Source organism: Serinus canaria, chromosome Z (assembly GCF_022539315.1).
Source record: "Serinus canaria isolate serCan28SL12 chromosome Z, serCan2020, whole genome shotgun sequence".
Classification (NCBI taxonomy): domain Eukaryota; kingdom Metazoa; phylum Chordata; class Aves; order Passeriformes; family Fringillidae; genus Serinus; species Serinus canaria.
Window position 1 is genome coordinate 4,708,549 of NC_066343.1, and position 133,439 is coordinate 4,841,987.

Sequence of the window (133,439 nt, forward strand, 5' to 3'; positions counted from 1 at the left end):
CAAAAAAACCCCAAAGCTGGTTAACAAACCAGCAAAAAACCAAAAAAATCCATAAAAATACAGTTCTCTAAAGACAGAATACAAAACCAATGACAAAGACAAACAAGAAAACAAAGGTATTAGTAGCTTTAAAGTTTAACTTTTATACATCTTTATCTTAGGAATATCTAGGAAAACTATGGCAATTTTCTTTTGTCTGCTTGCTTGCTCCACTTGAGTTCATGTGCATATGTACATACAGAGTTATTTTAAAATCTATAATATTGTCTTGGTTTGAGTAATCTCCTTATTGTTTGTTATTTTCAGATAAAAAATTATCTGTCTAATAATTAATTTGGATTTTCTGAAATTTATTTCTATATTTATAGAAACATTATTATGTAAAGATAGATTCCATGGACTAGGAAACAAATAAGGAATTAATAAAGATCTTGTTCTTTCATTACTGTTAAATATTGTTACCTGGAACAGTACAGAATGTATTTCAGAATACTCTGTTTTTTCTGAACCATCTATTTATAAAATACTGCAAAATATTTTTTCCAGCAAAAGTAAATAATATCAGTCTGTTTTTAGAAAACACCTGCAGGACCTCCATATTCTCTTTAATCTGAAAATTATCTTTTCTGTCATTTCTTATTCCCTGACTAGAAAACCTGAGGAAAGCCTAATTTCCACAAACAATCCATTGAAAGCATGGCACAGCACTACTTGCTCAACACAGAAGGTGAAAAAAGGCTTGAACTCCCTTGGATTATCAGTCTTTGTGTCCAAAGTGGGAATGAAACAGCTTAAGTTTATTAAAAATCTTCAAATAGTATTTGATCTTCATAGCCACACTTTCATTTCCAACTCACAGCCACAGGATGCCGGTTTTTTGCTGCTGGGGCAATGAGATGCTAAGAATGACTTCTCCTGTGGAGGGCAACACTTGTTCTTGCAGATAGAGAAATTTATGATCCATCTGTGACCCCCAGTTGCTGCTGCCTTTAGCACTGGTCACAGGCTGTGACAGGAATTATTTTGGTGCTCTGATGCAACTCTGTCCAGCTCTCCTGAAGCTGTTCAGAACTTCTGTCTGGAAGCTGCAATTGTCATCAGGCATCTTGGGAGTGGTGAGGGCAAAATCCCTTTTATCTTGCCTAGGCATGAGATTCTACCTATCACGACCTGACACAATTTCCAGAAAGATCACGTTAGGATTTGGTACTCCAGTACAAATGGAAATGCAGGTTTCACCCAGGAAATCATGGCATGGGAGCTTTCAGTAGAAACACTGGGACTTTGGGGAATGCCTTAATTAAATGTGGGCTCTTAATTTTGCCAGATTAGTGCCTTTCTTTGCTTTGATAGATGGCTACTTTGATAGATGCAGCAATTCACTCTCTGTGGCATTGATTTCTATCTTTTTGTGTACGCAGCCCCTTGTGTGAACTGGGCCGTGTGAGAAAATCCTCTGCTCACACTGCAGTAATGTTTCTGCATTAAAGAATGAAACATTTATATGTGTAAAAAACCCTCTGCACTCAAAGTTCATCACACAAAAATTTTGGAAGAAAGTGGATGTCCTGGTGCCTTTTGAATATATAATCTTCAATCCACTGTGATGGATTGAGTGTGGCTGGATGCCAGGCACCCACTGATGCAGCTCTCTCACTCCCTTCCACAGCTGCAAAGGGGAGAGAAAATATACTGAAGGGTCCATGGGTTGGGATAAGGACTGGGAAAGATCACTCATCAAATGGCATCATGGGGAAACAGATTCAAATTAGAGATGGTAATTGAATTTATTGCCAACAAAATCAGAGCAGGATAATGAAAAGTAAAATAAGTTCTTAAAAATACCTCTGGAGTGACTTGTAACCTGCTTCATGACAAGCATGGGTACATTGGTAGACAAGAGGCTGGAATCAGAGGCTCCAGCCAGCCATGCCTCCTGCTGCAGCAGGGAACTGCTACCAGAAGGAAAATCTGGGACAGATGAACTCACTCATTCACTCAAGAATTTATCTGCTTGGATGCTGCTCAATTATTTATTAGTGCTTGAGATTGGCCAAGACTTGCCAATGGCCTTTTGTCAGCCTTGCTGTTCTTTGAATGGCACCTGCTGTTGTGTGAAGTGGGAAGGCCATGTTGCTGGGTTATGACTGATAAATTTTACATGAGATATCTCTCACTTCAAAGCCACATTTTTTCATGGTGCAAACACTGTTGGTAGTAAGTCAGAGTAAAAGTGGTGTGTTCAAATTAAGTACAGATATTCAGCAAATATCTGATCTTTCTGCATTTTGATCAAAGTTTGTCCCCATAGATTCAGCAATGTTTTTTCCTGGAAGACTCTTCTGCATGCATGAGCATCTGCATAAAAGAAAGATGATGAGTCAGGCAAACTAGAAGGGATCAGACTCTTCCTGTAAAGAACATAAATTTGCTAAAGAGACTGGGTCTACTGAGCAGAGTCTCTTGGTTATCAATAGCAATCAAGATGGCTTTAAACACAGATTCTGACACTTGTACTTCAGGTCCAAGGGAATCATCAAAATTTTAATGGCTCTCCTAAATCTGAACAGCCCGTGGTATAAAAAATGTCACCCTTGGCAGATTTTTCCCTCAGGTGGGGTCATGGGTTAGTTTTGTTTCCTTTTAAAAATAAAAGATTTTGGTGTTTAATGGAACACATGTACACAAACACTGGGTGGGCGTGTTTAGTTTCAAACTCAAATGGTTAAAATGTGAAGTGCTCGTATCCACTCGTTCCCACAGAAGTTGAAATCCCCTGACTTTTTAAGGGGAGACAAAGCCTTTCTGAAAGTGGGTATTGTTGCAGCTGGATTGCACACCTATTTGTGTATCACAAATAGCCCATGGTTTAACCAGGCATCAAGCACATGTGCATATTTTCTTTATGGTTTCAAAAGTAGAGTTTGCTGAAGTTTAATAGACTCTAATTTCTGCCATAAAGGTAAACTAGAAGAACAAATTTGGCTTGTGTCCAATTTTAAAAATCACCCCACACTGAGTTTCAGCAGGGTAAAACATCTCCTCAGGCAGATGGGACTCTGACTGATTGTTTAGACTGAGGGACAGTTCAGGTGATATAATTTAGGTACCTTTCCTACCTCCAGTGTCTCTTGGCATAGTGACTCTGTTCACATATTCTGAGCACAGCTCCATTGCTGCAAAATATCCACGAGATATCTTGGAGATCTCTACAATATCTTTGTAGATCTCTTGTTTTGCCCCTGTTTCGTGTATGCTCTGTGTCTGTAGACTGACTTATTAAGCAGTTAGACTGGGGATTTTGGAAATTCAATGTTCTCTTAAATACAGAGGGGGAAAATGAGAAAACTCAACAAGGAAATACATTAGTCTATATTTTCATTCTTTCTGTGAAAGTTTGATATGGCTTACTTGTCTAGAATTATTTACATCAAAAATTACATTGTTGTGGCATCTATACATGCTGGTCTCAAATGAGCCATTTGTGGTCACCCAAAGCATCCCTGCCAAAAGTATTAGCAAAAATGGTTTTAATATGGATTTATAAAAATAGAATTTAACAAGGCTGGATGGCAGGGCTCACTCTGTTACTGTATGGATGAAACATACAATGCAAATTGAGTCAGAATTGACTGAGAATGAGACTAATGCACAAAGGTATGGGACACTCTCCCACTGGATGATGAATTTCACAGTGAACCCCTGCTTTCTAAACTCCAGATAGAACTTAGTCTCATAGATGAACAATGATTTATGCCTACAGAAATAAATTATATGGATTTCATAAATTCAGCTTGTTATCAGTCATTTACCCAGGATTTGGTCCAAGTAAGAACTCTCTCTGCCTTGGGTAAGGAAGGATATCCCAGTCTCAGGTAAGGAATCTCAAATTCTGAGGCATGCTGCCTTACAGGGAGAGTCACTGGAATGCTGCCCTGCTGCAGCTTTAGAGAGAGCTCAGACCTGATTTACCCATAGATCTGTTATCAGTAGAAAGTCTGTCAGCCTTGAGGAGCAACCTTAAGAGCTGTCTCAGCTCAAGGGGAGATGACTGCCAAGCAGCCACCTTTCCTTGCAGGAAGAGCTCAAAGAATGCTCACTGGGCATTTTGTGTGATAAAGTGCTGGGCTCAAAATAAAAACACCGTAGGGAAGGAGGTTCACTGCTGCAGCAGGGCTCGGGCCCCTGCTAATGAGCCATGGCTGACCAGAGCAGTGTAACTCTGGCCTCAGTCATGCAGCTCTGACCAGTCCCTGTGCACCCTGACCAGTCCCTGTGCACCCTGACCAGTCTCTGTGCACACTGACCAGTCCCTGTGCACCCTGACCAGTCCCTGTGCACCCTGACCAGTCTCTGTGCACACTGACCAGCCCCTGTGCACCCTGACCAGTCCCTGTGCACCCTGACCAGTCCCTGTGCACCCTGACCAGCCCCTGTGCAGCACTGACCAGTCCCTGTGCACCCTGACCAGCCCCTGTGCAGCACTGACCAGTCCCTGTGCACCCTGACCAGCCCCTGTGCACCCTGACCAGCCCCTGTGCACCCTGACCAGTCCCTGTGCACACTGACCAACCCCTGTGCACCCTGACCAGCCCCTGTGCAGCACTGACCAGTCCCTGTGCACCCTGACCAGTCCCTGTGCACCCTGACCAGTCTCTGTGCACACTGACCAGCCCCTGTGCACCCTGACCATTCCCTGTGCACCCTGACCAGCCCCTGTGCAGCACTGACCAGCCCCTGTGCAGCACTGACCAGCCCCTGTGCACCCTGACCAGTCCCTGTGCACACTGACCAGTCCCTGTGCACACTGACCAGTCCCTGTGCAGCACTGACAAGTCCCTGTGCAGAACTTTCCAGCCCCTGTGCACACTGACCAGCCCCTGTGCAGCACTGACCAGTCCCTGTGCAGAACTTTCCAGCCCCTGTGCACTCTGACCAGCCCCTGTGCACCCTGACCAGTCCCTATGCAGCACTGACCAGTCCCTGTGGATACTGACCAGTCCCTGTGCACACTGACCAGGTCCTGTGCAGCACTGACCAGCCCCTGTGCACCCTGACCAGTCCCTGTGCACCCTGACTAGTCCCTGTGCAGAACTTTCCAGCCCCTGTGCACCCTGACCATTCCCTGTGCAGCCCTGACCAGTCCCTGTGCACCCTGACCAGTCCCTGTGCACCCTGACCATTCCCTGTGCAGCCCTGACCAGTCCCTGTGCACCCTGACCAGTCCCTGTGCACCCTGACCAGCCCCTGTGCAGCACTGACCAGTCCCTGTGCAGCACTGACCAGCCCCTGTGCACCCTGACCAGTCCCTGTGCACCCTGACCAGTCCCTGTGCACCCTGACCATTCCCTGTGCAGCCCTGACCAGCCCCTGTGCAGCACTGACCAGTCCCTGTGCACCCTGACCAGTCTCTGTGCACCCTGACCAGTCCCTGTGCACTCTGACCAGTCCCTGTGCACCCTGACCAGTCCCTGTGCACCCTGACCAGTCCCTGTGCACCCTGACCATTCCCTGTGCAGCCCTGACCAGCCCCTGTGCAGCACTGACCAGCCCCTGTGCACCCTGACCAGTCCCTGTGCACCCTGACTAGTCCCTGTGCAGAACTTTCCAGCCCCTGTGCACCCTGACCAGTCCCTGTGCACCCTGACTAGTCCCTGTGCAGAACTTTCCAGTCCCTGTGCACCCTGACTAGTCCCTGTGCAGAACTTTCCAGTCCCTGTGCACCCTGACCATTCCCTGTGCAGCCCTGACCAGTCTCTGTGCAGCCCTGACCAGCCCCTGTGCACCCTGACCAGTCCCTGTGCACCCTGACCAGTCCCTGTGCACCCTGAGCAGCCCCTGTGCACCCTGACCAGTCCCTGTGCACCCTGAGCAGCCCCTGTGCACCCTGACCAGTCCCTGTGCACCCTGACCAGCCCCTGTGCACCCTGACCAGTCCCTGTGCACCCTGACCAGTCTCTGTGCACCCTGACCAGTCCCTGTGCACACTGACCAGTCCCTGTGCACACTGACCCCACCATATCTGCATGGTGGCTGCAGCAGGACTGAACACCAGACACTCCCAGGCAATGATGTGGCTGGACTGACCAATTTTGACTATGGGAGTCCCACCAGAGAGCCTCTTGGGTCATTCCTTCACTCAGCAGTGGCTCTGCAGTTGGGAACTCTTCTTTTGGGCTGGAAGGCCACCCAGAGGATCCCCTGAAGGCTGAGAGACTTTGTCTCCTTAAAAGGAAGAATTGTGCATTCCAGGTTACCCTTCTAAAACTTCAGAATTCTTTAACCAGCTATTTTAAAACATTTTGTTTGACATCCCATATCTATAATTAGCTAATAATGGAGATTGAACTGGTTTTGTAAAATGAAATATTGTTTGGTGAATTATTTACCTTAATTAATAAGTCTCTTCTACAGTCACTTATACACACAAATAGTGGAGGTGAAGGCTCAGCTCAGCTCTCACCTCACTTAGTTGAATACATTTGCTGAAATGGAGCAGAATCAGGAATAACACATTTTGACTCTTATGGAATTAATAGTCATAGTTTGCAAAAAACTCCACATTAGCCTGGGTAAGATATACTGTTCATATAAAGAATTGTGTATACATACAAAATCTATTCATATTTCTACAATTATTCAGTTTGATAACTTGTTTATCTCTGGATAAATTTCTGATCAGATTTCTTAAATGCTATATAGTTGTATCATTTTGTTTCTTGATAGTATATTAATTAAGAAATATTCATATAAAAACATTCAGTTAGAGAACATTTCAGGAATTGTATAATTTTATTTGTTTCATGACAGTATATTAATTAAGAAATGTTCACATAGAAACATTCAGAGAAAATAATGTTTCAGGAAGATTTGTTTATGTTTTAGAAACTTAATTCTGTAATAGCATGTTATTTGAGTTTCATGTGGTTTTTTACTGAACTTTCACATACTAATACATCATATCCCGTTTTTTGATAAGCACAATATTGTGATGGCAATGAAAAGCAATTTCAGTTAACTTTTTCAAAAAAAGGAGAAAAATAAAAAGTATATAGTATGTCTTGTGGGGGGCAATTGTGGATAGGAACACACATATATTTCTGCTGTGAATTTCAGAGTTACACAGTGGAAAAAGATTAAAGCAAATTGTTTGCTTTAATTGTTCATTAACAAAGGAACATTGTATCCCATCAGGTACACCTTTAGATGTGAGGATAGCTGAAAAATTCTTACTCAGTCAGTATTACTGACTGAGGGTCAATCTTTCTTTTTCAGGTGCTTGCATAGTGTTGCAGGTGCAAACCAGATAAAAATGAAAAAGATAATATCTGCAAATTCAGGTATTACTTCAAACATGCAATTACTTGTATAATAGCTTCTGCTTCATTTCCTTTTCCAAAAACAAAAATTTTTAATTTATGTTCTTGTTAAACCTGTGTACCTGCTGAAGTATCTCTAAAGGTAAAAGTTGTGAACATTTCAAAACGTGGAAGGTACCTTTTCTCTTGTTAAGAATGCAGTGGCATGCACCTGGGGAGGAATCACCCTGTGCACCAGCACAGACTGGGCTGACCTGCTGGAGAGCTGCTCTGTGGAAAGGACCTGGGAATCCTGGTGGACAAGCTGTCCATGAGCCAGCAGTCTGTCTGTGTGGCAGAGAAGGCTGATGTTATCCTGGGGTGCATCAGGAAGAGCCCTGCCAGCAGCTCAAGGAGGTGATCCTGCCCCTCTGCTCAGCCCTGGTGAGGCTCATCTGGAGTGCTGTGTCCAGTTCTGGCCTCCTCAGCACAGCAGGACATGGAGCTCCTGGAATGGGTCCAGGGGAGGGGTACAGTGATGGTTAAGGGACCAAAGCATCTCTCTTATGAGCAAAGGCTTAGGGAGTTGGGCCTGTTCAGCCTCAAGAAGAGAGAACTGAGAGGGCATCTCTAAGTATCTGCAGGGAGGATGCCAAGAGGATGGAGCCAGGCTCTTCTTGGTGGTGCTGAGCAGTAGGACAAGGGGCAAGGAGCAGAAACTGATGCACAGGAAATTCCACCTGAATAGGAAAAACTTCTTTACTGCATGGGTGACCATGCAGGGGAATAGATTGCCCAGAGATGCTGTGGAGTCTCTCTCACTGGAGGAAGATTATTTAAGAACTGTCTGGACACAGTCCTGTGCTATGGGATGACCCTGTCTGAGCAGGAGATTGGACCAGATGACCCATAGTAGTCCCTTCCAACCTGAACTGTTCATGTGATCCCGTAATTCTGTGATGATGCTGAGTTTTATATTCACACTTTGCTGGAATTTGTTTTCCTGATTTCTTACTGCAAGATTCCCATACCATTTTAGTTTTCTTGTGACTTACAAAAGACAAAACAAACTTACTCCATTCTGCTTAGGTGCAGCTTAGCCTAGGTTACTTGAGCTTGTTCTGGTGCAGAAACTGCCTGGAGGGAGTATTGTTTCCTGATGTAAATTTATTTGTTGTAGTCAACTGAGAAGCAAAGTGGGAATTGGATATACCACTGTTGTGCGTGGCACCTGACTGTTCTGCCTTCGACTGAGTTGAGAACAGAATCCTTTCTGCATTTCGATATTTTTTTTGTGTTACAGAATGGAAATGTGAAATCTGGAGTAACCTCGGACTTTTCACTCATGATGTGAAAAATGAAGGGATACGTGCCTTCATATACCTCCTGAAAGAGATGTGTCAGCTTTTTAAAACAGTGTTGTATTTACCTCCATGGAGAGTTTGTGAGGCAGGACAATCCCTCTGCCCTATTCTCTCACAGCTTATAAAGGCTGCAGATTTTTCTTTAATCAAATCTTTGCATGTAAGCTCTCATTCCTGTGGTGTTTAGCCTTTACAGATTCACCATGATATGAGTTCTTTGCAGAGCTGTTTGATATCTCTATTGAAGGAGCTGAAGTTTGCAGTTTATCTGAACATCTTTGCTCTGCAAAAATGTTTCCCATACTATCCTCCATAAAACTTATATGTCTGAATATTACTACACATCTATGCATTTTTCCAGGAAAATAAAGATTGGAACTTAGTCTATACTTAGTTATTTTAAACAAGACATGTAAGAGAGAGGGCATTGGGTTTTTGACCAAATAGAAGATTCCAATATGAAAATTTTCTTTGATGAGTTTGGAATTTGCCTTTTCTGTATATTTATAAATAATGTTTAAATCTAGCTTTTTGAAGAATCATCACATTTTTTCGTATTTTTAGTGAGAGAATAGATGGACTATTTTGGTCTGAAAGTACGTATAGGTCAGATTATATGATTCAGCAATGTTGCAGAAATCAAAATACTGATTCCTAAGCAGAAATCAAAATACTGATTCCTAAGCAGTTACAGTACCAGTTATTATCTCTAGAAACCACGTTAATGTTGGACAAGGTTTTTCCTCCTGAATTTTCCCATGCACTATTTCAGACGGCCTACTAATTTTTTTATTTCTTTTAGATAACCTCAGAACAGCAAACATGTACCAGTGGCATCAGTTGAAACATCATATCAACAGACTTCTGGAACTTCCACACGTTCCCAATTGATCTGAAACTATTAGCAGCCTTAATTCTGTTAACTTTTATGGGATGAAATAGGAAGGATTTATTCTTTCCTAAGGTAATTACTTAGAATGATGGTGGGAATTATCTTATGTTGTTCTGACCTCTACTGGAGAGAATACCGAAGGCACACATATAAATTTTTTTTATTATTTTTTTAACGAGGCAGGTGGAAGACAAAGAGAAAAAAGCACTCTTTTCATCACTGCAAGCTTTAAAACCATTTCTTGCTATGCAATAGATTAGAACATATCTGATGTCCCACATCAGTGTGAAACTAGGTACTCACACGTTTAGATGGTCACTTCTTAGTAGCTCCTAGTTCAATTTAGCACAGCTTTGCAGTGGGAGCCTCGCAAGCAGAAAAAAAGTCTAAGCTACCTCAAAATGTTCCCATGTAGTTCAGGACATGATGAAGTCAGTAAATTTCATAATATAAAATGTTAGAAATAAAGAATTGGCTAGGCAGATGATTTTTTTAATAAGTTACCTTCAACTTATATTCTGCAATTAATAAAGTGAGGAGACCATGCGTTCTTCTGCAGTCAATGAATGTAAGTGCTGGATTATGATCTCTTTTATCTCTATTTTTAAGTTATAGAATGAATAGGGTAGAAGCTAAACTAAAAGTGATGTTCTGTTAGCAAGGAAGAAAGGCAAAGAGCAAGATTTCAGGATAGAAAGAAAGACAAGGAAGAATTGAGAGACAATTTAATCAAGTTCATATACTGTCAAGAACAATGTGACATCTTTGCTTTCTTCAGTTAAAACTGGGGAATTACTGAGACAAACTATTTCCTAGTTTAAACACCCTGGAATATGAAAATACAGAAAGCATTTTACCAACAGAGTTTAATTGAGGTGAGAGGCACCTTCAAACAAAGAGACAAGGTAAAGGTGGGATTGAAAGAGTTAATGAGTGCCTTTTAGAAAGTGTTAAGAGTCCTGTCAGGGATACCATACAATCTTTAAAAGTAAACGTAGCTAGTCTGGGTACACTCAGGTAAAAGCCTAAAAATCTATGCATACAACTAGTGACACTCTAGTGGCATTGTTAAAATTGCACATGAAACTGAGTATAGGATAATGAGATAAACCCATACATTAAGTAAGCAAATATAGTTTTAATCTCTGACTTGATTAAAAGCAAAAGGAAGAGTACTGAGATTTCTCTCATCAATACAACAGAAGAGGAATAAAATTATGGAGCCCACGTGTAAAAGAAGTCCTAGTCAGAATAAGACTGCCTGGCTGGTCTGTGCTTTCAACAGCGCTGGTTAAACTTAGAAACTCTCCTCCTGCCTCAGCCATGGCATGACCATCCCAGCACAGTGCCTCTAGTGTAATACGCATCCCTAGAGCACCTGGACTGCCACTTACAGAAAGATCATGGATGTTTCATGAACAGAGAGGATATGCAGACATGCTGTTCCTTTTCTGTCCCAGATATGGGGCATAAAGGAGCAGCAGGTGGCAAGCCTCTCAAGCAAGCAGACAGCAAGACAGCTCAGGAAAACACAGATCCTGCTTCTGCTGTGTCAGATTGTGTCATGGGACAGAGCTGGACCAGCTTGCCACCAGGGAAGTGGAACTACAGCCACCACCACAATGCTGCACAGAAAGGGGAAAGAAAGTCACTTCCCTCTTGTCATCAGTATCTGTCTGCTCTTCAATGATCCTCCTGCAACCTTCCATGGGGGGATTACTAAAAGCCTGGTTCACAGGGAATCCAAAGCCAAGGTTAGAGGCAGCTCCATACTGACATGTTCCATTGAATGGACATGCAGGAGACAGCCCAGAGATTTAAGTCCTCCTTGATTTGAGGCAGTGTTTAGATTAGGGCCCACAGGTGGTTGACCAGGATTCCCACTGTCATCAGTTTCCTGGTATGAAGGGAATGGCTAGGGTAGGGAAGATGATTCCTAAAGATTGTTTTGCTTTTTATAAATTTTTTATTTATTTGTACCTCTGTAGATTTTTTTTTTTTTTTAAATAGCTGTAGAATTTTTAACACTTTCTTATGCTTTAGAGGTTACCCTTTCTCACGCATTTATGCCATCTTCTTGAAATTCTGTTTAGTCTTATTTTCAAAAAAGGAATTTCTAACAAGGACACCCAGTTTTGCCCCAGCATTTATGAGACATAACAAAAGATGGTGTGAGGAACCCCTTGGAGTCTTTCCAATAGGGCAGGTCCAAGGGTGGGTTAGGTTACCAGGACAACCAGTCTTCTATTCAACATACCTGCTAGATACATTAATTAATTAAACTCATTGTAAGTGTGGAAATCCAATAAGGTGTTTTCACATACACAGCTATGCTTTTGCACTTGAAAGCTTTTATTAAAGAACTGCTCATTATATTATTACCACTTGTTTGGAAAGCTTTTCTTTTGATTCCAGGCAACAGGGAGGTGCTTGGACAGTGTGCCTCAGTCACAGGTTTTTCTTTGGCCCTGGGAGGCAATACTGAATCAGAAGAGGAAACCAGATTTTAACACATGACATGCTTTGGAACTTGGGACATCAGTTGTAGATAGATAGATAGATAGATAGATAGATAGATAGATAGATAGATAGATAGATAGATAGATAGATAGATAATAGATTTACTCCTAGTCTTGCCTGGTGATAAAAGCAGCATTATGTTATAAGGCAGATGGTGGGCACTAAAATTCTCTGAAAGCTGTTATTTATAGTAAATTTTCAGCATGCCCCAGAGTATGTCACTTCCAGTTCATTTTGTGCCACTTTTCTCTGTTTCTGGAAAGGAATATTTGTTTTCCACTGTGCAGCAAAGTTAATTTGAGGATAGGAAACACCAAGTGCCAAGGAGCTTTTTCTGGCAGATAATGTTAGAGAGCACAGTTTAAACTGAGAATTCCCATCTGCTTGAAGCACAGAAGAGACGCAGTGGCACAGACAGAACTGTCAGTCTGCTTTTACGTGGTAGGACTGAGGCCAATATAGACAGGAAGAAACTGCTTGTTAAGGAAAAAAAAACAAAATAAACACTTCTCTATTTTTAATCTAGTTGCAGCTGGAACATGGCTGATTTATGGTCCTTCAGCATCATCGTTGTGTGTGGTCATCAGAGATACCAGAAAGTGGCAGAATGTTGGCAATGGCGATCAGAACATGCCTTCAAAATTGTATGAGGGATTTTAGTCTCTCAGTCCTAGGTATTTACACATTAAGGACTTTAAAAACACAGTTGCACATCTCAAAACACTGTCAAGGCCTTAGAAGGAACGTGCCATAAGATAGACCACCACAGCAGGAACTTGAGACAAAAAACCATGGCAATTATGACAGGAAGGTACTAATTCCAGGCCTGGGGAGGTGAAATCTGGTTATCACATTATGACTAACATATCTGGACGAAAACTCCCAGTGTGGCAAACTGTGGGAAAGGAAGTAACTGCTCATACACATACCACACCAAGTGCTCAAGTTATGAGAACAGCATCTGCTACTACCCCACAGGTGCTCAAAACTTGGAAAGGTAAAAGGTGAAAAATCCCCAGCAGAAGAGTTCTTGGATTCTCACCACTGAGAAGCCCAGGGTGAAGAAGAACCAGTGGGATGCCCCTGGACCTGTGGGTACTGACTGTCTTCAGCTTAATCTCTCTGTCTTTCTACCTATCTACACCCCCACAACCTCTCTTCTATAATTTTTTTATGTTTCTACCTCACATTTAGAATTAAATTAAATCCATATTCTCAGCTCATTCTGTTATTCTGTCATGTTCTTTATTTCAACATATGGTCTTGTTTGCCACTTTAATTCAGGCAGAGGCATCTCTCACTAATCAGATCATAACAACCAGCTCACTAGGCTTACCAGCTTTGGGGGGAAATATCCTTAATGTATTAAATATGGTTCCTTTAAAAAAGTGAGTGTGACTAGCAGACTTTCTAAAATTATATTTTATCCAAAATATCTGGACCCATGGCTCTATCTGCAGAGCTGTTCTTAGGTGATTTAATAAAAAAAAAGTTCGGAAATACCACTTTTACTTTCAGCTAGCAAGAAATTAATCCAATGCTAATTTCAATGAAATATTGTACATATCTTCACACTGTAAGGATCAGATTGTTGCTTTACATAAGTTATGTAAAGATAGATGTTTAGATTGATACCATCTTTCCAGAGGTTATTCGTGTTTTGCTCAAGAACTGGCCTTCATACTTTGAGAGCTTATGAAATTATTTTAGAATATTTTGTTTCCTATAGTTATTATTGCATATCATTTTTCATCTTTCTTCGACTAATTTTTCCAGATCTTAAAAAAAATTATTTCTGTTTATTTACATTTAAAAATCCAAGAGTCATTCCCTATCAGTAATGCAACCTAACTGTCCCAATCTTCTGTCAGCCACTTCTCTCTCTTTTAGATAGCTCATTGCATGAAAATAATTTTTAGCTTGTGCATTAATCACTTGAGATAGCTACATGTATCATTTTGTAATCAGAAAGTTCAACACTTTAAAATGATAATTTTGATGGGTAAATTGGTATTGATTTAAAACTATTGGGTCTAAGAATTATGGAAATTAAATGTTTCTAATATAACTGTTATAATGTAACTGATGCAATATTTTGAGACAACTGGTTTAACGATTATTGACAGCAAATTACAAAATGGATTTTTTTCATACCTATTTCCAAGAAAGAGACAGAAATAATGTTCTTGATCTATTTTTTTTATTAAGGTCTTCACAATGGATTAAGAATGTGAAATATTAAAAGCTCTCCACAACAGTGGAGAGCTGGCAAGGACACAAACAAAGGAGTCAAGTGTTAAATGATGAACATGATTTACTGAACATATCACTAGTTGTGTATGATACCAAAGTGCACATATAAGAATGGATCAAAGTGGAAAATCAACCACAGGTATTGGAAATTCTCTTTCCTTTTGCAATTTCCAAATTAAATCACCAATATTTTTGAAAATTTACATATCTGTGATATTAAGAGTGGAGGCTATTATGTAAAAATGCACAAAACATTTCAACAAAAAGTCAATGACCAAAACAATCCTCAACGTGTGCAATGCTATTCTTCATTAATATTTTACTAACACATCACCAGACATGATTCATAACTTTCTGTGACTATGAACTGCAACTGAGACGTTACATCTCAAAAGAAAGCAAAATATTCTGATGTCCTATGCTTCTTTCTTTAAATTTTCATGCTAAGTAGAATAAAATAGTCACACATTTGAAGTGCAGATCAGTATGTTCAGCTGTTCCCCAGACACACAGGGAGATTATGCTTTTTCATACCTTGAATTATTATTAATGCCAAATATCTTTCAGCTTTTTACACTTCTAGTAATGTAAGCACAAGGAAATACTTCACAGAGAATGTTTATACCCAAATATGATACTGGTAGTGTTTTGCATCCTAACATTAGCAACATTTCCATGTTGTACTGAAAAATAAAAGTGTCATAAAATAAAGTGATGAAATTTACTTTACTTTTAAATACCAAAGAATAAAAATAAATATCTAATTTTCAATCACAGAACAACATCTAGGTTTGCTATTGTTATTCATATTGGCTATTACATGCTCATCTCTGCATATACATGTATTTATGAGAACACAGTGACTGTTGAAAATCAGTACAGCATACAGATCTACCCAGAACAATTTCAGCTGGGGATTCTTTGCTGTGTCTCTCTTCCATTCACAATGGAAAGCAAACCCACAGAAGGAAACACTAAAACCTCTAACAGTGAGAAAACCTTTAACATCCTCAGAAAATTTTCACTGCTGACAGAACAAGGAATCCTTATTAAGGTCTGTATATGTGATGTAAACATCTCTCCATATTTTAGAGAACTAGACTGCATGGTTCTAACAACTCCAATTTGCTCCAACACCTCTTGAAAAACTCCCCAAGCTCTAATATATCTTTAAACTCAATTTCTTAATCTTTTCTATAAAAATTCCTATATTTTCTGAGGACTATCCAGAGTTTTCTTATTATGAAATGCTATCAAACAATGAACTAAAATCTCTGTGTAAATCAATATTTCAAGGTAGATAAGCCCAGCTTGCAGGAAAAAGTTTTTGTTAAAAGCATGAAAGCGCTGTCAGACTGGGTCTCATGCTTAGCTTCAGTAAGAAAACTGGCAACCTTTTGTTTCTGGGCTAGAGACATATGCAGTTTAAAAATAAATCCTATTAGAAAATTTACCAAATAATAAACAGTTTGAATTACTGTGCTTTTTCCATGAGTCTGAAGTTCATAGATGAGGAGAAAGGTGAATCAACTTGCACTGCACTTATCTGTACTCTCTCTGACTTAAAATATAAGGCTACAGTACCCCAGCTGCAGATACATCCAGTATCTGCTCACAGAAGCAGTAAAACAGCCAAGTCAAGTATAAAGTACACTTTCCTTTGGTTAATCCTTCCAAGCTCTGGCAATTGATTTAGAGACTGCTTGAGCTGGAAGTTGGATCATTGTGGTTTATGGGGATACATAGACTATGCTGAGGGTTTTTGTAAGCCTTTTTTAAACCAGATCTGTAATTTAATTAGGTGGAGGCTGTTTTGTGATGTCACAGACTTGTTTTATACAAGGATATGGTTAAGATTTTCCTAATTAACAAAATGAATCTCTGCTATACAGAAGGCCCTGTTATACATTCTCCCCAATGGAAATTCTTTTTTTTTTTTTTTTTTTTTTTTTTTTTTTTTTTTTTTTTTTTTTTGGAAGACAGTAAGTAGAATAATTTTGTTGCTATTAAGCTTGTGAGTCTTAAAATAATTATTAAGGCCAATGTTCTGGAAAAGGAAATAAGATCAGAACAAAAAAAAAAATCAATGTATCTTATTGAATTAGGTAACATCAACTTGCCCCTGGTCTTATATCTATCCTGTGCCTCCACAAGACCCATCAGGAAAATAACCTATTCCGCCTCAGACTACATAGAGACCAATACAGGTATCCAGCCATAAATTCACAAAGATTATGCAGTACATCTTTTATGCAATGTTAAGTGCCTCTATACTACTAGGCATTTAGGAGAAATTACTCAATAATTGTCCTTCCTCCATTCCCCAAATATGTTTTCCTGCACAGGAGACGCTCCTTTACCACTCTGATTTTTAAAATGTATTTCTAGACTTTGAAAATGTGATAAAACTATTACTAGCTGAAAGTGGTAGTGCAATAGGAGTTAAATGTTCTTAATAGTTACAGGTATACCACTGCTTTTCTTTTTCCTGTTTATCACTTCTACAGAGACTTTAGATGGAATCATGCAGATTTCCCTAGTTTTGGTCCTAGTTTCCCCATGTAGCATCTGAAATCTTTGGCTAAGCATATTTGAACTACAGGGGACAAAATACATGCAAGGTTTAACTGATTCTTATAGGCTTTATACAAAGCTGTGCTTTCAGTGAATTATTCTTCTTAGGAAAAGGAAAAGATATTAGGGACAAAATTTCAAGCTTTTAAGAAAAGTCAGCTGAATACAAATTATTTTCCACTATTCTAACAAGTATCCCCAATAAAAACCTGTAATTTTAGCAATTTATTGATACAGACAACACATTTTCACAATTCCTTCAAATGCAAGAAGACATATGCCACGTTTTCTTCTGAAGCTCCCATGCTGCAGAAAACTGAAGCATGGTTACTTCTATGCACATGAAGATTTACTACAAACTTAGCAAGGTTCTGCTCTTGTAGGAGTGTGGTGGGTTTAGGACCACACTTCTATCCTTCAGTGTCTTCTAATATATCCTTAAGGCTCCTTATCTGTACATGGGAGGGCCCCTGGGCATTCCTGGCTGCATCCCTGGAAGGCATGGATTTCCAGGTGGATAGCCTGGCATTCCAGGCCTCCTGGGCCCAGGGGGCCTTGTCACAGCTATGGATGGTGGAGGCAGGTTTCCTCCTCGGCCCTGTGGAGGATAGTGGCCATTCAGGACAGGGCCAGGATGCTGAGAGGAGCTGGCTTCTTGTGGCTGGCCTGTCTTCTTTGATCCATTGTCATCCTGTCCTTTCTTGCTGTCTGAAATGTGTTTGGAGGACAGAATTAACAAATGATCATTCAAATCCAGCTCTCCCTGACAGGGAAATCCAGCAGCTGCCTGACTATCTTAGAGTGCAGTAGAAAGTCTGGGCTTCCCCTGCCCAAACCCGGGCTAATGAACCTTCATGACCTTGGTGCTGTATTTTCCATCAATTTTTCCTGCAAGGCTCCCGTGTGGGTATGTGGGCAATTTGTCAAGATGCACTTAGATATCACCTATCAATGGTGAAGAAGGCAGTAATTACACATGGCTCTTCCAAAGACAATCATCTCTCACCTGGGTTTCCCTCCTAGGCTTGAGGCAGTTTAGTGGCTGTAGGGCATGTGGGCATGATGAGACAAAAGAAACAGCCAGAAAAATCCCTCAGGACAGACTGACACCCACCTGCCCCAGCCAGGCTTTCTGATAAGAGTTGCTTACTGTGTCCTTACTACACCTTCTCCAGGTGAGCCTGGCACTTGTGACAAATACTTTCCTGCATAGTTCTGCATCGACAAAATGTAACAGAAGGGTAGAAGATGTAAACTGTGACTGGTGTGTGATAGATAAGAAGGATCACTGGTGCTTAGATCAGGCTTTTCAGCAGGGTTGTGGCTTTCAATTCAATACAGGTCAGCTTTTTATTTTACTGTTGCTAAGTATAATGCTGCAATATTTCTTTAAAAAGCCAAAGAAAGAAATAGGCTAATATGTGTGATTCATTATTGTGAAAGTGCTTCAGGAGATTATAGCAGAGGATCATGCATACATGAATTACTCATTGTGAGACATTCAGACCAATTTTTACCTTTGTTTGGAGTGGATTCATCTTGCTTGTCTCCTTTAGGCTTTGCCGGTGGTGGTTCTGTCTCAAATGGATTTTCCTCTTGTTCATTTGATTTTTGTGCCTTTTGTTTATTTCTTCTTTTATTTTCTTCTGCTTGCTAATGATAGGGAGACAGATGGAAATTTTCAGTGACCCAAACAGTCTCTCTAATATTTAGTAAAATACAAAAAATCAATAATTCTCTATTCTTACACTCTGTAACTTCTTTTTAAGTTCCAAGTTAGCTTCCTTGTAGGATTTGGATGTTGCATTGAGATAATAAAGGCTCAGCCTAAATTTAAAAAAATAATAGTTTCTTGTTAGACAGTGATTTAAATATAAAGACTCAGAACATTCCATTAGCAACCATTACAGCTGGGATAATATAAGACCTGTATCTTTTTCTCATTTATTGTGCTTAACCAGTTCTAATATTTTGAACTATAATGAACAATTTTTCCTTACATTATGAATAAGGCACTGTTATTTTGGGGGGGAAATGAAAGAAATTATTCTATCCATTAATATTCTACATTCAATCTTACAGTATTTACGAAATATGTTTCAGTAAGTAGTGTTTAACTGTGAAATTACTTCTATAAAATAACTTATAAAAGTTAATTAAGTCTCTTGACATACCTTAAAAATAAGTAAATCATATTTATAAAAACTCCTGAACAAATATAGTAAAGAATCTGAAATACTGTGAAGAAAACAATCAAAATAACATTCCTTTTTTATGTTCAGAGTTTGCTTCCTTCTTCTACTAAGAAAAACACAATATTTTCATTTTTCAGCATATGAAATTACAATTGTGACAACTTTATGAAATAAGTAGCTTTCACTATCCTGATTTATTAAAAAAACATCTGCTATGAAGTCTTTAATTGACATAAGCAATAAATAACTAATTAGCATATGCTGTTTCCTCTGCTTTGCCTGATTTTGCCTTATATTTTTCCTCTTTCTTTTTTTTTTCTGTTTATTTTTAGTGTCTTTACCCTTTACAGCTAAGGGTTAAAATAGAATATGGCATCAAGTGAATCTTGGCAAAATTTCAGCTCAATATTTCATATTGCTCATATGAAATCCTTTTGTAATTTCTATTGTGTTCTGTAATGTCTACATTTACTTGCAGTTTTGCAATGCAGAGTTAAATTCTAGTGTGTCTTTGTATAGAATTAAATTTTAATTCAGCAGTGGGCTAAATAACAAATGTAATAACCCTATCAAGCAAGTTAAAATGCCCGGATGAAATAGGACTCAATAAAATCTCCAAGGACAAATATTCCAGGGCCATTTTTCTTTATCAAATAATGAGTTACTCACAAAAACCTCTACTAGCCTTGTTTCACAGTCTCAAAAACTCTGTCCCATGCCCCTGTCCCAATAATACAGAGTACAGTCTTTATCAATTAAAGGCATTGAAGATGATTCACTGAAAGTTGCTGAGAATAACTGTGCTCCATGATGATCATGTTTCTATTGAACTTGTTAAGGATTTATGATGTGCTGTTCTGCATACTGGACAATGTCAGCATTACAAATTCCTTGTGGGCCTTTTGCATTTTTATAGTTTTCTATATTTTAAGTATTACTAAATAAAAAAGAAAGACATTGAACAAAAAAGAGATATCAACCTTTCTGCAAATACATATTAAGTAGGTTAAAAGAAAAGACTCATTAATTGTTCAAGTCTCTCATCACTGCACAATTAGCACTGCATTTCTAAGATATTCAGGCAGTGATGATTCAGAGTGAAAGAAACTCATCAGACCTTAGATACAGCAAGCATTGAGTTAATATTCTGTACGTACACCATCAGCAATATAAAGGGTAGGATAAGTCCAGGGTTAGAGGCATAACCAAATACCTTCCCAAACCAGGAAGGAAAGTCGTGCTCCAAAGTTTCTGATATGACTTCAAACATTCTAGTCTTCCCACTATTAAACAGAAAAGTTGACAATATCACATACAAGGATTATGGCAACTATGAATACATAAGCTAATCACATCACATCAAACCTGGAAAAAGGATAATATATGTTAACATTATTTAAAACTTTACACTCTGAAGATAATATTGTCTAAAGTAGTATTTATGTACTCAATGGGGAAAAAATACACCAAAATTCTTATTGTATGCTAATGGATTTTGCCATTTTACCACCCAAATTATTCCTCAGTGAATCAGTGTATGAGTTGTGAACTCTATACCATCAACCAATGAACAAAGCATTATTTGTGCTCTATGAAGACATAGGGGAAAAATTTCAAATCCTGTTTTTTAGGTTTAACAAGCAAAAAGTGGTCTGCAATTATGTTCCACCTAATTCTTCTTTCTTTGGTGTGTGACCAATGCTACACAATTAGTGGCTGTGTTTCAGGATATTTTTGTTGTTGTTGAAGCAATCTAGTTACCTTCATATGTAATTGTTCCAGCTTATTTATAAAATTATTTTCTCCTTAAACTATTTCCCTTCTGAAGTGTGTCAACAGATGTTCTGAAAATCCCTTTCTTTGCCTTTTTCTATGCCTCAGGGCACAGAAGTTGGTCATTTTTAACCTGGACAAGACTGGCAGAATGGGTCTATGTTTAGTTTTACTTAATTGTAGGAATTGTCACCAAATTGCCACGTGATTGTCCAGACATTGAAGTTTCCTGTCACTGCTTTTTAGTCTGGTAAAGAGTTTCTGACAAATGGGTCTTTTTCAAAACTTGTTCTCAATGTTTACACTTTTTCAATTAATATAAAAATTTTGCAGGTAGGATTCTTCTCTTCTTTCTCTCTATTTGCCCTACCCACTCACAATAGATGAGAAATTCCATCCTCTGCTCTCCTCATGCTCTTCAGCATGCACAAAGCCTTTTCTGCTGCACTATTGCTGATTCTGTCCTGTCTTCCCTACTCCTGGCAAGTCTCTGTTGAATTGTGTATGTTGCTTTAATGAATGGACTAAAATTTAGAAAAAAACCCCTAAAACTAAACCCCAAATGATTCACAAATTTCAAAAAGAATGGGACACTGAGTTACCAACAGGAAAATGTTTTGGTTTTTAAATGTAGAGGAATGCTTTACCAGTATTTATTCACTGGCTATTCCACTGTAGCATTACCTACACTGAGGCTGAGTGAACCTTCATCAGTTTCAAGTGCTCCACATCAAAAGTTACATTGAAGGTTTCACTTTTTGATTAAGAACATGACAGAGAAAAAATGGCAAGAATTATCCTTCTCATTTGGAAGAGTAATCTCACCATTTAGTTAATACCCAATTCAATTACAGCTGCTACTCAAATCTGACTTCAAATATTTCCCTCAATATGTTTTTGCTAGGACTCCAAAAAAAAAAAATCTTAATTTGTATGTCATGTTTTGTTGTAAGTTCTCTAAACTCAAACAATTTTCTGTGCCATCAGAATTTTTTTCATGTCATGTTGTTCTCCCTTTTAGGCACTAATGACAATCTCTGTTATTTTGCCTTTCACCAAATTTATTGTGGTGAAACTTCTGCTCCTTTACAAAGTGCACTGGGGATCACACAGATTTTAAACATTTTACAACAGTAATCTATTATTTAAACCTTTCCTTGCAACCAGAATGCCTTTTTTTATGGTTCTCCCACTCTTGCTTTGTTAATATTTTGTTCAAAAACAGAGGCTAAAGACTTTTAAAATTTTTAATTTCTTGTCTTGTCTATTGTCAAGTGATGCAACTCATTATAATGTATCTCCTGTTACCTGGCAGTAAAGATGATTCAAATGATCCTAGACTTTCCAGGTACTGTGCACAGAAGGGGAAAGTGTGGCACAGTCTAAACTACCTTGAATTCAAGATGTGTTTGCAGGGCAGGCCTGAGTGTTTAGAAAAAGATCCATGACTGTGGAGGCCTTAAAGACTTCAGAAACAAATTCAGCTTCACAGTGGTAGTACAGACACATGAAATTTTGTGAGCTGGAGAGAGTCAAGGCATTCAAAGACTAAACCCCAGTATATTTATCACACCCTCACACATTCTGATCTGCCCTTCGTACAGGGCATGCAGACATTTCCTAAAAGCCATCTCTTTCAAACAGGTCACTACTCTACATTATAAGAATAATTTTTCTTCAGTGCAGCAGTAATACTATTTTTCTTTTTTTCATTGAAATTTACAAAAATAAAAGTTTTTCTATTCTACACCTCAGATAAAACTTCCTAAAGAATTAGTCAGTTTTCCAGGATTCCTGCTTTGGGAATTATCCACAATGAGAAATACATCACAATTAAACACTCAGCATATAGCATAGCAGGTGCTAATGATTGTCTTAGAGGCACTTTTCATTACTGCATCATTCACTGTGATATGTGGAAGCAGTCCATTTCAACAATTGCAAAAGGTGGAGGTAAAATGCAAAGAACCTGAAAGGACCACAGTCAAAAGATGGTGGGATGGAGACAATGGTGTACACAGCAGGCAGTGTGGAGAGAAAAAGGATGAAAAGCAGCATGGCCATGTAGAAGTTATTGGATCTGGAAGCCTTGAAGACTCGTTCTTGGGGGACATTGCAGCACATCACTGCCCAGCACTGCAGGTACATCGATGTGTGGAGGCGGAACACGTTGATTGCTGGGAGACATGGAGCATAAAAAGATCCCATCCTAGAAGAGAAGCACGTAAATAAAATAACCACTATGTTATAGGACTTCTGTCTGTCCAAGTACGCCACAGATTCCCTTTGTCAATGTGTTTTGCACAATGTGCACTTAGAAATTCATATAGCCAACTTTATGGGGTTTTTTAACTGGTGTTTGCTCTTTTTAAAAAAAGGTTGAATGAGTAGAAAGAGAATTATCTGTATGAACTTTCTGTTACAAAGTTCTCTTTCTCTGCAAATTAAATGAGGGCTTGGTGAAAAGTTATTCATCTCTTAATTTTTCCAGGTAGCATCTTGCTTGTATTGCATCAAAAAAGGACAGCCTTTTTTAAAAAACTGGTATTACCAATTCCTACAGCTAGGTATAAACAAAATAATTTCATTCATAATTTACTATTTTTATTGATATACTAGCACTTTTTTTAGAAGGATATTTTTGCTTAATTGACATTTATTTTAGCTGCTGTTGCCAGGTTAATTTAGTGCTTCATGCCAACAGTCTGTTATTGACTCTGTAAATTCTTATGTCATGCTGACTTAAGAGCAGCTAAATTCATTTTCCTGGCCAAATGGTACAGAATACAAGAGATTGGGAACTTACTTCTTCCTTAATCCTTGCCCTTGGGATCAGGTGACAAGGTGATCAAGCTAAGTTTCTTTGCCCCTGAGTGCCTCAGACATTTGATTTGGAAACAGGAAATATATTTACATTAGGGTTGGAAAGACCTGAGTACAGAAAAATTATGGGCTTTATTATATTAATATATCCCCTTCCTATTTTCATGTATCTTAAATGAAAAGATAAAGGGCTTTACTGAAGGGACCGATTTAACCTCATAAAAAGCCTGATCAGCCAAGTCATATTAAATGTGAAAAATTAGGCCTTAGCAAGAATTGAGAAGTGAAACGCTTGCAGAGAACAGTTCCTGAGGAAGACTGAGCACGTTGCATGAGGACTCTACATGCTGCTGTTTCTTACCATCCATGTAAAATCCAAAAATAAAATGAAAGCCTACACCTTTCCTCCTCTACATCTGAGGACTAATGCTGCAGCAATAGCGTTGCTTACACATTCATGTGACTGCACAGATAAGTATAAATACTTAAGGTCTTTTTGTGCAGGAAGAGGGGAAAAGAATGGTAAGGTTCACTAAAAGGCTAAATTTCAAAGCAAAACACTACAGCCAGCAGTCAGTGACCAAAAACGTAAATTTAATCTATGCAGATTTTTGCTGGTTGGTTTTATCAACTCAGTGCAAAATCCTGATATATCTGGTCTAATAATCTCAGTCCATAACTAGTTTTATCGCATATACTCGCATATACTATCAAATTAAAGAAATGGGATAGGGTCAGGATTTCAGAAGAGTCCTTCAAAGATACAGATAAATACGACCATCCTGCAGATACAACATGCTTTGCCACACCTACCAGATCATGCCTTGGTTAAAGATCAGTCCCAGCACATTGCCACTTATATCAAACTCAGAATATGATGGCTGAAAGAAATGATACAAATGTTTTCATTAGGTTTGCACAAAGGGTTTTAAGATGAGTTAGAGCAGATGAAAACTCTCTCTTTGAGGAGTAGCAGCACAGTGGCATCATTTGGCAAGGCCTCTTGCTGCATCTCATCACTGAATCACTAAATAAATTATAACTCAAGGCTACAAGGTAGTCTCTAATATAGTTTGCAGCATTTTACTGGAAATCTTTCCAACATTTGTACAGAGGCAGGTGCTAATGGAAAAGTCAAGATTATTCTGGGTACTGGATAAATCTTAAAGAAATAATTCAAAAAGTTTCTATTGGAATGGCCTCTGGTTGTCAAAATACTTTGTCCTCCAGTATAGCAGCAGCAGTGAAATTTCATGTGATGAATGTGACTTAATTGATTTAATACCCAATTGTACTCTTGCACTTTTTTTCTTTCTTTTTTTTTAAATTACAACAATTGCACTTTTAGTTCTCCTTTTAACTTTGATAGAGGTTGCCAATCATTTTCTTTTATGGATATCTTATTTCTAATTTCAGTGTTTGATTCTAACTTTTCCTTTAGGATTCAGAACTCTAAGAACTTTATAGGGTCTCATTATCTCTTTCTTTGCTGAAGAAAGCCCTGTATCATTCATTTTTATTTCCAGTGCGGACACATAAATACCATAAAAATTGTTTAGTCTTTTATTTCTGAACTAATAATTTGACCCTTCATTCTGTTTTCCAAATCTTTAATCACTTACTAATCTCTTATTTTACCTTAATTATTAATTTCTTATTTATTAAAATTTCCAGTTGTAAACATTGAATACATTGAATTTAGGCAGCAGATGTTATTTTGTGTCCATATGCAACAGATCAAAACTTTCTGCTAAGAAATTGATGGCTTTAAACGTTTTGTTTGCACCTAAAAGTCTATTTCAAATATATTATTTATATATTTATAAATATTATTTATATATCTATACAGTATAACAGGTATCTTATGATTCACCATTATGATGGACAAAAGACCATGAATAAAGCATATATTCCAGTTAATAATTATATTGATAACTGATAGAAGGTAAGAGAGGCATGAGATGCAAAAATAACAATTCCCTTACAGCTGGAACAAGACGAAGTCATTCTACTGAAGTATTCAATTAAAGCCACAATTTCGACTTTTACTGTGCTGTGCTGTTGGAATAACTGAAGTTTCTGCAGTTTTTCTGTGTAATTCTGTGCATATACACATATATATATGTTTACAGTGAAGTGATATATTTATGTCACATGTATTTATGAATCTGCTAACATAAGGGGAAAAATTAAAGAGATTACTAATATTACACTTGAAAAGCAGTTGACTAAAGAGATCTGTGTAGGTTAGAATATCAAAAGAAACATGGGTTTAATAAGAATGATAGAGAATCCAATAATGTATGACTGCTTTTTGTAACATAGGTGCTAGCATTAACAGATTAAGTAATTTGAAATCCAGTTTTTAAACAAATAGAAATAAGGTCTTCCCACACAACATGCAAGTTAGTCTCTGGAATTCTTCACCATCTTGATGATCAAAAATATTTTTCTTGTACCAAAAGACTGAAAATTAATGGATATATGTCCATGGCCACTAACCACAGAGACATAGGTATAGCTACTTCCTAAGGAAGATTTTCAAATTAGTTGTTTCCAGAAATTCAGTGATTTCCAGTTTCAGCTTCCACTTCCAGCTGTTGTTTCAGGCAGCTTACTGGACCTAGAGACCACAACGGACCAGACCATTACAGATATACCTATACACTGCCAAATAAAAATGTCAATTATAAAATGGTTTCAGGATCCCCTACAAGCAGATGTGTTGCTGCCAATTTTTCTGCTCTTGCAATATTCAAACTCCTTCTATTTGATTTTGATATCATAACAGTTATCACCTGTTTGACCAAAACCTGACTAACTGGTAGTCTTTGTATCCATCCCCACACTAGTCCTTCTGGAATGTAAAACATAAAAATATTGCTGACATTTCATGGGAGTCAGCAAGTAAGAATGAGATTGCTGCACCAGAAACAATAATTTTTTAACAGAAAACATGAAAACTTTCACTTCCTCTGGAAAACTGAGATTTCCCAAGATGCATTTCTTAGCAAGGTGAGAAAATTTAAATATATGAAGATAAAATTTGACAAAAAAGGGTGAAAATTACAGCTATGGTGACTGCTTATGTAGCAGTACCCTCGATAGTCTTAAATTACGTAGCCCTTTTCTATACTTCTCAGTAAGTACAAAAGAGGCTTCCGGAGTTTCACAAGCTCTGACAATACCATGATTATTACTTAAAAAATGAAAAACAGCATCAGACCCTGAAAGAATAAGTAGCTGGCAAATTTAACTTGGATCAGGTTAGTGTGAGACTGCAAGTCCCAACTCCCAAGTGAAGAGTTCTATGCCTGCTTATGTTATGGGCCTTACTAATTTTACATCAGCCAAACTAATTCTAAAGAAATGCAGATGTATCTATATATAGATATCTATATCTATATCTATATCTATATCTATATCTATATCTATATCTATATCTATATATAGTAATACTTCTGGAACAGGATCTTTCATATTTTTCTCCACAAGAACTATGTGCTTGAAGACCCTATCCAATCAATGAGATTATGTTCTGTGAAATGTTAAAATAGTAAATGTGTGAAAAATATGTGTTCTTACAAAGAAAATAAAATTTGCTCTTATAAAATAAAATAAAATAAATAAAGAAGTCCTAAAATTACCAAGGTCTAAAGAAGAAAAAAGTTAATAAGACAGAAGCAAATTCAAGAAAAACACCATGTAGTTCAGGAGTTTTGAAGTTGGTGTATCTAACCAAAAGTTAACTCTGTAGCATTGGAAGGAAAATGGGCTTTATTACGAAATTGTGAAGTGATGGATAGAAAAGACTTTTAAAATCAGATACTTACAAATCCGTACTCCAAATCCCAGCACCAGCAATAATTGAAAAACCTAACAAAGACGGCTCTCAAAAAATCGCCGATTAGAATTGTGATGTATGTTGTCATCATGTCAGAGACTGTCAGGCGCACAAATTCCTGTTAGAGCAACATTCTCTTTTAAAAATACATTTAAGCAATTAATAGTTACAATAATAAGTTAATTCTGTACTAGATCTTTAATTGTGCTTATCCTTTTTCAGCATGGACAAAACTCTTGACCTTCCTACATTCTCTGATTCAGTAATGTGCCAGAACTACTGCCCCTCATTTTCTAGAGTTCTTAAGCTGCTTTTGACCTCTTTGAGAAGATTAAAAAAAAAAAAAAAAAAAAACAACAAAAACTGAATGGCTTCTTTCTCAAGGAGTTTCAATTTCCAGTGGATATGGAGAGGAAAGAAGAAAGTCCAAATTCAAATTCACATGCCTCTACTTGTATTTTAGGCTTTTTTTGTTTCACTAAAACTTGCTGTAACAGGCCTTACCCCAACAGCCCAGAAAGCTATTAGTCTCCCTGGTAAGAAATTAAGGGTAAAATTATTTCAGTTATGAGCATTTGGTGTTCTTAGCTTCCTATTCAGCATCAGAGAAAAGAGAGGGGATAATTTTTATGCCTATATGGTCTCTGCTGAAGATTTATTCATTCAGGAGGACAGATTGTCAGAGTGATGGAGAAACTTCAAAATTAATTCAATATTGAATTTGTCATGGACAAATCAACAACAATGAAATAGGAAAAAAATAGAGGGAAAGGGTATGTAAGAAAATTGTTTGGAAACCACATTTTATAGTAGTGGGTCAATAAAAATGAATGTTCAACTGAATCTAATAAAATATATTAGCAGATTTTCCACTAAACTTTTTTTTGTCCTTTGGCATTATTTTACTTGGCTAAAGACAGAGATGCCTTCTCAAAAGCAAACTGTTGTAAGAGCTGTCTTACATATATGTCCTTTTTGAGCTACTCCTTTATTTTTTCAAAATTAGAAGACAAGCAAGGCAAAGATGGCATCAGGAAGATGAAAATAAATTAAGAGGATGGAGGAAAGGAGAAGGAAAAAGTAAATGCTTTCAATTCTGTCAATTAACAGAAGAAAGAATTTGCTGTTAGACAGGATTCAAAGAAAATAAAATAATTTTTTAAAAACTTTTAGCTCAAGAGAAGTCCCCCATCTGCTTCTCCTCGCATTGTCTCACTTATTAGCCAAAGTAAAAAGGATTTAGAGATCATATCCTGTAAGAGACTGTATGACATATTTTCAAATCTGAGCTCCAAGCAGTTACATTACCTGTCCTACCATTGTTTCCCAACATGGTCCTCTGGGGACATCAGCAGGATCCACCTGTATTGGAGGAGCAGTGGAATTCTCTGGAATAGTACCATTGTACAGACTGGCCTCCCATATTGTCATGTTATATTTGACTATCTTTTCTTCTTCCAACTAAGTAAAGAAATAAAGTAGGGGGAAAAAAATCAACATGAGCTTGTTACCAACCCTCAGGCTTGTCTATTCCAAAATTCCCATTGCTAACTTAGGTAAATGTAATTTGTAGAACAGAAATAAAAGAGTGCCTTTCACTCATATGTTGTGACTGACTGGAGTGTCTCAATGTTGCCCAGCAACCTGTCAAACATAGTGAAGGGAAGAAAATATCTTGCCTTGAGGTTGATTTCATCCATTAGGGCAATAATGAAAGTGTAGAGATTGCCAAGGAAAAGAGCAAAGATTCTTCCCAGCTGCCATCTTAAAGCTATTCGAGGGTGGTAATTTTCCAGAGAACTGATTACATCAAATAAAGTTGGACAGAACATTCCTAAAAGTGACATAACTGTGTTCACCTGAGGAGGAGGAAAAAGTTTACAGTGAAATGTTAGAGACAAAATATTTTATTAATTCTGATTTGGGTGAAAAATATATTTCCATTACTACTTTTTATTTGGTATTTGATGTAATAAAAAACAAAATCCAATCTAAGTACCACAAGTTGAAAAAATCCACACACAGTCCCAGTCTGCCTCTTTCCACTAATTTCCCCCTTCTACAGCACACTAGACATTTATATCTGAACTGTGTTCTGCCAGAACTAGGAACTGCTGATATGGAGAGAGAGATAAAAAAATTTACTTTAAAGAGAGATAAGGAGAGTCAGAGAGAAAAATGTCTTTTCCACAAAGTCATCAGCATCCCCTTATTATGCTGTGAACCTCAGGAATACATGACACAAAATATATTTACCCAGGATTTCTCCATTGTATATAAACCATGTTTAATCTCTTAATGACTCTAGTGTAACGAAATTTTCTACAAAAGCAGCTTAACACTTTCATGAAGAATGTAGATTTTTAGATCTTGCTTCTTCCTTGCACATAGGACCTGCACTTTTGTTTACTCAATATTGTACATTGGGTGTTGGGATTTTTTTCTGATCAAATCCTCAATTCATATATTAATGATGCAAACATAAGAAAATTTGATCTATAGAATAAGAAAAATGTGTGAATTTCACTCAGAAGCCAAATATATTTATGCAATTAAATATTAATATCCAATGAAGGGCAATGTTTTGTACTCAAAAATATGTCAATTACCTGTCAATAGGAAATTTTTTAACTAAATAATGTCAGTATTGTTTTACCCACTCTGCTTTAGAGACACAGCTGCTCCAGATCTGAGTTCTGCCACCTTAGAAGTATATTTTTATTACAGAAACAAAAGCAAAACTATGAACATAAAGACAAATCTCACCTGCTTTTCAGATTACAGCATAAACTAATATAACAGCCTTTGGTAGCCCAGTTCTTGTTAGTACTAATCTGTTACCACACCTTTAAACTGAGAGAAAGCTCTGTCGTTTCAGAGATTGTGTTGCCTTAAATCAAGAAGTTTGTACAAAATTTTTCCTTTCCTATCAAACTAAAATGTGATAACCACTAACTCAATCCACTCTCAACAATCCTATGTCTCTGTATTCCAGAAGTGGATTATTTGATATTTTAATGTTACTTTCTCAGTCAGGTTTTGGTGTTGAAAATTCTGGTTGATTTTCCTTGTTCCATCATCACCAGTCTCATCAGCTTTGTGAGGCTAACAACTTTTTTGCCTTACTTTAAGTCAGGTATGCACTTTACACTCCAGCTCAGAAGATAAGCTTGTAACAAACTAGGTTTACAAGAGGCACAGTAGTATTTTTGCTAAGAAAGTAAAACCTTCCCAGATTTTCAAACTGCACACTGACTTCGTGTGCATACGCACACAGTCGTAGGAAACAAAATCACCATCTTCGCTATACAACCCTATCAGGCAGGGTGCATCTGCTTTTGAGGAAAGCATTAGGCACAGATTGGGCACAAAAAAATCACATGGGACACTTGGACAGGGCAAGTGGAACTGGAAGGCATCAATTTCAACCTGTTGCTACACTGCAGAGTTGCATCCATGAGGTCTCAAATAACTTTCTCTGTGCCCACAGATCAATCACTCTCTTAGGCCAGTCTCAGGAGAAAAGCAAGAAGAGAGTGGGTTCCTTGGAGATCTCATGAATCCAGAGACCATCTGGAAAACAATCCTAAGAGCACAGAGGAGGAAATGTAAAGGCCTCAAATGAAAGCTAAATACTGAGAGATATTTGAAAGAAGCAAAGTAGAAACTTGATGAAGTAGGAAGCAGAGAGACATAAGTAATTCTTACATTAGACATTTCCCACCCACACAGAGTATTTAAACTACCGAGGGAAAAAAGGCAACATGCAGAGCAAAAAAACACAAATTCAAACCACATCTATTATAGAAATAGCACGAACTTCATTTCTTTCCCACCACCCGTAGTTCTCCAGACCTTCCAAGGCAAATTGCTGGGATCTTCTGACAACAAAAAAGATGAGGTAGCCACTTCCAGCAAGAGTGCATAGGGCTAAGAAATTAGCAAGAACCCTTAGGAATCTAGTCAAATGAATATTTTCTTCTTTTCGGCTCTCCTGCTCCTCCACAATTGCTTCCTGCACTTGTTAGAAAGAAAAGAATATTATCAATACTTTAATGGTCAAGGCCCCACATTGCTTCAATTGTTAGAAGTCAGTTAAATTAATTACAAAGATGCAAATGGACATCTGGGATTCATGTTTTGAGATGAATGTATATTGTCTCATAAAATCCTGTTCAGGTCCTGGAAGATTCTGGCTCCCCAGGGTTTCCTTTGTGAGCGTTAAGTGTGCCCCCAATGAGTCTTGTTACACTTGTACTCATGTGTCAAACAAACCACAGCACGTTCTTTCAGCTTGCAAGGTGAAATGAGGTTGAGTGATAGAGCAGGATAAATATGTTATTGTCTGTCAGAAAAGGAAATGTCATGTTTTAAAAATGCACATTTGTCAGAAAAGAGGAAAATGTTTTACTCTGAAAGTCAGAAACTCAGAAAGGATGAACAGATATTTGAGATGTGGGAATCCCAAAAAAAAAATTGGACAGTGCAGAGCTTGTGTGTTGTGCATTGGACTGTACAACAAAGTGTTTGTCCCACATTTACCCTTGATCATAACTGATAAATATTAAGACTCTACAGCAACTATAATCTCCAGTTCTTACTCTTGCCAGGTGAAAGAGCTTTTGGTTTGGAGTGTCCTCATGAAAGGAAGTTTTGTTACAGCTTCTGACTTAGTTTAGAGATCTGTTGCCCAGACAGGAAGCTGAACGGCATTGTAGTAATCGCCTTTCATGGCTCTGTTCCTTTTACAGCATGTGTTTGTCACAGAAGTGACAGGAGACTGCAACAGCTTTCCAACAAAACTCCCATGACCTCACCCAAACCAAGACTTCACCCTTTCTTTCTGAGGTTCCTTGCTTGTTTGCAACAATTACAGTAAAGCTTCATGAGTTTGTTTCTCAGAATTAAGCCTTTTTCTCGACAGATTTGTATTCTTTCCCAAATAGCTTTCAGCATCTGCTCTTAGTTGGCAGGCAGGGAAGCTCTTACAGATTCAGCACTTTCAGTCAATATTTCTCCCATAATAGCTTTCTTGGAATCTTCTCTTGATGACTTTTACACTTGAGAGCAGTTCTCTGTTATGCCTGCAGCTGAGGAGGAAGGCAAGGTGAAGGGGGTGTGCTGGCTGTGACACTACTGCAGACAGGAAAAGTGCAGCTGAGCAGAGCAGCCAGTGCTTACAGTGTCACACTTGATTATGTGACTGCAAGTCTGGCACCTTCTTCATTATCTCACAGCACTACACCTGTGTCCTCCCTGTACATTATTACATGGAAAATTAAATCTTCTTTTGCATGCTACAGTGGTGTGTCCCAAACACCCTACAACCAAACACATTCTTTAACATTCAACATATAGAATATATCCCCTCCGCTGTTTTCACAGACCTGTGTCTTACGTCTTGCCCCAGATTCCTTATACAACTACTCTTGATATCACAATACCCTATACACTGGAAAGAGGCCCAAGAACATTGCCTTGCAAATTGGGCTATATTTTATAATTAATTTGAAAGTAAGACATTTTCTTACTGAAAAGCAAGTATAAACTCAAAATTCTGAGGTCAGTTGTTCTGATAAATAGCCCTATACAGATTATTCTGTTATTTTGTCTTATGATATCTCTTCTCTGTAACAAGAGAAGTTGGCAATGTGAGGTTCACAAAAGGGGAGCAACATTTTGAAAAAAGTTTTTCAGACAAACACCATAGAAACTGGATGTCATCAGAGATGAGAAAAAAAAAATATTATTTTTACAGTTTTTCTAAAACTGGTACTGTCAGCACAGAGGACACAAAAAATGCTACTGTTATTTCTTTCACAATTACAAAGAAAAAAAAATCTGATAGTAAGACACAGAGACCCAGAAGGGTGTACAGATGCCAATTTGAGTTCACGTTTCTGAGCCTCAGCACACCTTACTCTTGACCTTAATTCCACCTGCTTCACATCAATGTGAAAGCCAAATTGTGTTGCCTCTCCTTAGTAAACTCTGTTTTACCTTAAAGCTTGTTGTAATGGAGGCAAACTTATTATCTGCTGTCTCAGGATTGCCAATCAGGTAGTCCCAACTTGTGAACATTTTCCAGCTGAAATTAAAACTAGTGTCATCCCCGCCACCATCGTCATTTGCATTCTTTGCCATTCTGCAAAAAACACAAAGACACAGGAAGACCTTGTCAGTACTAGCTCTGCTTTGTGGGTATGACTTTTAAATGGTTCCTAATTTCTAATTTTTTTCTGATAAACCTCTACATCATTCTTGCTGTCATTTATGCTTTACTAAATCTTTATTTCTGAAAAAAGTGAGTAATATGGAAATTTTCATATTTAGACACTTTATGAGCTCACCACAAACATTTTGATGAGAAGGAAGGAATTTATTTCGTTAACCTTTCAGAGAAACTCTGCTGGATAAGAACCTTAATAGAAAAACAATATTGAGAACATCTTTTAAATAGAAAGTGCAGAGCATCCTGAACTGCAATAGACCTTATTAGAGAGTTCCCAAATAGAAAAAGAAGAAAAATCAATAAGCAAAATATTCTAAAATAATAAACAAAAAAAAGCATAAATAAAACAAAACTTATAACAAAGAGTATAAGAAATATTCTAAAAATAACAACACAGAAGAAAAAGTGGTTTTAACATATAAAATAGCATACAACAATCTTCCCTATCATCTCCTATGCATATACAAAAATATTTATTACAGTGTCCAGAAACATCAGATTATTTCTTCAGAGAAGTATTTCTTCAGATTAAACTTAATCTTATCTTTAAATTTCTCTGTTTTAAAGGGGTTTCATTCATAAAAACCATGATATTGTTTTGCATACTTTGTTGCTTAATTCAAGAAGTCATTAAACACAAAGAAAGAGTGTGCTGATAAGATGCACATAACTTAGTCATCAGTATTTCTGGTCAGGAAGAGGTAACACTTATTTTAAATCTCAATAATCCAGCAGAGCTATATTAATAATATTAATGCATTCTAGGTACCCCATTTTTAAAAGTCCAGTAAAGTACATACTCTGAAATCTAAGATGAGAGTAGTAAGTAAATACAGAAAATCTTTCTGAGATGCCAAAAATCAATACCAGGGTTGGTCTTACCCATAAGAGTCAGACATCACAAAAGGCTCTTGGTAAAGTCTCCCCTGTTTCTGATTTATAGACTAAGACATTTCCTTCTCAAGAGTTTTTAATGAAATTATGAACATTGTGGTAAGAATATAATTTTTTTGTAATCAGAAATGTTTCAGTTTTATGTTATACTCTGCAAGAGCTGAAGAGAGGAGCCCTATGTCTAAATTTTTCCCTAAATAAAATAATAGTGCTTATAATCCTCACTATGTCTTTCACATAGACCTTCCTCAGTTCCCAGTCAACAGCAGAAAAACAGCACCTCCTGCTACATTGCTTTTAGTTTCTGTGTTCACTGTGCTTATTTCTGGAGAAACAGAAGAGAGCAGAAGACTCATATGATTACCTAAATCATTAGTGTCATATGGCCAGATGGAAAGTTAGCACACACAAGGTATTTTTTTTCTTAAGGATATTCCATTGGTTTGGACTGCAATGTTTTCCTGCCATCAGAAATAATTTTTTGTCTGAGAGAGACATTGAAATAAAATTATCTGACACTAAGACTTTTCTAATCTTGGTAGTTGTTTTATCAAAAATATTTTTAAAACTATTTTGTACTAGCTTGTACTATTTTGTCCTAGTTAGTTTCCTCTCCAAAAATACATGTATGTGACTGAAGACATATTTTTTCCTCAAATGTGTGTTGCCTTATGCAGGAAGCCAATTTGAAAACAGAACGTGAATTAATCTAGTACTGATGAAAACGAAAAATACTGGCTTCAGAACAAAACAATAGAAATACACTAACTTTATTTTTCTCTATGTTTAAAAGAGAGTTCAAGTTGCATCTTGAACTGCAAGCTTCTTATATTTTTCATTAAAGGCTTTTTATAAAACCACTGGTAGAGGTGAAATGCTGTGTTAGGTGGCCATCCTGCTAGAATCAAGGGTATTAAAGATTATATTGACTGGCAGCATTTACTGTGGACTGTGAGCTACCTGCAGAATTATTTGCCATATGCTTCTTTCTTGTGTTCTTCCTTCATAAAAGAGTCTAACTCACATAAAGTACCACTGAAGCTAGAATTATAGAATATCCTGGATTTTAGCTGAAAATCTAAAATCTAAATCTACTGGATGTCAAGTATTATGAAAAGATGGGCTGACAAATCTCTTACTCACTTTAGACATTCATTTTTAATTTTGAAGTTTAGGAGAGAAGTGTTTTGCTATTTCAGTAAATATTTATTCTCACTTTCACAACACTGCAACACAACTTCTGGTGCACAACTGATAAATAAATATAGGTTGAATAAGTCTTACATAACTTTGACCTTGCACTTCATCTTGCATTGTCCTGTGCTTAGAATTAGTGCATTTTTTAAGAAGACAGTCTCCAGGGTCAAAAGTGGAATTACCCGCCTTTTTAAATGTACTTTTTTCCAGAGCCAAGGAGAACTTACGTTCGAGTGACAATCATAAAGCTATAGCCAATAGACCCAACTCCAACGAGGAAATAGGAAAGAGGCATCCTGAACTTGAGCCACCCGATTGTCCTCTGGTTATTGTAATAACCATAAAAGAGTACAGAATACTGTGCAAAGCCCTGAAAAGTCAGGAAAAAAATATAATGTTACTTTTCTTAATAATACATATAATCAGTAAATGTGTCAGTAGTAACATATTAAAACATTCATTTCAGTGAATTCAAATCAGTTGCAAATATCACTATAATAAAGCTCACAGGATAGAAAATGTGTACCTCTATTTTAAAAATACATTGAATATTTCATAGCAACTTCAAAATCTATTAAAACTGGTCATTAACAATCCCTCTACAATTTAATGAGTCAAAACTTCTTCATCAACATACTTCTTGCAAAGTAAGAAACACCTTGTCTAACAAAACTTGTTTTTCAGATTACTTGCAGATAAAACCCCACATGTTTAACCTAATTTTCACCTTTCTAAAATTTATTTGTCTGAATTTGATATGAAATCTCGTATGCCTTCTTTGTCTAATAACAGTTGTCTGCTGTTCATTGGGTGATCATTCAGTATGTACGAAAACCAATAGGCAGGGGCATTTTATAGGAGATTATTCAGTATGTAGATATTTTGCACACTTAGACTCGATTCAAGGCTGTAAAAAATGCAATATAAGTTCACTGTCTTTCTCTGCATTTCAAAGTCTATCTTCTTTTCTAATTATCATAATATGAATTTCCCTCTCTTCTACTGATCAGACAGATGATTTTTCTAAATTTCAACAGTATCTTATTATCTGTAAGAAATTGCTGGTGTCTGCATGGCTAATACTTAAATCTTCCTGGTAATTCTCAGGTTAGTGCAAGAACTCATGTCCTAGAAGAAGGACAAAGCTATAGCCTTTACCAGCTGGAGGTTTGCACAGCAGTGGCAAACCTCCAGCTGGATGCAAGAATTCCAAGTGCAATATGTAGTAATTCACCACATAGTTGGAGGATAAACCATACATAATTTTGACAGTGATACAATAATATGAAGGATTGGTGAATTAAAAAAAACCATTTGCTGCCCTTGTGTTTTCAGTTGCCCACTTTCCTTAAAATTAGTAACATCTTTCTCTTATTTATTTCTTCAAAACATACATTGATTTATTGAGGCTTTTACTATACGTGAAGTGAGTCTCAGGTTTATTTGAAAAACCTAATTCACAATTCTAAGCTGAAAATCAAATATTAATATATGACACACATAAATATTATGTGAAATATCTTGATCCAAGCATCTCATTTTTCTTCATCTCTGACTAGATTTGAGAGATATGCTTATGCATGCAGGATAAAAACATGCTCATTTCTAATAAGGCAAGTATTCTAATGGAGAACGTTTCTTGCTAAGTACCAATAAAACATCTACATCAATCAGGACACACTTAAATTCAATACTATGTATATTGCATATTTTTGGTCACTTATAGCATCCTGTAATTTCATCTCAGCCCAAGTTTCAATACAGCCTAAGGCAGCTCTGTAAAGCCTTTTGGGTCCCCAAAATTATTAAAATGCCTTTTTAGTCTCCATGTTCTGCAAGTCAGGGGTAATTCCTGCACTGTGTATCATTCAGTTTGTTGATTTCACAGCACTTCACCACAAGATTAGAAATAACTTCAACTCTGTAGAAGAAGGTGTGCATGGAAGATGTCTTTCACTCCTTTCTGAGCCTAACATAAAAGACTATTGATTGAATGTGTTATTGTAATAGGACTTGAGACTCTAATATTTTATGACTGGATTATAATCTGAAAACTATATGTTAAAATTGAATTCCAATTAGAATATATCAAAATCCAAATATCCTTCACTTTGCCATGTCAGTAATGTGAATCAAGCACAAAAGAAAGCAAAATGGGCATGTTGAGCTCATCTTTTCTTGTCTTAGAGAATGGTTATGTGTTATGATCCTTTTTTAAAGAGATGTCTCTGCCTGAAATAAGGTGATCATAAGAGACCATACTTTAAACTCAACAGCACAGATTTTACTTAATGGTAAGTGTAAAGGGAGAGAGACACACAGAGAGAGAGAGAGAGAGAGAGAGAAAGAAAGAAATGGGAATGAGGGGGTGTAAGAGACAGAGAGAAAGAAAGAGATGGAGAGACAGAGACAGAGAGATTAAGTAGGAAGATAAAGATATCACTATCACCACACGGATTCATGTGGCATCCTGCCAGTCCTTTTTCACCCTGTTTTTTTCAGTGGAGGAGTTCCAAGACATTCTTCTGAGGTATCACCTTTATACAGTCCAAGTTCCAGGTGTCCACAAGGTTCCCATGACTTGGGATGGCATGTGGATAAGCACTTGCTTCCTTTCTCGCTGTTTGTCACAGTGGGAATTTTTGTCCAGATGCAAACCAAGACTTCACCCCTGTTAGGCTTGGAATTAACTACTGCAGCATCTGTGCTTATCTCAGGTTCCATTATTTTGGCTTATCCTATAGGGACAGTGTTTCCTGCTGCATTTTTTAAGTCCTTATGTAGGGCTTGGAGTTCTCGGATTCTGTTGGAGTTTTGTTTAGGATAAAATATTGATCAGTGATATGTCATCATTTATTTCTAAATTACCTGGTAGCATACAAGTATTGCTAGCAGATGAAAGGTACTATTTCCTGTGCTGTTTAAACAAAGATGTCATTGTCTTCAGGGAATATTTGACAATCTGACATGCCTTAAGAAAAGGTTTTTTCCCCTTAATTATTCAGGGGTTCCATCTCTTTCATTGCCTTACTCTACGTTTATTATGTTTTCATTTGCTCCTTTTGTTTACTGCTACATTGTTGCTTATTGTATTTTCTTCTTCACACCTGTCAGTTTGTTTCTAACAATTATTAAATATTTTCCCGTCTTTCCACCCATGCCTTCATCCATCTTTTCTGGAACACATTTATTTTGCAAGCTTTGTTCTGATGTTCTGTATGAAGCTCTTCTAGCCTATTCTCTTGGCAAAATCTTCAAGTTGTTGTAATTCCTTTTTTCTCCAATATTTCCCTGATATTTTTATTTCTCATTTTATAATTTCAGCATCATTATCCAACTCCCCAGCCACATGTTTAGATTTATTTTTACTGTCACTCAAATATGCAACCTCTAATGCACTAGATGAAATAACATTTCAAGAAGTAGTCACTGCAAAGTGTTACATACATATGTTTTTAGAAAGATCTTCCAATGTTTTTTTTTTTATCTAAGGAGAATCCACCACTGGCATTGTATGTTATCAAAGGGATAAAATGTGTGGAGCTCACTATTATTTTTAATGTATTTTCTTCTCTTTTTTTCCTTAATTCATATTGCATTTTAAAAATCAGAATCTCAATAATATAAAAGCAGAAGACCAAATTCACACTTCAGAAAAGGAAAGCCAGAATGACAAATCAGCTTTCAGATGTTTCCCCATGTGTCTTTGGATTGCTACATAGACTGAGACGTGCTTGTGAATATCAAGCTTCATTTTGTGTTTTGTCTGAAAGAAACTTGTGAAAAAAAAAGAAAATTTATTTTCTTGTGAATTATCTCCTGAAATACTTCATGTTAAATAACTGAGCATTAAATAATGAAGTAATTGTGAATAAAAGTCATGTGGATATACAATATTACAAGATTATGCACTTACACTAAAATCCCAGAGGGTGGCAAAATTCATAGCAGTTGCTTCTTCAGCTCTTGGGACAGTTTTTCTAGGCAAAGAGCCATATGGCTTACCCATCAAAGCCTGAAACCAAAAAATTGGAGAAATTTATATTTTAAAGAAAAATAGCACTAAACAAAATGGACAGTAAACTGTCATTTCTTTGAAAGACTGGTTTTATATTCCTAAACTCCCTAATGAGAAAGACCTACTTCTACAATTCCTTTCACAGCTCCTCACATAACTAATTGTAACTGTGCTTCACATATGCATTCATGGGTGTGTTCTAAATTTAAAGTTCCACTAGAATCAAGGGAGAACTGTGCCTCTTACATTCAAAGGCAGCACACAAGTGCATCCATATTTCTCTAATGAGTGATGTTTATCTTACAAAGACCAAAATATTAATTTTTCTTGCATTATGGATTTTATTGGGATAATTCAAAGGAAAAGTATGGGAAGATGCTAGGGAATCAGCTTTTGGATTCTGACACTTTCCCTTCTGCTGGCAAGATGCTTGTTTGGGCACAGTACCTCTCCTCATGGGGCCCTATCCAAGCTCACCCTGAAAACTATTAAATATTTATTCTGTTTTGGCTTCTAAGGAAGATCACAGAATGACAGAATATGCTGAGTTGAAACGGACCCTCAAACATTATCAAGTCCAACTCCTGGATCTGCAAAAGACCATCTCAAAGAGTCACATCATGTGCCAGAAAGTATTGTCCAAAAACTTATTGAATGCTGTGAGACTTGGAGCTGTGACCATTTCTCTGGGGAGCCTGTTCCAGTGCCCAGCCATCCTCTGGGTGAAGAATCTTTTCCTGATCTGTAACCTAAACCTCACCTGACACAATTTCAGGCCATTCCCAAGGGCCCTGTCACTGTCACCACAGATCAGTGCTTCCCCTCCTCTTCCCTTCATGAGGAAGTTGTAGGTTGTGATGAAGTCTCTCCTTAATCTTTTCTTCTTCAGCGCTTCTTCAAACCAACTGACTTCAACTGCTTCTGATACACTTCCCCTGGAGGCCCTTCATGATCCTTTGGATGGTCTCTAACAACTCTATGTCTGTTTTATGCTGTGATGCCCAAAACTGCCCCCAGCACCCGAGGTGAGGCTGCCCCAGAGCTGAGCAGGGCCGGACAATCCGCTCCCTTGCCTGGTTGGCAGTGCTGTCCCTGATGCCCCCCAGGACACGCTTGGCCCTCCTGTCCACCAGGGCACTGCTGGCTCATGTTCAGCATGCCACTGACCAGGACACCCCAGTCCCTTTCCACGACACTGCTTTCCAGCATCTCATTCCCCTCAGTCTATGTGTACAGCCAGGGTTGCCCTTCCCAGGTGCAGAATCTGGCACTTTCTCCTCTTAAATTTCCTATGAAATTGATGATTTCTCATTTCTCTAAGTTGCTGAGATCTCCCTGAAGGGCCTCCCTGCCTTCAAGGGAGTCAACAGGTCCTCTCAGTTTTGGATCGTCTGTGAATTTGCTTAGTACCCCTTCCACTCCTAAGTTCATTAAGGAGATGCTGAGGAACACAGGGCCAAGAACAGAGCCCTGTGGAACCCCACTGGTGATAGGTCACCAGTCTGATATCACCCCATTCACTATCACCATTTGTGCCAAACCCCTGAGCCAACTGCTCACCCGCCCCATGATGTGTTTATCCAGATGTGTGCTGCACATTTTCTCCAGGAGGGAGAGACATACTGAAAGCTTTTCTCAAGGCCAAAAAGAGTGCATCCACTGGCTTCCCTTGATCAGCTGGTTGGGTTACTTTGTCATAAAAGGATCATAGGTTTGAAGAGCAGGACTTTCCTCTTACGAAGCCATGGTGGCAGTGAACAGCCACATTGTTCTTCAGGTGTTTTTCAATACCTCACAGAAAAAAACTTCCCCTTAACTTTACCAGGCACTGAAGTGAGACTGACAGGCCTGTAGTTTCCAGGGTTCTCCTTCTTGCCTTTCTTGAAAATCAGAATACTCTCCAGCATCCAGTCAGCTAGGACATCTCCTAACTCCCAAAACCCCTCAGAAATCATTGAGATGTTTTTGCAATGACATCAGACCATGAATCCCATCAAACCCTACAGATTTGTATCTAGATGGATCTAGCTGGAAAAATCCTGCCACTGAAATGCTGGGCTGGGAAGCTGTTGGAAATTTCTAGCTCTTTCTTATCTGCTTACTACAAAATGAAAAATAGAAGAGGAATATGGGATATTGAAATCTGGAAGATGGCACAATAATTTTACTTCCATAAAAGCCCTGCTTTTAGGAGGGCAATATAATGGCTCAAAAAAACCCAGGAAGTATTACATTTCATAGAAGTAATTTATGTCTGAGTCCAATATCTCCTCTAAGTACCACTCTTAACAGAGATGTTGCACAGTGCGAAATATGAGAGATCTCTTGTGACTTTACAGCCCTGTTATGCCTTATCAGCATGTGAGTATTACATCAGAAAGGATCCTCTGAGCCTCATGAAGATGCATCTTTCTATTGCAATACACATTTAGTCAAAATAGTCCCCCTGGCATTTTCTTAGTCTCAGGTCCTCTACTTCGTTATGCACAGGACCACCAAAACAAACAAACAAACAAATCCACTCCCCCAGACTACAAAAAAACTCCCACATCTATGTCATCCCAGACTTCAAAAACTATTTCAAAAGACAACCTTAAATATATTTTACATTTTCCTGTCCTGATTAATTCAAGACATCTCTCTGTAGAGACAACTGTCCACAAAGGAAGCCCTTTTTTACAGGCTTATTACAGTCTCATACTTGTAAATGGAGCATAAAGAGACTAAAAACCTGTTTAAAGCCACAGTCCTACGAAATCTCACTGCAAAGACAGAAATCCATATGGCAATCCACAGAGATAATTTAAAAGATTCCCACCTCAGGCACCATTACAAGACCAAAGGTCAATCCAAAGAGAATCATATTTATTCCATACATCCAGCGCAAGAATATGAAATAGGATGCTACTGATGAGCCAAAGTGACCTGTAAAAACATGAGATGTGATTAAAGGGCAGAAAAGCTGGTCCATTTAAGTTATTTTATGTAAGGATGAACAAAAATTATTAAAAAGAAGTAAAATCAGGCAAGGCTTTTACATAGTTGATGGATTTTAATTTTAATTAATTTTATATTTAATTAAGCCATCATTTTGAAATTTTGTGTGAAGCAGCCAGTCTTAGCAATGACCAACATATTGGGAAGTCTGGGGAGAGGTAAAAATCAAGAGACTTTGAGTTAGTCTATCTGGTTGTGAGATTTAGGTTACCTAATTATAACCAAACTACAGCCCTTGGGGGATACTACAGACTCAAAAAATACAGTGCAGGGAATTATGAATATTTCTGATTTCAGGTAACTTTTGTAGACCTCTCCAAGCCCCATTATTTCTTGTGCTCAAATCCTAATATCCCTATTGTATTAGGAATACCTTTTTTTCATGCACTGAGTTATTGTTCTTGTATCAGTTACCCTGCTGAAGTCTCTGCTATGCATCCATTGGGAATATTTGCAGTGAGGTAATACATTGGAATTACCTGCATCAGTAGAATTATTGCAAGCCAATGCACAGACTGCTCATGTGCTTTACTCTTTTCCACCAATCAGACAAGAACAGACACCTCTGGTATGTAAAAAGCTTAGCTATGGATGAGGACAATTTAGCCATGACTGCCCTCAGCTGCATTTTCAGAGTGGGCAGGTCCAAATAGGGGCCTGCAGCAGGGAACACAGAAAATGTCACAAATAGACTGCACAAGCTGTGAACAAAAGCAGTCCAAATTTCACCAGTATTTTGAATCCACTCTGAGGTGCAACATGTTCTGTGTATGAATGAAATAGTTTTAAATAACTTTAGCCATCATTTCCTGCATGCACAGCCTCACCACACAAGGCATTGGCATGAAGATTGGCATGCCTTTTATAATCAGTGGAATAGGAGTCACCCTGCCCTACACAGGTCTGTGTGATTCCTATAAAACCCTTTTGCACAGATAATACGGAATATCAGTTCTGTAAAGAAAAGAAGCATTTATATTTTCTAAATATAAATATTTCAAACATTAGTCAACTTCTATTTTAAACATGAAAGCCCCAGCATCAGATGGACCTGTTGTCCACATAGGGATACAGCACAGCAGAGCTTGATGCCCTTTGTTCTGAAGCCAGTCTCCCTGTGCTAGAAGGGACTCACAGCTTGAAGAAGGGAGCCTACCAGGACCCCAGTGCTCCAAGATTTTACTTGATCTTTCTAGATAGCTGGAGGACTGGAAGAGTCAAACTCAACTGAGAAAGGCTCTTTATGTTGTAGTGGCAAGCATTTGTTGTAGAATGAATCTAAGTGGCAGACCTTCATTCAGATAACCAGGCACTTAAGTCAAATCTCCTTCAAATGAAGGGCAGAGGTTTAAATTTGTCACTGGAACTTCAGCACAAAACTGAATTGTGACAGATCCCTATTCTCAGATATACCCATAATACTAACTACACTGCCTTGTTGATATATGGGGCATCCAAAACAAATACTGTTCTCTCTGTGTTTTATTATGTGGCTGGCAATGAAAGAAAGACAACTTACTGAAGCTCAAGATAACAAAAAAAAAAAAAAAGGCAGAAATATTTGAAATAATTGTGGTATAGCCTATATCGTATAATTTGTGTAAAATAAATACAGACAAAATAAAGTGAAGGTGAATAATGTGAGTAGCTAAATCCTAATAACACTTTTCTAGGATTAATTTCAACACTGGTTCTTTAACTGCTACCTGTATAGTAGCTATTTTTATCTGTAAAGTGATATCCTCTAAAGAAAATTTTCAACTAGTTTTATTATCAAGCTCAACAAATATTAGTGAAAAAATAAATATTCATTGATTTTAAACTCTATATTTAATACAGATGCATACTAAAAATATGTATCATTTGGCAGACATCAGAAATATGAGGCTAGATCCTATTCTTACTTACTTTCAATCTCCTTAATTTTCATTTCCCAGGGTATGCAGGCTGTCTTAAAATTTTCAAAATCTCTTTGAAATTTCATCCATTTCTGGAAAGAGTCACAGAAAAGAAAAAACAAAAACCACACCATCATCTCAGTGCACAGATGCTCTTGAACTAATGTAAATGTAACCCCTTAATCATCCACAAAATCCATTGGCAGAATCCACAAAGTAATTGTTTGTAAAGAACCATCTCCATTTGTCTATTTGATGTCTTCTACTGGATTTGTGTGAAGTTCCTATTTCTACCACAAGAAGAATTACTAGCTATTCACTTCCTTTCATGCCAATTTTTTTCTTTCTTTTTTTTCCTTCTTTTCTTTTCTTTTTTTTCTCTCTTTTTTTTTTCTCATTTTTTCTTATCTTTCTCTTCTCTTTCGTCTTTCTCTTTCTCTTTCTCGGTCTATTTCTCTTCCTTTCTCTTTCGCTTCTCTTCTCTTCTCTTTCTCTTTCTCTTTCTCTTTCTCTTCTCTTCTCTTTCTCTTTCTCTTTCTCTTTCTCTTTCTCTTTCTCTTTCTCTCTTTCTCCTTTTTTAGTTTGTCTTTCAGAGGGCTGTCTCAAAGGAAAAGCTGAATTTGGATTCAGTCCACACAAATACCCAATCCACACCAAGACAAAATTAGCTTTCACAAGATATTGAACCCTTTCAAACTCCTGTAAAACAACTGATTTTTGTTTTGATGACAAGTTTCAAAAATCAAACCATAAACTTTCAATAGAAATATTTTCATGCAAGAGCAGTGAAAATAGAAGTTTAAAATCGATAGAGAGACAAAGAACGCTACTGTGGAAGATGAGTACTCATAGCAATAACCTCCAGAAGGTTTCCCATTAGCTTTACAGGAAGTTAGTGAAACAATCAGTTTACCTTCATCATCATCACTTTGTATGCATAGAATTTTTTTCCTTTTCCTTTTCCAAGAGCACCTTCAAACTTCTCAACAAAAAGTTGTGCTTCCCTGGAAAATGAAGGCAAAAGAGAGATATAGATTATGTTATAGCAAATGTTATATTGTCTCTATCATATTAATTTAATTTTTTTACTCCTCATAAAATTTTATAAATATTTGAAAAGGAAAGCTCAGCATTTTTGTACTTTGTAGAAGACTCTGTATGCAATGTCTGTGTAATGCAAAAATACAAGCAACTTCATTCACCTGATCAAATACCAACATATTTGGAGCTCTCAGATTTGCCTATGTCCAGTCTAGGTTACTAAATACGTTTGATCACAGTAAGTCAGTAAACTAACTTTTGCAGTTCAGCTACTGCCCATTTAGTGATGCACAAACAGGTATTCCTGTTATCCCAACAGTTATTCCAACAGAAGAAAGATCTTCATGGGACACAGTGGTTTCTTGGTCATGATCACCTTTATTGCTTTCTGTAATCCTTCACTTTTTCCTACTCTTCTAATTTCTTCCTTGCTCTCTTCTTTGATAGTGAATAAAACTAAATTACCATTTTAATCACCAACATTTGATCTCTTTTGTGTCTTAGTCATGCTCTGGATACCTTTGAACCTCTCCCCTCAGTGTTCTCAGTTTAGGATGCATTCCCAGGCTGGGAGAGAGATGTGTACACTAGAGCTTTGGTTCCCTTTGCCCACCCTTCTCAATACTACATTTAATTTAGCCCTTCTGAATTTCTGTATGTATTTTCTCTAGCTATACCATTCCCAGGGTAATTTCTTTCACTGATCCCCAAAAGGCTAAAACTTTGCCAATAGAGATATAATTTAAATAATATAAAAATAAAAGGAAGAATTTTAAACTCTTTTAAAAATGCCCAAAGTCCATGGATTAAAACAATAAAGAGATGAGATCAAGTGCATTCTAATGCTTCCTCCATTTATTCCAATTTCCATGTATGACTTTACACAATGTCTCTCCTGAGGAAATGTGCTCTAAAGGCTAAATGTCCTAAGCCACTGGAAAACAGACTGAGGATTCTTACCTCTCAGTGTATGCACAATGCTGTAAACTGGTTTGTTGTCACACTGTATAACTTCGAGGCACTCTATATTATGTTTATTATTATTATATTGTATTGCATAAAGTAGCTGGGAGAAGGTAGACTATCGGGAAAATACTAACTGTGATGCATATTGATGTTGACCCACTTTTCTTTCTTTCCAGAACTGCTAAAGTATACTGAGTGAAATTAATTATCATGCTCATATTTTATGCTCATATATTTTATACAAGGAAGGAAAAACATAGTGTTAAACAGCAAAATCTGGCAGTGCTAACGACAGCATAGCAGTGTAGTTGAGATAAAGGATAAATAAAATTACATGAGAACATGACCATTAGCCATGACATAACTTTTCTAATTTAATGGTTAAAAATCTCAATATCTATAAAAGTAGCTGTATTTTTATATAATATTATATTATTATCATATATAATATTATATATAATTTTTATAATATCTATAAAAGTATTTTTAGTAACTGCAAATGCTTAGCGTTATCTTCAGTCTGAGGATCTATCAAAGCCTTTCACAACTTAGACATCCACGGCAACAATTGCTTTAGCTTTTAGTGCCAAGGATCCAAATAGGTGCACATAAGCACAAAATTGAATTATTGAATTTTGAGTTATTGAGATATTTGAGAGCCCTCTGAGCATTCTCTCCTTCCAAGTTCTTTCACTCAAACCCTGCTGGTGAAACATCAGGGCCAGTGCAAATTCACCTGGTCTCAGGACTTCTGCATGCCATTTCCCAACATTTGAAATTATGAATGGTAATCTAATCACCTATTTTTTCCTCTCTATAGCAAAAGTAAAGCAAAGATTCAGATTAGAAAAGATAAAAATACCCAGCCACCCCCACAGCCACAGAGCCCACCTATTCATCACATCAAGTTAGTGTCCGTTTATGTAGATCCTTTATTTCCAATCCTGTGCTTCTAGATCACATTTGTATACTGGATTTTTAAGTCTGATCTTTCTGTATTTAGCTAGTACTGACACTGATTGGGGATTCTTTATTTTCCAAGCCACTCTGAGTCCTCCAGAGATTTTACAACACACTGCTCACAGATCATTTTTTCCTTTGATTCTCAGAAAATTCTACAACTAAATTTCAGCCCTTCAAGTAACTAATATAAAACAGATTAGTTCTGCTTCAGGACACCTGTGTCCAAGGGTCACCTTTAAACCCAAGTCTCAGGATCTAAAATCTTACAGCACTGTCAACAGATATAAAGGCATCCTGACAGCAGATGGCAGCTTCCTCCTAAATTCAGCAGTCACTGCTGGAACAGTGTCATAAAAGCAGGAAGACTCAATTAACTGCATACCTATCAATCTCCCCGCTCAGCATATTATATTCTACTATCACTTCTATCACTGGGTAATTCAGGCTTGTTCTTGAAAATTTTCTGAAATCAAAACCTACAGAGTAGAAAACTTCTGTTTTCAGCCACTAATTATGCTGCAGAATATGAAATTTTCAAATTTTAAGTTGGGGTTTTTTTCAAAGTGAAGCAATAAGTTAGAAATTTAAGAATATAATGTGGAAACAGAAATAAATACATTAAAAAGTCTTTGATAGCATATATGAGTATTTTTACATCTCTAGGTGAAACACTCAAGCTCTCCACAAACTTGTTCTGATATAAAATAAAGCTAAGCTGAAACAGGAAGGAATTTTCCACTATCAAATTCCTAAACAATATTTATCTTAAACCCCTTTTTTACTAGTTTTAAATTAATTTGGTAATATTTTCTCCTAGACCTAGTTTTTCTTATCCTCATCTACCTCCTGGACCTCTATCAAGCAATCTTTCAGTATTTAAGCTTTTTCTCCCCAACAAACCAAAAAATTGCTTTTTGAAGGTGGTGATCTGGACCTACAGATCTTACGCTGCTGATGCTTTTGAATGCTTCCCTGGATTCTGCTTTGACAGTGGATGAATTTTCCTCTCTCCTTTCACCCCATTATTCCTAAATGTTTTATTACCTAATTTTCACTGATTTTCATTTAGTTTCCCTGCATTGGACTAAGTTCATCATTGCATCACAAAAACCCATTTTTTACTGAGTGGTTACAAGTGCAGTCAACTGAGTTGCACAAGAAAGACTGGATGGAAAAAACTGTTGGATCCACATGTGCACAATATTTATGAAGATATTTTCATGTTTCATCATAGAAGCATGAAGCAACTCCTTTCACTTTCTTTATAGATTGCTTTTACATAGTAACATATTTGTTGTATAAATGCTGAAAGCAATCAGCTAAGTCCAAATTGTGGGCTTGCAGTATCATTTGCATTTTCATTTACACTGAATTTTACTCTGGTCTAATAACAATGCACTTTAATTTATTTTTCTCATTAATATAATTGCTGGCATTAATGCATTGACCATTAATGCACACTGACCATGACAAGAAGATGTTTCAAACATGCATTAAAAATGGTGGCAACAATGTTTCCAATTCTTGTGAAGCAATGGCCAAAATCATCACATAGTTAATAATCACAACATAATTAATAAAAGAGTAGCACTGGCTACATGGCCAAAAGAGTGGTATAGAGTTAAATTAATCTGTCATCCACTTGCAACAGTGTTCTCCAGGGCTCAGTACTGAGGACAGTCCTGCTCTGTTGATGATCTGTATGAGGGGATGAAGGGCACCCTCAATCAGTTTGCTTCCTCAAAGGAGGTTTCAGTGAAGAGGGAATCAGTCTCTTCTTCCAGGTGCAAGTGACAGGACAAGCAACAGCCTCGAGTTGTTTCAGGGAAGATTTAGATTGAATATTACAAAAAATATCTTCACCAAAAGGTTGTCAAGCCTTGGAACAGGCTGCCCAGGGAAGTGGTTGAATCACCATCCCTGGATGGTGATTTACACAAAACCTGGAGGTTTTGAAAAATGTGTAAATGTCATGATGAGGGACTTGGACTAGAGACGGATTTGACAGTGCTGTGTTAACAGCTGGACTCGATGATCATAAGGCTCTTTGCCAGTCTAAATTGTTTTGTATTATTGCTATGGAATTGAAAAATTATTAAAAAAAAAAAAAAGGTAATTACTTTGTGAAAGAATAGTAGAAGTATTCTTTCTATTGGAATAAAAGAAGTCACATTACTTTGATGTTCCACAGGCATAGCTTATATTTTGGTAGTTTTACCAATAAGATTCTAAATAACATTTTTATATTGCATATGATGCTGGAAGCATGAAACAGAATGTGCATTCATTATCTCCGCAGCTTTTCTTCCCCCACCAGCTCTGCAGCAGATTATTCCACTGACTAATTACTCCACTGAGTATGTACTCCTGACTTCTGTTTGTAAGTTACTTAAACCTCCTGACCTTAAAAGCTCAGCATTAACTTGGCACCATTCAGTCAGAACCAGGCTTGCCATCTCCTTTCCACGTCTGTGACATATGTTCTTGTTAAATATCGTTCAACAGATTACTTAATTAAGGTTTCTACCTTGATGTCTAAACTATCTAAATGAAATACCTCTATTTGTACAACCCTGTGAGTTTCTGTCAAACTTTGTCCTTTCCTCCATTTCTTTTGTGCTATAAAGAACAGGAAGAATAAGAAAGTCTTAGAAATATTTTAGAAACCACAACAAAAACCAAAAGTGCATATATACGTATTCATGCCCACTTGGATGTATTGTGATTTCACAAACATGAGGATGTGTCAAAAACAACGCAGACCAACAAAACCAAGCTTTGTAATCACTGGTATCATGTGTTAGAGGTAAATTATCTGTATCACAAGATAGGCCAAAGTGTCCCCCACTAGCTAACTGTGAATTTAAAGAAGCTTTAGAGAAAGCTTATTAATTGAATTACAGATGCAAGAACTAATAAATGTTTCAGGGGGCCAGGCATTATTGTCCCACAGAAGCCTGAGTTAATTATTAATACGAGGTGTGGAGTTACAGCTTCCAAAGTGCTAGGTGTACAGTACCTCAGGCACTTCAGGGCTGCAGAGGGGATGCGTTACAGCTCTTAGAGCTTGTTGCTAATTAATACAATTCGAGTGGATTGATGACATTTTTCAGTAACAGTTCAGGAAGGTTTCAGACTCTAAGAACTAAAAGCTCAACAAAAATAAATGTTGATCATCCAGGACTTTTATAAGTGTTAGTAGACTGGCTGAAAACAGACTTCAAAGCCAATATTGTCGGGCACCGCTCACTTGAAAAGCAGTTCATCAATAATAGTGGGCAAATTATATTGTTATTTAATACCCAGCTGGCCTCCAAGACAGCCAGTCTGGCCTCCAGGACTGTCAGTATATCTACAGTAAGAGAGATGAAATACTGATTGATGGGAGTACAAAGAGTCCAACAAAAGATGAGAAATTTCCACCATCTCACACATGCGCCTTATATATCTTTGGCTTTATATGCTTATAAAATTTCTTACTTTTATATGCTTATAAAATTTACTTTTATATGCTTATAAAATTTCTTATTTACAATTCATTTGTCTTGATGGGCAGTCTAAGTCCTGTAATAAAACAAATTATGCTAGAAAAATACTGAAAAATCACCGTAAGGTATTCTGTCCCTAGCATGTGATCTGCTATGATGGAGTGACCACATCAGCGGAAAAGGGAAGCACATCAACCTGTTTGAACTAATCCAAAGGAGAACCACCAGGTTGCTCTTGGAGTAACTTGGTTAGAAGGATGGAGCCAGCATCCTGTGAGGAAAGCCTGAAAGAACTGGGTTTGCATAGCCTGGAAAAGAAAATGTTTCAAGGTGACCTCATTACAGCCTTCTAGTACCTGAAGGGGACCTGCAAGAAAGGGAGGGGGGACTTCTTATGAGAGGTTATAGTGATGGGTCATGGGGGAAAGTCTTCCAGCTGAGATAGAATACATTTGTATTAGATATAGGATAGGAAGAAATCCCTTACTGTGAAGGTAGTGAAGTGCTGTCACAGGTTGTCTAGATAGGTTGTGGATGCCCTATTCCTGGAATTGTTTGTGGCCAGGCTGGATGGGGCTCTGAGCAACCTGGTCTAGGGAAAGTGTCCTTTCCAATGGCAGGTGGGTTGGAATAAATTTAATTTTAAGGGCCCTTCCAACCCAAACTGTTCTATGACTCTAAGTGAAGAACAGATTCTTCACTGCACTGATTTTTCTAGGGGAAAAAAATAATTCTCATGTATTTCTTTATGATGTGTGTTTAATTAGAAGTCCTTCAAAAAGCCTAAACCCGATGTTTTACTATTCTTTTTTTTATATAACTTATTATTTCACTTGTTTTGATAGTGTACTAACTGTCTTGTGGTGTAACTTTAAAGAACAAGCTGGCGCATCTCTGCTTTCTTGCACTCAGTTCTCCAATTATATGTTACCATAATAAGCATTGCTGTTGGATACAAACCACTCAGTTACTAATGGAATTTGTGCTTTTATAGTACAGAATTTTGTCAATCTAAAGCACTATAAGCACTAATAAGAGAAGTGAGATGAGTATACCAGAGGCAAGCACAGTATTTAAACCTCTTCTTTTTCTTCATATTGGTGCAAAACTCAGACAGAAAAATGCACAAACAAGAATACAGTTCCCAAAATCCAGTCCTCAGACTTAAATTGTGATAACTTTCCCTGGAGGTTTTCCAGTTTGCAACAGCTGAATCTCTGGCCCATTAGTTTGTTGGGGTTTTTTGGGGGGTTTTTGGTACCTTCTTCTAACCCAAATATCACAGAATCATAGAATGCCCAAGGCTGGGAGAGACCTTTGAGACCTTATATGCAACCACCAACCCAGCACTACCACTGTAACCCCAAAACTAAATTGCATCACCAAACACCAGGTCCAGCGGCCTCTTGAACACCTCCAGGGATGGTGACTCCACCACCTCCCTGGTGCATCCTGTTCCAAAGCATGGCTACCCTAACAGCAAAAAAGCTTTTCCTAGTGTCTGATCTGACTCTCCCTTGTCTCAGCCTGAGGCCGCTCCCTCTTGCCCTCTCCCTGCAGGCGCTGCAGCGGATTCAGGCCCCGGCTCACCTCAGCCTCCTTACAGGGAGCTGCAAAAAGCAGCGAGGTCCCCCTGAGCCTCCTCTCCCTGGGACTAAACCCCCCAGCCCCTCAGCTGTCCCTCACGAGAGATGTTCTCCAGTCCTTTCAGGAGCCTCGCTGCCCTTGGCTGGCAGGCCCCAGCCCCTCCGTGTCCCTTTAGAAGTGAGGGGCCCAGAGCTGAGCACGGCCTTGAGGCCGCGAGGCCTCCCCAGTGCCGGGGCCGGGGCGCGGTCGCTGCCCTCGTCCTGCTGCCCACGCTGCTCTGGACACAGCCCAGGATGCCACTGACCACCTTGGCCACCTGGGCACACTGCTGGCTCATGTTCAAACAGCAGCCCCCAGGTTCCTTTCTAAAGAACAGCTCTGGAGCTGCCTCACCCCAAGATTGCAGCACAATCAGTGCAAGGCACAGCACCTGGCCTTGTTGAACCTCCTGCAGTTGTCCTTAGCCCGCTGACTGAGCCTGTCCCTCTGCAGAGCCCTCCTGCCCTCAAGCAGACCAACATCCCCACCAAACTCGATATCATCTGCAGATTTAATGAGGGTGCAGTCAATTCCCATGCCCAGATCATCAATAAAAATGTTAGACAATACTGACCCCGAAACACAGCTATGGTGGAGCACCACTAGGAACTGGCCATCAGCTGGATTTAGCTCCACTCACCACTCTCAGGGCCCAGAAAAACAGCTAGTTTTTACTCTAGTGCACCCATCCGAGCCAGATTTTCTGGAAGACTTTGGGAGACTGTATCAAATGCTTTCTTGAAGTCTAGATGGATGACATCCACAGGCTTCCCTTCATATACTAAGCACGTCGCTTTGTCTTAGAAGGTGATCAATTTGGCCAACCACAACATGCCTTTCATCAATCCATGTTGTCTGGGCTTGATCTCCTGATTGTCCTGCATACAACACTTTTGGTAATATTTCCATAAATTGCCCAGAACTGAGGTTAGGCTGACAGGCCTCTAGTTCCCCAGATCATCCTTCTGATCCTTCTTGTAGACAAGTGTTGCCTTGCTAATTTCTAGTCAGCTGAAACTTCTCGTGTTAACCAGGACTGCTGGTAGATGATTGAATATGTTTTGGTTCTTTCACCAGTTCTCTTATTCTGGCCGGGTGGATCTCACCAGGACACATACTTGTGTACATCTAATTGGCATAACAGGACACTAACCACCTCCTCCTGCATTGTGGGGGTGTCATTCATTTCCCCATCACCAACTTCTTGCTCAAGGAGCTGGCTATCATAAGGAAAACTGATCTTGATACTGGTGACAGAGAAAAGGCATTAAGTACCTCTGCCTTTCTCTCATTCCCTGTCACTACACTGCCCTTCACATTCAACGAACAATGGAGACACTCTTTGACCTTCCATTTACTTCAAAACTATTTACAGAAAGTTTTTATTGTCTTTAAAAGTAGAGGCCAGTCAGGTTCCTACTAAGGTTTTGGCTGTTCCAGTCTTCTCCCTACATACTGGTAGACCTTCCAGGTTACCTGTCCCTCCTTCCAGAAAAAATAGATTCTCTTTTTTTCCTGAGATCAGGCCTAATATTAACCAGGCTGGCCTTTTTTCCTAATGACTTGTCTTCCTGCATATGGGGACAGCCTGTTCCTAATTTTCTAACAATTTCCTTTTTAAAGCATATCCATTCTTCTTGGACTCCTTTGCCCTTCAGGACTAACTCCCACGGGTCTCTGTCAATCAGTCAATCAATCAATTTACTCCTCTCTCTAAATTTCAGTCTTGCAAGTAATAATTAATGACCATTTTCACCTGGTGGTTCTTAAGGTAACTTTGTGCTACGTGAGTAGGCAGTGTCCAGAAGAAATGTCACAAGTTCTCATTTCCAATAGAACAGGTAGAGCAATGTAAACCAGTAGAAGGGATATTACTAGAACAAGAAAACTACTCTGAAGGAGAAGATTTGTCTTTGAAAAGACAAAAAGTCTGGACTCTAGGCACACTCATCTACTCAGCAGCACAGACATGAGTGTGCCCAGCCCACAGGTCTATTGCTTAGGGCCTAAGAGAGTGGGGAATGCTGTTGTAGCATCTTTTCACCTCTCTCTATATCTTCTTCCTCTCTTTTTTCACATCTCCAGAGCTGTGAAGATCTGACCATGACGCCTCAAGGTAAGCTTAGAGTCTGACAGTATCAATGCAGCTCAACTTCAAACTGCAGAAGGACACTGTATCAGAGCAGTATCCTCATCAAGTCACGGTTCTTCAGAGAATAACCATGGGCTATTTGAAATGCATCTTTTTAGACACAGGGATGTAAATTAGAAGTTAGAGTTGATCTAAATTGCCAGTGTAGTTCTATTAAGAATGCCATTTCCACAATGAGCTGTCATTTTTTGACAGAAGGCATCTTCTGCAGAGTAACTAGTTCTACATCTGTGTTCTAAAATGATTGTTTGTTCATGCATTTCCTAAAGAATGAAGGAAAATATTTACTATTTAGCCAAGTAATCATTAGAGTTAAGTATAAATCATCTTTCCCACCCTACACATTTAAGCCATGAAAAGAATTTCCTTTGAAAATGCTTAAACAATTTTTTAAAATTATTTAAAATATCTTGATTTTAAAAAAGCACACATTTATTTGGAAATTAAATCTTTTCCCCAAAACTGTTTGTTTTGATAACAGTTCTTTAAAAAAAAATTAAAATGAAAAGTACTAATTGATATTGATATTCATCATTTAAAATAATATAAAAAGGCTTATTTTGTTCTTGTTGCCATGTATTACTGGATAGCACTTTTTTTCTATTCTTGGAAATAAAGATGCTGATACAGAACAAACATGGAAGTGGGAGTTGTCTTATATAATTAAGTAACATTTATCATAAGTCTGAGAAGAAACCTCCAATTAAGTATCTCTCAATTGTGAAAGCAGGAATACAAAGAATAGGGCAATTTGCTCTTCTACCTGTAACGAGATAGCTCGGTTTTTTCACCACAATATTCTAAATCCTTCACAGGGAAAGAAGCAGATGACAAGAGGAAAAACTTACTACTAACAATGGTTCACCAAGAGTTTCAAGAGCCAGAAATACTAACAAAGGTTATTCAAAAGTCACATTATTGATTTAAAAGTTTAACGTCATGTACAGCCAACATGTGCCTATTTTTCTTACGTACGAAAACAATGCCAACAATGCCAATCTATTAGACTAATGATTCTGTTATAAATCTTAAATTTCTTGCTAAAATACAGAACATAGATACCTTAAAACATACTGATACTATTGTAATTGTAATCATAATAGAGAGCCTATTTATGAGATAAAATTTTACTTTAAGCAGCATAAAAACTTCAGGTCTTGTCTTGCAACTCAGTTGAACTTAGGCTTCAAAGAAACAATTACAAAATCAGGGTCCTAGAAAACACACTCTACAACTATATTTGGTATGTCTATCCTGAGATCATAATTAAATTATTTACCTTGCAAAGAACATTTTAGATCACTTATTTCCAGATCCTCTGCCATGAGCAGAACACCCCTTACTAGGCCAGGTTGAGCAGACCTCCATCCAGCTTGTCCTTGGACACTTTCAGAATGGGGCATCCACAGCTTCTCTGAGCAGCTTCATCCAGTGTCCCTCTACCTTCATTACAGAGAACTATATATCATTACTATATATCTTCCTATATATAGTCTGAATCTAAATTCTATAAGTTTTTATTACCATTTTTCTTTAAGGTTTTATTACTTCTTGTCTAATTACCACATCTTCTTGTAAAAATCTGTTCCCATCTCTCTTAAAAACCCCCTTTAAGTATGGAAAGGCTGCCATAAGGTGTCTTGAGGCCTTCTCTTCTCCAGGATGAGAAACCCAACTCTCATGGCCTGTGTCCTTAGGAAAGCTGCTCCAATCTCCTGACTATTTCTGTGGCCCTCCTCTGGACCTGCTCAAGCAGGTTCATGCCTTTCCTGTACTGAGGACCCCACATTCCAGGTGGAGTCTCACTAGAGTGGTTTAGAGGAACAGAATCCCTTCCCTCACCATACTGGCCACACTGCTTTGGGTTTAGTTTGCTGGGCTGCAAACCCACATTCTAGGCTTTCCTTTGACTTTCCACCCACCAATACCCCCAAGTCCTCCAAAGGGATGTCCAAGCAAACATTGAGCACCAGCTCCATAGGTGTGACCACTCAGACAATTTCTTAGCAACCTTACAGCCCACATATTTAATATGTATCTTTACAGTTTGGGGAGAAGAAGTTTGTAGAGCACCTGTTAAAGACCTTACAGAAGTCCAGCTAAATGACATCCATAGCTCTTCCTTTGTCCCTGAACAAGCCTTCTGTGAGGAAGTTACTACTGATGTAGTAACTTCCTCACAGAAGGTTTGTTCAGGCAGCTCTTTCCCTGTTGAAGAAGTGCTTATTGTCTCAACGCACCTCCTCATCTTCCAAGAGCCTTAGCAGAGTTTCTAAGAGGATTTTTGTCTGTGAATTATTGTACTGATAGACTGGATGCATCTATTTCCTCCAGTATCAGTGCCCACAACTGGAAGTATAGTGGAAAAAATAACTTCTGTGCCAGCTTTCCTTACCAGATATCCCAAGACCCAGAAGTGTCTCTTGATCAATCTTGAGCTACATGTTGCAGCGTCATCACTGCCCACATGGAAAACCAATAATGGAAAATAGTCTAAGGGACATAACAAGTCATGAAGATTCCTTGAAATTGCTATGAATTATGGGATAGAAGAATGGCTGTAAAAATAGAAACTTTCTCCATAGGAAGACTACAAACAAATGTTAAGTTTATGTACATGGGGATCCTTCAGCTGTAGATTGTCCAAAACCTAATCTACTCATTTATATTTAATGAAAGTTCTCTTACCACCACAATTCTTCTACTCTACCTCTCCTAGATACTGTGCCCTTTTACCTACTTTGAGTCTTCCACTACCTCTTTGCAAGTTTACCCTTTCCAAAATTACTGTACCTTCTAAAAGGACAAATCTATAGACTTTCCACACCATATTTCATATTTCATATTTCTGTGTTTTCTGTTCATATTAAAAACTGAAAGAGAGACCATCCTTTCTCTGCTAGATACTTTTTGTTGGTGTCTTGGTATTGCTGCAGCAAATTAGATATCGAAAACAGGGGAGCATAGCATTTTGTCAAAAGAATAAAATTCTCTCTATTTACTCAGTTCCTGTGCTTGGTGGAAATTTAAATGTAAAGAAATGCTTAATTTTTGGCTTCTGATAAATATAGCAATAGGTATGCTAGGGCAAAATACAGTTTTCTATGTAGCATAAATAAAAATGCATGAAAGTACAAGTTCTGCTTCCAAAGTGTTTGCTTTTCCATAAGCTATTTTTTTTTTCTTTCTTTAATGTCTGATTAGGGAGAAAAGTCCTCTCCTTTCTCTCTAGGAATTTTGAGGTAATCCTGCAATTTCATAATTTTTCTGAGAGATATTAATGAGATATTAATCTCACCAATGGAAGAATTCATCAACATCAACCTAACTGAAGAAAAGGGAAAGATTTTGTGCTGGTTAATGGAAATTCTGAAAACAAAAAGCTTAGCTTTCCATATTTGATTTCAGCTCTCCTGAGACAAGAAAGCAGTGTTCTACAGCATCATTTACCTTCACTTACAGTGAGCATACCTCCTAGGGAAGAGAGACTAGAGGTGGTCTGAAGTTAATTTTGTGAGTAGGCGCAGAACGAAAGTGGAAATTCAGAAAAACACTGCAAAGCAGGACATGGATATTCATTATGGAAATCAAACCATACTTTAGGACAGACAACTTCTTTTTCATCTTCCATGGCTTGTTTCGTAGCGTGGCAATCAGTTTCTTTTTTTCTTCTACCTCTTCCTTCAGCTTGGCCAATTCCTCCTCTGTAATTGGTTCCTCCTCAGACTCAGAATCAGAGCTTCAAACAAAAGCAGGAACAAAAAACATCACCAAAACTCAGACAGAACACATGTTTTCACAGAAAAAAACATACTTTGTGTCAATTTCTGTTAAATTTGAGGCTGGATTAATGCCTTCACACTTACACAGAAGGGAGAACAAAGTTCCTTTAGATTTGCTATTAATTTTAGTATGAAAGGCAAAGCCTGCACACAAAGTGCAGAGTTGGGGGACAGTGAGGAACACTCTTGGGGTAAAATCTGACCATCACTTATTTCTTCTGCAGCTGTAATCAGCCTTCTAAGAGTCCCACCCAAACTCACTATGGTCGAGAGAGGATGCTCTAACTTCAGCCATAAAAGCAAACTCCTTTGCATCAGTATGTCACACTAGAGAGACAAATGACAGCCCATGCACTTACCAAGGCAATAACATTTCATAGATGGGAAAAAATTCACAGCCACATTTCAGCAAGCATTCAAGGAAAGGAGGTGCAATTGTAATGGCATCTCCAGATATGCAGTGTCTATGATCTGAACATATTATCCATATATCAGTTTGCACTATCTTTGCAAAGAATTGCTGATTAAAACAATATTCACTTTCCTTAACTCTGCATAGATACCCTTTTCTGTGAGCAATCTTGCATCTCATATAATGGCATGTAGCAAATAGTTGACAACAAGTGTTTCCTCTTTTTTATGCAAGTGAACAGAAAAATGATAAAAGGGAAATCAATAGACTCTGGCTTTCTGCCCTAAAAAGCAGACAGTGACAACTACCACTAAGTGATCTCTTCATAGTAGTAGTTTGATGCATTTCTCTCTGTTCTTGTTGTGCTTTCTTTAGCTCCTTTTGTTGATTTGCTTGCCTATTTCTTTGTCTTATGAATGTTTAAAACTGTACTGGAAATTTGTTTGGGGTTTTATAATGGTTTTCTGGCTTGACTGGAGAAAAATTCATTCTGACTTTATCAAGCAAGTAGTTTTCAGACTCTTTTGCTCATACTTCACCTTTCTGAGAGTTTGATATTCAAGACCTGATGTGAGTGCTGAATTATTCAATACCTAATGTATAGGTTCTATCTCCTGAATAATTTTAAAATTATAAAACTTTTCCTCTACCAAAACAGATAACACAGGTCTTTTTAGACATCTAAATGATATAAATGACACAAGAGTTTACCAGCAAGAATACTTACAGGATTCAAAACAAACAAATAAAAGCAAAATACATTTTGAACATGCAAAAAGACAAGTTTCTTATTGGTCATCTGCCTATAGTCTTCATTAATTTTACTTAATTATAGCTTAAGATTAGGGGATGAGGTGAAAACTTTCAGACATACAGAAGTTAGCAAAGGAAAGAAAGGGACTTCCATAGCTAAGGGTCACCCTGCTATTAAAGGTTTAAATGCTATTTATTATCATAGAGCCATAGAATCACAGAGTGGTTTGGGTTGGAAGGAATCTCAAAATCATATCTCTCCAACCCTCTCTGCCTTATGCAGAGTATCCCAAGTATCCCATTCACTAGATCAGGTTGCTCAGGACCCCACCCAGCCTGGCCTTGAACACTCCCCAGCTGTGGGGCATCCACAGCTTCTCTGAGCCACTTGATCCAGTGCTACACCACACTCTGAGTAAAGAATTTCTTCCTAACATCTAAAATAATTGTATTCTCTTCCAGTTTAAAACCTTTCTCCCTAGTTCTTTCTCTGTCTGGGCATACTAAAAGTCTTCTTCCTTTTCATAAGCTGCCCTAAGGCAGATCTCCCCAAAACCTTCTCTTCTCTAGGGTGAACAATTCCAATTCTCTCAGCCTGTCCTGTAGGAGTGGTACTCCAACCCTCTGAGCATCATTGTAGCCCATACTGAATAGACTGTCACCTTAGAAAATTGTACCCATCAGTCTTACCATGTTGGGCTTTACATGACAAAAATCTGTTTCACAGAAAGCTTGAAGCTACAGAAAGCTTTACAGAAGCTATACTGAGAACCACATCTATTCATTGTCGTTGTGAAGAGCAAGTTGAGAATAGCATGAAAACTGAAGTCAAATAGATAAAGGATAACAAAGTTATTTGTGCATAAAATTTTGAGGGGAAGTGCAAAGAGAGTCATGTCTTCATGAAGAACAGAAGGATTAAAAGTCTGATTTGAGAGAGCTCAGAATCCATTGTCAAAATCAGGTGTTCTCCATTTTACTAAGCGGAATGATGTGCCTGACATTAAACATGTTCTTTGATGGAAGATTGTTGGGTTATGCAAAGCTGGAATTTGCTGGTTTACAATGCTGCAGTGAGAGAGGGGGAAATATGAGGGCTTTGTGCTAATGCAGTGAGCTTACTGAGAAAAGGAAGCTTAACAGAACACAAGAGGTCAAGTCAGGATAATAGGCTTTGTGACCTTTGCCAGCTACTGCTTTGTTTGTCTTTACAAACATGTCTCATCTTCCCATTCTTCACTTTGCTTTGGAACCAGAAAAATAACTAAAAATCCAAATTTCAATGATTTTTAAGAAATCAGTATTTTCTAGTGGGTTTACATTATGCAGCCAAACTTGGTGGAGTAACAGCAGACCTTTCATTCAGCTCAAGTGGTGGAACACCATGTTATTCAAGTCAGGAAACCAAAATTCTGTCTTCTGCAATCAAAAGCCTTAGCCTCTCATGAAAGGGTTTTATTCACACATTTGAAGATCAGAAGGGTTCATTGTGACCTGCAGGCTAACATAAAGCATGAAGTGTCAATAGATATCTTGACATAAAGACCCCAGCCTCCTTGGCTCCAATTCAATTCACATCTAAGTCAGTAGAGTTCTTGAAATCAAGTGCTGCTTTAAGTTGAACACACAATGAATTTCTTCATTCTATTCATCTCTAGTTTGGTTTTACGACCTTATTATATATCTCTATTTTGGTTTTAATTTCATCTCCTCTTTACAGGCGAAATCTACTTTTCTCATGATTTCTGTGTATAGCATTTAAAATTAGGGTGAAAATGTTTTCTTTGAGCTAGGATGTTACATGATAAGACTGGTATGACTTTGAGAGTATAGCATGACAATTTAATAAATTTGACTAAATTTGAAATCTTTCTTTCTAGTTTTTGTGTGTAAATTCTATTTATACAGATAATCCCCATAGCATTGCCTGTCAGTTAATACTATTCAGTTATAAAAAAGAAGTAGTGTCTTAATCTTCCATGTACCTCCACGCTTCCACAGGAGTTTTATACTCTCAAGTGAATTTAATAAAAGTCAGTTTATTTACTCACAGGTAGAGCTAAACAATAGGAAGAATATGATCCCATTCCTATTTTTTTTTCTCATGTGACAGAGTTTCTAAAATCAATTAGACAAAATAAAACAAGGCAGTAAAGAACTAAACCACTTTTTAACCCATGAACATCTCTGACCCCCACAGTGAGATTAAAGGAGCAATTTATCAATAATCATTGATCATTTTGTGTCAATGATTATGAACAGTGTAGAGCAGGCCCTCCTCACACCCTCAGTATCAGGCAACAATCAGTCTCATCAGCAACCATAAACGTCTTAGAAGAGAAGATTTAAAACTCAGCGAGAAAGAACTCCTTTCACCATGACATTACCCTGGGAAACTCACTACCACAAATTAACCAAGAGCGGAATATTTAAGTTTCAAAAAAAACAAAACAACTAAATCAAAAAATCAATGCAGAGTTCTTCTAGGATTCCCTTACGTCTTTTATGTGGAATAAGTAGTGCATGAAGAGGTTTTCCTGATTGAAATGAAAAGTACAGAGGGGGATGAGGACAACTGCAACAGATTCCATTGACTTGTACTGTGATCTCACCAAAATGGGGCATGTTGCTAGAGTTTAGCAAAAGCCACCATGACAGCAGTAAATACAATAGTATCTCTCTGTCAAATAGTTCCACTTTTCATTTACGGAAATTTTTCTGGTGTTTTCTGTCTCAACTTCTGATTTTGCTCTTTTCCTGCTATTTCATGCTGAAACACCTTGGCAATTAAAAAACTGCATCAGCAAGGTCTGTGTTCAAACAATAGAGAGAATTTGTTGTGATAGGTCCTCCCAGACTTGATAGAGGGGCTATATTTCTATACCTTATTTTCAACCTTATTTTCCATTCTGAAGCCTTGCAAAACCTTTATCATAATCACAGCCAAACTGATCACCAGCCTACTATCTTTCGTTCTTACATTATTTTGATTTTTCTTTTGAAAATAATTTAAAATATTTTTATTATTCTTCAATCTTTTCAAAAGCTCCTGTAAGTCTAAAAATATAATACTCTTGAGTTATCTTTGAGAGTATCCTCAGTTTTACCTCAAATGTCATTAGGCTTACTACTTTAGGGTCAATGTCTTGTTCAGGCAGCAATTTCAAGTTATTTAGCTCAAAATTATGGTTTTTAATGTTAAAAACTTTGGAAGACAATGAAAAACATTGCACCCTTGTTCAGTTTTCTATTTTCAGTGGCCTTCTATAATTAACACTGAGTAAATGTTTACAATGAAGATAAAAATAAGCAAAGGAACATAGGTTTACACAGTCAGGGGTGTTGCTCTGTGAGTACAGGAAACTGCACACAAGACCATAATTGCCACCACGATGAAGAGCCAGCAGAAAGAATGATTTTAGGCCTTTTAATTCTCATTGGGAAGGGTAATGAAGTAAAAAGCTATAGAAATGGGACCCGAGACAAATTAATACAACAGCATATCTTACTGTATTTTTTTCCTTTCCTTTTAGTCCTCCTCTGCTCTCCAGTGATGCCTCTGGGAACAAAAAAGCTGTAACAAGTGCTGAATGAGGAACGGGAGTTTCTCTCCCTCTCCATTGAGATAGCTAGCTCCATTTGCTTCCTCATGTATGGCTCCCAGGGTTGCTTCCTTTCAAAAGCACAAGAAGGGACAAGGAGCAAAGGGACGCTAGGATGGCAGAGAAATAGAAATGTTTTTCTGAAGGACTCCCTGTCTCTGGAGTCTTATAAAAACCCCAGGTTTCATTGGATACTTTGGAAAGTTGAAAAGTGACATTTCAGAGGATGTGAGGAGGAGACAGATTGGAAAATCCCAGTTTAGTTCTTTGTTCTGCGTTCTTGAAATGTTGCAACTGATCTGAAAATTGGCTCAAAACTGGCTGGGAAACAAGAATGTGATTCTCTGAGAAGCAGCAAGATTTTAGTTCTATAATGGAAATAAAACTTGGCTTTCTTGGAAGGTAATCAGCTTGGAGTTTAGGGCATTTTAGTGTTGCAGAAATAAAAAAGAGGGGCAGATCTCACATGTTAACACTTCTCTCTACCACTTTCTCTTCTCCTCTGTCATTTTCACTCCCTTTCTCTAGAATACAGCTTATATAACATATATATATATAACTAGATATATAACTTGGAATATAACTAAATGTGACTTTCCAGAAAGATTCCATTTCACTCAGCTGTCATTTCTTCATTGGAGGACAAAGAATATCTGTCCAGCTCCAGTTTGACTGTCACAAGTAAGGGAGGCATATTGACCATTGGTATTTCACAGCCATAAGTAAAAACAGGTTTCCTGTAAGACAATTATAGTTTTATTGTATGAAAAAAAAAAAACTTAATTACCCTGATCCTGATTTCTTTTTGTCTTTTTTCTTCTTGTTGGCCTTCTCTTTTTTTCCTTTTTTATCAGACTTTTTGTCCCCTTTCTTCTCATTTTTACCTTTCCCACTTTTACCCCCTTTCTCATCTTCTTCTTCTTCTTCATCTTCCTTGGATTTCTGATTTGCTTGATTCTTCCTGGATTTTGCAGGTTCCATATCAGAATCACTGGCCTCATTTCCAGCTGCTCGTCCTCGTCTACGGCTTCTGTGCCTGCGAGGCGCAGTTCTCCTCATTCCATCTTCATCATCCTCATCGTCCTCATTACCATGCCTGTCTCTCCCTCTGGCATGTGTTCTTCTGGTTCTTGGTGTTGCTCTCTTCTTCCCTTTATCAGTGATTGATTAAAGAAATATAAAAGCACATGAGAGGAGAGTGTATGTTAGAAGGAGACCTTTCCTCCTCCTTCATTCTTACTAATAATCAGAAAGCGTCTGTGTCTGGCCTCAAAGTAATTCACATCACTGACCTGCTCCTTTGGCATTTTCTTCATTCTCAACTGCACTGCCTTCTTCATTGTCATCACTGCCATCTGTCAAGTGAAAAAAAAAAGACAGTAGATGTGAAGGGTAGATCAATCATTAGGAATTCATGGGTTTCAAGAAATTCTTTGTACATCTTTATAACTTTTTATGAACCCAGCCTTTCAGAACATGGCAAACAGATTTCAAGAGGTAAGATGAAGGCAGAAAAACCAGTTACACTTTCCTTCAACACTCAAATAAATACACCTCAAAGGGACACTGGGAAGAACTCTTTCTTATGGAAGCAATATATAGGAAAGGAGGGTGCTAGAAAACCCCTAAAATTTGGAGAACAAGGATGAAAATGCTTCTCAGACAATTCTCTGAGATTTTCTTAAACATGAGAGATAAATAACTTGCTGAGATTAAAAAATTACTAAAATAATCATTTTCTGGTTTGACTGGAGGACATAAAGCTCCAGACCTGCAGCATAGCTGAAGAGTGCCATTCCTGAAGAAAGAGGAGACCTACTCTCAGTTCCAGCAACCAAATCTCTAAGCACAGGGACAAATCTTGATCCAGCTCACTTGTATGCTGTACCACATACAAGTTCTGTTCTACCACCCTACCACACAAAATGTTTTTTCATTGAAGGCTTTAGAGGGATAGTCTATTTTTAGAAGACTGTAGTGTTTCTCCTTAGAAATGTCTTGCTTAATTTTTCATTCTCAATCATTCTCAATAAGCTGAATGATCGACAATGTCTGTGATACATATTAATAATCAGACAACTATCCACTGCCTGGTACACTTTGAAACTGTGATCATGGACTTATAGAGAATAAACTAAATAATCAACATACTCTCATATGTGTTATATCCATCATAATATCTAATTAATGTGTTCTTTGAATATGTTGGTATGAACATATCACTTATCATGTAAGTAATCTGAAACTGCTTCTGAAAGGAAAGTTTCTTCAGAAGCAATATCTGAGAAGCCAAGTTTTAATGGGCCCTTTTGAGGTATTTTTGAGCTTGTATGCATGGCTAAACACTTTAGACACTTTGGTGGTATTTATAGAAATAGATGGTAGTAGGAAATTAATGAGAAGACTAACAGAGACTACCATGAAATAATGGAAGTGGCTATTAGTTGTTCCACTCCTATATAATCTGTATGTTCTATGTATACATTGTCCAGTTTCCCCTTTGGACAGGTGATAGATGCTGATCCTTATAGTTGCATTTTTTTAGGTAAGAAACTGCAGGTATCTTTCATTTTTAATCATCTCTAACATTGCTGAATTTTTCTTTCTTCACACATTTCCTGGCTGCCCAGTTTCTGTTATAAATTTTGCTAAGCCACTATCAATTCATTGAAAATTTATACACAAATTGATTTATTTAGGGACTGCTGTAGCTAAGTTCTTGACTTTGCCTAGTATCAAAGAAAAGGAGTATGAAGAGTATGTCAGGATGTAAACAAGAAGGAGTCCAGGGTCTTCTTTCACTACGTGCAGTAACAGGGAAAGTTTTATTAACCAGAATTTAACTGGCATATTAAAACTAAGTCTTACTTCCTTACACAAAACATCTAATTGTAATTAACACTTTCTACCACTATGACAGCCTCTGAACCATAATTTTTAAGATTATGCAAAAATATTGTCATTTGATATCATCACTGGAATGTGACAATAAGTGCTCCTTTGTTCTGCCTGGACATATGCCTTCTGCTGCTGACAGTAACAGGATCTCCTTTGATAAAGACCATTGTGCTGCTATTTAAGCTTGCAAAGATGAAGACAAACACCTCTAAAGAGATACTTCACATGCAGCAGGAGGGCACTGCCTCTTATTAAAACAAATGCTGTGGCTGATCTCCTATGGAGAGCACTTTGCTGGTTAGAGATCGGCCTCAGTGCAGCCTGATGAGCCCACACAACATGCAAAAAAAATGGAAGTTTACCATACATACTGAAACATGCATTAGCAGTGAAGTCTACCAACCTTGAGTAGACATCATATTGACATAACAGTGACAGTGACACGGGATTGTGAGACATAGAGACTTCAACAATGTAGAAGATAGCTGCTGGAATCTCTTAAATTCTTGTAGCATAAGGATAGCAAATTCATTACGCTGAAAATTTGAGATAAAATTCTAAGGTACTTTGCAGATTTCAGACTGCTTGGAAAAAGCATTGAAAACATTGCTATGGGTGAGTGTATCTGAATATTAAGTTCTGTACGATAATGGTTTTTTTCATCAGGAACATGAGTGATAAAGAACATTTTTTTAAAAAATAAGGAAAAAGCCTAAAATCAGACAGAAATAGATATTTCCATAAAACCTAGAAAGCATGACCAGTGATTACATGGGACTATTAGTTATAAATGGGTATTTCAGACATGCCCAGCAAGCACTTCAAAATTTATGTCTGCAGAGATTTAAAACTGTATCTCCAAACTGAACTTCATATGGAGAAAAAGTGTGTAAATATGAAGACTGTTAGAGGTGTGTCCTTCTCATTCTGGTATATCTAGAAAAACAAAGACACCTCTTCCAGATTATAGGTGCGTGCAGAGAGCATTTTGCTGAAGCTCAAGGTAGAACTAAAAGTTATTGATCGTGTCAGCAGTAATAGCAGTTAGTGTTGTTTAGAAGTGAAAAACCCACTGATGAGAGGGAATGGAAGAGCTTTGTCACCCCTGAGAACTGTGCTGAACAAAATATATGGCAACTTGTATTTCAGACAAGCTGCATTAATAACTTTTGTGTCTGATTGTTTTGCATTTATTATTAAAAGAACAGTGTTGATAGTTATCTGGGTATTTGAGTAATATAATAATGATAATGATGATGATGATGATAATGATAATGATGTTGATTATGATTAATAATAATAATAATAATAATAATAATAGGTATTATTATTACTACTACTACTACTACTACTACTAAAGTATTTCGGGTTATAAACTCCATTATACTTTTCAAAGAGGAAAGGAACAGGCTAGGCAGCTCACAATGCAGCAGTTCAGGTGCTTGTGTAAAAGCCTGTTTCAATGAATTACAGAAGAAGCATTTCTACAATGTTCAAACACAAATAATGCTTTGTGATGACACTATATCTAAATGCAGTTTAGTACTGATTTTAAATGTTCTGCTGTAAACCACAACAGGGAGAAACAGTCGAGTTAATTCCTCAGGCACTGTATTTTCATCCTGCAGGAAGTCAAAACGTATTTTTTATGCTTTGGTTTGTTAAACTGTAGTATTCATTGCATGAAAAAAAATCCTCACTATATGAGAAATTTGTAAACTAATCTTGGGAATTTTTAAACAGACCATGTGATCGCACTTATGAAAAGTTCAGTGAATCCTTCTGTAAAACAACTAAGTGTCACAAAAGCACTGTCTAGAATTACCAATTTTTCCAGAAAAGGGTTGATAGAACCCCTTATCTTCACAGTGTTAATATTCATAGGGCTAACAGCTGCCTTTGACTCAGCTAACTTGAGTTAGGCTGACTCAGAGCAAAAGCTCAACCGCTACGCCTTCCAGGATACATTATCTTGTCCTAATGACTGTATATCTTCATAGGTACCATTAAGTATATTTGAAGATACAGTCCATAACTCCTTTTGGTCTAGGAAATCCAATCACATTCTTATTTTTTTTCCAAGTAGTTTAAGGGAAACTTTCTCATCTTTCTAGATTAAGGGCAGTGATAGTGTAATCTAAGTAAGCTATCGTTTTACCCCAAGTCTTATTTAGACTATGGCCATAAATAAGACTACAAGACTTAAAGAAGGTGTCCTGAATATGGGCTCAGACCATCCTGCAAGCCACAGACACAAGGCAGAATATCAGACAGCTCAGGGAGAGGGCTCCAAACATTGACATGTTGACTGCTGAGGAAACTTATGGCAGAAAAAAATGCATAACATCATAGTCTTTGTTCTATCAAGTGTCTATTTAGCAGATCATATGAATACTTTCACCCTTACCTTGATTTTCCAAGTTGTTTTTATACCTTCTATCAGAAGCTATTACTCAGATTCCATGCTTTGGAATTTTTAAATTATTATTTATTATTCTATACTTAAATTATATAAATATTATATTTCTCATTCTATATTTATTTATTTATTATTTTCTAATTAATTTTATATTTATATCTAATTATTTATTTATTATTCTATACTGACATTATTTTATGGATCTTTCACTGTGAGAGGAATAATAATTCTTGAGGCTAACTCATAGAACATGTCCCACTCTTGTAATATCTGTGCTCCCACTCCTACTGTGTAAAGCTGACTGCTGCTAAGCAATTCTGCATTTTGTTGCTACAAAAAATTCAGTGAAATGCAAAGTAACCTGTATATCAAAAATGCTGTCTGACTTTTTATATATGTTATGAACATAAATTTCTACTTAGTTAAGTGTCAAGCCAATGAAACGGATCATCTGTGTTTTTCTTTGAACTGGATCATGTCCTTTAAGTGCTGGAAAGACATCAGCCTAAGTATATAAAAAACCAAGCATTCAACAAGAGGAAATGTCAGAAATGCAAGATTGTATTAGACAATAAATACCTGGCAAGTGCTAGTCAAAAAAGGGTAGTGTTATGTAACACTCAGTTCTATATATTAACATACATTTCCATATTATTCTTTCTAATCATGGATATATGAGAGTATCTCACAACACTCCTGTAAAATAAATATCTCTGGAAGTAACACCTGTGAAATACACCAGAAATAATACATCAAGTTATCGCAGAAAGTCTATTGGAAAAGTGACTTAGTGAAGGCTTCAATATATAAGATTTTGACCTTAACACTAGAGACCCCATCCTCTTAGTCTCTTTATAAACTTTGGAAAGAGCACCTTGGCTCACCTTGGGCAAAAAAAAGAGAGCTTGAAACACAGAAATCTCAAATAAAAATTTCATTTATAGAGCAACCATAACACTCAATATTACAGACCATGCTTTATTTTTCCTCTGCTTTTTCCCAGTAAGTATCACAAATTTTACTTTCAATGAACAAACATATCACGTAACTCAAAAAATGTATCCTGACCAGCTATGAATTTATAAAGTAAAATAATAATCATTATTCAGTTACACACAAACTGCCTAATATATTGCTTGGTTTTCCATCAAAAATATCTTAAATACCAAAGATGGCAATATCTTAAATATCAAAGTAGGCAGAATATTTATGCTTCAATGTCATAAAGACATCAGGGTCTTGGAAGACTTACTGGTCTAAATGTACAATGCTGTGTCCTCCAGGCCTATATACCTAAATCATTTCCAGAAATTGTCTCTGGGGCAATGAGTTTTCCCTCTGCAGCAAAGAAAATTTGCCCACTTAATATTTGAAAAGTTGGAAATCAATATTTGAAAACTACAGCTGGAGACCATGGGGAGCAAATTAAATCCTTTCAATTCACATCCACAAATAGCTCGTTTCTTCTCCATCTGTAAGAAAAAAATTACTGATTTTCTACTGAAAGGTCAGAGACTGAGCTCACATAGGTCATGTTGACCCTGTAGTTAGTATGGGATACATCATCTGATTTCACTCTCCTCTTTCTTCCCAGCTTCATGCTGGGTTGTACTTACACATGGCAAGGTTTGATAGCTGTCTCTCAGTCTGAGGGTCAGGACTTCTTCTAGGCTAATCCTCACCTCAGGGATGAATAAGTTATTTATTGCATGACTTCAGTGCAAGGATTCTAAAATCTGATATTACTGTTATAAATCTTACAAAAGGTAGAGGGGGAAGACAGTTCAATGAGAAGCCCCTCAGCATTTCACCCCCTTCAAGGAAATGTGTAAAAGTTTCCAGGACCCTGTGCCTCACTCCATCTCTGTGTTCTCCTACCTGTGCCCTACAAAGGTCTAACCTTGGGGTGCTTCTCCTTATCCAAGGAGAGGAGAGCTGACCATCTTGCAGGGGACATTGGTTGCTGTAGTGAAACAAGACAAAACACTTGCACTTGGTCTGCATCACACAATGAGGCAGTGGTGGGCAATTTTCCATTTTCATTACAGGCTTTACTGCAAGAATTAGGATCAGAATATTAATAGTTCAGGGCACCCTGAGGTAAAAAAGGCTGAGACTGCAGTAAACCATACAAATCTGGCCCTTTCCAGTTCTGAAATGGGATTTCTTTAGCTCATTGTCATTCACTTATAATGCTGTCAAAATGGGAAGAGCACATATGTATACGGAGAAAAGAGTTTATATTCAAGTTAAAAATGAAGAGTTCTTAGTGGCTGTGAAGTCAATTGTATTTTTTATTATTCATGAGAAGAAAGATCTTTTAAGGTTGATGACTAGAGCTGACCAGCTCACCACACATTCTTTTTACTATATTTAGAGGGTAATAAGCACTTTCCAGCTGCTCCCTTTTGAAAATCCGCTCTGAAAATTTTTTTACCTGGTTTATCTTTTCCTGTGTGAAATGCCAGGAACAATGAATTCACATTCATGAACTCATGATAATGAGCCATGCATCTCCTACTATCTTAGACTTTGCAGCAGACATGCTGTGGAACATGAAGAATCACCAAACCAAGAATGGTTTCACTAGAGATAAAGATACCAAAAAGCAAAAATGCACTCTTTGAAACTCTTGCAAGAATATTTCTCAGGACTGTCAGCAGTGATGATATAAAACCTACTGTAAAGAAACTGCAACTAGATTATCTCCTGAACTCTGTGCTATATAGCTCCAGCTCCTGGGCTTTTTAAGTTAGGAGTGGACTGAGAGCTACATTCTGGAAGTGTCTCATAGTAACTTGTGACTATGGTTGAGCTTTTCATATGTTCTGAAATCATAATACAGTCCTAAGCTTACTCACATGATCTCATCTCCAAATACATAACTGTCATTGTTAGGTTTTACTGTAAATTATATGTACAAGATAAATTTTCATGGAAAAAAGAAATGCCAAAGAGAGATCATGGTTCAGCAACAAAAATCTTTACTTTCTCCAGATAAAAAGTGTGCAGTATTGGCTTGTCATGGGAATGATATCTTCTATAATTCAAATGAATTATAAAATCATTGAATCAATACAAGTCAATTCAGTCAAGTATTTTCAAGTAAAATGTAGATGTTAATAGCAAATTTAGAACCTTGTTAGTCATAGAATTTGTTCATTATAAATGCTTATAAAAATGTGTATGTTCTATGGTCACGCTGATAAGGTTTCTTATGGAGATAAAAATTCTTTTGAAGCCATTAAGTATTTTGACTATGCTGCATTAAATTCTGTGATTCTGTTGCATTAAAATGAGTTCCATTAGCATGTACTGCTTGAAAGTTAAATTGGACAGTAAAGGGTGTTGTAGAAAAAAATGCTGAAGTGGAGAAAAATAAGATCTCAGACAGTAAAAGGAAAGCAACTAAGATGGACTTTTAAAATGAACTGCTTGTTATATTCTGTCAAAATGCTCAGCAGTCCCTTCTGATGTTTTCTATTGAACTAGAACATATTTTATTAATAATGAGTGTTACAGTTATGGATTAAAAATCTAAGAAACCCTGTTCAGTAGTAGCAGCCCTGGTACTTAGCAAGACCTAAAATAAGGTCCCTGGCAATTTTTTGCCATGCTGAAGACAAGAAACACCATGCTTGTTGCATACAATACAGATCCTTGCTTTAGAAAGAGTAGCACTGCTCATGAGAGCTGAGAACATTTCCCATATTAGACTTGCCCTGCACATTGCCAGAATAAATCATTAGGCATTATAATCCTACAAAAAACATTTCTTAGATCCAGAACAGTGTAGTATTAATATAGAAATTCTGTTAATCTTACTATGAAGAATGTTTTACATTTCATAATAAATATAGAAAGCAGTAAGAAAAAGAGGCATTTTTTGTGCACCTTACAGAAGCCACAAAGTAACACTGTTTTCTCAGTATTTCCTAAAAACTACATGGAAGTGTAAGACAAGTAACAGGGCTGTAGTCCAAATCTTTTGATTTACTAATCAGTGGAAAGCCACACTATCATGCTACAACTAATCAACTACCAAATAAAACACATTTCTGAACAAAAGATAATCTATTTTAACTGACAAGATTTTACATCAGAAAGAAGTAGAAGAAAACAGAATTTTCACACCGTTGAGCTGAATATGTGCTTAAGTTGCAGCATGATATTTGCAATTACCGTTTCCTTCTGTTGACTTGTCCTGTTTAGTCATTTTGGTGTTTCACAGGGCTGCTGCAGGTGCTGGATATGCAGGAGAGTGTCCGAAGGCTGGGTGGTTCAAGATGAAGCATACCACAATATCATCCTGCCTGTCATTGAACGGGTGGCGCTGGTGAAGTTTCACTCACTGAAATATAAGAAGATACTAATTTCGTAAGTGATGAATCTTTCATGAGTGTTTAGTTTACTATTTAGGTTTGGCACGCTAGGATTAAAAGAATCAAAGAAGTTACTCACCTTCTTTATTCTTATTGCTGAAAAAAACCCTTCTGCAATGTACTTACCTATGACAAACACTAATGTTTGAGTGCTTAAGTGCCTTACTGAGGAAGGACATTCTACAGTGTCCACCTGAGTATGCTCTCATGCTGTATTCAGATCTACAGTTCTGCACATGGAGGAAATTACATAGATTATCCTACTGTCACAAAGACATGCTTAAATTGCATAACTTTAATAGAACAGCCTGACACTGATTTAAAAAATCTTAGCAAAATGAGATAGATTCTGACTTATCTGTTAGTTTGCATTTGCACCTCCTTGAAGCTCTGTTAGGACTTTTGCTTCTGCCTTTATATCCAGATATTACACCCTAAGTTTACCAGTTTTACACAGATTGGCCTTTGATCTAAATTAACAGTGAAGAAAGCCAAAATGTAGTTTACAAGGCAAGTCAGGTTGGGAATTAAAAATCTGAAAGAATATGTTGAGAATAAAACAACACAAAATGCAATTCTTGCATTATTTGTATTTAACTAGATAATTCCATCATAACTCTTTATCTGAAATTCTTTCAGTGTGACCCAGCCGAAAAAGGGTGTAAGCATCTGCAGAACAGCCTACCTTCTCAGATGCTCCTGAGTGGTGCCTGGATCCTCTTACACACAGGACGGTGAAAGCCATTTTTTTTCTTTGGAGCTGTCATTCAGGTGTCTGAAGGAAGTTTATCTGGAAATTAATCCAGTGACCCTGACTACTTACCTTTTCATTTTCCTTTAGAATGGAGCTGCATGGGGTTTTTGTTTTGAAACATATTGCTATTTCTCTCAGAGTATTAACATCGTGTGTTTGAAATATTCCCCAAGAGATTAAGCCTGCCTTTGCAATTTTAAGGGTCCCTGTGTTATAAAACATTTTTTCTGAACTAGTATTTTTCCCTTTTGCTGCATTCTTGTATTAGTCATTTCATAATATCCTAGATCCTGTGGGTTTATACACTTGGGAAAGACTTCTAATACAAAACAAGAATTCAAATCATCCCTGAACATCCCTAGTTAGACTATGTTTCAAGTATTCAGAAAGTAATAATCATGTTCTAAAAATTGAGTTGGTAGACTTCTGTACTTCTTTAATAACAGAAAGAAGAATATCTTGGGAAGAATGATTAGTGTGGATTTACAAGTACTTGCAAAAAGAAGCAGTCAGAAAATTCTAACAAGGTATTTTGTAGTTGCAGTTGAAATGGGACCAGAGCACTGGCCCTATAAGTCTTCTTCAGAATTTAAAGTTAATAATACCTGACTTACATCTGTTAGCCACATTTGAAAATATTTTACTGGATATATGAAAAGGAAAGGGAAAAAAATTGAATACTGAGTTATAAAACTTACCCTAAAAAAGCTGGAAAACAGAAAAATCAGATATGCAAAGGCAATACTTATAAATATACATAAATAAAAGAGTTAAACATGAAGTCTGATGTTGCCTGTGGGTGAAGGCATATTTGCTATGATGTATGTGAACATTTTGTTTTGTTTCTGAAGGTCTGACTCAGTCAGAAACAAGATTTCATTAAGTACTTTTATCTCAGTACTGCTTGTTAGTGTTTCCAGTCTTGTTTGCAGTTTATATTTGTATCCGTACAGTCAAGTGTTTATTTAAGTTCCTCCACTTGCTGCCCTCATCAGTGTGTCTCTGTGGGGCTGTGGTGCAGACTGGATCACTAATCAAAGCAAATAATCAGTTTCTGAAGTCAGCTTAGTGCAGTGATCCCATCCACAGCACAGTCCACAAACAATTGTATTAGCACAAGAAGCAGTAGTCAAATCTTGACATCATGGGGGAAAGGGCAGCCAGGGTCAGGAGACAGGAGACAGGAAGAGGCTGCAAACCTTTGAAGAGAGACTTGTCACTGGAGCTAACATAGAAGGAGATATGTGCTAGATTTCCCTTTACCCTGGGAACTCAAATACTAATCAGAGATTGGGAACAAAGATTTCATTTACACTAGGTTCTCTTTGCAGCATACAAGGCTTGAAAGACAAAATCGCAAACCCCCCCCCCAAAAAAAAACCCAAACCAAACCAAACCAAACCAAATAAACAAACTAAAACCCAAAGAAACAAAAAACCCCAAACCACTGTAATTTAGTTCTATACAATGACAATGAAATCAGAACATCCAGAATGTTATTTGTAAATAAAAATATATGAAAATTGTCTCAGTGCAGACAGGTTTAGAGAACTGGCATTAGTCCTGATGGAGTTTGTTGAACACTGTGAAAGTTTCCATGTTGGCAAACAGGTCACACTTTATTCCCTTTGTTCAAATCTCCATCTCTTTTTCAGAAACATTTACTATCTATTCCAAAAGCTGAAGCATCCATAGTAGGAAAAAGCTGAGGATGGCAATACACAATTATTTCTACCTCAGCTGAAAACCCATGATGAAGAAGAAGTGGAAAGTACTGGTCTGCATACCCTTCTGTACTCTGCTGAAGTGATAGCCATCTGCCAAACAGATAAATCCAGCTGGGGAAAAGAGCAATGAGACAAAACATGACTTAACCATGTTTTGTATAAACATTAATGCCTCAGTAAATTTGCAAGCATCAATTTGCTTGTAAACAGCTTTTAAGTTACAGTGCCACAGCCTATGCACAAAGAACCCCTGTAATTTCCTTCTTCACACTTCTACATAGCAGCTGAAAACCCTTTCTACAGCCATGAAATGCACTGAATGTTGATTTTTACATATTTCAAGGTGAATTTTTCCTCTTAATGCAAAACATAGGGCAATATTTTTTTTTTCTGACAGACTTTGCTAAAGGTTACTCTTTTCAGGATGGCATTTTAAAATGCCATTTTGTCTAGAGGCATGCAAAGTGTATATTCTGCCAGTCAAAGGGCATGATAAAATCAGGGTGTTCTGGAAGTAGATACAAAGACAGTCTGAAGGCATGGCACTGTTGCCATGCTGGCAGAAATACCTTTTTCATTCTAATGTACTATTCAATGTCAATGTTTCCCTAACCCTACGTTCAAATGACTCAGAGGAGTCTGGACAGCATTAACTGGTAAGTCTGTGCCTACTACCCTCATTATCCCACATCTTTTCACAGCTGAGTGGATGATTTTGCCAATCAGTCTGAGAGCAGCAGGAGACTGCAGCAGGAAGCAGCTGAGGTGGGATGGGGGTCAAAATTTCCCTTAGGGGCACCAGCCTGCAGCAGTGCTAGCACAGCAGGGAGTTGACACTGGCACTGGGGGCACCCTGGTAAGGGTGAAAGGCACCATCAGATGACAAATCAGATTGATTCATTTCATGCCAGAAACTTCCAAAAGCCTTGCATTCTTTTCAAATATTAATTCCAAAGTCAATGAGTTCAGCTGCTGAACATTGATTAGGGAATGCCACAAACAGAAACACAAGGAACATTGCTCTGATGCCTCTCTGGTATTGACTGAGAAAAGAGTTACAGCTTGAATCTACTTGTAGAAAGAGCTTTTTTTTTGTGTAGAGATCTCTAAACCCCTTGTGGAAAGAAAATCCAACAGCTAAGTCAGAAAAACTACAGGGAATGCCAACACACTTTTACAATTACTGTTTCTAAAGCCACGTGTAATTTCTCTGACATTTCTGAAAACTGTATTTCAAGTTTTTCTAAAAAACTGAAATTTAAAACAAAAGAACAGCAGGATGTAATCTTTGTTAGATTCTCATGGTAGACAAAAGAACTGGGTTGAAAGAAAAAACATGAAAAGCCTCGAAGAAGTCATTAAAAAAATGCTAATCAATTGATGTGAATAAAGACATTTGGGTGGTATGATTTAGAAGAATTTCTCCAAACTGGTTTTGGTCAATGAATCTATTCTGCTCTACTAGCAATTAGAATGTTTTATTGTAGCCTCAAAACCCACTTTAAAATCCTAAATAATCACTAAAATGCTTTTTTTTTTTTTTTTAATTAGAAAAGGAGACATTTTGAAGAGTTTCTACAGATCCATATGTTCTGCTCTTTGCATGACTTCTGAAAATTTTTAGCTGGAAATGTTCAGGAATTCCATATGAAGATATGCATATATATATTTCCTCTAATGATAATACTACTTAGAATTAAATAAGTCAACTTAGAATCATATTCTTGTTTTTCATCTGGCCAGAATTAATGGCTGAATGAATGGTCATCAGTAGACCTGCTTTCTTAATTAATATCCAGCAGCACAGCAGAGACTGTGCAGCAGAGACTGCCTGTGTGACTGCTTGTAGCACCTGCTGAGCTGACAAATGGGCACACTGCTCAAATAGTTGCATTTACTACTTAGTTTTGGCTGCACCCAGTGGAGCAACTCCAGATTTATTTCTATGACTGGAAATATACTGCCATGCTCAAACCCTGGATACACAGACTGAGGCTTGAAATACATGCTTAAAACCATAAAATCACATTCTCCTAAAAATCAAAGCTATAAAGTTAAGTACTCTTGAAAGAATTATTTGTAACATAAAAGATTCTTTGAGAAAAAAACACCATTAAATGTAATAGACACTAAAATCTGTCTTAAAGTTACTATGATTTGCACAAAATTCAGATCATCAGCTAATATTCTAAAAATCTTACAGAAAACTTATGACATGCTACGGTTTTCTTCACATAAACTTTGGAATTTGCTGGAAAACAGAGGCAACTTTACAAGACTTTTTCCAGAACACTCTTGTCTTCTTGTGTCTTAACAAGACAGCACTGAGTCATCATTTAGCAACACAAGACCCTTGGGAAAAACACCACCTCATACTCCTGAGCACAAAGATTTCCATCACTATAGTCACAAAATGCCTCAACCAACATTTTAAATCCATGGTGTTCCTGGTCCTCCAAGGCCTGGCTTAGCCTTCTAATTATCCCCAAGAGCAAGTGAGACAGCTGAATATGTGCCATGGAAAGAACTTTCTTTTCTTCCTAAAGTTTCTTAATGTCTTGGAGGTTTCAGTATCCATTTTCTGTGGATAACATGCCATGTTGCACAGTCCTGGCCTCTCCGCCTAATTCTGGGAAAAAATTTTACAATTCTGTTAGCACACATTTTTTTCATTATGTAATGCAACACTCACTCATTAATTGCAATTTTACAAACACACATGTTCACATCTGCCAAATTATATTAATTGACTTAAAGGTCCTCATTTATGCAGAAGTGGAAAAAATTATTATTTTATTATTTCCATCACTCTTTGGCCATACATACATACATACATATAAACATACATACATACATACATACATACAACAGAGAGTCAAACAGACAGAAATTTGGATTACAGTTTGCTGGGGAAAAACTCCAGTGGCCAGGCACTGCAATATGAGGGTAACATCAGACACTAGGGGGGACACTAGTGGGGACCTGCAGGGCTCCATCCTCAGCCCTGTTCTCTTCAAAATCTTCATTAACAACTTGGATGCAGGACTCAAAGTAATACTTCCAACACTTAACTGGAAGGACTGTCAACTCCTTTGAGGGCAGAAAGACCTTGACAAATAAGACAGCTGAGCAATCACCGACCATAGGAAGTTTAACAAGGACAAGTGCTGGATTCTGTACCTGGGATGAGGCAATCCTGGCTGTACACACAGACTGGGAATGAGAGGCTGGAGAGCAGTGCTGCAGAAAGGCACCTGGGGGTCCTGGTCAGTGGCAAGCTGAACATGAGCCAGCAGTGCTCTGGCAGACAGGAGAGCCAAGCCTGTCCTGGGGGGCATCAGGGATGGAATCTCCAGCCAGGCAAGGGAGGGGATTGTCCTGATCTGTTCTGCTCTGGAGCAGCCTCACCCTGAGTGCTGGGGGCAGGTTTGGGTACAGCAGCATAAAGCAGACATTGAGCTGTTAGAGAGCACCCAAAGGAGGGCAAGGGGAATGGTGAAAGGTCTGGAGGGGAAGCTGTATGAGAAGTGGCTGAGGTGGTTTGTCTCTTCAGTCTGAGGAAGAGGAGGCTGAGGGGAACATCCTCACAAGAAGAAGTAAAGGGGCAGGCACTGATCTCTTCAGTCTTGTGACCAGTGACAGGACTCAAGAAAATGGCATGAAGATGTGTCAGGCAATGTTTAGGTTGGATATCAGGAAAAAAATTTCCTCAGAAGCCTGTTGAGCACTGGAACAGGCTCCCCAGGGAAGTGGTCACAGCACCAAGCCTGACAGATTTCAAGGAATGTTTGGGCAATGCTATCAGGCCCACAGCATGATTCTTAGGATGTCCTGTGCAGGACCAGGGGTCAAACTAAATTATCTGGATGGGGTTCTTCCAACTTAGCTTATTGTGTGATTCTGTCTTTCTACAACCTCTCCTGTGGATCTGCATTTCAGCTGTCAACAGAGGACAACGCATGGGAACCAGCTGCACCTTAATGCAAGGGCTCCCACACAGCAAAACCAGCATCAAAGGAAAATCATGGTCTGATTACTTAGGAAAGCAGTGAACCACTCAACAGATGTTTTGCTTAAAAGAAGCAAAAGAGTGAGCATGAAATTAAACTGCATCAATCTTGCATCGTGTCAGTTATGTCTGTCCTTCCCATAACTTCTTACATCTAAATTAATCAACTATTTAGATGGTAGAGATAAAATACCATTCTTGGTCAATCTGTCAGTGATATAAACAATGCACTCTTTTGTTTCACTGTATGGAAATAACTTCAAAGTAACATCCAGAGAGCAGCTAACTGCAGGAGAAAAAGGCTCTGGAAACAGTCAACTTTTGGTATGACATGACATGACATGCTTTTTGGCTGGTGTTTCTAACAGTAAATGGATGCTAATGGTACAATTTGTGCTCAAAAACAGCTTTCTGGGGAAAAATTTTCCCTGATATTCAACAATTTGCTTTGTTGAGTGGTACAAATTGTACCACTCAACAAAGCAAATAACTACAGAAGAAAGCAAGGAGATCTATATGCTTTATTCCATCTCTTCTTCCATCCAGGAGAAAAAAGTAGAAACTTAATTCTATCTCCATGTATTCAAAAGGCACATGAATCAAAAACCTAAATGTGGCTGTAAAACTTACACACCTGCAAATAATTTTGTGAACTCAGCACTACAAGAACAACATATACCAACAGAGCAGACAGACAGACACCACCAAAAGAGACAGGTAGACCTGTGTAAATAAACATTTTCAAATATACTGACCTTGCCATTCTCCTGTCCCCTCTTTTTAAATAAAGTCCAGTTTTCCTCTAATGAGCAATATATAAATTTATTTATATGGCTATGTCCTCCCTTCAAACCTATGGCTATTACTCCCATCCTTAGTATTGCATTTGAAGATTCTCTTTAAGTCTATAAATATATATATAAGGAAAATGCAGGACAAGATAGGACTGGGTCTTGGGCCAGTCCTAGAAAAAACACATTAGCAAAAGCAAAACTTAGTGAGATGAATGCTGTAACTGGGGTGCCTTGCTGGAGGGTTACAGCCTCCTTCAGGAGGCACAGGCAGAGCAGGTGAGGTGAAGGGGTAGTGCTTTATGTAATGGATGGTCTGAAATGTATGGCTCTTGCAGCTGGAGGTGACACTGCGGAGACCCTTTGTGTAAGAATGAAGGGGAAAGAAAATAAAGAGGATACAGGGAGAGCAGACTCCAGGGTGCAGAAGGAGCTACTTAGTAAAGTCCTCTGAGGATCTGCTTTTGAATTTACTTGGGTCCATGAAGGCTGGTTGCTTTTCTGTCAACTCTCATGAGTGACAATTTCATAGGAGCAGGCCATTTCGAAGTGTCAGAAGTCAAGCTGGCAGGGCAGAACACCAGTTTGGCTAAGCAGGGATCTGCTTCCAGAACTTAGGCAGAAAATGATGGTGCACAGACATTGAAAATGGGGACATAAAACAGACAATGCTGCTCTGTTGTACAGAGAAACTGTGTTTCTCCTGCATGAAAAGTTCGACTGGAGTTCAGGCTGCTTAGCACTGTGAAGGACAACCAAAAGGGCTTTACAAGTATCTGAAAGGAGGATCAGACTGGTCCATTTCTTGACAAGGCTGGTCATAAATAGGGACATAGACAAAGCAAAAACTAAAGCCTTTTTCAGCTCTTGTCTTCAACACCAGTCGTGGGCCCCGGTGCCTCCAGAGTCCAGTGTTGGAAGACCATGACTGGGGGCAAGATACTCTTTCTGTCAACTTCAAACTTGTTCAAAACTTGCTTCCTCACCTGGATGCACATAAATCACTCCAAGGCAGTTCATCCCAGGATACTGAGAGCTGGCTGACTGTATCCCTTGACCTCTCTCCATTATTTTCAACATCTTGGAATCTGGAGATGTCCCAGTGGACTGAAAACTAGCAAATGTTGCCCAAGTTTTCAAGAAGGGAGAGAAGGAAGGCTGGTAATTACAGGTCTGTCAGTCTCTTCAGTGCCTGCTGAAATTATGGAGAAGGTGGATCTTTGAGCAACTGAAAAACACTTGAGAGGCAACAAAATCACTGCTCACAGCCAGCACAGGTTAACAAAGGGAATGTGCTACTAAATTACATTAATTTCCTCTTATGACAAGGTCACACTGCTAGTTAAGTAAGGGAAGCTAGAAAATGTGTGTGGTTTTTAATTTTAGCAAAGCCTTTAGTAATTTCTCTCACAGTATACTTACTGATAAATTGGCCAGCTCACAGCTGGACATGTCAATGATACTTTGGGTGAGCAATTGTCTGAGGGGTTGGGATCAAAGGATTTTATTAATTGGGATTAGAACAGGTTGGTATTTAGGGCCAGTGGTCTTTAATGTTTTTTTATAAATTATCTGGACACAGGAATCAAATGTGAATTCACTTAATAATTTTGCCTACCATACTGAACTGGAAGTAACCATGAACTCCTTTGAGGGTAGAGATGTTTAGAGAGAGATCTGGATGGACTAGAGAGCTGAGCAATCATGACGGATATGAAAATTGAAAAGAGAAAAGCTAGCTTCTGCATCTAAGATGGAAAAATGCTGGGGTATGTACAAACTGGGGGATAAGAGGCAGGGAAGCAGCCCAACAAAAAGGAACTTGGGGATTTGGATTGATGGCAAGTTGACCATGAGTCAGCAGTGTCCTGTGGCAGCCAAAAGGGCCAACCATTCCCAGGAGTACATCAAGCACAGAATCACTGGCTGGTCAAGGGATGTGATTGTCTCACTCTACACTGCCCTGGGGTGGCCTCACCTTGAATCTTGTGCCAGTTCTGGGCACCTCAATAAAAGAACATCAAACTCTGGAGTATTTTCAGAGGAGGATGACCAAGCTGAGGGTGAAAGGACTCAAAGGCCAGATTTATGAGGAGCATTGAGGTCACTTGTCTCGTGCATCTTGGAGAAATGAATGCTTGGAGGGACCCCATTGAAGTGAAATGAATGCTTGGAGGGACCCCATTGAAGTGTAGCAGTGGAGGGGCAACTGCTGACTTCCTCTCTCTGGGAATCAGAGCTCCTTTAGAGGAATGAAGCTGCTTAGGAAGAAGTTCAGTTTTGTCTTTCTCAAAAGGTTCTCCACTGAAAGCATTGTCAGTCACTGAAACATGCTCTCCTGGGAAGTGGTCACAGCACCAAGTCTATCATCAAGGAGATTATGGATAATGCTCTAGTTGTATGGTTAGTCCTGAGAGGAGCAGGAAGATGCACTCAGTGATGCTTATGGCTATCTTCTGATCTGAAATATTCCATGTTTCTGGGATTCCATGATTAACTGTTTTGACGTTACTTGTGCATACAGTGTTTGAATGTTTCAGTGGAGGCACCTGAGCCTCTCTCCTGAGATACCTTCAAAGGCAGCAGAATGGTAAGTTGTGGGAAGAACCACTACAGGGGAAGAGCTAGGATGCTGAGGTATGCACAGGGCTGGCCTGAATACCAGCATGAAGACTTTGAAGGTCTAGGAGCTGGGTGAAGGTCTCTGGGGGTCTGGGTCCTGGATGCAGAGGGAGAAGTGAGGAATCCTCCTTGGGATGCAATTTACATTTTAGTCCTGGATGAAGTAACACACATACACAGAGCTGGCGCTTTTATCGACCTATTACAGAGGAAAAGAGCCAGTAGATGGCACTCCAGTATATGTAACACTCTTCTCGGGGTTAAAGGAATGTAACACCTGCTGTTTTACTTGCCTACGGGGTGACATGTGCCATTTATCATTCCCAAAGGAGAATCTGAATCTCTTAGTGATGTCGCAAATGCACGTGCAGGAAAGAGGCATCTCCCTAGCAGTCAGCATAAGTGTTCCTGGAAGTCTCCCCAGTCCCCAGGGTGCTCACAGACCTTGTGGCCTCTACACTGAACCACAGAAGTTTCTTCACTTCAGCTGGACAAGCTACAGAAATCAGTTAGTCAAGATGTTCACAGGAACCAGAGTCATCTAGGACTTAACAGAAGGTGTTTCAGAAAAATTACAAGAGGATACCTGTGCTGTGAATGCGCAGAACATTCTTGACTTCTGGCAGGTTTCAACATTTGGCAGGGTTTCCTTAAGGAGTGTTCTTTTACCAGGATCAATAAGTTCAAAATTACAGCTGGCCATGATTATTTTCTCCTGTGGAGCAGCACTGCTTGGGCTGTACTGAAGTAGTTAAATAGGCAGAAGCAATGCACTTCAGACTCAGCCTGCTGTGCCTGTGCTTAGCTAAAGGTAGAGAGGCAGCACTGCAGCACCCCCAGGCTTCACTACACCTTTCCAATGAGCTCTGGTACCTTTAATGAAGAAACTGACATTAAAACGCTCATAAAATCCAAGCATTTATTGAATTTTGTGCTTCATGCATCAATAAAAAATTGGATTTTTTTTTTAAGTATAGTGTTTCTTCCAAACTCTCTAACACAACATAGTTCTTGTCCTTTTCATTTTTTTCATTTTAATAAAATGAAGGTTCTGCTGAAGGCTTATATCCTCTCAAACTTTTTTCTTGTTTAATTGTAAAGAATATATTTCATTGCCTTCACTTAAACACAAGTTATCATTTTAAGACAGAGAAACAAAGCAGTGATGTGGAGTGGTGTTGTTTTAAACTAAAGTTTCCAGAAGAGGGTAACCTCAGTCCATCCCATTCCTACCAGTCTCGTGCCAGGACCAGCAACAGATGCTCACAGCCTAGAGAGGGATCACAGGTCAGCAGGAGGACTGAGACAGTTCAAAAGAATTCCAACCACTGCAGTTAGTAAGTCAACTTCATAGGGAGCCATATCTAAATGCCTCCAAGCAAATGAACACAACATGGAGAATAAACAAGAGGAATTAGAGATATGCACATGTCTGCAGGACTGTGATCTCACTGGAATCACAGAGATGTAGTGGGATGACTCCTATGATTCATTCCAGTGTTGGAATGGATGGACACGGGCTGTGTAGGAAGGACAGGCAGTGGAGATGAGGAGAAGGTGTCTCTGTTCATGTCAATGACCCGATGGAGATGTGGAGTTCTGTCTGGGGATGGATAAGGAACCAACTGAGAGCTTATGGGTCAGGATTAAAGGGAGGACAGGGGCAGGTGACATAATGTGGCTCTGCTATAGACTGCCTGACCAGCAGAGGATGACCCCCTCTATTGACAGATAGGAGCAGCCTCACATTCTTCTAAATGTCAAGTCCTGGTCCTCCTGGGGGACTCCAAAGCCCCTGACATCCGTTGTAGGGACAGCACAGCAGGGCACAGGCAATCCAGGAGGCTCCCAGCATACACTGATGACAGCTGCCTTCTCCAAGTGAGAGAAGGCCCAACAAGCAGAGGTGCTGTGCCGAACTTTGCTCTCACCAACAAGGAGGGGCTGACAAGGAAGGTGAAGCTCAAGGGCAGCCTGGGCTGAAGTGACCATGAAGTGGGACAGTTTAAGATCCTTGCAGCAGTGAGGACCATGAGAAGCAAGCTCACTGCCCTGGACTTTAGGAGTGGTGTATCCTTCCAAAAGGAAGTCTGGCAAAAATTCCAGGAGGAGTGTGTATATGAGCAAGAAGCTCATACGGAAAAACTCAAACACAAAAAGGATACCTACAGAGGATATAAGCAGGGATAGATTACTTGGGGGAAATGAGGGTTGGGAAATCTACAGCCACAGAATTAAACCTTGACAGGGACATCAAGACCAACAAGAAAAATTCCTATAAGTACGCTGGTGGTAAAAGGAAGAGTAGGGAAAATTGTGGAGCCACTCAAGAAGGAAATTAGAGACCTGATAACCAGGGATATGAAGAAGACTGAGGCACTCAACAAAGTTCTGCCTCAGTCTTCATTGTCAAGTATGCCAGCCACACCACCTGAGCTGCAGAAGGAAAAAGCAGGGGCTGGGAGAACAAAGAGCTGTAGAAAGTCAGATTCAAGGCTTTCTAAGGAAGCTGAAGATGCAGATATCAGTGGTACCCAATGACATGCATCCATAGATCCCAAGGAAACTGGCAGATGAGATATCTAAGCCACCATTTGTCGGGTTTGAATGGCTAGTCAGGGCACAGCCTGGTGAAGATCCCACTCTCTGAAAATGGGATATAAGGTCCCTTTTTAAAAAGGAAAAAAAGATGACCCAAAAACCACAGACAGTCCAGTCCCACTGCTGTGTCCAGCAAGATCATAAATCAGATTCTCCTGCATGTTAAAGGAGGCAATAATTGACAGTCAACAATACTTTTCTAAGGGCAAATAATTTGTGTTGGGTTGAGCTGAGCTGGAGTCCCTTTTCTCACAGCAGCCCTCACAGTCCTGCTCTCTGCATTGGTTGGAAGTTGGTTGATAACACAGCAGTGTTCTGGCTGCTGCTGAGCAGGGCTGGCACAGCAAGAGTGCTGCCTCTCCAACATTCTCTTCCCACCAAGGGGCTGGAGTGAGCAATATCCTTGGAGGACACACAGTTAAGCCACCTGATCAAAAATTAACCAAAGGAACGTTCCATACCAAATGACATTATCTCAGACATAAGAGCAAAGGAAGAGGGAAGGCAGGCAGGCATTCGTTGTATACAATATTTGCCTCCTGGAGCAACTGCTACATATGCTGAAGCCCTGCTTCCTGGGAAATGGCTGAACATTGCTTGGTGATGGGAAGTAGATAATAAACCTTTTTTCTTTTTCCTCTTTCTTGTGCATGTACAAATTTTTGCTTTGCTTCAGTAAACTGCCTTATCTCAGCCTGACTAATTTTCTTATTTTCTCTACCCTGTCTAGGTGGGGAGGGGAACAACAGAGCAGCTTGGTGGGTGCATGGCATCCAGCCCAGGTCAACCAACCACAATCCTTTTTGATTACCCATGTGGGGCTTGAGGGGTTTGGGACAATGGCAGATTTGATGGCCATGTACTAGATGGAACTTTCATTCAGCTAGTGGTAATCAGCTGGAAATGAGCAGGCTCCTGTGCTGGCCATGGGGCTGTATTTCCTGACTGAATATTAGAGTCTAGAGCTTGTCAGTGGCCACTTCTTGCTTTTGCTGCTGTACTGCTCATCACCCTCCTGTGTTCTGCCTGGGAACGCTTTGGTTATGACCATGGTGAAGAGCCTGTGCTGGCCAGTGGCCAGCATGGTGCTGCTGCTTTCCGTGCTGGGATACTGGGCAGGATGGAGCTCCAGTGTGAAGAGTGGAAGGGACTGTGATGTCCATGAGACCATGATGGAGCAGAGATCACCTGCAGCCCACAGAGGACTTGTGGACTGTGCTGCTAGTGGACTCTGGAAGGAACCCCTCATTGTTGGCCAAGCTGAAAACGAGGGGAGGGGTTTGTTGCAGGGTGAAACCAGATAACCCAGCATAAAAGGAACAGGGCTGGAAAATGTAATGGACAGAGCTTTAAATTATTATAAGCCATGAGTTGAGTTGCATGTTTCAGTACTTATGACAAGAGAAACTATCCAAACCAACGGAGGAGAAGCCTTACAAGAAGCAGTTGCAGTGCAGCAGTGACCCAACCTGATGTGGCATTGGTGCTCAGTAAGTCTATGCAACACACCACCTCCCCTGTCCTGAGGAAACACCACAACAGATGGACCTCAAAATCATGAACTAATTTAATTCAACAGATATTTGGTGGACATTTTATGCACATTTTTCAGGGGTGGTCCATAGACTAAGAAAGAAATAGTGTGTATATTTCACAAAATAGGAAGTGGGGTGGTCATTACTGGGGTTGTGTGGGACCTGATGCCAATATTATGTACTCTAAAGGACATACTCTAGTAAATTGTGCAAATCAATACCTTGAGATATTCTGACAGGACACTACATCTGTACAAGCTAGGTTCTGTATACAAGCTGCAGTCAGCATTCCTCATCCATCAAGTTTCCAGCCTGGTTGTACTGGGGAGTAAGAAAATTTTGCAATTCTTTTGTTTTTTTCTTTTATTTCTATTTCTGCATCTTCTATTATCATTTCATAGTGTTTTTCTAGGAATTAAATGAAGCACACAGTAATGTAATTTTTTCCCTGAGATTCTGTGAGCATAAAATGAAAGTGTATCAAGCTTCTCAAGGACTGAAAAGAGTCTCTGTCGACCAGAGCCAGTAGACAGCTGCAGAGGTTGTCCAGATGACTAGTGGAGATCCTAGCTCAGGTGAACATTGAAGAACATGCTCCTGTAAGGCACTTCAGCAGTCTCATCCATGAAAAAAAATGGCCATCAGATGTTTGTAACTAGTCATGTTTCTTCTTACCAAATGGCATAAGCAAAAGGTGTTTGTAAAGACAGAAGAAAACCCCTGTTAAGAACAGACCAGGTCAAGGCCAGTGACTAGAGAACACCCCAACCATTTTCTTCAAACAGTATTTAAATCAGACACTGGAGGTTTGTGGAAGTCCCCACACACATGTCAGGACACTATTGCAATTCACCATGTCATTATTCTGGTTTTGGACACCTAAATCCTTGAAATGCAGTTTTGAAATTACACAAATTACGTAATTCAGTAGTGAGAAAATCTCAGGTCTTTTGTGGCAATTTTTTTTCCCTTATTTTAACATTTTACTCCATTAGACTTTTTTTTTTTTTTTTATGCTGAACATAATAGATATTTCTGTCTTAACTAATTTGAAGCTTAGTCTCTTATAAGAGATTTACTCCTGCTAATTTTCACTCCTTTTTCTTCTCTTATAATTTAGTTTTAAAAATATTACACACATCACAAATTTTCAACCAAAAAAGATTGACTTTTGATGAGATGAAACTAGAATAGATTTAATTATTGTATTTTTTTAGCACTAATGTGCTACTTTTTGGGGTGGATTTTTAAAATCAAAATTTCACTGGCGTATAATGCAGATAAGAAAAAAAAAATACAAAATTCCATTTTTTCATGATATTAGTTAAATACTGGGTGTGTATATATATATATATATATATATATAAAATAAGTCATATTTCAGTATATTAAGGAGCTAACACCATTATTTTATCTTTTTCTATTCTCTCTGTACAGCAGGGAACAGAGATGTCCTGCATCAACAGGAGCCTTATTGGCATGTACAACAATTGATGACAGTTTCTCTACTCATTGGCTTTACATTGATCATTAAAAAATAACTTATTCATAAGCACACAAAATTTGCAACTTGGATTCTGTGCCTGTCAGAGTAATTAAATCATTACTGTCAGCAGGTCAATCAAACTAGTATAGGGCACACAGACAGGGCAAGATTGCCAGTGATCAACCCTCGGCTGTTTTTATACAGGGTATGCTCAAGAAACTGCTGTCTTCCTAATTGGCAGGAAGCACCAGAACAAAACCATATACAGGGGTTATGGTTTGTGCTCTGTCTCTGATTTCTCATTATTTAGACAGCAAACAATCCAGGACTTAGGCTTTGTTTCAATCACAACAAAAAATTTATGCATTTTGTATTATTGCTCTCTTTATATGGGCTGGTTTATTGTGAGTCAATGCAAAGACTGTTAACCATGGCTGAATGTGTTTCAGACTAATTACCAGCTCCTGACACTATGCCAGTTGCATCACTTAACTGCACTGATCACTGCTAGATAGGACAAGTTCACATATCCTAGTGTTTATACTGCATCCCATCGTTTAAAAATGGAAGCTGACCTTCCCGTTTTTAACCACGCTGATCTGTCATGTGAGAGCTGTGCCACTCTGGTAGAGGGTGCCAAGTGTATCTAAGTTACTCACTGCCTTGTGAGCCAGGAAAACATTGTGCTGGACTGTCCGTGCCCTAACAGAGGCCTCCCCTAAATCAATTCTTGGTGAGCTGAGGCTATGGGGACATTCTATTCTATGGACAGTTTCCACAGCAGAGGCCTCTGGGAGGGCAAATAAAGTCCTTTAGACACCTTTGTTTGTCTTCAGGACAGAACAGAGAGCTCAAATGAAAATATTCATTAAAATGCACAACAGCCAGTGAGACTCACATGTTTGTGTAGAGCAGCTCCTAACACCCACTGGAGCTAGTGGGACTTGATTAGAGGAAGTTTCCAACAACATTCTCATCTGACTACCCAGACATGGAGCCACACTGAATCAGTGGGCTCTCATGAAAACATTGGCATGAACAATGAGCATCACGCTCCAATGTGAGTCACAAGTACTAAAACATCTGTAGGGAAGGCTTCTTGAAAGGCTGAAGCCACCTCTGGAAACCATTCCACCTACATTTTGTAATTTCCTTCTACCTCACAGAATTCCTAAAAAAAAATGTATGACTTAACACTAAGAGCCCATGCAAGAATTCTGAGTTAAAATGCTTCCCCATGACAAAGGGGGAAGTCACCCATCTGAGATGGACAGCCCCCACTGTTCCCAGCAATGTCAATATCCCTGTCTACGCATGAGCACATTGGAAACATTTTAGTTGAGTGAGCAGAGAATAGTATTTTTAAAAAGCATTGGAAAAAGCAAGATCCCCTGTCATTTTTGCCATCTTCAAAAATATTCCTAGGACATTATTCAAAGTAATACTCAAATCTTCTTATGGTTTGCTATTTCAACTATTTAAAATAGTTATTGTACTTTTGAATAAATATAAATAAGAACAGCTCTCCTGGACTGGACTGCAGGCCCCTCCTGTGGCTATAAACTCTGTGGCCACATAAGCACATCTTCCCTCTAGTGCCCTCCTCACAGCCTCTCACCTTTTCCAGTTCACAAACCTCCCAAACCTGACACAGTCACTGTGCATTAGGCAATCCTCTGGAGAATTTTTTTTCATTAATTTGTTCATCAACCCATGCATGATTTAGGTGCCCTTTCACACCCTGGCCCCTGTCAGCCTGGTGAACCAGCAGCTCTGCTTGTTGATTCCTCCCAACATCCATTTTGGAAGAGACAGCAAACAGATGTCCCTGCCTGGTACATTTCATATATGATTTGATAGATCCCTGAGGAAAAGTCTCCCCAGCTTTCTCACATATCTCAGCCAGGGCCAGCCTCTGCTGAGCCCTGCCACTCACCATGCCATGCATGCCATGCACGGGCCAGCTGAAATTCCCTTGAGGAACTAGGGCCAGGTTTTCCTGGGGTAGTAACAGTGAGAACCTGTGGGGACACAGTAGGATAACTCACCACAAGTTACAGTGAGAGAGACCTGCTGAAAGGTGGAGCAGGGGCAGATTGGACCCTTGGGATATCTTTGTAGAGATAAGTGGGATTCCCAGTATAAAAGTCACACATTGCCACTTGGAATTAAGAGTATGGCTCTGGTTTGTTGCTTTTGTTTGTTTATTTATTCATTCTTTATGCCTTTTTGTTTTCACTGACTGTTAAAAACTGGGGGAAAAAACCAAAACCAGCATCTACATAGACTAATGAGCAATGTTCTTGTCTTCTACAGGAGGAGAGGAGGAACTAGGGTTTTCACATGCCAAAAAAAAAAAAAAAGGGGCTAAAACAATCTGTAATCTGTTTCATCCTGTGACATTCATGTGTGTAGGCAATGGGAGTGGGATTTTCCAAAGCTCCCTTCTAACACCCTGAGACAGAGCATGCACACTGGAAAAAATCCTGCTTGATAGAGCCTGTGAAATTTTCTCTTCCTCCTGTTCCCATCTCTCCACCTTGGATGGTCTTCCTGACCGAGACTCAGTGTCAGGGTACAAAAACAAGTTCCCTTTGTTTGCATAAAAAGATGCTGTCCCTATGTACACCTCGGGAGCACAAAAATATTTTTGAGACTCCAGACAGAGAATCACTGCGCCATACACAAAAAAATCCTTGAGCCATTCCGGAGACTAACTCAGCTCTCAAATGCTCAGAAGCATGTCTCTGCTTGATCAGAGCTGGCACGTGCTCTTCCTCCTTAAATCAAGTGTTCAACAACTCCTCAACTGATATTAAAACCAAGTCATCACAGAAGAAGGAGAAGTCAGGTGCTCAAATCTGTGTCAGGATTTCAAAACAAATATTAAGCAACGTAAGAAATGACTCACTCATGTTATTGCAGGGCTCCTCACTGGTGCAGCTGGATGAAGTGTATAAAAACAGGAAGAGAACCATGAGCTGCTTTCCAATGATTTTTTCAACTCAGACACAATAGCAGTATCTGCTCCATCACATGTGAAGCTGCCATCAGAGCCACATCTTGCAGGATATTCCCCACCAGTAAGAAACCATCCTCTCCAACAAACTACCTCCCCTGTCTGCTCTTGGACTACGCAAGAAATTAATCAGATGCTTATAGCACTGTGGATGAAAAGCCTGTGAACTTTTGTTTTTCTTGGGCAGGGGGTGTGGGGGGGGAAGAGAAGTGGATGAATTTAGCACTAAAAGGTCTTCTAGGCCCTTTGGCACTTTTTTATTTCTCATTTCCAGATGATATTCTGGACTAGCAAAAAAGCAGTCAGGTAGCCAAGGAAGTGTCAGGTTTCCTACTGACCTATTTTTAAACAAAGGAAATCTATATCCCTGGAGCTGATATCAGAAGATGCTCCCAATTAGTCTGCATATTAAATAAACCTAGCGGGGGGAATACTGAAAATATCTGCTTTCCACACACTCTGTAATTACCTATTATGCCTTTGATAACAAAACACGTCTTCTCATGCTCTAAATGGCTAAAGCTGTGCTCAGTGTTGGCCTGGAGAAAAGCGTGGTCACTGCTGCCGTCCTTCCTTCCCTCTCTAGACCATGTCTGGCTGCAGGCTCCCTGGAAGCATTGGATAGGACAAAGCAGAGGCACCAGTTATGTTTCCCTGCTTTGTATTGGGGATGAGCATAAAGTAAAGCTGAATTATTACTGTAGGGCTATCTCCAAAGCAAGTTATTTGTTAGTAACTAAAGAAGAGGAAAAGCTAAGATGTTTTACCATATGATATGGACAAGAAAAGAGCTCTGATGAAGTCACTGGTCTTGGTGTGATTTAGTTTAGTTGAGAGGTTAGTGCAGCTGAACTAAGCAAAACTAATTCTTTTTGCAGGAACTGAAGACTCTGTGCCCACAGAAATCTTACTCATTCCACTAAGCCTGGTCCTGCAGAACAGAACACTACAGGCAACCAGGGTTAAGGCAGTAGCTTGTGTTCTCAATATACCTGAGCTTGAAAATTCTTCTCTGTGAAAAGCCCAATTTCCCTCCTTTTTTAAGTATTCATGCTAACAATTTTAATTTGAAGACATTATAGCATTTAGTAAGTTATTTTTAGAAATTCTGAAGAACACACATGCTCTTGAATTTATTCACTAGATCGTCAGCTATCTGATTTAGACACTGCTAAAATAAATGAGATAGTAGTTTGTAATGTGCCAAATGTTATGACACAGAAAACTTCTGTTAAAAATATGCCTGAAGCAAGCTGTCTAATAATGTTCTTAAAATGCTGTCTGGTTCCTCTGAGATAAAGGCCTCACTTCTTAGGCAGAAGACTGAGTGCTCAGATTTTACGCTGTAGTGTGATCTGTAAGAAATCCCCATCTACGCACTAGATTAAATAAGATAAATAAAAATTACAAGGAGGGTGAATCCGAGAACTTTATTATATTGTTGAGATACTGCTGTGAAGGGAAGGATGTAAATTGAAAAGACAGCAAAATGCCACATGGTGCTCTAGGCACAGGCATGAGGAGCACACAGATCTGTCCTAGTTACCTGTATTGTTCAGAATCCATCTTATCCTTCAGACTATTTTCTATTGTCCCTCATCAGCTGTGTAGCAGCACCTAAAATTTACAACAGTAATTGACATTTCTGAGCCTGCAAAAAATATTTCAAGAGTTTCACTTTACACTGTCTTCCTTCTCTTTTAATAAAAGCAAGAAAATACAGAAATCATCAAGGCATACTTGGTTGCAGCTTCAAATAAGTAAACAGTTCCACTGGTAAATAGAGTTACGGTTCTGCTTTCCTTTCACTCACCCAGCCTCCTAAAGGAAATTATTCTTTCTATAAGTGACTTTTTTTCATTGCCTTTTTTTTTTCTTATTGTTGAAATACTACCCATATGCAAAACTGCCCCATGCACTGACTCAGATATCACAAACCAGAGTGCATCTTCATTTCCTTCTTTTTAATAAGTCTGAGTTACTGCAGGAGAGATTATCCCCAAATTGTAAGTCTGTTTTAAAACTTGATACAGCTACGTCTCAAGGAAACCTCCAGTGTGTACAGTGTTCAAAAAAACAACTTGTCAGATTTCTCCAGACTGGATTTCACTGAAGTCACAGCAATCACTAAGGCTTTATCTCTTTAGTAAAGCCACACAAGTGGACTCACTAGGACATTAGTAGGGAAGGGCAGTGGTGCTCAGTGATTACCCCACACCTGAGCCATACTGGATGACAATTCCAATTCTTACAAAAACATACCACAGGGGAGGAAGGCTTTCACACCCTGACAGCATGTTTATTTAATATCAAAGCAGCTCATCTGTTCCCTATCATAGTACAATTGACAAAGCAGTCACATCATATGGGACCTAAACTGTATTGTTGACTTACCTCCATGTAAGAAATAAAACTTACTTAGAGTGAAAAAAAAAAAAAGATTATAACCATTATTTAGAGAATGGCAATGCTGGATAAGGGAACACATAGATTTGAGTGAACACATACTTTTGAGTCAGCAGAGAAGAACAAGTAAAACCACAAGTTATTCTTGTGAATTAGGAAGCACAGGACGTTTCCTATCTTCTATTGTCAAGAGCCATCTGAAATGGTTTCTTCTATATATAGCTTCTGAGTACCTTTAGAAAGTTTTTCTCTCAAGAACAGGATCACCTCCCTTGACAAATTGGTTTTCAACTAGAGAACAGGTTTTAGAGCTGCTATATTTTTGTGAGAGTAGCAATCTTTTACAGTTTTGGGTTTCTTTTCTGAAAAAAAAGGAGGAGACAGACTGTGATCCAAACTGCTAGTACCCCTTGTATTTTTGGATGTTTACAAGTTTCCATCTTACAAAAGATTATCTCATTTCTGCATTTGGAAACACCATACTTTCTATTTCTTGTTGATCTTATTTTCATCAATAGTATTCGTCTGCTGAGAGATCAAGTAAATCCATTTGAAAAATAAACATAATTATTTGATAAACACTGTTCAAACAGATCACAGGAAGAAACTGACTAGAGCAAGTGAATTATTACAATTGAAAATTGCACCTTCTGAATATTAAATATCAGTTGGATATTAGCCACCAAAAACCTCTCCAAAGCAGGTTAATTCATGTTTGTCCATAAAAACACTGGTGATTCTCACCACTCCTTCACCAGCATCCCCACTTTGTGAATCCTGCACAATTGTGAATCCTTTGATTGTGAATTGTGAATCCGTTTGATTGTGAAATATTTTTTCTGTATTTTTTCCAGCTTTTGTCACAGATGAGCTCTGTAATCTAAGCCACGGCATGATCTCACAACCAGTGATATCTTTACAACTGAGTGTATGTAGCTAAATCGAGCTAATGCCATTCATAAAGGCAAATTTGGCTTGGAAACTCATTTAGTCTGTGACAAAGAAGGGTGGAGTTAAAGCTATTCAATCATAGGCTGAGAATAAAGGCAAGGGGTAACAGCCTTTAACAGCAGCACCACTGCTAAAAGAAATGCTCATTAAGTCAAAGTTTCTTTATGAAAAGTACCTTTCATTAAATGTTTTTTTTTCCTCTTGTCCAAAGACCAGTTATGATTACTTCATGCTATGCAAATATAGGCATGATCAACTGGCTAAAGAACTACATCACATATTCCTATTGTTTACTGGGAGTCTGTAACAGGTGGTATAAAAAATAGCAGAACAAAACTTGAAATGCAATGTGATTACATACTTCACAAAAACTCCAGCAGTTATAATCAGCTTCAGTCAACAAGATGAAAAATGTACTACATGTCCTCTACATTCTTCCTCAAGTGGCAAAACTGAATAGCCTCAAGGCCTTCAACAATATTTTCTCTGGGGAGGAAAAAAAAAAAACAACTGGATAGGTTTTTAAAGCTGAAAAAACAATGTAAAGCTTTTGAGACAATTAATCTCCTTCTAAATATCAGACACAGGACCAGGAGGGAAAAATAAACTCCAGATGATCAATTATTTATCCACTCTGCAGAAAAGAGAACTGCTAAAGAAAAAACCAGTGAGGATCACAGTAGGACAGCAGTAAATCAATTAGTAGCTCTTTAGTGAAGAAAACAGCAACTCAAACTGGCACTACAATTTGTGGGTTTGACCTCAATTATTGTCTCTGTTTACTGATCAGAAATTAAACCTAACACCACAGGTGCAGTTGCAGAGAAAATGGGTGCTTCTCATAGCTAGTAACTGAGAAAATGTAACAATGTAAATGAATTGGTTTTTCTATTCTCAGGCATCCAGTGAAATCTTCTGCAGCAGTTAAAAACGTCCTTGTGTTTTGCACCTATTTTTCTCCCTGCAGAGTAGAAGTGCAGTGATGATAGTCACCGAGGACATTGCCCTTCCTGTTCTAAATGAGTTATCTTTATCTTCCTCGTCTTCACTCATACTTGCAACATCACTTTCTGATGATAGACTAGTTACCAGGACTATTGGGCAATGCATTTGCTTATTAGCACTGACAAGAAGAGCAATGGTAATACAAGGGGCCTTGCTGTGTGCAAACAGCACCTCTTTCTTCCACTGTTTCTAAACCTGTACAGACACTCAGAAAAACCAGCCTTGAGTGTGACAGTCTTTCAGTAAGTGGTTGCTTGATAAAAATATGTTTGATTCCATGTGGACTCTAGCTCTTATATTTCTCTTTCCACCATCCTTCTAAGATTTCAAGGAAACTGATTCTTAGCCTGCATTTAATTTATCTAAGCATTGTTTTGGCAACCAAATCCATTGCAACTTATTTGAGCATTTTAACTTAGATTTCGTTCTCAGCTTGTTTGAATATGGCAAATTAAATATTAATAAACTGTCAGGAAACTGCAGAAAACTCACATCATATGGGGATATCTCATTTACAGAAGACTTTTGTTTGGTTTTCCTGGCACACAGATTGCTCAGGGAAAACAAAAAGCCCAAGCTAATTAATCAGGGGAGTAGAGAAATGTTTAGCTGGCAAATGGGTGTTCTGGTTGATGGGTGGTTTTTATCATTCTCTGAAACCTATAAACAACACTGGAAAATGGATTACAGGAGAACTCTCCTGTCCATTCAAAATTGCTTTATCCAGCCAGCCAATTTGAATTGATCTACCTGACATTTTCTCATATGGATAATTCACAGCTCATGAGATTCCTTCAACTAGAACAACCTTTTCTTAGCTGATGGTAGCAAAACTGGCTCTTCACCTAGGAGAGAAATGTCCAGAAGTGGGCAGACCCCCTTCTGGGTGATCCAGAGCTTTTGGGGATTATAGACCCCAGAAGCTGCTGACTAAAGTACACTACCTACCATGAATGCCAAGAGAAAGCACTGGTAGAAAGAGAGATCCTCCCCAATAACATAAACTCACATTCTTTCAGATCTTAACAGACTAGGCAAGTCCCTAAATGAGCATCTTGAAATTAAGAGGACATTATACAGCAGGCTCCTCCAGAGAGCCACAGATTTGTCAAGCAAAGGCAGTTAGAGCTTTACAATAGAATAAAACAATTCAAAAATACAGGGAGTTAGGGTGAGCAGTTATTGCTTTCCGTTACCTGGAAAATGTTATCAGTTATTGGTTTTCATTATTTTGTGGAAGACAAAATATTTGGAATCCTTAAATCTGTGAACCCTGAACACTGAATTCACTACAGAAATGAAAAAGTCCTTCCCAGTGCTTCAGACACCTAATTTGTTAGAGAAAAAAGGTTAAATAAACTAAAAAGATATTATTATCATCATCATAATCATCAATAATAATAATAATAATAATAATAATAATAATAATAATAATAATAATAATAATAATAATAATAATAATAATAATAGTAGTAGTACAACCATTTTTATAGCTTCAGAAGTAAATGCTGCTCTACCAAGGCTTCTTCAAGCAAGCACTGCACAGGCCATAAAATTCCTGCAACCAAACTTCATTTAATCTTGAAAGCAATTGTGATACACTATTTTTCTTTACACTGCTAAAAATATGTGTAGCCTAATAACCAGAGTAAATAAATGGCTGGTTTGCAGTCCTTTCTTGACCAGAAAGCAATAGAGTTAGCCATCAGGATACACAGCTTAGAAATATAATGGGGTGCACAAAAACATTCCTAAATATTTTCTCATAAGTTTAAGAGTCTTAGTAACATAATTAGTTATAACTAGCCTTTTTTTCCTCATCTCATTTTCTCAACAACTTCATTGTTTTTATTTTTATAAAAGCATTCCATTCAGCAGATATTTATAATATCTTAATACTTCCAGCAGAATCTTTGATTAAAAAACAACAATCATGAGGCTAGTTATAGATGTAGTCAGTTATCCTAGGAAAAATAATTCCTTTCTGCAGCACATTTGAAATAAGTAGAATTAAGCACACCCTGGCAAGATGCAGTGAAGTCCCTGCAATGATTCCACAGTGGGTCCTACTCCCCCTTTCTCGGTCTCACTGAGGCACCAAAGGGCTTCCAATCTATTTTCCAGCCAACACTTCTCACCCATTGACATGATCTCCACTCCCACACCTCTGCTGCTCTCCCATCGTGGTTATTCCTACTCAGAAAACCTTTTCTGTATCCTGAGATACCGTCTTGAGCTATAGGAGGAAGGCAGACTGCTATATTGTTGCCTTGATTCTGGTTATGTCTGGAAAACAAAAGCCTCTCTTACACCCACACCTTCTTCATCACCAAAAAATTGGTTCCCTGGTTACAAATGTAACCTTGCTGTTAGATTTGTCTGAAACTTTGAGCTTTGCTGTGTTATGCTCAAGTACGTGCGACCCTCACCTTCTGTTCTCTTTTCAATTTGCTTTTGTGACATTTATTCATTTCCTTTCATGTAGAAAGAGATCACTACTCTGCCAGCTCTTCTGTGAGAGCCCCTTCAGGCTGCACAAAACGCTTTCTCACACGGATCAGACTGCTCCAAATGGTGGTGGTGCTGCTGCTGCTGCTGTGTGCACTGACCAGTACCCACCTACCATGGAAGCCACGACAATGCACGTGGAATAAAGTGCCAGCACTCAAGGCAGGAATAAACTTTGTTCCTGCAGCTACATAGGCCACAAGGAATTGGATCAAAGCAGCTGAACACTGAAGTGGCTTGTACTCCATCCTGACTCCAATCCATTCTAAATAACCAAGACTTTTTCCAAAGAGCCGTAGGAAAGGATGCAAAATGGAAGGAGGAAAAAGTAGGCTGGAGACACTGAGAAAGTGCTTTTAACAGCCTTTGGGACAAAGGAAGATCCTTGTGCCTGGTTGTTTGTCATGAGCATCTTTCCTCTAGAGGCAAGGTCTGCACAGATGCACTGGTAAAGGTGAGGAAGATACAGATGACTCACCTAGGATACAAACAGTGATGTGGTCAGTGAGTTGTTTATTTGGCTCACAACATCCTTCCTTTTTTAATTGCAAGGCCTCTCCAGGTCCTCCCAGGGAACCACCCAACCTCCTCATGTCTGAGTGCCATATCTGAAGGTGATTTGCCTCTGAAAACAGGGAGGAATTTGGCAGCAATTTTAGTGGTGCATTACTTGCACTAGCTTTATCACTATTACTGTATTAGTGTGAGAGGACTGCAAAATGAAAATGTGTCATGGCACACATGAAGAAATGAACATGTAGGCTCTATGTGCTATATTTTATTTGCTATTTAACTTGGTAATGTGTCTTGCTGTTCTCTGCCCAGTTTCTCCTTGAAATTACAGGATTGTTTGGGTCTGCAATTTTTTCCCATTTTCACAGTTTTGTAATTGTCTCTACATTCATCGTCTCTCATGACACTCTGCTAAGCAATCATTCATTTCTCTGTGACTGGCAGTTTCCCACAAAGGCATTTATACACCTTTTTTATTAGCTCTTCTCCAGACAGAGCACATTAATTTCTCTACAGGCCATTATTATTTCCACTTTTAACTTTGTTTTTAATCCCCAACACCAAACAAACTACCAAACTACCTGTATTTAGGGATTTAATCTTGTTTTTTCTTGTGGAGAATCTTGTTTGTTTCAATACCAATTAGCTTTTAGTGTTCTTCTTCCCTCTTTTTTTTTTTCACTTGGTCTTCCTCCTAGATGTTATTCCACTGCACACATTGCATTGTGTGTGCTCTTTGGAGAGTACCCAGCACGTCGCTGCCGCTGCACATCATTGTCACTGCTGTAAGAAGAAGGTCTTAATTTATTGCTTAGGAAATATCATGCCATGTTATTTCTATGACATTTCTATGGTCTATTATTTCTGTGGTCACCTGAGTCTTAACCAGCCAGCCCGCAAAAATTCGGAGGAAACACATAAAGGAGAAATTATATTTGTAGCAAACTCAGTCAGTCAAGTAAATATCTTAGTGTAACTTGATACCAAGTACAGATGGTTTACTTTAATACCTAATTTCTAAGTGTAGGGTATCCAAACAGAAGGAATTCTAAGAAACATCTGTAGTTCTACAGGGTCATTCCCTAATCTTTACTTTTTTCATTTAATACTGATTTCTTTACAAATAAGATCCAAGAAACAGCTACTAACTGTACTTCTTTAGTTGGAGCAGCCTGTCAGATGTCACTTAACTGAAGAACTTTGGCTTTGGTTTAGGAGGACATTGTGAGCTGTCAATTAACCTTGAACAAAAAGCTTTGTTGTATTCAATTACTTGAATCATCCTTGCTATGAAAGCCCAGGCCTTTAACAGTCAGTAACACCCTAACTCCTCATTCACTCAGTGTCATTCTTCTGCAGGAATTCTAAAAAATTCATTGAAGAGCAACCTTTTTATGTCAGTAAATCAGGGTCAATAGAAACATAGAATGGCTTTAATTGGAAGGGACATTAAAGGTCATCGAATTCCAACACTCCTGCCGTGGGCAGGGACACTTTCTACTTGTCCAGATTTCTCAAAGCCTCATCCAGCCTGGTCTTGGACACTTCTAGCGATGGGGCATCTACATCTTCTCTGGGCAACCTGTGCCAGTGCCTCCACACCCTCCAAAAAAATAATTTCTCCTTAATATCTAATATTAACCTGCTCTCTTTCAGTTTAAAACCATTACCCTTGTCCTATCACTACATGCCCTTGTAAAAAGTCCCTCTCCACCTTTCTCCCAGCAAGCCCCCTTTCGGTACTGGAGCACCCTACCACTCCTCTAAAACCTTGTCAGCCTTCATAAGAAATCCAGCAAGTGCTCCTTACCAGCTGAGTGAACTTCCTGGAAATCTGCTCCTGACAAGAACATGAGCCCTTTTCCTGCTGGTGTGCCCTGCCCTTGCCAGCTCAGCAGCTCTTGTCTGCTGGACTGAAATGGCCCTACATGCTCAACAGGTCAGGGTGGACTCCTAGCAGCCAGCAGCTCTGGAGCAGACTACAGTGCTCCCCCAGTGCATTCCATCATGCAATTTATAGCCTTTTTCTTTTTCTTTTCTTTTCTTTGTTCTTTTTCGTTTTCTTTTCTTTTGTCTCTTTACGTTTTCGTTTCTGGTTGTCTTGGTATGTTCTTGGTATGGCGTTTTCTGTTTCTTGTTCGATTTTCGTTGTGTGCTGGTTTCTTTTTCTTTTCTTTTTCTTTGTCTTGTTCGGTGTCTTTCTTTTTCTGTCGTTTCTTTTCTTTGTCTTTTCTTTCTTTCTTTTCTTTTCTTTTCTTCTTTCTTTTCTTTTTCTGTTTCTTTTCTTGTGCTTTTTCGCTTTCTCTTTTCTGGTTCTCTTTCTTTTTCTTCTTTCTTTGTTCTTTTTCTTTTTCTTTTTTCTTTTTCTTTTTCTTTTCCTTTTCCTTTTTCTTTTTCTTTTTCTTTTTCTTTCTTTTCTTTTCTTTTTCTTTTCCTTTTCCTTTTTCTTTTCTTTTCTTTTTCTTTTTCTTTTTCTTTTCTTTTTCTTTTCCTTTTCCTTTTTTCCTGAGCCGCTCACACAGTTTAACTGTAATTGGAAAAGACTGAAGGGATTAGAGTGGAAATCTAGTAGGGAAATCCCTGTCTACCTGGGGCTCACCCACTCCTCACACACACACTGGTGAATTTTGTCTCAAGTTCTCAGCAAAAGATTGCTCACTTTTCAACTCCAGCTTGTCTGTACTCAAATTGGATGGAATTTGGAAACTGTTTGCAGGAGGCAAACTTCATCCTTCCATGCACAAACATGTGATAATGGAGAAGATTGTGCTGGATAAGGACTGTAAACGATGGGGACATTGAGTCCAGGCTGTGTACGTCTTGTCCTTCTCACTGATTAACTTTTCTTTAGTTCTGGTTTTGGTTTGGGGAGGGAGGTTTGTTTTGAGGTTTTTCCATTAGTTTGGGGGGAGGGAGGTTCTATTTTGGATTTGGGCTTGGCCTTTTGGGAGTAGCTTGTTTGTTTGTTTGTTTGTTTGTTTGTTTGTTTGTTTGTTTGTTTGTTTGTTTGTTTGAAATAAATGCTTGAGAATAGAAGAGCACCAACTCCCTGAACAATTTATTCTTTATCAAGTACCACACAGGTCTGAAGCAACATGTACTAGTGTTATTTTAGCACATTACAGGGCAGAATATGTACTTCCTTTGTTGTTAAACATGTGCAATTTAATGAAATAAGTATTAAATAAAGATTATATTTTAAAAGCCAATTGAAAAACACAAAGATGCAACAGACAAAGAAAATACTGTCAAAGAAAATACTACAAAAACAACTACTTTCATATCAAACAATTTTCAAATCAGAGGAACATCAAAAACATCAGACAGACTTTAAAATATCTGGGGCATAACTTTCAAATATAGAATGTCACCTAATTAACATCAAGCAAGAAAACCTTTTTCTCCAAAAGGTGACATAACACTGCTACCAGCATGCAAGATTCAAACTAGGTTAGATATGAGTGAAACTTTGTTATAGTTCCTGTTTTGTGAACAGTGGGATTCAATTTGTCTTGGAGAAAGCAGCTGAAACTTCACCTGATTTTATCAGTGTTTACTTATCAGCTCTATGATCTCTGCAAAACAAGAACTGAAAATTTTGGCTGATTAGTTCTTGTCAAGTGCAATGTAAAAATTGAAAGGAATTCACCTGCTCATATTTTGAAACAAGTGATAAAGCAGCAGCTGCAGTAAACAGAATGGTAAACATTCTCAGTATAATTGGTTTTTTGATTTTTGGATGTCAACAAAAGTGTGCCAGGTAATCTTAATTACCTGGATTACCATTAAAAAAAGGTTAGGATTTAGAAAACTGTGAGAACAGCTCTTACACAAAACCAGCTTATGCGTCTGGAATTCCAGCAAAGGCTTAGGATCCTTCCCAGATAACTGCCCATATTGTTATTGTCAGCCTGGTTGCACAAGACTGTGTGTGAGTCTTATTCCACCTTCCTGCTGAGGTTCCAGACTAAGTTACTTTCTCTCCCATGTCTGTAGGATCCTACATGGAATATTACATCTCCCTATATTGAGATATTACAAACAAACTGCACAAAAATGCTCTTAGTCCACTGTGCCCACTTAGTTTTTCAGATGAATAGGTGAGTTCACACATTATTCTCTTGTGTTGAAATAAATCAACTTTTCCACATACTGCGAGCACAATATCTTGATCACAACATTGTGGACCTCCACAAAATCCTGCTAATGACCATGTCCCTGTGAACAACTCAGCAGGATCCCAGTTTGGAATTTTGGGGTGACATTAAGTTCTTGGAAAGAACATAACTAGTCATGCACATGCTGGATGGAGAAAGATTCTCACTTCAGCCAAGTACAAGAGAGTAGACACAGAAAGAAGCACATAAAGTCACAGTGACCTCTCCAGTCCCTGATTTTAGATCACACTCATAGTCACACCCATCACCCCACACCCACAGGAGCCTCTCCAAGGATTAAAGGGAGTTCCAGGCTCCTTTGCACTTCCACAAAGACCTCCTGCCAGCTGTCAGTCCCTGCCAAACCCTAACCTCCCTTTTCTGTAGGACACAGATGGAGACACACAGATGGCACAGATGGTCATTTTCCAGGGTTTGCAGCTTCTTTGCTCTATCTCCTTGGGGTAGCTTTCCTGCTCTGCCTGCCACCAGCTGACCAGACAGAAACCAATGGTATTTAAACCAGGGCTAGAACTGATTAATTAACTTCATTTTTCCTACACTACAAAACTTTTAATGAAGGTGTAGCACTGGTAAATCTCTGGATAAACGCTAGCCCAGACAAGTTTAAATGAAACAACAGAAAATATTTGCAAGTGTTCTCTCAACTGATTTACACTCGCTGGCAGAAGGGTACAGCCTTCCATTTTAAACCTTAATAGCACCATTCTTAATTCTCCTTCTCTGTTAACTACCTGAGAGCTTATCTTGGTGCCCTTTACCAAAGCATTTGAGGTCTGACAAGATTATATTAACAATAATTAATCTCTCATCTTTCTCATCATGAAGTAGTTGGAACTTGATTAGGAATAATTTCAGGTGTTGTTACTCCTGTGTTCTCCTCAGGGAGCAAGCAAGTCTTGTTGACTGAAGCACTAGTAAACAGGACTATGACGAAACAAATCACTGAAGTAAAAGAGCTGGGGTGTGCAGCCCAAAGCATTTAGAGAAATGCATTAGTCATACCCTGGAAATTAATCAAGAATTTGGGGGAGGGTGGCAGAAAGCTAGTGAGGTCAAAAGGTAGGCAGAACTAGCTGTAAATAACTTCCCCCAAGATAGCTGACTAACACAACGTGCTTGAGCTGAAACATGTTTACTTGAACCCTGTGAACCCAGTACACATTTCTGTTGGTTAAACATCTTGGAACTGGAGGCAGATGCAAGAGCTGAAGGTTACTCCCTGCTTACTAAGACTAAGCAACCTGCTCTCCCACACCTCTCCACCAAGGGCTGAAACAGGGACGATCAAACAAAAAAACCCTTAACCCCTGGGAAATACATTCCCCTCTGACAGGTGGGAATGGTCCTGAAAAACAGCATGCACATCCACCTTATTGACACACCTCATGTTTGGTACAGACCAGGACTAATAATGGAAAGGAAGGTGGGACGCACTGCTTTGGAATTTCTCATTTACTTTTCTCAGCATCTTCTCTCCCTCTTGTTTTCCTTCTCTGCCCATGTCATGACGTATGACCTTGACATTTTGTTGCTGGAAACAAATATTTTGGCAAAAAGTGAAGAAAAAAATAGCACTGGGCAGCAGTGAAACCACCCTAAATAAATGTGGAAAAAAACCCGAAGCCAAAACAAAAAGCACCCTCCTAGAAGGAGAGCTTTAAACAATCTCTAAAACAATAGGATCTTATTACTTTATGATTCTTTTTCCAGTCAGCTTCTGAATAGCAAATAATCACAAATTTTATCAATGAAATTTACTCATCTGCAGATATTATCTATATTCTAACATGTTTTCATCACAAATTTTAAGAAGGGAAATATTAGAAGTGAGAAAAAGGAGTCAACTATTTCACTGCACCAATAAACTTTTCAAATCCCAGTACTAAAGCCAAGCTGTAATGAACACATCAAATTAAAACTCCTGTAGTGCTCTAAGCCCACCTCATGCTGTACACCTCCTGCTGTATCTCAGGTCACTTAAAATCAGCTTGGTGATGTCTGCCCCATTTCACAACTGAACTCAGAAGCTAGCTAAAATTAAAATCTGAATGAATTTGTTTGCAACAATCTGGGACAGATCTTTTCCTGCTGAAATCAGACTATGTCAAAATGCTCCAGTTTGGCTGTTAGAGAGAAAAGATTATTCATATAGTTAAACTCATGACATAAGGTTTAAAAGGAGGAGGATGAAAGCTGTCCATAATTTCCAGCTGAAGTGAGAATTCTCTGTGAGTGCAGTTCACAGCAAGGTCACTGCAAGTCCATACTTTCACAAAAACACACCTATCACTATGGTAGTGCCTCCTTCCCATTACTGTCATAGTTATGTACATTATTGGAAGGAAAGAATGCTCCTGATGTCCATTATTCTTTGAAAAGGGAGGAGAAAGAGAATGACTTTGCCATTGTTAGAGCTGATCCAAATGTCTTGCTGTAACCATCACATATTAAGTATGTAAGTTTAATTGTCATTATCACCAAATAAAAATACCTAATTTTTCCAGAAGAAATGCCAAACTGACAGTGTTCTGTTTGAACTGCTGTTCATATGTAATCTCATTTGAATATATCCAAATATCAACTTGTACAAGGATGGCAAAAGCAGTAAAAATACTTATTAAAAAAAAGATGTTTCAGACAGTAAACTGGTTCTTCAACAACATCAATTGCAAATTAACATTCATGGCAAGACTGCAACTTAGTTATTGTTATTTCAAGGGATTACATTAGAGAAATAATAGCTGGATATTTGTAGTGTAGGATCATTCAATGAGCTGCTTCAGGATGAGCATGATAAGGCATAAATGAGTTTTGACTAATTATCAGCTAGGTCAACATAACATTGTGTGCACGTGTGTTGTGTGCCTTGGGTGAAACTTACACGGTTATGAATGTGCCAGATCTGCAATACTGATTACTCATCTTTGCTTGCAGACAGACTGAAAGTACTTGCTGTCAAGTGCGTGTGCCAATTCAGTCATAGAATCACAGAATATCCTGTGCTGGAAGGCACCCATCAGGATCATCAAAGTCCAACTCCTGGTCCTGCACAGGACATCCCAAGAGTCACACCATGTGCCTGAGACCATTGCCTAAACACTTCTGGAACTCAGACAGGCTTGGTTCTGGGACCATTTCCCCGGGGAGTCTGTTCCAGTGCCCAGCCGCCCTCTGGGTGAAAATCCTTTTCCTGATATCCAGCCTAAACCTCCCTTGACACAGTACCCTTATGAATTAAGTAGAGAATGTTGTCATTCAGGTTAATGGTGGTTCTGCTGCTTGGTGAATGAATTTTCTTGAGTTTTAATAACTCCCTGTTTCCTTGTGTTACAGGAGCTGCGCCATCCTAAGAAACCAGAGCATAAACTAAAAAATCATGTCTGTAGTTCAGCTATTTGTAGCCCAGCATTACACCAGAGGAGCTCTCAGTTTCTCCTCAGTGCCTTCTATGCAAAGTTTGCAGAATAAATGGCTTTAACATGTCTATGAGCCCATAATTGCTCCTCCACTTGTACTCTGTGGTGTTTATCCCATAGAGGTTTAGGGATGTCATACACCTGCCTTCACACTTGTTCACTGTACAACTGTGCCATCCTCTTCTGCAGTTACTAAGTTAAACCTGACCCCTACATGCAGCATGCCGCTGGTGATAGGCCAGACACAATTCCTTTCCTGGCACCACCATCAGTCAGGAGCTACAACTGGATACCAATCATTACACTCAAAATTTTAAAAATGCTTTCCACTTAACTTCAACTAACAGTTTGGGAAACCACAGAAACCAGTTAATATGATGGTTTTATATTGTCTGTTGCAGGGAAATCAGCCACACTTTACAATATTGTTTCCAAACTGGAACATTCTGTTTAGAGGAATTCTGCACTGAATGAAGGCAGCAGCCCCAAGAATTTTCACAGAGTGCCAGCATCAGTCAACATTCTGCTTCCTGACAGCATTATGAGTGAAAAAGTGTCATATTCTTTAAACTGTTGGCTTATACAGATGGATTAGCAGTATAAAAGTTTTGAGACTCTTAAATTTATACCTGCAAACCAAGAGGCTGAAGAGTCAAAGATACCATTGTCACAGAGCAGACAGTTCCTGAATTCCGAGAGTTGCCAGAGCCAGACTTCAGTAAAAGATTTTTCCTTCCTTCTGTTGATGACTTGCAGTTGGCTGAGGCAAGCCATGGTGAGAAGCAGAGGTGTTCCGGCTCCAAAGTTCCATCCCAGGAACAGGTGACCACTGCCTTCCTTGTCCCCAGCTCTCAGACCACCTGCACACATCATCAGGCTGCAGTCTTGTTCAATCACTCTTATTGCATCTACTTACATAGGAAAATTGTTAGTCCAACAACTAGCAGATGGTGGCAGATAGTTCTTACCAAGCAGCGAGCTCTGTTGACTGTTAATAAGTTTGTTTTAAAGTAGTACAACCTTGCTCCAACTTTCAACAGAAAAGCTTTGGGTTTGAACAGGCTTCCAAAATATTTAGAACCTCACAGACTACTTACACTGGCTGAAAATGACCTGTGAAAACCCAAATTTTTGTTGTGGGTGTATTCCAAAAGGAGTATTGCAAATTTTAAAAATTTGGAAAGAAATTACTGAATAGGTTATGTTTCAAATATTACCATTATTTTCCCTGCAGAAAAAATGCTGGAAAAAGAAATGCTTTCTGGCCTAATGTTTTGCTTTTGCAAAAGCATAAGGCCCAGTCAAGTTCAGGAAAAAAAATTTTAAAAATATCCAAAACCCCTCTGTTCAATTTTCTAACCAGAAGGATAGAGCTGTAGTAGAATGGGAGATATTGTTTTTTCCTTTACTCTAACCAGCACCTGTTCAGAGCAGGACTTCAGACTGCACAGCTGCAAAACCTGTGCCATAGAGAACAGCCTGTAGCATCATGAGTAGACTTTATCCATGCAAATCATCCCACTAACCTTAATGGGGAAACTCATTCTTTAGGTTGATCTGTATTCTCCAGTGCTCCCAGTTTGTGTTAAAAATATTTGTTGAGTGAGAAATAAACTGTTAATAAATTATCAGCCTAAATTTGCCTTCTATACTTGTCAAGCAGGGCTGTGTTTAAAGGCTTAGCTTCCCACTCCACTTATGGATAATGCACATCCAGGACTGCAAAAAGCAGGACAGCCTTCTACAGGAGAAGGATGGAGGAGGAGGAAAAAACTCTCTTTCTTGTAGAAAAGGAAATAACATGGATCTTAGCTAGTAATTTAATGAGGATCTTTGTGCTTTTTCTCATATAAAGTTTCCTCATGCAAAGTTTCCTCATGCAATTATTTGCACCTCTATCCAAATCAATTTAATGGCAAGATCATAATTTTATATTCCTGACATCCAGATCAGTTCAGCCTGGACAGCTGGAATATTTTGGCATATGCATTTGCTTCAACACTAGCAGAGCAGATAACATATGAACATTGGGGCTTACAGAAGACTAGGAGTAGAGTTTATTTCAGAACCTGAAAAGCTGGCAGCTTGATGGAAGGGTGGAGCACGAGCCATCACCTCCTTAGTGACACTAATTGCTTTGCTTACTTTCTTGCCTGCTATTTGTCCATTTAAACAGCCTGTCATTGCCAGGTTATTTTGCAATGGAGGAACCTTGGATCTGCTGAGAAGGAAAACACTGCTCAAACATGCACATGTTTTGAGTTTTAACAGACCAGAATTTCTGGACATGAGTGAATGACATTGCACAGGAGAAAACAGATTATTGTACCACATTTATCTCTACTGTCTTTTGCCTCAAAAGGTACAACACTACCTGTCTGGTGGCATCTTGTGGCAGTAGGCCAACAAGAAAGCTGTTTATAGTGGGCTGACCTGCAGATTAGCCACCCAGGCAGACAGGACCCAGTGTCCCCTCCAATGGGACTGCATGCCCAGCTGCCCCTCACGAGAACTTCAGTCACCAGGCAGCTGTGGTTAGACTCCTGATCCATGAGATGTCTTACAGATGAGTGTGGGGTGACAATGGCCTCTCTGCTTTGAAGTGAAGGTGAAGATGAACCAGTGCCAACTCACTCTGCACACTCCTGCAGACTCTCATCCCATACTGTGACTTAATTCTTTCTTCCCAGTCCCCTGGTGGGCTCTGGGGATCCAGAATAATGGTATTCCTTGCCATCAGCACAGGTTAAAATAATATGGACTGAAATGTACAAAATTACAATTCTATTTTGCATTCCTAAATCATGTAGAAGTCTACACCAGGGGTCTTGTTTTACCCATAAGTAAAATGTTTGTTCAGGCAGGTGAGTGAATTCTTCAACTCACAGTCATGTCTGATATAATGATGAATATTTAGTTCCTGGTGTATTAACTTATTCCAGGGATCCCTGATTTTCTAAAAGAGATTAGCTTTTTTTCCTGAGGAAGAAAAATAATAAAAGCGTAAACACAAAGAGTTTAAAGCTAGAACAAACATCCAAGGAAGCCAAAGTATATTACAGTTGTGCCATTACTGAGAGATCTTTTGATTTTTAAATGCAAGAAGTCAATACCACAGGGCTGGCACAGCCATTTTGCCTGCAAAGGGCAGCACCATCCCTCGGGAAGGAAAACACCTTTTGTGAGTTCACAAAAAGGTGGATTTCTTTTTCCCTTAGTGTCAATGAGGCCCTGCAGGCTGAAATGTGCCCATGTTTGATGGGTTAAGGACTTTACTCAAGTGGTTCTTGGCAGGTGTGAAATAACTGTTGAAAACAATCTCATCTGTAAAACCAATTTGGCTGCACCACACTTTCTCTCCATACACCATGTGCTGACTGCTAGAGTGTGAACAGCAGGCACTAAAGACAGAAAGGATCTATTAACTCATCCAATCCTACTGCTACCAGGCCACTCTTATTCCCTCGCTTGTTTTCAGCACTACCTTCAAGCCCTTTTATGAAAGGTGCATACAGACTTCCACCAATTCTTTGCCAATGCACAAGCCTGACCCTTCCCCAGTTAGAAAACCTTTTTTAAAGTGCAGCTTTTGCTCAATCTCATGGCATTATCACCTTGGCCTGTCCTTAGTATACTTTTAAGTCTCCTTTTATTTTCACTTTTGCCACATCATTCCTGCCAAACACAAAGGAGCAGATTTGCAAAGGCAGCATCTTTTAGCATCCTCAAAATTTTTCTGAGCACCTCGGTATACAACCAAATGGCTGCTGGTGAGCAGCTATTAAAAAGAAATCAGAATTATACAAAAGTGAAGTAACAGACTTCTGCTAGTGGAGGCATGACTGAACCACTACTGGTGAACAATGAGCTTTCCTGAATGTTCCTATATCTCATGAAGTCTGTTTATGAAATGTTAAGGAAAGTGTATTTAAAAAACCCCAACAAGTCAAAATTTAAGGTTTTCTCTTGCTGTTTAAGCCTTTCTACTGAAAGATGAAATGAAAATGAAAGATCACATGAATCATTAAATGAAAACTGAAAGATTTGTGTAACTGGACAAGTCTTCTGCATTCTTAAAATGTCCATTTCATCCATGGGTAATTGCATATGTTGGTTTCAAGTACACAGGTAGCTTCGTGTATAATGTGTTTTCTCTTACAATCTATACTTGAAATAACAGGGGAGGAGAGCTTTCTCCGTTCAATGCCTTTATTAAAAGGCAGCTCAAGGTTGGGAGGCTCAAGGTTGGGTCTGCGGTTTCACCATCGTCGCTCCCTGGAGCGGCTCAGAGGAGGAGGAAAGTGCAGTTCTGGCTACTAGGAGGCAGAGCTGGGGGTCCTGTTCTTACCAAAGCTGTGGGGGTATATCCCGTGTTCCCAATTTCCTGGTTTGACGTTTGAGGTCCTCTATCCAGCCAACATCTTTTTAGGTTATGGTGAGGGGCAAAAAAGGGTTTTCAGCATCTCTGCAGGCTCCGGACCCCACCACAATGTCTAGACACTACTTTGATCTCTTAATTTCATATTGGCTCATTGCTTTTGGGGATTTTTTCGGATATGTAGTGGGGGGGGTCCTCTCTCATTGCATTCTGGGTCTGTGGCTATTTGTATGCACTCTGATGTCCCCTCCTTGCATTGTTTGAGAAGGGCTAACAACTTGGCTCCAGGCCTGGTGGTACTGATACAAAAAAGGAGAATTCTCAACAATAGATGGTTAATGACTGACACTTAGCAGGTGATTACAACACAGGTAACAAAGAACCCTCCTGGGCCAGCAATTAGCTCCCAACTCAACTTGTAACTCTGCAACCCCTTTTAAAAAAAAATGAGTAACTCTTTTTTATTCATAACAATACTGGTGGCTCAAAATGAAATTGCATGTCCTGAAAAAAAAAAGCCATTTAGACCATGCCAGTTGCTCATTGTGCTGAAGCCCAGTGTCAAGAACCAGATTCTAGATTCCCTTCCTACCTGAACCTCTTCCCTCCAAAGAAAGGTGAGGAAAGGTCCTTTTCTAGCAAACTACAAGGGTGGCATGCCATAGAAATCTGAAGCACTGTGTAGTTCAGCATTTGCCCTGAGATGATTCAGCATTTGATTTAACTGAAATCTTCAGCTGCCTCCATCCTCTTTCTTCATGAAAAAGCTACCCTTACGTGCCAAAAAGGAAGGTAGGAAGATTTTACTTCTCAATATTACCTTCTAAATTGCATGGTGGCCTTGGGGGGAGGCTCACATTATTAATGATCAAATTGGCAGCCAAATTCATAAGAAAATTTAACAAAGATTTATTAGATCGTTAACAAAAATAGAATTTCAAAAAAAAAAAAAAACCACAGCCAAGGCAGCGTCAACCCCAGGTGTCAGCGCTGGGTGAACCAAGATCTGACCAACAGAGTGCCAGCGTCTCCTCAGTGGTTACCCCGACTGCTTCATGCCGCTAGCTTATATACCGTTTATTCTGCCTGAGGCAGAAATGACAGAAGGTTCCTTTGTGTCGCTTCACATGTATAACTGGGACCATACTGATGCAGAAATATACAAAAGCCAGTCCAGATGTCTGGATGGCTGTCTGGACTCTTCGGAATAGTCTTCTTTCCCATGTAGCGGAGTGGAGTGGCACCGGTGCTTGAGTTGGTAGATGGAATCTCCCCAGGTGCAAGTTCTCCTGAGTGGCTCAGACATTCCTGGGAAGCTGGCACTCATGGCCTGGGAAGGTTTCATTCATACGTTAACAGACTTGATATTCACGTTTTCCCATTTTCCAGGAACTAACTGAATAGAAATATGACTCTGCTCCCAGCCAGGGTGGTCAAAGACCTAACTTGGATTTTACAATATTTTATACACATATATAGCATGAATTATCTCTACCATATGCTACAGCTCACAATCAGAACTGATAATTTTCTGGCTATGTCAGGTCACAGTACACCCACTAATGCCAGGCAGCAATCTGAGCCAGAGTAATGCCCCACATTTTGCTATTACTGAATGTAAAGCTGGAAATTGAAGGTGAGTACCCAGAGCTTATTTTAATAACTTAATGGCACATGGTATCATTTTGCCGAATCAGAAAAATAGAAGATAGGAAAGCAGTTTTCTTTGTCCAGTCTTAAGCTATCCTCTATCAACAAATTCACTGTACATATGAAAGCAAGGCAGTATGTTTACCCTGAATCTCAAGAACAGAGATTATATTACAGAATCACAGAGTAATCTCAGTTGGAAGGGACCCACAAGGATCACCACATCCAACTCCTCAGTGAATGGCATCAAACCCACAACCCTGGTCAACTAAACTATATTTTCTAGTTTGTAGCTGTCTCAAATCAGTTTCTTCCACTTTCTCTGAAGTGTTATATCTTATCTCTAATTGGCACCAGAGCTCTGTCAATAAAGCAGTCATCACTAGTCCTGAGCAGTGGCTGTTTTATGAAGAATCTTAAATTTTTACTCTTTTGAATGGCCAACTGCCTAAAGTTTCAAAATGCTTCAGAAAGGAAATTCAAGGACCCAGGGATAAATTATTGTAATAGTCAAATATCTCAAAACATTACCGTATTACTGCAATTTCTCAACAGCTATGTTGAATTATACATAATATAAAGCATATTGTACACATTCTTAAGAGAGAGAAAGGTATGTATTGCACACTGTAATTGTTCCACTTAAATATTGATAGCAAAATCTTCATGAGATTTAAACATTTTCCTGTTCACTATGTTGAAGAGGAATGCCAGGCTGCAAAATAGGCTTGATTTCTTCTGAACTTGATATTAACACAATTTTGCTGCCCATTTTCTAAAAAATGCTTGTCAGAAATGTAGTCTGGCACCTTTTATGTTTACTTTGCTCAGCCACAGTAAATGACATCTAGACACATGCCAAATACATTTGTATTTTGTTCCTTTCATGTGTATTACAGAATGTACAATGTATGCCCCCTCAGTGGACTCCAACGTGTTCTAAATAGAAATATAAATATTTTCCAAAACATCAGACACACAAACTTAATGTGCACACCTTCTTAACATAAATTTTACTCAAGAGAGACTAAACCACATGGGGTTCTAGTTTAAAAGCAGGGAAGAGGTAGGGGCAGAAATTTTTTATTCAGATTTTAATGGAAGAATGAGGGATTCTCTGCTGCCTTTCTGTAGACACTTATGCAAAACTGCCTGTAATTTTATGGTTCTACAGAGACTTGTCACTTTTCCAAGTGTTAAGTACTGCTTTTGTCTTAAAATACAGTTCTCTAAGGGACTGTGAGTTCTGGTAAGGGTCACAGAAGAACTGCACTGACAGCTGTAAAAAATGTTCAGCCGTTAGCATGAGTTAAACTGTGCTGGTAGGTTAGACTCCACCTTTAATTGTTTATATTTACAACATTTCTTTTAAGAGCCCAAGCAAGCTGTGTGTTCCTGAGGAAACAGAGAGTAGCCTTGGAGGACAACAATTGTCCAGGGTTTTATTTTCTCATGTGGTCAGTCCAAGCATGGATAGCAAAGAGCCCTGAACTTTGTAAACGTGTTCTGATTTTAAAAAATGAACAATCATTTCAGATACAGGGCTAAGGTTGATTATTAACCAGACATAGCAAGTTTCTGGTTGCTGTATTTCTCTCCATTCCCATAATGGAGATACTCATTACTTCAAGATCATAGCAGTTACACCTGCTTCCTCTTACCCAGGGAGTTACAAGAGAAAGATCCTTGGTGTCTTTATATTCTGCACCAACAAATAACAAAGCATCAGCCTGAAATGTAGTTTACAGATAGCTTTGTGTCAAGACACTGCAGAGCAAATCTTTAAAGCTTGGGCTGCTAAGCTGCACCAAATAGATCTGCCTACACACCTCATGCACATGAAAAACACATTATTTAATTATTGCATATTGCATTACTTTTATTCAATTGTATTTTGGTAATGAGGACAATGTATTTGGCATCCATTCACCACACACAGAGAAAAGACAGTTTGAACACACACATGCACACATACAGTCTTCTTTCATGCAGCTGGGGAGAGTATTGAAATCGTGGCCTTACATAATGTACAGCAAATAAATAAGCAACAGCTAACTGTAAGACAAAAAGTAATTTGATCTCACATAGCCCAACTGAGTAAATATAGCTGATCTTCATTAAATTTTGGGTTTCTTTACAAAGCAAGCTGGACAATGAAGTGAAGATGAGAAAATTGTGAAGAGAAGAAAGGAGTTTGCTCCCCATTGTTACTATAATCTCAGCATTGTCTCTATCAGTGCCCAGAGTGGCAGTCTGGTTTTATTTCCATGTCCTTATATTAATATTTCCCTCACTTAACTACTTGTATTGGGATTGCATGGCCAAGCTTTTGTATCAGGGTGGCTACAAAAGTCACCAAGGTGGCTTCTCTGAGAAGCTTCCATAAGCTCCCTCCATGCCCAGCAGAGCCACTGCCAAGAGGCTCCAAAGGCCAACATGCTGCTGGCCAAGGCTGGGCAGATTAGAAATTGCAAATGACAAAAAAAAGTCATTGCACAGTTGTAATCACAGCCAGAGAAGAGTGGGGAGAGAACATGTGATGGGAACAGCCCTGCAGACACCAGGGTCAGTGGGATGGAGGGGGAAAAGAGGCTCCAGGCACCAGAGGAGCCCCACGCCAGAGCAGGGGGGGATGCCTGAAAGGAAACCTGTGGGGAGAGGAGCGCACACTGGAGCAGCCTGTCCTTGGAGGACTGCACCCCATGGAAGAGTGACCCACCCTGCAGCAGTCTGAGGGGGACTGTTGCCTGTGGGACAGACTCACATCAGAGAAGTTCATGGAGAATGGCCTCCTATGAGGGGGATGGGGAAGGACTCCTCACCCTGAGCAGTGAGAGAAACAACTTGGGATGAACTGACCATAACCCTTATTCCCTGTCTCCCTGTGCTGCTGGGGGAGAGGTAGAGCTGGGAAGGAGGGAGGCATGAGGGGAAGGTGTTTTTAAGGTCTGTTTTACTTCTCATTATCCTGCTCTGATTTTGCTAGTAATAAATTCGATTAATATCTCTGAATCTAGCCTGTTTTGCCTGAGATGGTATTTGGTGACTGATCTGTCCCAGTCCTTATCTCACCTCATGAACATAACTTTGTTCTATTATCTCTCCCCTGTCCACCTGCAGAGGGGAGTGAGAGAGCTGCTTTGGTGGGTGCCTGGCACCTAGCCAGGGTCAGCCCACCGCCACAGATAAAGAAAAAGAATTGTGACATTTGTGAAGCAAGAATGAAACTGTGAGATAAATATCCTGCATATTCCAGCCAATTGCTTACAGACTTTCTGAATTAGTATTCAGGAAATTGGCAGTCTGCTGACCTAGCAGCATCTCTGAGAAAAGCAGTGAAGTTCAGCCATCCTGGCAGCTCAAACTCCGTACCTTGACATAGCTCTAACTCTGATCTGTGGCGTTTTATGACAGAATACAAATCTTGCCATTTTTCAGTTAGGCCATAGCTTGGAAGAACTGAGATGACAACACAACTTATAATTAGTCTAGGATTGGTAATTTTTTTTTTTCTGGGATATTTTTGTAATGTTAAAGGACTTCACCACCAGCTTACAAGTGGAGCTTTGATGCAAAAAGGCAGGACTGCACCCAGACTCCTATAGAACATGCCTATATAATATTTCCCAAAGAGGAGCTAAGTTCCAGTTTCATGGTCAGAATTATTCTAGTTTGGGGATCATATCAAATAAGAAAACAAATTCTCCAAAAAGTAGTCTAGAGCAGTTGCAATTAATATGCTCATCTCACTTGTGCAAATCCATTTATTTCAGTGACACCAACACAATCCAACTGAACACAGAAAATTGCTTTTCTGCTTTCTGTGAGCTATATCAAGATTATTACTTCATGGTAAGTGTACCATCTGAGCAGGCACACAGTGGCAGCACTCCAACAGGGAGTTGGTGCTTTCAGACAAAGCAGGTTTCCTCCAATGGTTTCACTTGCTTGTTATAGTGCTTAATTTCATCCCCAGAGGCATTTTCCTGGCATTCGGACACGACACAGGCAATAAGAAATGCTACACCCACCTTAAGATTGCACAAGAAAAACCCTGGGACATTCTTCTGCTGTCTCACATCTGACTCCTTCAAGCAGCCAGTGCACTGGACAGCCACAGCCACCAGAAAGGCAGCCCACACCTGTTTGATAGTCAGGCAGATGCACCACACTCATGGTGTGTGCACCAGGGTCACTGCAAGCTGGCTGCAAGCCAGGCAGTGTGCTGATCAGCCCCTGTGACAGCAGCTTTAGGGGCCTGCACTGGTTTTGGTTGGGGTAGACCTAATTTTCATCACAGTGGCTGGTATGGGGCTGTTTTGGATTTGTGTAGAAGACAGGTTTGGTAATAGAGAGATGTTTTTCTTCTTGTTGAGCAGAGCTTACACAGAGGTTTCTGATTTTCATCCTGCCGTGCTGGTGAGCAGATTGGGGATACATGGGAAGTCACAGGTCCCCCTTTGTGTCCTCTGCAGCTTCACAAGAAAGAGAACAAGCATGACACCAAGAAAAGAGAAGCCTGGTTCAGCAAGGAAAGCACAGGGCAGCTTCATTTAGCACATTATGGTTCTGAGAACAGAAAAGAGACATCATCAGGGAGAAGAGAGCAATGCATGGCTGCAGAAGCCAAAGATCTGTGAGCTTCAGAGACAGGGATGTAGGGGATCTCCTGCAAGCACTGAGAGCACCTGGAAGCTCATGATGTTCACCTGGTTCCTCTAGGGGGTAATTAATACAAAGCTGATAGCCTGACAAGCAGAACTCTTATGAGAAAGGTGAGCACATCTCTTCAATTACAGTTATTGCCACTGTTTTCCCCCAACAGTCCTCAAGACAGCTGCTGACAAGTTTTAGGGACGATACTGTGTATTTTCCTGTCTTCTGAATCTTCCTCTTCCATCTATGATAGCTGATTACATCAGGAAATAACAGTCATCAAAACAGGTGCAGGGGAACCACAGAGCATATTTTCACAAGGAAAATGTGATCCTTGATGTGTCATATCAACCCCAGAATCCAACTCTGAAGCATTGGCTCCAGTATTGTCTGAAGCAGTCCAGGATGCATTTCAGAAAGAGAAAGACATCAATTTTCCAGGCAAGTCTCAGTGCACGAGGAGGTGCCACTTCCTAAAGGAGAATTGCTGGGAATATGGTGTCAGGGACATCTCACACAGACATGAAGACATCCATTTGGCAAAAGAAACCTTGACTAGCATATTGGGTCAGGTGTCCTAGTTCATGTGGTGTGAACCACTAGCCAAGGTCTCCTGAGAACACACTTTTGCTTCACCTTCAGTGTGTCTTATTGAAGTCACATGCCATCATTTCATTTAAACATTTTGGCCTATTGGCTCAAAGAGAAACTACTGTCCATGGAATTTCTCCTCATGCTTTGTGAAATGCTGTTTTTCCAGCTGTTTCTGGGCAGTAACATTTGGTTTAACGGGCAAAACGAGAAAATTAAATTAAATTTGCACAAACAATAGCTCTCTCTTAAACTGCAACTGCTTACATGCTGTGCAAACAGTGCAGGCTTTGTAGTATCAGAAAGATCTCCGTTTGGAAATCTTAATTTTTGGATTCAAGGTTTCTTACCTCTTGGAACCCCCTTGGGAGCTCCAGAGGCTGAAGGAGTTAATAAAGCACCACCTTCACCTCCAGAAGAATCAAAGCAACTCAGTTTCCATGGGTCACTGTTTTCACTACAAAACAAATCACTAGCTGAATGGTTATGACACTTCAAGGCATGCTTCTGGGAGGAAGCAGAATAATAATTCATGCCTGTCAAATGGAAATTCTCTGCCCAGCACCACCAGCCCTTGTACAGATCCTTTGCAGAGCGGCAGGAAATTCCTCTCCAGCCCCCAAATTTGCTGTACACTTCCCGGTGCCCAGGTCCATGAAGACTGTCTGTATACAGCCCTGAATTTTTCTTCCCTTTGAGGCAGTGTGATTGGAGTTTCCAAGCCACAGATTTTTATGGGCAGCTGTTCCTCATGGACAGGGCTTTCAGGGCCTGCCACTGATGTGACATCAGGTTAATGCACAGGCAGTCAGACACCAAAGTGGAAGAAAGCATGCTTTGTTGGTCCACTTAACCATAAGATCTGTTTCTGCAGTACCTTTCCAGCCCCCTGAATATATCAATTTCCCTTCTTCGGTGATTCCCAGGTTTCATCTGCTTGGCCTGCTACTTTGCTGGTTGTCCTCCATGTGTAACTCCCCAAAGACAAGCCTCTTCCCTCTATTTCGTTGTACATAGGTTATCAACATGTTTGCAGATACTGTGTAATGTTCAGCAGCAGTATTCCAGGAAAGCTCTGGTACATTTCGAATGTAAATTTTCTGATCGTCATCATTCAGACTTCTTGATAGCACAGCCAAGCACAAAAGACCTCAGCTGCTGGCAATCCTGTTAAAACAGAGGAATACACTGCCAAATGTAGGTCTCTATATCAATGTAGCTTTGGTTAATACTAAGTAAATTCAACATGCACAAAAGTCCCAGGTACAATTAATACTCATCCACAAATTAAATTTTTCCCTATTATATTGCCCATTCTGCTATGACCTGGTCATGCAACATGATCTTTTTTTCAAGTTGGCTGGGTTTATATCTTCTTCTGTGTCAACAAGGATTGCTACAAAACTTCACATCAGAAACATGGTGGAGTTTAACTCAGCATAACTCAGAACCCAGAGAACCAAAAGGGAATATGGAACTCCAAAGAGACTCAATAGGGCTTAGTGAGCTAAGATTAAGGGAAAAAATGGCATTTCAAAACTTCACTCTCATACTAATTAAATGTAATCACAGCTGACAAGTATCTCCTCTCACCAGGGCCTTACTGACTCTGTTTTAAAGCTTTAATTTTCGATTCAATCAAAGTACAAATCGTTCCAAAAGGCATCAGAGACAGCACAGCCACCACTGGAACATTAAAAGATAACATCAGCCATCGACACAAATCAACTGATTTCCTATCTGTCTTGTTCTTGTGATGATGAAACCCCCTGTTCATCTCAGTTCAATACCATTCTTCTCCTCTGCTGGCACTCAGTAATTTGCTTCTTTCTTTACAAGCAGCAATGAACTGTGGAGGTAGAACAATGAGCTCTTTCATGGACAGAAAGTCAAGAAAAGAAAACCCCTTTCACTGGGCATCTTTTGGTGTCTCTCTTTACTGAGACAAGGTCTGCCTATGTATTTTCAAAAAAGAGAAGGCTAAAGAAGACATTATTAAAGTCATAATGGTCCAAAAGGGTACCCTTTTCATAACACATCTCTTACCTGCACAGATGGACAGTTCAAAGGGTAGATCCTTATTGATTATATACCAACATCCTTTTATAAATGCTGGGAAATCTCATGTTACTCATGCCTTGACACTGTCTGAATATTTGACGCCTTCATGCTGAAAGTCACTGCCGTAGGACGGGCAGGTACACCTTGGGTGGGGATGGCAGATGGGCTGATGCAGACCCAGGACCCTGCTGTGCTGAAACACAGTTTTGGGGAGCAGAGCCAGCACTCCTCAGCTGCCTGAATGCATGGCAAAGCCCACACAGCCACGTTGCACAGTGTCAGAGTGGAGCACGGAGCAGATCACACCAGCAGCACATTGCAGGTGCTGGGCTGGGCAAAGATCCTCCGCCTGCTTGGCTCACCAACCCATTCTAGTGCTGCTGCCATCATCCTGCCAGTGTATTCACACTGATAAAACCAAAAAGCAGAGACCAAGCCAAGCACTGATGCTCCCCAAAGCTGCCCGTCATGTCCCTTTAAGACCTTGGTATCAAGCCCAGAAAGATTTAAGCGCCTCAAAATTTGAACCAAACTTTTATTTGTTAATCAGTAGCTACAGCTGGGCAGTTATGATTAAGCAATTGCACTGTGAATGTTGTAGGCTTGGCTAATCTTTTGTTTTAAGCGAAACTGATGGCAATCCCAAGGTGAATGGGTGGTCTGGATGAGAGCCAGCAGCCTAAAGTCAGCAGAACTGAGCAGAAACTGGGGGAAAGATAATTCCAGCAGCAAGCCATGATAGCCACTGACTCTGTGTCCACCTATTCAAGGTGACTTGAATAGGTAGACACAAGACCTATGTGACCCCAGACTCAAGTGAAGGGAGCAACTGCACCTGCAGACTAAGAAGCATAGAAAACGAGAAATATAACTAATAAACAGGCCTTTGAGTATTAAAAAATTAAAAAGTTTTGTAATTGTAACCAATTGAATACTGATTTATACATTGCTAAAATGTATGAATAGTGTAAAGTTTTAATGATCCATGAGCCAGGATTTCATGGGTTACCACCAAGCTCCCTACTTAGAATAAAATTTAGAATAAAAGACAGAAATTGCTCTCCTCAGTGTGTGAATTGGTGCTGTGCATCAGGTAACGAGCTCATATCTGAGACAACAACGTTACCCTACTAATTAGTAAAATTAGTGGAACTCATGGAAGGTAAAGGAGTTTGCCCCTGTGGAGTAACTTGTGACACTGGAGCTTTCCTCTCTCTTTCAGTGGTGCACCAAGAGGTTAAATAATGACTTCCATAAGGATTTCTGGATATTCTTTTTAATCAGATCACAACCGAAGTTTATGGTTTTAATTATAGCTGGTGAAACTGGAGTCTGTATTCCATCCCCTCAACCACAAAGATCTTTTTCCATGAGATTTTGATTTTTAAAATATGTTCTTATTGTTCCCCTTTTCCAATGTCTGTGTTTCTCTAAGAACAATCTCAAAGGCCTTGTTTAAGTAGTAATTTATTTTGTCCTCCAACATATTCTTTTCATTAGAAAAATACTCTGTCATTTGCTACGTGGTCTGTGTCCTCTGAGAAATTGAGCAGCTCCTGAAAAGTGTGAGTGCTTAGCTCCGCATGAGGGAGGTCCAAGACAGCATCCCTCAAACAGCACTGAGAGGGAGCTAGGAACAGGCTGATTTCAATTCCCATCCACTCAAAACCAGATGAATAGCTGCTGTGAGAACAAAGCCTGTGCTCGCTGGCAGAACCAACTCAAAAAAATACAGTACACAGGCCTGGGATTTTGATTCTTCTCTGAGCACCTTCACATTTAATACTCATCATGTCAGACTGGAAAAGGAGAGGAAAAGGAGAGTATACTGCATGTCATCAAGGAAGAGAGGCCAGGAGCTCCAGCTGCATTAAATGTCTGTGGTTTTGTTGTTCAGTGTTTTAGGAAACTCAAGTCAATTTTGCTTCTACACCACCAGTCACTCCTTTAATTCAAATAATGAGAAAAGGGTCTGGACTCCTTATCTCTGTTAAAGACCCGTGTGAAAGGTCAGGAGATCTCAAGAAGACAGTTATTTAGTTTAAGGGGTGGCTTCCTTTTTAAAAATCCCAAGGAATTATATCCCCATTTTTCCAGCTTTCTCCTCATCTGTCATGAATGAGTGATTTATGTCACTTAAAGAATAATCATCAGAGTTCTTTTTTTAAAAAAACAAACCAAAAGGTTAAATATAAATTTCCAAAAGCATAACTTAACGAAGTTCAACGTAAGGTTCACTGTATTACCTATTACATGAATGAAACACACAAAGGGAAATCCTATTTAAATCAATTCATGCACGCATACAAGCACAAAAAAGTATGTACAGAGGTATATACCTGTTAAAAATTCACCTCAAGTTCAGTGAAATACTCATGTTGGATGTCTTTGCACCTCTCAACAGGCTGAGCCTCGATGAAGGAAGTATCAGACCAGACCCTAATGCCAGGTTTTGGTGGCCCAAGGGTTTAAATTGCAAAATTGCTGAATTCCAAGGGGTGCTGCAATGGGAGGGATGTGCTGGGGCAGCGACTGCGCCCAGCAGAGCTCCAAGAGCCTCATGCAGGAGTGCTGCTCAGGGTTACATGTAGTTGTCTGTCAGTCCTCCTCCTGGCCATAACCTGGGCTGGAATTTTCCTCAGAAGTCCAGTGAATATAATATTGTTTAATCCAGGCAAATAGTACCTGTAAATAACATTCCAAGGTGTTAGACAAGAGCAGTTGGTTAGGCAGCAGAATTCCCAAGGAATACTACTTCTGACAAGCTCAGAGGGAGCTTACGGCCCATCAGTCAAGGTGGAGACCCAAAGAGAATTCCTGGGATGTAGAGCAACCAGAGTTGGAGGGCAAGGCAAAATTAATATCAAACAATGGAAGGTTTACTAACATTAGGATGACAGTAGATGAAATTTTAAGTAGCAAAAAATGTATGCAACAATCTAATTAAAGCTGGCATCAAAATGCCTAACCTTAAGGGGCCTGAACTAAAGCTACCCTGGCAACTTTGACTTTCCAACACTACATTTCACAAAGTTGATATTTCTTTCTCAGAAGCTTCTGGGCTTCTGAGAAAGAAAGTATCTGTTTAAGGCTTTATGGAAAGCTTTGTTTCTGGTTGTATGGAAAGCATAATTTTTTGTAATACCTGGGCTTCAAAGACAACCTTGAAAAATATGAATTTTTAAAATATTCTGATTGATTTTAGTGGGGGAAAAGAAAAAAATAAGAGAAAGCAAAAACTGACATGACTCTGCAAAGTTTAAAGTTCAATGAAGTCTCCCTGTTCCTAAAGATGAGCAAAGTGCTTTTGTCACAATGACCATGGAAAGGTACACTAATTAGATCTCTCTTTTGAAAGTCGTAAAATAACCAAAAAACCTCCTCACCAGAAAACTACATCTTAACTCTCTGTCTTTAAGTTGAAAACCTAACCACTGCTAATCATTGCTACTTGAAAACCACAGCATTTTCAGTGAAAGAACATCTCCTGTGACCTCTTGCCTCTCTCACAAACTTCTGCTGAGCTGATTAATGAAGGCACCACCACTCAACAGCATCAGAAGCTCCTCACAATGCTTTTTCCTTTCTGAAAAGGTGAGCATGCACAAGGCTCAGCAAAAGCAATCTGCTAATCTAAAGATGTGTGATTCTTTGTGACTCACCATCTAAACATATATTCATGGGCACATCTCCAGCTCTTGTTTCACCATCAATCGGAACTGGAAAAGTGTGAAAATTAGGAAGGGCCCATGTGACCTTTAAAAAAGCAGATGAAAAATATCTGTATAACACTGGACCTCCTGAGCAAAGGGACACTGATGAAGATGGTGTACAGAAAATTTTTAGAAAAATCAAAATTGCTATTAGCAAATGCTAAGATTCTTCAGTGGGTGATAAACACTAACAGACAGTTCCTGTTCAGTCCCCTAATCAGTAAGAATTCATGTTATATTAGACATGAAATGATGTGTGGATTAATGGTCTGGGGATCCCTAAAGTTACAACATGCTGTAAGACTTTACCAAAAATTTTACTTTCAGTAATATAAGTGGTACTATATACTGAAAATCATTAATATAAGCTTTTAAAAAAAAGGGGAAGAAAAAGTCATTGTTGGTGATGCAGTCATGTACAGTGACTCAGTGACGACAGACTATTTACCAACAGACTGTTGGGCACAAGAAACTGATTCATACCTGGTGTGCTGCAAGCTAATAATTACACACTCTAGAGGGGCACTGATTGTTCATTTCAAGATTGCACAAGCCTGGATGCCTGGTGGCGTTCCACAAATCAAGCATCTCAACTATTAAAGTTTTTTAGTATTGATATATTTTAGCAAACAAAGTCATTAGTGTTCATTTGCCACAATGCCACAATACGTACTTGTTACATAGTTCTTATTAATTGATGTCCTATCTTGGGCTTCTTGGGTTTGTGGTCTGTGAGCCGGTGGTCTCAGGTTCCCCTGCAGGAATTACTTTTTACCCAGTCAGAGCTAATTTCAGCACAGTTGCTGAGTTGGCTTTATTAGTTTCTCCCTTATCATGGGAGTTCTACCAGATGTCACATAAATTCTGCATTCTTTGTGTCCAATATCAGCGAACATCGTTTCTTCCAATCCTTGTTAAACCTCCCCCTAGATCTGAGATCACTGAAGCATGTCATGCCCTAAACTTAAACAAGGATTTATTTTTCTGATACATGTGCATCATTTAGAGTTTACTTGTTAGCTGCTATCTGTTTCACAGATTAAATCTCCCTTCTTGTTGATTAGGCTTGAAAGTATACAAAGATCAAACATCAAAGAACATCCTCTCTTAAGAAAACTTTTACATATGCCACATGTTGCAATAAGACAGTACATCAAAGATTAATATAAACCTTTGCAGCTGTTTTGTTATTATCATTTCACCCCTTGGGGACTCAGTTAAATGCACTTTTTTATAATGCTGTGTTTTCTAGAAAAATGGTCCGCAGGATTATTTCTACCACCAGCTCCTGTGAGCTGCCAGGTACCCTTCAATTGATAGGGTGTGACCCCAGCCTCACTTGGACCTTTTGTCAACCCTTAACTACCTTACAGCAGGTTGGCTTTCCTTGTGCCCCACCTATGCAGTTGGTACCCTGTTAATGTGATGTAATTTCACACTACCCTGACCACAGGAAAGAAAAGAGAGAGGAATTTTTACATGCCAGATTTAAAAGAAATAATTAATTGTACTACAGTGGGATAGGTATGGGGCTTGACATCCACAGCTAAAGAACCAAAAAGGAAGGGATCACAAAAAGCCTTCCCAAAAGATATTTTAGTCTTGACAGGAATGAGTTGCTTCTTTCTTCCAAAGTATAAACTATGGTTAAAATATGAGGAGGAGAAATTAATCCAAAAATATAAAATCTACTGCCTACACCATAAGAAATATTTTTTGAATAATAAATAATAATTTTTGAATAAGAAATAGTAAATTCTTATTTGAAATTTTGAGAGAAAAAGGAGCATGCAGAATGTCCAGACACTGGCACCAGGTAAGATGCCACACAGGAGTATACAAATACAGCCCATGGGCTCTACATACCTATTCTCTGCAGTTTTGAGGCTGTAAGCAGCCAGCAATCCATTCAAATCCTTTAATAAAAGCCAGGGTTCATGACTGTAACCTCCCTAAAGTCACTAACACACTGGTTTGGCACAAGCACTTACAAGAATGACAAATTTTACAGTCAAAATGTGAAGAGTCCTTGCACAAAGGGAGGATGAGAGCCAAAAGCACAGAAACCCTTCCACCACCCTCCTGCCCAAATCTGGACACAAGACAAGACAGCGGCATGCAGACAAGCCTATTCTTTGTCTGCTCTTTTTCCTAGAGCACACACTAGCACTGCTACAAGACAGCTGCAAGCTGGAAAGCAAAAATCAGCACACTCACATTCATCTGCTCAGCCAGAAGTCAAGCTAGAAATGCTCACTAATTCCTGGATATTTAAAGTCAGCATCAAGGTAACTGGAGAAAAGCAAAAAATCAGAGGTGGGCTTGAGTGTGTGCTGGTTCTCTCTTTACAAGAGAGAATGGTAAAATAAATCAAATGATCAGTGGATGTGCCAGGCTGAATTTCAAGGCCATAAGCTATGACATGTCTTTTTGGTGGGGCTTTTAAGATTTTTTCCAATATATTTTCTAATGGCTGCAGGTCGGCTCGAAAGCCCAAGCAGAGAGCCTTCCTAGTGTCATGAATGAAATGTGTGGGTTAAATAGCAGGGTTGTTGTGATCTCTGCGTCACAGAAGGGGTACAGGGACAAAATCATCATACCCCTCCACTGTGGAGGGTCAGGAAACAAACAGGGCAGGAGATGTTTCTCCTTTTACTGCCTTTATTAAAAGTGATCAGCTCAAGGTTGGGAGGGCTAACAGATCCATGGTCTTGCCAACATTACTCCCAGGAGTGGCTCAGAGGAGGAGGAAAATGCAGCTTTGTCCATTAGGGACCAGAGCTGGGAGTCCTCTTTTCACCAAAGCAGTGGGGGTATAGCCCATGCTGCCCCTTTTGAGTTTGCCATCCAGGGTACTGGCCCCAGCTGAGGTCTTCTCTGCCTAGGGCAAGGAACAACCAAGGTCCTCAGCATCTCTGCAGGCTCTGGACTCTTGTCCCAATGTCCAGACATCACTTTGATCTATTAATTCTATATTGGCTCGTTGCTTTTGGGGTTTTATTCAGTAAGTATGATGGGGGTCCTCTCTCATTGCATTCTGGGTTTGAGGTTATTTGCATGTACTCCAATGTCTCCTCCTGGCACTGTCTGAGAAGAGCTAACAACTTGGCTCCAGGCCGGGTGGTACTGATACAAAAAAAGGAGAATTCTCGACTATAGAGGGTTAAGGACTGACACTTAACAGGTGATTACAACGTGCAGGTAACAAAGAACCTTCCTGGGCCAGCAATCAGCTCCCAACTCAACTTGAAACTCTGCAGCCCTTTTTAAAAAAAATTAGTAACTCTTTTTTTATTCATAACAGTTTGCATCCTTTGCTGGAGGATGAGAAAAGAAGAAAATGGGAAAGCAACGGTCTGGTCACCACAGGCTAGTAGGCAAGAATCCTAGGCAGGCCCCAGCCGCTGTGTGAAAGCAGACAACAGAGCCAGGCTGTACCTCACCACTGCCTTTCCATGGTCCTGTTTTCAGTAAAGCTTATGGAAGAGACATCTTAGAAAATCCCATGATAAAACATCAATGAAAACTTCTGGTATACCCCCACAGAGAGAGGTCACAAGTCACTTGTGCCACTCTCAAGAGGATCTCCACAGAAATACCACTGGTATAATCTTTAAAACTTCTCCTAACTTAGCACATTGCTACTGCCTGTGCACTAGACTTATAAAATCTAGGCCCAGGCAAGAAACTGAAAACAAGATTATTCTCCACTTAGTGTAGCTCAGTCAGTAGTTTAGTACCTTTGAAAGACCACTGATGTCTAAACTGAAACAAAGCCAGCTAAGCTGGTTAGGCTGTGGGTAAGCAAACACTATTAGGGTTTTCCCATTGCGCCGTGGAGCAAACACAGAGGAAGAACAGTTCAGGACCTTCCCTCCTGCTCCTATAATATTGTCTTGCTGGTAGTGTAAATCACATCTCCAGCAGGTAGCCACAAAATGACTGCTCTGAACTGCTTAACCACCCATGGGCACCCCCTGCTTGTGTCCTGGCTGACACCAGGGCTTACCTGCGCCCACTGAAAGGTCTGGCCACTCTTTCCTGTCTTTCTGCTACAGGGCAAAGTCACAGAACCTGAGTTAGTAGTAGAAGCTGTTGTAAATTATCAAATCAGCAGCCAAATTTATAAAAAAAAAATTATAAATGTATTAGATCGACAACCTAAAATAGAATATTATAAAACCACCACAGCCAAGACAGTGTCAACCCCGGACTTTGACGCTGGGTGAACCTGGGTCAAACTGACGTAGTGTCAGCGTCTCCCCAGAGTTTCACACCAACTGCTCCAGGTATCCAGCTTATATACAGTTTATTCTGCCTGGAACAGAAATGACCTAAGATTTCTGTAAGTCCCTACATATGTATAATGGGAACTATAGGGATTTAGTCCCGTACAAAAGTCAGTCCATAGGTTTGGATGGCTGTCTGAGCTCCTCGAAATGGTCCTCTTTTCAGTTGTAGCCAAGACTTCGCCATTCCTCGATGTAATCTCTTCCAGGTGCCAGTTCTGTGAATGTTCTGGACATTCCTGGGACATGGCTGATGATCGCCCAGGAAGGACTCATTCATTCATTAATAGTCATGATTTTATCTGGGCGAGTCCGGGAAATCTTTGAATAGAAAGAAGGCCCAGCTTCTGGCCATGGGGTTCAGAGGCATGGTTGGATCTTATAATTTTTATACAGTTACAAAGTATCTCTGTGATATACTACAAAGCCAATAAAATTGTACATAACACTTAGGTTAATTTTGTTATGCAAAGGGAAGGGATTAATACCCAATGCTCAGACATAAAACTTTCTAAGTGTCTGTTTGCAGGACATGGTGAGGTATCATGACTGAAAAGTCATCAATATTTTCCAGGTGAATTCCTGTGAGAGGCTGAACAAGAGATACAAGAAGAAAATCTTTAAGCAAAATTTCCATATATTTTTGTATTTTCCTCTCATTAGCAGTTTCATTACTTTATATTATTTTGGAATTTTATCAGTAATGACACTTAGACTACATTCAAAATGTCCTGGGATAGACAGCCTCTAGAGGGTAAACCACACTGTTTTCTACATTAACAAAACTCTGGTGGCTTTTTCTCAAAGAATAGCAAAGATGAACAGAGAATGGAAAAATGCAAACTATAATCTCTTCATGGTTCAGTAGTCCTGATACCCTGAGACTGTTTATGCTCTGTCACCTGTGCACCATTGGTACCTTCATTGGGAAGAAATATTCATCTTGATTATCTATTTGCCATAAAACCAGCTTCCCCAAAAGAGAACAACTGATATTTGGTATCATCCACAGGTATTTCTACAGGGTTCTGATTAGGCTTAGTAACTACAAGAGTTTTCTGTCTTTGGCCTCATTCTGTTGTCCTAATTGCAATGCTCATGTTGTTTACATTTTGCTCCATTACAGACAGAGTTTCACAATCAAAGGACCCGAGTAATATCAGTTATAAAGTATTAGGTCTAATTGTGCTCCTCTGTTGGCTGTCACCTTTTATAACTATTCCTCATTCTCAGCTACATAATTTTAACTACTTTGAGGTCATCGTTTTGAGACTGATGACAATCACAGTTACGTTTCTTTTGGTTCCTTGAGTAACTCAGCCAATTACCTAAGCGCACCAATTTCCTTACCCCTGGCTTTGATCCTATCAAGAACTGGCTTCAATTCTACTTTCCTCAATATGGCTCCAATATTGCTGAGTGTGCAGGTTAACTAACTGAGCTATGCACTTTATACCTCAAGTGATGTGGAATGCCAAGTGGAAACCCAGACCTCAGCATTGTCCCAATTTGAACTTGTCAAACAGTTGTGTGGAAGAAACAGAAAGTGGAAGGTGTGAAGCCTTAGCTGGAATTTAGGCAAGAAGAGATGTTTAATTAGTGCATTTACTGACAGATTCCTGGTCTGCCTTCGTGCATTGCACTGCCTCAGTAGCACACAGGTGCCAGGTTTCCTTTATGATGTCCCTTCTCCCCAGTGACCCTATCCTACACATCCACTCCCAACTCTCTTTTTTGTCAAATATTGCATTTTTTTATTGACATTAGAAAAACATTTTTGATCCCAAATACTTTCTTAATTTTCAGAGGACACAGGAAGAAGTTTGAGATTCCAAGCGAATCAAAACAGATTACAAGATGCCAGTGCTACAGTCAAGTGTGCAAACAGGCATCTCTGTCTTTGCCAGGAAAAAAAAAGTATAATATGGCAAGTCTGCTATATTGTACTGAAAAATCACTCCTGTTCCACCAAAAGATCTCTGGTATTAGTAAAATAAATTTGCTTTCCTGTTGCTTCTACAGATGAACAAAACCACAGATACAAAAACATAGTTTTGGCATTAAAAGGTACATGCACCAGAAGAGTCTGTAGCATAGACTCAGTCAGAGATAACACCATCAGGATGTATCTGTTGAATAAACTTGCACCTCAGTTATGTAATTCCTAATTTGGCTAAGACGCAGTCAAGAAATGAAGTTTCATAATTAGTAGTTGTTCCCACAGAACATTATTAACAGACTGTCTATTTGAATACCCCCTGGCTGTGTGTATGACTTTCTGTGCACTGGAAGAGTGAAAATTTCCCAAATACAAAGCTACCAGTTAAAAGAAAAATTAAAATTTAAAAAAAAAAAAAAAAACTAAAAACAACCAAACAAAATAAAACAAACAAACAAAAACCAGAAAATTTACAAAAAACCCTCACAAAGATTACACAAATATAAATTCAGATTATTAGTTATACTTCAGATTTACCCTTTTTTGCCAGTGAAATCAGACTTCATTAAGATCTCCCATACTCTATATCTTAGTTTTGTGTTTATTAGCTGTAGTAATAATTTGTGTCAAAACACTGCTCATAGATATATTGCTTCTGTCTTGCAAAAGCTAGCTCCTTTGAACAAAGGAAATAAATGTTTTCAATATTAAACTACACTCTTAGGTGTAATTCTGCTCTGTTGTGTTTTTCCAAAAGTGAAGTTGAATAATAGGGGTGAGATAAATCCCCATTTGGGTTACCCATTTTGGTGTAACCAAAGTCTGGGGTAACCAAAGCAAAATGTTATTGTATTCCTTATCTGTGCTCAAAATTGTTACTGTCTATGCAAGACCCTGTAGCCAGAAATGAAAACGCGGGGCAGCGGAGGGGGGTGCCTGTTCCTTACACAAGCCAGAGCCGCCCAAGCTGCGTTCTCCTGTTGGCTTGACTCTTAGGCTCTCTCTTGTCTCTTGCCCCTCTTGCTTCTTGCCTCTTGGCTCTACTGGCAACAGCAGCAACCCAAGAAGCTGCATTTCACAATCAGGAACTGTTTCAGAGGGAATTTTGCAGCAGTAACGGCCAGAGGATATCATTTTCAGCGCTTGTTTTTGCCCCTGCAACAGACCCATGTGAACAGCAGCATTGGCAGCTATGGAGCGCAGGAGGAGGAGGCGAGACAGCACTCTGAGTTGCCCAAGCCGGCGCTTGCTCTCTGCTGCCGACAGTAGAACATCATCCCTCCGTGAGTTAGTTCCAGCCCTTGAGCGAGTACCAGCGGCCAGAGCTGCCAGCCGCACTCGCAGACAGAGCTGCTGCCGGCAGAGAGGTGTACGGGGAGGGCAGGGCTGCCGCCGCTTCCCTCTGTCCCCCCACAGCCCCGGCAGCGGGGCCGCTCTGCCAGCTGGAGCGTCACTCTGCACCCGGGGTCAGTGACATTTCAGCACCTAGGAACTAGTGTCGGTTACTGATGGCTTTCACCTGCTGCTGTTCCGGGGGTTTTTTGTAAACTGTTCTTTTTTTCACTTATATCTACTCATATTTGCTTCTCCTTATTGGTGGAAAGGGATTGGCTAAACTGCAGGGGAGGTAATTCCCTTTAGACTGTGCACCCCCTTAACTTGTCTTAAACCAAAACCCACACCTCCTTCAACAAATAGTTTTTTGAGAAATGCTACTAACTTCCAAAAATTTTTAAAAGGTTGATAAAAACCTTATCAAAAATACAATAAAAGACTGAATAGAGAAAATATTATAGCACTGGGGCAGAGGATTTTTCCCACCTTATGCTCAACTACACAGTGGACGTTTTGCCTTTTAGCTGTTCAGCCTCTCCCAAAGTTCTGTCCACTGACTCCTGCCTCACTGTCCAGTGGTGGAGTTCGCTTCCCTAAATCTTGATTGGAGGCCAGGTGTTGCCAAAGTAATAAGCAGACCCTCCAAAATGTCCCAAACCCAAAATGACCACCCCCCTGATAACAATGCAAGGGGGGTAAAACATAACTAAGTCTAGAAAACTTCTCTGAACATATATACATTATATTTGTGTTTTAATTGTGAGAGTCAGCCATCACATTTACTCATCTATTACAGTCTGACACGTAGGAAAGAAGGGACAAGACCAAGCTAACAAGGTGATATTCAATTACTTCTTAAAAACTGACCACTTAAGAAAGATATCTGCTGGCCACTGCATTTCTTTTCAGGAAAAAAATAATTAGTCTCTCTTATGTGTAAATCTTTGGAACACACTGAAAAAAGGCTTTCTTCAACATGCACAAAAGAACTTTGCACAGCTTCTTTCTGATGGGATTCTGATGATAGAGAAAATATCTTTTGAAAAAGTACTGTAAATGTTCTAGAAATACCACTACGGTGACCATGAGGACACAGAATTGGATGGACAAGAAAGGACTTCAAATTCCACTGAAACGAGAATCCAAAGCTCCAAGAATTCAGTTCAATATCAACACCTTCTGTAAACTCCCCCATGGCTACCTAACTTGAAAATCTGCGTTAGTCATAAACTGTGAGATTTAAGAAAAAAATTTGATGTTGAAACCAGAGGATAATAGAAAGGTTATCAATGGAAACCCATCAGAAAGAATAATGCTAAAAATTAAAAAGTGTTTAAAACAAACAAATATAGCACAGGTACTGAAAATGTAACAGGATGAATATATATATATATGATATACAGCATGCTTAGGCATACTGGAGAAAGAAGCAAGAAAAGATAACGAATGTCCAAAGAATTAATACTTCCTTAGAATTCTGATAATTTATATGTTCTCCCAGATTAAGAAATGTTTATAACATTATTTTATGATATTGTACTGTATTGTGTGGGATTGTATTATGCTGTATTGTGTGCTACTGTATTGTATCCTATTGTATAGTGTTGTATTCTTTGAATGCATATTTTATTAAAGGACTATTATAGGGATTTTCGGACCTATGGTGACTGAGTTTGCAAGACCACTGGTGAGCCTCAATAAATGAAGCCAAAGTGTCTTGGAAGGTATCCCCTGGTGTTGCCCATGCTAGACCTGGAAATTTCCCTTAATACCGTCACATTGAGGGCCCGCTCTCAGTGGAGATTCTCCCTGCCTCTGCAGTCTTCAACCTCCAGATCATGAAGAAAACAAACTAAACTGGCCAATCCCACCTACCAGCAGAGTAGAAAAAGTAATCAGATGCCAAGGGGAGACATTCATATCAGTAAATTTGCTTCTCAGGCTGTATGTCTAGAAACAGGTTTAACTGAGTCTGTGAACTAGCTTGGCAGGCTGGGCTAATATTTAACAAGGAGAGTACTGTGAGCACGCATGTAGTCTCCAAAGG

General features: G+C 39.0%; 1 protein-coding gene across 1 annotated transcript; it reads right to left on the reverse strand.

Moving 5' to 3' along the window:
* Window positions 1-17,349: 17,349 nt before the first annotated feature.
* TMC1 (transmembrane channel like 1) lies at window positions 17,350-73,090 on the reverse strand. Its single transcript, XM_018922838.3, has 20 exons — window positions 73,057-73,090; window positions 64,853-64,912; window positions 64,345-64,717; window positions 58,607-58,747; window positions 45,686-45,776; window positions 44,783-44,864; window positions 42,696-42,802; window positions 39,776-39,874; window positions 36,087-36,229; window positions 33,537-33,681; window positions 31,357-31,551; window positions 29,216-29,395; window positions 28,845-28,997; window positions 27,526-27,654; window positions 24,506-24,573; window positions 22,839-23,078; window positions 20,254-20,379; window positions 18,650-18,728; window positions 18,419-18,554; window positions 17,350-17,609 (listed from the first exon to the last, which is right to left on the reverse strand). The coding sequence occupies exons 1-20, from the start codon at window positions 73,088-73,090 to the stop codon at window positions 17,350-17,352; spliced, it is 2,841 nt and encodes a 946-aa protein (XP_018778383.1).
* Window positions 73,091-133,439: the final 60,349 nt, after the last annotated feature.

What these genes read in the sequence shown, in the direction of transcription:
- TMC1 (XM_018922838.3), bottom strand. Translation starts at nt 73,090, where the DNA reads ATGACTAAACAGGACAAGTCAACAGAAGGAAACG. An exon ending in CAAGTCAACAGAAGGAAACG is followed by an intron (nt 64,913 to 73,056) that starts GTAATTGCAAAT and finishes TTCACTTGACAG; the next exon opens with ATGGCAGTGATGACAATGAA. An exon ending in TTTGACTGTGGTCCTTTCAG is followed by an intron (nt 20,380 to 22,838) that starts GTTCTTTGCATT and finishes TCTGTTTAATAG; the next exon opens with TGGGAAGACTAGAATGTTTG.